Genomic DNA, 125,000 nt, shown 5'->3' on the forward strand with positions numbered 1-125,000 from the left:
TTCATGTCAACAGCCTGGCTCAACCCTAACCCTAAACCTAGATTCATGTCAACAGCCTGGCTCAACCCTAACCCTAAACCTAGCTTCATGTCAACAGCCTGACTCAACCCTAACCCTAAACCTAGCTTCATGTCAACAGCCTGACTCAACCCTAACCCTAAACCTAGCTTCATGTCAACAGCCTGGCTCAACCCTAACCCTAAACCTAGCTTCATGTCAACAGCCTGGCTCAACCCTAACCCTAAACCTAGCTTCATGTCAACAGCCTGGCTCAACCCTAACCCTAAACCTAGATTCATGTCAACAGCCTGGCTCAACCCTAACCCTAAACCTAGCTTCATGTCAACAGCCTGGCTCAACCCTAACCCTAAACCTAGCTTCATGTCAACAGCCTGACTCAACCCTAACCCTAAACCTAGCTTCATGTCAACAGCCTGACTCAACCCTAACCCTAAACCTAGCTTCATGTCAACAGCCTGGCTCAACCCTAACCCTAGCTTCATGTCAACAGCCTGGCTCAACCCTAACCCTAAACCTAGCTTCATGTCAACAGCCTGGCTCAACCCTAACCTTAAACCTAGCTTCATGTCAACAGCTTGGCTCAACCATAACCCTTTCTTCATGTCCACAATTAATGCAGTTATCAGTCAAATGTATTTATAAAGCCCTTTTTACATCAGCCGATGTCAAAGTGCTATACAGAAACCCATTCTAAAACCCCAAACAGCAAGCAATGCAGATGTAGAAGTTAGTGTCTTTCCATTTCTTCTTACATAAACTATCACAAGACACTAAAGACCTGATGTAGTGTATGTGTATGTAATGTCCTACAGCTGCAACACACACACACACACACACACACACACACACACACACACACACACACACACACACACACACACACACACACACACACACACACACACACACACACACACACACACACACACACACACACACACACACACACACACACACACACACACGGCTGTGTAGTTCACAGTTCTTTAATGCATTTGTCACGATGCAGTTTCATAATCGCTGCCCTGCAGCTACTATAGCTCACTGGAGCAACGGCACACACACACACGCAAACACACAGTGTGTCAGAGTATAAGTGAGCATGTTTCTCTCTAGAAGGAAACCAAACTGAAATGACGAAGGGAAGAGGTCGAGATTTACAATGTCAGAACAGGAAACACCTGCTTACTGTACACACACACACACACACACACACACACACACACACACACACACACACACACACACACACACACACACACACACACACACACACACACACACACACACACACACACACACACACACACACACACACACACACACACACACACACACACACACACACAGACAATTCATGGGACCCATCTGGTGAAACCCGTTCCCTCTGAGGTGAATGTTCTCCAGCTTGGTCCCCCGGGAACCAGTATTTTTTCCATGTATTTTTGCAGCCCAGCACTATGACACACCAGGGCCTGTATCCAATAAAGCTGCACTATGTCACTTTTTGGGCGATCCGACATAATTATTACATAGAAATGTGAGTTATTCTCAATGAAAGGGAAAGTCGTAGATAAGTTCTCTGTGCGATATTTCTATGCTTCCTGTTTTTAAGTTTCATTTTTGCATATTTTATTTTTTTATTTTGTACACCAGCGACAAACAGCTCAAAATACAATACCCATGTAATGTTATTCATCATGATCTAAATATCAGCACCTCTGTTCTAAGGCCCTGATTCACTGATATCCTCTCTGCTCTATCAGCCAGTGTTGATGGTCTCCCTAATGTCTGGACTCCTTCACTCTCATGGCTGTAAAAGCATTGGATTGGTGTGAGCATGGACTAGGAGAGGGCTTTCACCATATTACTCCTGTCCATTCCTTTTAAATCCACGGGGGGGAGTGAGCAAGGGTACACTTTAGGGAGAAGTATAATAACATTTGTAATTCTGTGGTCTGAGACAATATACGCACGCACGCATGCGCACACACACACACACACACACAGGGTGCATGGCATCTACAGTAAGTTCATAAGGGGAGTGAACAAATGCATACTATTGAGAAGAGGAAGAGAATCATAACACGCACGCACGTGCGTACACACACACACACACACACACACACACACACACACACACACACACACACACACACACACACACACACACACACACACACACACACACACACACACACACACACACACACACACACACACACACACACACACACACACCACAGGGTGCGTGGCATCTACAGTAAGTTCATAAGGGGCGTGAACAAATGCACAATATTGAGAAAGGGAAGAGAATCATAACACGCACGTGCGTACACACACACACACACACACACACACACACACACACACACACACACACACACACACACACACACACACACACACACACACACACACACACACACACACGCACAGATGATGACGATGAGTTTTACAGTATTAAAAGCTGGATTAGAAAATAATGCTAGCTTGAATTTTGCTCTTTCTCTCATCCATCTCTCTCCTATCTTTCAGCTGTCCCCAGCACATTCTGTATGGCTCACTCCAGCAGAGACAACAAAACATACGGCTTAACTGTCCCCCCCAACACACACACACACACACACACCACAGGATGAGTGTAATCTGAGTGAGCAGTGACATTCTGTCAAAAACATAACAGAATATTTCACTCATTATTATAGAATCAGTTTCTGGAGCAAAAGTTCAGCAGAACTCGTATCTGTTCTATTCTACAGTAGATATCTATCATTGACCTTCGGGGGATACAGAAACGCACAACAATGTGTTCCTGTTTGCCTGTATCATTTCTACTTCCTCTACTGGGAAAGGAAGTGGACGCTTCCCCCTTCACTGTGAGATACTGGTGTCAGTGTGCATCTCACAGTGCAGCATCTGGTCTCGCATCCAGGACATTCACAGAACATGTTTGTATGATCTTCACAGTTCATTAGGCTAGCCATTACAGAATATTAAGAAAGAGTCAACAACACAACACAATATAGGAACAACAACATTGATGTGTGTGTGTGTTGTCGTTGTTACTCACCCTGACAAAGTTGTCTGGGAACAGCCCCCTCCGTCCGTCTATCTCTCCTTCCCACCATCCTCCGTCATCCTTCGTTACCTTTACGATGATGTCACCAACATGCAGACTCAACTCATCCTCCTGTTGAGCCTCGTAGTCAAACTCTACCACTGCCTCTACTGGACACACACACACACACGCACACACACACACACACACACACACACACACACACACACACACACACACACACACACACACACACACACACAAAAAATACAAAACTATTTAGACTTGGACTAAAAGGGTAATTCTGCCACTTTTCAATTATCTCAGCACCATACCAGTGTCTGTCTATATGTGAAAATGATGTGTTTCTATGATCTGTGTTTAAAAGGATAGGGTAGGATTAAAAGTAAAGAAAACAGTGATTTTCAAAACCTGCAACAAGTTTCTAGCCAGAGGGAGGGTATTTGATTGCTCCCTATGTCACCATGAATCTCAACCTGTTTCAAAATCACTTTGACATTTTTTACAACTTTTGATGATGTGATCAGGTTTAACTTTTTATATTACATATGTAGACACTGGTGTTTTGCTGGAGAAAATGAAAATGAGGTTTAGAAAAGTGGTTTAGTTGCCCTTCAATAGCTAACAAATAGGACACAGAATTTGAAGAATGGGTAACACAAACTTGGTTACTATTTATTGCTAAAGGCATGAATCCTAATGTTCCTGATTTACGTAATAGTTGAGTCTAAGTGTATGCATCTCAAGTTAAGATTGCGCCCAATGAGAATACCTCTGTTTCTAAAAAGACAAATACAGAAATTGCTGTCATAGTTGTGTGGGTAGTGGTGGTAGGGAGGGGGGTGGGTGTAACTATGGGAACGGTGGAATGAGAGGGAGGACGGCTATGACTCAATCTCCCTCCTCCTCGACCCCAACCCCTAAAACACCCTTACTCATTCTCTCTGTATCTATCTCTATCTACCTTGTGCCTCTCTGTACTAAGAGAAGAGAGGAGAGCTGGAGAGAAACCAGAGGAGTGTAGCAACTAAGCCTGTGTAGACATAACACACTCCCACTCTGAAGTACAACACACACACACCCAGCCCCCCTCCCCCAGCATCTGTGTACTGGATGGGTCTTCTCTGTCCTGACCTTTCTCCAACAGCTGCAGTTAGTTTAGATAAGACCAAACCACACACTCCCACACACATATGGAAAAAATATGCCCTCTTTTTCTCACTCAAAACACACATTCTTTGTCACGGTACACACACGCACACACACATTCTTATACACTCACACTCTGATTGGCTGAAAGCTTGATGACACACACTGCAGCTGCATCATGAATATCACCATCGCCATGGAGGTGCTGCGGAGGTGTCTGGTTACCATGGGGACCAGGACTCCAACTCAGGGAGGGACTCAGGTGATGTCAGCGCTGGTGTGTGTGCAGGGGTGGTCCATTTTTAGCTTAGTGGGCCTGTCTAACTTCTTTTGTTTTTTTTGCGCGAAATTATACAAAAATTGACCGGTGTTGGGGCCTCAAAGAAAAAGATGGGCTGATGTGTTTGTGTGTGTGAATCTGTGAATCAGTGTATTATCAGTCACAGGTGGCTAAGACATGCACTACAGGGACATAATTAACAGAGAAGAGAGGGGAATAAGAAGAGGGGGCAGAGGAGAAGAGACGGGGATATGGCATAGCTACACACCAGCAGTCAGTGTTACAGTAAAGAGCATGAAGCTGCGTTCTGTTCTCTTCCTGTGTTCTCCCCCCACCTCTCCCCTGGGTTTACCGGGAGGAGCGTCACTACCACTCAGTAACTCTACAACTAAACATATTTACACTCAGTTAGGCTATATTCCAGCAAAGACAATGAGACGAGGAGAGAAAATAAAAATGTAAACGTGTCAACATCTGTAACTCATCAATGTCTTCTTACTCTGTCTGCTGCACACACACACACACACACACACACACACACACACACACACACACACACACACACACACACACACACACACACACACACACACACACACACACACACACACACACACACACACACACACACACACACACACACACACACACACACACACACACACGCCCACGCATCGCGTTATGGCCATCAGGACACGCAGCTAACAAAAATACAGCCTACATTCAACATCTCTACTGTACAGTCTCCGGATGTGTCCCGTTGTGTTTCGGTTTCTATCCGTTAAAATGTTAAATGGACGCATCACAACGGTTAGAAAAACCAAAACACATCATTGTCATCTCATCTTACCCATCTGTTCCCGTGACGCTCCGCTCCTGCTGCAGGGACTACAGGATTTAACTGGAAAGACAGGAATCTTGTTATGTGGTGGACCGAGTACGACCCCCAGCCTCCCGCACGAGAGCTCCGTTATGAACGCGCTGCAGCGGGAGGAACGCGAGATGGAACCATATTCCTTCCGCTTTCTCCCCGGTCACACCAGAGAGCAGCCAGAAAGCGGAAAAGCGCTGATGTACAGAACGCTCTGTGCGCTCTGCCCTGCATTGAACTGCGTACCGCTTCTGTACCACAAATATCGCGAGAAATCACGAATCTTCCCCCAAAATATTAGGTGCGTTCCAGATACACAAACTATAACAGTTCTTTACAGGCGTATAATATTGATGTGGCTCCTCCTATGATAAACATACTCCAGGCAATGAACATAAAGATTGGATAACCTGCGCAGGCCTGTACATAATTTGGTGGCGTTCCATGCTGCCTTCATTGAAGACATGTTGGGAAGATTATCACATAGTTCCTCTAGAGGCCTGATATTAGATCACAGATCTCTGCAAACGTGGACGTTGTGTTTAACATTGTATAACCGACGTCAGTGTGCTAGCTTAGCATATAGCGTTGACTCTCTGAATTTGCCTCGGACTGGGCTTTCGCCAGGGTCCTCTACCACGCCAACAGTGTGAACCGTTTGAATTATACGAAAGGTAGCAATTGGATAGCTCCATCGGCAACATTTCAAGATAGCTGTGGAGTAAGCCTACGATGTGTTCTTAACTCTGTTAAAATGCCAGGAACCCCGTTAATATGATGTAGATATAATTTGAACAACCCGACTAGCCTACAATGTAGGTTGTCTGGAACGCAGCCATCATGTAAAATCTGGTTCAATCAGCTGCTTTGTTCTCAGCCTATAACACAGACTGGGGTATTGGTTTCTTGTTTCCACTGTAGTTTGTTACTCCAGTTGTTTTGAGAAAGGAGCAGAAGTTTCTACCAACTGTATCATAAAGATGGAAAGATTGGAGAGCGAGAGACAGAGAGAGAATGGTTACAGTTGTTTGTATCGCTTTGGTACTTTTTTTTTTTACAAGTATGTGGTACATTTTCACAACTCTTAGTACAACACTCCAAACTGGTCATACTTGTAATGAAGCCATTCTTTAATTAAAAACCTGTCATTGTGCATTCATTTGGATTGTAAACATTTGTCACCACACACCCATTGGTTCAAAATATAAGTACTGTATATTGTAAAATGTAATGAGAACATTGGTTTAATCACCAAAACACAACATGATATCTTTTCAATTTACTCGTTTTAAGTTAATCCAATAGCAAACAATGCATGATATGCGTTTCAAATCGCCCTTAGAAATGCTGAAAGGAATAGGCAATAGACTTATATTACACAACAAAATTGACAGAAAATGTATAACTTCCATAATATCTAACCAATGTGTAATCAAAGGTGTGATCAATGAAGACATCTACAATCATCCATGCAAAAAAATACATTTTATTTTTCAGATATAATTGCAACAGGTTTTCTGACTGTAATCAAATGTAAGAAATTAAATGAAACAAATTAAATGAATGATATTTAAACTATGTTTAGCACGCATTCATTTGCATCAAGCATGTTTTGAGCATTTGGCCATAAATTCTCATTCACATCACAGTGAATGTCCTCATTGTTCATGTAATGTGGGGAAAACCTTTTGGCATGCGGAATCCAAGCTTGACATTGGTCTGCATTGATGTCGTCGCATGCCTCATCCATGGCCAGAATGAGGGTTGGCGACCGTACACCTTCCACCTCCATGCTGAAAACAATTCCTCAATAGGGTTGAGGGAAGGAAAGTATGGGTTCAAGTACAGGTAGTCCTGTTTAGATCAGTTGGTATAGCATGGCGCTTGCAACGCCAGGGTTGAGGGTTTGATTCTCACAGGATACCAGTATGAAGAAAGTAGGAACATGTATCCACTCACTACTGTAAGTTGCTCTGGATAAGAGTGTAAATGTAAATTGGAGATATGACTGAACCACTTCTGCATGGTGGAAGCTGACATTGTCCTGTACAATGATGTAGGTGACCCCATCAACTTGACAGGCCTGCTCAAGTTCATTGACAAACAATCAGGTGTGCAGTGTTTTAGGATCCAAGTAATGGCCTACCACACAATCTTCAGCGATAGCTGCGTACATGGAGAGGCTTCCTCCCCCATGTTGTCCAGGCACTTGGACCGTTGGCCAATGAGGTTCTGCCCACAGCGCTGAGTTTTGGCCAGGTTGAGGCCCTCTTCATCAACAAAGATGTACTGGTGATGGTTCACAACAACATCAAGCACACTGTCATGACGTTGGCCTGGGGGTAGGTTTATGACAGTCATAAATACCTCTTTCCCCCTTTTTCCTCTCTCTACCCTACTGATGTTACATTTGCAAATCCCTTGGTTAACACAGAGATTCTGGGAACATCAGAAGGTGGGGGGAAATGAACTATATTCTGGTAATCCGACCAATTGAACATGCGGTGAATATGGTGTCAGTTCGGTTGTCATCTGAGACATTCTCATCAATGATAGGATGACATACACTCTACAGTGGAAAGTCTACACATCAGAGTTATCGGATTCACAAGGAATTGTTGTTCAATTTAAAAGTTTGAATAGGAAATGATTCGTGATGGGATGAAATGTGATTTTGGCTTTTAAAATGTGAGATTTGGGTTTTCATAAGGTAGGGCTCTGCTCAATCAGTGGCCCGTCCCTATGAAGGGACATGGGCTATAAAACTTTTCAAACACGCCCTCCTCTCCCTTCCTATATAAAGCCTTGACGACAATATAACCCCCTGTTCCGAGGAGGTGAGGACGACGGTCCGATGTCAGAATGGTTCAGATAATAACTACAGAACGAAGCCAACATCAGCATGAGCTTTGGTTGCGAATGGTATGAACTTTGAACTCTTATTCACTACAGAAGTGATACCTCCTAGCCGTTGAGTTAGCAACAGCAGCTGCAAACGCAGGTTAAGAAGGAACAGGCAGAGTATCCCGTCTACCACACAACGACGTTACTACAACATATCCAATTGACCACCAGAGACATTCTTCAAAGGACAAAGGACTCGGCTTGGCAACACGGCCTTCCATCTACCATCAACCTACCGAAGCGCAGCTCAGAGTAAATATTTATTGCATTTTCCTTTTCCAAATGGGCAGTAATTTAGAATGCATAAGAAACTGTATTTACGATAGCACAGCTTTGCCCTTTGTTCCTCAGTCTTCCCACTCTTTCACTCAAACCCAGCCCCTTTTCTTTTGTGTCACAAGCTGTTATATCTGTTCCACCCGCTAGGGACGTTTTCCTTTATGACGTAATTTGTAATCAAGTTATGATTAATTATGTGTATGTGTAATTCTGTGTGATTAGTTAGGTATTTAGTAAATAAATAATTAAACCCAATTTTGTATTGCTGATTCAACTTGTTAGCCAGGGTTCGTGAAGATAACCAAGAATTTACAACTTTCTGTTATGCAGGTGAGTGAGGACCCAAAAGCGGTTTAACAGAAACAGAGTCTTTTAATGTCCAAACACAGGGATGTCATATATCCTCTTCAGATGTATCGATTGACAAAATAGACAACCCGCAGAGAGGGCGACAAATAAATCATAAAGTCCTCTGATCTTTACAGGAGAGTCCCCTTCTAGCAGCAGAGGAGAATAGCAGGGTTAGCGGCAACAGACTGCTGGTCTCTCCGGGTAGTCGCAGGTTGTAGAGGACAGAGGTACCTGATCACACGTAGCATCTAATGAGGAGGCAGATTACGACAGGACGGGACAAGGGTGAAGCAAACGAGAATCTGACAAAGACAGAAGCAGAAACAGAGAGAGAAATAGAGACCTAATCAGATGGAAAAAAGGGAACAGGTGGGAGAGGGTAAACGAGGTAGTTAGAGGAGATGAGGAACAGCTGGGGGAAGGAAAGGAAGAGAAGGTAACCTAATACGACCAGCAGGGGGAAACGAAGTGAAAAGAAAGAACAGGAACAAGACATAACATGACAATACATGACACTTTCAGATGAGACTGAATTAAGGTGACGATTAATATATATATATATATATTTTTTTTTTACCTTTATTTTACTAGGCAAGTCAGTTAAGAACAAATTCTTATTTTCAATGACGGCCTAGGAACAGTGGGTTAACTACCTGTTCAGGGGCAGAACGACAGATTTTGTACCTTGTCAGCTCAGGGATTTGAACTTGTAATCTTTTGGTTACTAGTCCAATGCTCTAACCTCTGGTTGCTGCTCTCTGGAGACCTCCTCTGGTTGCTGCTCTCTGGAGATCTCCTCTGGTTGCTGCTCTCTGGAGACCTCCTCTGGTTGCTGCTCTCTGGAGACCTCCTCTGGTTGCTGCTCTCTGGAGACCTCCTCTGGTTGCTGCTCTCTGGAGACCTCCTCTGGTTGCTGCTCTCTGGAGACCTCCTCTGGTTGCTGCTCTCTGGAGATCTCCTCTGGTTGCTGCTCTCTGCAGCCCTCGTCTGGTTGCTGCTCTCTGCTGCCCTCGTCTGGTTGCTGTTCTCTGCAGCCCTCCTCTGGTTGCTGCTCTCTCTCCCTTTCTTCAGCGCACGCTCCTGCTCATACACTGATAACGCAGACAGAGTTGGAAGTTGAGCCAGAAGCTGTGTAAGGTTTGTGTGTGTGTGTGTGTGTGTGTGTGTGTGTGTGTGTGTGTGTGTGTGTGTGTGTGTGTGTGTGTGTGTGTGTGTGTGTGTGTGTGTGTGTGTGTGTGTGTGTGTGTGTGTGTGTGTGTGTGTGTGTGTGTGTGTGTGTGTGTGTGTATTGGGGGGACAGTTAAGCCCTGTGTTTGTTGTCTCTGCTGGAGTGAGCCATACAGAATGTGCTGGGGACAACTGAAAGATAGGAGAGAGATGGATGAGAGAAAGAGCTAATTATTTTCTAATCCAGTTTTTAATACTCTAAAATGCATAATCTCTGTGTGTACCTAATAACACATACATTAATATGTGATACATAAACATATTGTTTGTCACAGGGCTGAGCTGTGCCCTGGCCTAGCCTATAGATAGACTCAGGAGTCTACATTGGACCACAAGTCCTATTCATGCTCAAATAAACATTCCAACTTTTTAAGTCACTTCAACAAATGCTTTTGAGGTAAATGTATGTAATATTTTGTCATTTAGAAAAAGTGATGTATATAATCTACATTAGAGCTATAAACTTTTCAATATACTTTTTTTTAGCTAGGCAAGTCAGTTAAGAAAAAAATCTTATTTTAAGCGATGGCCTAGGAACAGTGGGTTAACTGCCTTGTTCAGGGACAGAACAACATGTATTTTTCCTTGTCAGCTCAGGGATTCAATCTTGAAACCTTTCGGTTGCTAGTCCAACGCTCTAACCACTAGGCAACCTGCTGCCCAATAGGGGGGGGGGGGGGGGGGTAAAATGCCCCCAGGGAAATCCAATGCAAGTCAATGGTACCTATAATATCATTTTCAAAATCATGTACAAATCATCTATAATCCCACAGAGTCTATTGACGCACCCGTTTGTCAATCTAATTAACATTTTTTTTTAATTACCATCACAATCTGTCTGTTTCAGCTAGAGATGTCTGTTTTTTTGGCATGGGCTCAGGGCTGGCACCAGAACGAATCAGTTGGACAGGCCTTTGATTTCCATAGACGGGCATGTTTTTTCACGAGAACTCTTATGTGTGCAAACGATTTCATGTTCACATTTTTTAATGGGTGTTATAGTAAAAAATGTAGTAAGCTGTTAGTAGCTCACGTGTCACTTTTCCCCTTTTAATTTTGCCTACTGTTCTGACTTGGTGGTGCACATGTAGGCTATAACCTGTTTTAGAGAAATTGAATATTGTAAGAGCGTTCATTGTCTGCTTATATGCCCCGTTTATTTATCCTACGGTTCTGACTTGGTGTACAGGGAAAATACTGTAAGTTATAGTCCATGGTCTGAATTCTGTTGCTGTACATTTCAAAAGTGCTGAACAAATGGTTGTATTGACTACAGTACGTCCGTCCTAGCTCGCTAATTAATGTCTTAATCAAAATTACGTATATCCTCTTATGTGCTTGTCGTCCACTTATGTCATAGTTTGTACATCTCAAATGTCAGTATAATTGTCAGTATATATAGTGCATTGTATTGTTTAGTTTTGTGTTGTGCAGTGGCTTTGCTAGCATGCATCCCCCAAAACATTTTTAGTTTGCCCCACCAAAATGTACATGCTAAAATCGCCACTGGTAAAGACCATAGTTAACTTGTGAGTTTCAAGTTTGGGAAGCTTACAATATATCCTACCATTCCTACCGATATGCGTGCCAGTTATGATCATTTTTATGCGCATTTTTGTGGAACAGTTTAAATTCAATAATAACGGTTTAGTTTCTAAAAATCATTGTCACATGGTGAATAATACAAATCTGAAGTAAAATGATAAAAAGCTAAAAGGAAAAACTCAACTAAGTCGAGAGCATCAGCCTCTGCCATATAAACAAATTGGTACACTGTGATCCATTGGCGGCTAAAGAAATGAGAGCATAGAACTCAGAGATGGCTTATAGGCCAGAGGTGGGTCAACTTTTTGGCTCTGGGGCCACATCAGGATTTTGAAATTCAACGGAGGGACCCATTTTTGGGGGGACCAATTGTTTGTTCAAATCTATTTAAAGGGAGCTCCTGAGTGCGATTTGCCAAGGTAAGAAACTCTGAGCGCAGCCCTATCCAGAAATCTGGCAGTCAATTTTTGGTTGAAACAGTAAAAGGTCAGTGATGAAACATCACAACTTGGCAACTCGGGAAACAACATCTTGTCAGAGTTTCCCACTTGTATTTTCAACTTGAGGGTTGTTCAAGTGAAACTTCCCAGTTGGAACTATGAATTTCTGGTAACTCCTATATCACGTGAACGTGGCAGTATATACCTCAGTAGGCAGACTACGGAAAATCTTTGGACGTACACTACCTTTGGGCATGGACACCTGTTCGTCAGGGGCGGCAGGGTAGCCTAGTGGTTAGATCATTGGACTACTAACCGAAAGGTTGCAAGTTCAAATCCCCGAGCTGACAAGGTACAAAATCTGTCGTTCTGCCCTTGAACAGGCAGTTAACCCACTGTTCTTAGGCCGTCATTGAAATTAAGAATTTGTTCTTAACTGACTTGCCTAGTAAAATAAATTTAAAAAAATAAAATAAAACATCTCATTCCAAAATCATGGGTATTAATATGGAGTTGGTCCCCCTTTTGCTACTATAACAGCCTCCACTCTTATGGGAAGTCTTTCCACTAGATCTTGGATAATTGCTGCGGGGACTTGCTTCTATTCAGCCACAAGCGCATTAGTGTGATCGGCCACTGATATTGGGTGATTAGGCCTGGCTCACAGTCGGCATTCCACTTTATCCCAAAGTCGTTCAATGGGGTCGAGGTCAGGGCTCTGTGCAGACCCTTCCACATCGATCTCAACAAACCGTTTCTGTATGGACCTCACTTTGTGCATGGGTGCATTGTCATTCTGAAACAGGAAAGGGCCTTCCCCAAACTGTTTGGGTGCACATAATTGTCTAGAATGTCATTGTATGCTGTAGAGTTAAGATTTCCCTTCACTGGAACTAAGGGACCTAGCCCGAACCATGAAAAACAGCCCCAGAGCATTATTCCTCCTCCACCAAATTTTACAGTGGGCACTATGCATTCGGTCAGGTAGCATCCTCCTGGAATCCACCAAACCCAGATTAGTCCATCGCACTGCCAGATGGTGATGCGTGATTAATCACTCCAGAGAACGTTTCTACTGCTCCAGCGAATGGCGGTGACCTTTACATCACTCCAGCCGGCACCAACTATAAATTGTTGATATACATAAATATTAAAAACATTTAATGAGAACACTAAAATCTGTGCAACATGAAAACATGTTTCCCCATTACATGGTGTAATATATTCTCCTTAACATTCTCCATATGGCTCTATAACATGCTCCTTAACATGCTCCATAACATTCTACATATGGCTCCATAACATGCTCCATAACATGCTCCATAACATTCTCCATATGGCTACATAACATGCTCCATAACATTCTCCATATGGCTACATAACATTCTCCATAACATGCTCCATAACATTCTCGATATGGCTCCATAACATGCTCCATAACATGCTCCATAACATTCTCGATATGGCTCCATAACATGCTCCATAACATTCTCCACATGGCTCTATAACATTCTCCATAACATTCTCGATATTGCTCCATAACATTCTCCATATGGCTCCATAACATTCTCCATATCGCTCCATAACATGCTCCATAACATTCTCCATATGGCTCTATAACATAATCCATAACATTCTCCATATGGTTCCATAACATATTCCATAACATGCTCCATAACATTCTCCATATGGCTCCATAACATGCTCCATAACATTCTCCATATGGCTCCATAATTCTCCATAACATGCTCCATAACATTCTCGATATGGCTCCTTAACATGCTCCATAACATTCTCCATAACATGCTCCTTAACATACTCCATAATATGCTCCATAACATTCTCCATATGGCTCCATAACATTCTCCATAACATGCTCCATAACATTCTCCATATGGCTCCATAACATGCTCCATAACATTCTCCATATGGCTGCATAAAATGCTCCATAACATGCTCCATAACATTCTCCATATGGCTGCATAACATGCTCCATAACATGCTCCATAACATGCTCCATAACATTCTCCATAACATGCTCCATAACATTCTCGAAATGGCTTCATAACATGCTCCATAACATGCTCCATAACATTCTCCATATGGCTCCATAACATGCTCCATAACATTCTCGATATGTCTCCACAACATGCTCCATAACATTCTCCATAACATTCTCCATATGGCTCCATAACATGCTCCATAACATTCTCCTTAACATTCTCCATATGGCTCCATAACATGCTCCATAACATTCTCCATAACATTCTCCATATGGCTCCATAACATGCTCCATAACATTCTCCATATGGCTGCATAAAATGCTCCATAACATGCTCCATAACATTCTCCATATGGCTCTATAACATGCTCCATAACATTCTCCATATGGCTGCATAACATGCTCCATAACATGCTCCATAACATTCTCCATAACATGCTCCATAACATTCTCGAAATGGCTTCATAACATGCTCCATAACATGCTCCATAACATTCTCCATATGGCTCCATAACATGCTCCATAACATGCTCCATAACATTCTCCATATGGCTGCATAACATGCTCTGTCATGTTTTGTCATATATTGTCATGTCTTGTCCTTGTGCTTCCCCTTCTGTTCGTTTCCCCCTGCTGGTCTTATTAGGTTCTTTCCCTCTTTCTATCCCTCTCTCTCCCCCTCCCTCTCTCCCTCTCTCTCTCTCTCTCTCTCTCTATCGTTCCGTTCCTGCTCCCAGCTGTTCCTCATTCTCCTAACTACCTCATTTACTCTTTCACACCTGTCCCCTATTTTGCCCTCTGATTAGAGTCCCTATTTCTCCCTCTGTTTTCCGCTTCTGTCCTTGTCGGATCATTGTTTGATGTGTGCTGGGCTGTGTTCTTGTTCCGTCGAGTTTTTGCCTTCTACAGATGCTGCGTGTGAGCAGGTGTCAATGTCAGCTACGGCCGGTGCCTTCCCGAAGCGACCTGCAGTCTGTGGTCGCGTCACCAGTCATTCCTCTCTACTGACGAGTGGATTTCAGTTTTCCTGTTTTTGCTTTCACCTAGATATATCCAGGATTATCGCTTTTGTCTAAGACTGGAATAAAGACTCTGTTTTCGTTAAGTCGCTTTTGGGTCCTCATTCACCTGCATAACATGCTCCATAACATGCTCCATAACATGCTCCATAACATTCTCCATATGGCTCCATAACATTCTCCATATGGCTCCATAACATGCTCCATAACATTCTCGATATGGCTCCACAACATGCTCCATAACATTCTCCATAGGGCTCCATAACATGCTCCATAACATTCTCCATAACATTCTCCATATGGCTCTATAACATGCTCCATAACATTCTCCCTATGGCTGCATAAAATGCTCCATAACATGCTCCATAACATTCTCCATATGGCTGCATAACATGCTCCATAACATGCTCCATAACATTCTCCATAACATGCTCCATAACATTCTCAAAATGGCTTCATAACATGCTCCATAACATGCTCCATAACATTCTCCATATGGCTCCATAACATTCTCCATATGGCTCCATAACATGCTCCATAACATTCTCGATATGGCTCCACAACATGCTCCATAACATTCTCCATAGGGCTCCATAACATGCTCCATAACATGCTCCATAACATTCTCGATATGGCTCCATAACATGCTCCATCACATTCTCCATATGGCTCCATAACATTCTCCTAAACATTCTCCATATGACTCTATAACATGCTCCATAACATGCTCCATAACATTCTCCATTTGGCTCCATAATATGCTCCATAACATTCTCCTTAACATTCTCCCTATGGCTCAATAACATGCTCCATAACATGCTCCATAACATTCTCCATATGGCTCTTTAACATGCTCCATAACATTCTCCATATGGCTCTATAACATGCTCCATAACAATCTCCATATCGCTCCTTAACATGCTCCATAACATTCTCCATATGGCTCCATAACATACTCCATAACATGCTCCATAACATTCTCCATATGGCTCCATAACATGCTCCATAACATTCTCCATATGGCTCTATAACATACTCCATAACATTCTCCATATGGCTCTATAACATTCTCTATAACATTCTCCATATGGCTCCATAACATTCTCCATATGGCTCCATAACATTCTCCATATAGCTGCATAACATGCTCCACAACATGCTCCATAACATTCTCCATATGGCTCTATAACATGCTCCATAACATTCTCCATATGGCTCCATAACATTCTCCATATGGCTCCATAACATGCTCCATAACATTCTCCATATGGCTCCACAACATGCTCCATAACATTCTCCATAGGGCTCCATAACATGCTCCATAACATGCTCCATAACATTCTCGATATGGCTCCTTAACATGCTCCATAACATGCTCCATAACATTCTCCATATGGCTCCATAACATGCTCCATCACATTCTCCATATGGCTCCATAACATTCTCCTTAACATTCTCCATATGACTCTATAACATGCTCCTTAACATGCTCCATAACATGCTCCATAACATTCTCCATATGGCTCCATAATATGCTCCATAACATTATCCTTAACATTCTCCATATGGCTCTATAACATGCTCCATAACATTCTCCATATGGCTCTATAACATGCTCCATAACATGCTCCATAACATTCTCCATATGGCTCTATAACATGCTCCATAACATTCTCCATATCGCTCCTTAACATGCTCCATAACATTCTCCATATGGCTCCATAACATACTCCATAACATTCTCCTTAACATTCTCCATATGGCTCTATAACATGCTACATAACATTCTCGATATGGCTCCATAACATGCTACCTAACATTCTCCATATGGCTCCATAACATGCTACCTAACATTCTCCATATGGCTCCATAACATACTCCATACCATTCTCTTGGTTTTAAATGCTCACCTGGAATAGCAAAAATTATAACATAGGCTGATGAAGGTTGGCTGGTTAGCCTAATTGTTATGACTGACTTAAACAAAGGTCACCAGTCACCAATTGTACTATTGTTTCTTTGTGTTATTTGTAACTTACTTTGTACGTAATGTCTCTGCCACCATGTCTTATGGCCGAAAAGAGCTTCTAGATATCAGGACAGTGATGACTCATCCCGTACTGGATGAATACTTTTTCTTTAACGAGTAGGACGGGAAGGATTTACTTCAGATGACCAACAAGCCCCTCATCCCCGTCATTCGCAGTAGAAAGAGACGGAGATATCGGGGACGAAGTTCGAAGTGTCTTGTAAGGATCCGTCGCTGAGAGGGTAATCTACCTTTACCATCGGTCCTATTAGCCATCGTACAATCAATCGATAATAAAATAGAGAAACTACGGTCACGTAAATACTACCAACAGGACATTAAAAACGGTAATATCTTATGTTTCACCAAGTCGTGGCTGAACGACGACATGAATAACATACAGCAGGCAGGTTTGAAGCTTTTTCGGCAGGATAGAACAGCAGCATCTGGTAAGACAAGGGGTGGCGGTCTATGTATATTAGTAAACAACAGCTGGTAAACAAAATCTATGGAAGTCTCAAGGTTTTGCTCACCTGAGGTAGAGTATCTCATGATACGCTGTAGAACACACTATTTACCAAGAGTTTTCATTTGTATTTTTTGTAGCTGTCTATATACCACCACAAACCAATGCTGGCACTAAGACCTCACTCAATGAGATGTATACGGCCATAAACAAACAGGAAAACGCTCATCCAGAGGCGGCGCTACTAGTGGCCGCCTCCACACACAGAGACGCATAAAAAGCTCTCCCTCGCCATCCATTTGGCAAATCTGACCATAATCCTCCTGATTCCTGCTTACAAGCAAAAACTAAAGCAGGAAGCACCAGTGACTCAGTCAATAAGAAAGTGGTCAGATGAAGCAGATGCTAAGCTACAGGACTGTTTTGCTAGCGCAGACTAGAATATGTTCCTGGATTTATCCGATGGCATTGAGGAGTACACCACATCAGTCACTGGCTACATCTATAAGTGCATCGATGACGTCGTTCCCACAGTGACTGTACGTAATACCCCAACCAGAAGCTATGGATTACAGGCAACATCCGCACTGAGCTAAAGGGTAGAGCTGCCACTTTCAAGGAGCGGGACTCTAACCTGGAAGCTTATAAGGAATCTCGCTATGTCCTCTGACAAACCATCAAACATTCAAAGCGTCAATACAGGACTAAAATTGAATCGTACTACACCTGCTCCTACGCTCGTAGGATGTGGCAGGGCCTGCAAACTATTACAGACTACAAAGGGAAGCACAGCCGAGAGCTGCCCAGTGAAACGAGCCTAGCAGACGAGCTAAATTACTTCTATGCTCATTTCGAGGCAAGTTACACTAAAGCCTGCATGTGAGCATCAGCTGTTCCGAATGACTGTGTGATCATCCTCTCTGTAGCCGATGTGAGTAAGAACTGTAAACAGGTCAATATTCACAAGGCCTCAGGGCCAGACGGATTACCAGGACGTGTACTCTGAGCATGCGCTGACCAACTGGCAAGTGTCTTCACTGACATTTTCAACCTGTCCCTGGCTGAGTCTGTAATAGTAATATGTTTCAAGCAGACCACCATAGTCCCTGTGCCCAAGAACACTAAGGTAATCGGCCTAAATGACTACCGACCCATACCACTCACGTCTGTAGCCATGAAGTGCTTTGAAAGGCTGGTCATGGCTCACATCAACACCATTATCCTAGAAACCCTAGACCCACTCCAATTTGTATACCACCCCAACATATCCACAGATGATGCAATCTCTATTGCACTCAACACTGCCCTTTCCCACCTGGACAAAAGGAACACCTATGAGAGAATCATTATCATCATTAACTGCAGCTCAGCGATCAACACCATAGTGCCCTCAAAACTCATCACTAAGCTAAGGACCCTGGGACTAAACACCCTCCTCTGCAACTGAATCCTGGACTTCCTGATGGGCCGCCCCCAGTGGTAAGGGTAGGTAACGACACATCCGCTACACTGATCCTCAACACGGGGGCCCCTCAGGGGTGCGTGCTCAGTCCCCTCCTGTACTCCCTGTTCACTCAAGACTGCATGGCCAGGCATGGCTCCAACACCATCATCAACAGTGGTAGGCCTGATCAACAGTAACGATGACACAGCCAATATGGAGGAGGTCAGTGACCTGGCCGTGTGGTGCCAGGACAACAACCTCTCCCTCAACGTGATCAAGACAAAGGAGATGATTGTGGACTACAGGAAAAGGAGGACCGAGCATGCCCCCATTCTCATCGATGGGGCTGTAGTGGAGCAGGTTGAGAGCTTCAAGTTCCTTGGTGTCCACATCACCAACAAACTATCATGGTCCAAACACACGAAGACAGTCGTGAAGAGGGCACGACAAAGTCTATTCCCCCTCAGGAGACTGAAAAGATTTGGCATGGGTCCTCAGATCCTTAAAAGGTTCTACAGCTACACCATCGAAGGCTGTATGGCAACTGATCAGCCTCCAACAACACGGCACTACAGAGGGTAGTGATTACGGGCCAGTACATCACTGGGGCCAAGCTTCCTGCCATCCAGGATCTCTATACCAGGCAGTGTCAGAGGAAGGGCTTAAAAATGGTCATAGACCCCAGCCACCCTTGTCATAGACTGTTCTCTCTGCTACCGCATGGCAAGCGGTACCGGAGCGCCAAGTCTAGGTCCAAAAGTCTTTTTAACAGCTTCTACCCCCCCAAGCTATAAGAATCCTGAACAGCTAATTAAAGGGCTACCCACATCCCTCTTTTACGCTGCTGCAATTCTCTGTTTATTATCTATGTATAGTCACTCTAACTCTTCCTACATGTGCATGTTACCTCAATTACTTCGCACGTTGACTCTGTACCGGTACCCCCTGTATATAGCCTCACTACTGTTATTTTACTGCTGCTTTTTAATTATTTGATACTTAAATTTGATATTTTTTACTTAATACTTTTTTTCTTAAAACTTCTTCAAGCTTTGTTGGTTAAGGGCTTGTAAAGTAAGCATTTCACTGTAATGCTTCACGGTTGTATTCTGCGCATGTGATACTATGTGCATGTGCATGTGATATTAAATACTATTTTAGGCTTGGGGGTTAGGTTAAGGGTTAGGTTTAGAATTAGGGTTAACGTTAAGGTTGAGGTGTTTGGGCTTAGGGTTACGGTTAAGGGTTAAGGTTATGTTTAGCTCTGGCCATCGTCCGACAATTGAGCTTCAACATGTATAACACACCTCCACCTACCTGGTTTACCTTAATGGGGTACATTAATGTGGACATATTCACACTGAAAGACACCTGAAAGATCCCCCTCTCCCTCTCTCACCTTCATTTTTATCTCCCCCTCCCTCCCTCGCTCCTCCTCCCTCTCTCCTCCTCCACTCTCTCCTAGGGCTCGGACCTACCAAGGGGGAGGGGGGTACAGTGATTGGGCCGCACATGAGGGAAAGTGAGTCGTTTCACATCCATAACATGAAGCCTCAATCTGAGTTCTGATATAGCCCCCTATAACTCCTCAAGTCTGAGCACAGTACCAGAAAACCAAAAGGCATATGGAAACACACATCTACACAGAAATATTATTTTGAGTATTCCATTACTGTTCCTGAATGATTGACCTCAGTTATCTATGAAATTCACTTACTTGAAATTGTTTTTTCAGTATCCATACCTCATATCGGCTGAAATAGAAGTGAAATATTTGGTTGAAATGCACTCTGGTTTCACAGACCTGTGATAGGCATGATCATGAGACTTTTAATTAAATATGAATTATTTTTATGGTTGTATTACCATTTTAAAAAAAATTATATGCATTTTACACTTGATACGCAACATAAACAATTAACAGCGGCGCAGGTGCACAAAGTTAGTGTGCACTTACCGTCATCAAAACAATGAAGTGAAACTGTTTGCAATTTACCTGTTCAGCCACAAGATGGCAGCAGTGTTTTATGTAGCCCATAGCTTTTAGCACACTACATGGTCAAAAGTATGTGGACACCTGCTCGTCAAACATTTCATTCCAAAATCATGAGCATTAATATGGACTTGGTCCTCCCCCTTTTCTGCTATAACAGCCTCCACTCTTATGGGAAGGCTTTCCACTAGATATTGTCACATTGCTGCAGGGACTTGCTTCCATTCAGCCACAAGAGCATTAGTGAGGTCGGGCATTGATGTTGGGTGATTTGTCGGTGTTCCAATTCATCCCAAAGGTAATTGGGGTTGAGGTCAGGTCTCTGTGCAGGCCAGTCAAGTTCTTCCACACGGATCTTGACAAACCATTTCTGAAAGGACCTTGCTTTGTGCACGGGGCAATGTCACATTGAAAAAGGAAAGGGCATTCCCCAACTTTGCCACCAAGTTGGAAGCACAGAATCATCTAGAATGTCATTATTATTATCATTATTATTATACCTTCACTGGAACTAAGGGGTCTAGCCTGAAGCATGAAGACCATAGACCATTATTCCTCCTGCACCAAACTTTACAGTGGGCACTATACATTCGGGCAGGTAGCGTTCTCCAGGCATCCGGCAAACCCACATTTGTCCATCGGACTGCCAGTTGGTGAAGCGTGATGCTTCACTCTAAAGAACGGATTTCCACTGCTCAAGAGTCCAAAGGTGGCAAGATTTACACCACTCCAGCCGACGCTTTGCATTACGCATGGTGACTTTAGGTTTGTGTGCGGCTGCTCAGCCATGGAAACCCATTTCCTGAAGTTCTCAACAAACAGATCTTGTGCTGAAGTTGCTTGCACCATTAATTCTGTTGTTGGGTTATGCCCACACCATTCACTCTGTTTTTGAGGTACGCCCACACCATTAATTATATTGTAGGGGTACGCCCACACCATTAATTATGTTGTTGGGCATGCCCACACCATTAATTATATTGTTGTGGTACGCCCACACCATTAATTCTGTTGCTGGGCATGCCCACACCATTAATTCTGTTGTTGGGCATGCCCACACCATTAATTCTGTTGTTGGGCATGCCCACACCATTAATTATATTGTTGGGCATGCCCACACCATTAATTCTGTTGTTGGGGTACGCCCACACCATTAATTCTGTTGTTGGGGCATGCCCACACCATTCATTCTGTTATTGGGCATGCCCACACCATTAATTCTGTTGTTGGGGTACGCCCACACCATTAATTCTGTTGTTGGGGCATGCCCACACCATTCATTCTGTTATTGGGCATGCCCACACCATTAATTCTGTTGTTGGGGTACGCCCACACCATTAATTCTGTTGTTGGGGCATGCCCACACCATTCATTCTGTTATTGGGCATGCCCACACCATTAATTCTGTTGTTGGGGTACGCCCACACCATTAATTCTGTTGTTGGGGCATGCCCACACCATTAATTATATTGTTGGGTTATGCCCACACCATTCATTCTGTTTTTGGGGCATGCCCACACCATTCATTCTGTTTTTGGGGTACGCCCACACCCTTAATTCTGTTGTTGGGGTACGTCCACACCATTAATTCTGTTGTTGGGGTACGCCCACACCATTAATTCTGTTGTTGGGGTACGCCCACACCATTAATTCTGTTGTTGGGGTACGCCCACACCATTAATTCTGTTGTTGGGGCATGCCCACACCATTCATTCTGTTATTGGGCATGCCCACACCATTAATTCTGTTGTTGGGGTACGCCCACACCATTAATTCTGTTGTTGGGGCATGCCCACACCATTCATTCTGTTATTGGGCATGCCCACACCATTAATTCTGTTGTTGGGGTACGCCCACACCATTAATTCTGTTGTTGGGGCATGCCCACACCATTAATTATATTGTTGGGTTATGCCCACACCATTCATTCTGTTTTTGGGGCATGCCCACACCATTCATTCTGTTTTTGGGGTACGTCCACACCATTAATTCTGTTGTTGGGGTACGCCCACACCATTAATTCTGTTGTTGGGGTACGCCCACACCATTAATTCTCTTGTTGGGGTACGCCCACACCATTAATTCTGTTGTTGGGGTACACCCACACCATTAATTATGTTGTTGGGGTACGCCCACACCATTAATTCTGTTGTTGGGGTACGCCCACACCCTTAATTCTGTTGTTGGGGTACGTCCACACCATTAATTCTGTTGTTTGGGTACGCCCACACCATTAATTCTGTTGTTGGGGTACGCCCACACCATTAATTCTCTTGTTGGGGTACGCCCACACCATTAATTCTGTTGTTGGGGTACACCCACACCATTAATTCTGTTGTTGGGGTACGCCCACACCATTAATTCTGTTGTTGGGGTACGCCCACACCATTAATTATGTTGTTGGGGTACGCCCACACCATTAATTATGTTGTTGGGGTACGCCCACACCATTAATTATGTTGTTAGGGTACGCCCACACCATTAATTCTTTTGTTGGGGTACACCCACACCATTAATTATATTGTTGGGTTATGCCCACACCATTCATTCTGTTTTTGGGGCATGCCCACACCATTCATTCTGTTTTTGGGGTACGCCCACACCCTTAATTCTGTTGTTGGGGTACGTCCACACCATTAATTCTGTTGTTGGGGTACGCCCACACCATTAATTCTGTTGTTGGGGTACGCCCACACCATTAATTCTCTTGTTGGGGTACGCCCACACCATTAATTCTGTTGTTGGGGTACACCCACACCATTAATTATGTTGTTGGGGTACGCCCACACCATTAATTCTGTTGTTGGGGTACTCCCACACCCTTAATTCTGTTGTTGGGGTACGTCCACACCATTAATTCTGTTGTTTGGGTACGCCCACACCATTAATTCTGTTGTTGGGGTACGCCCACACCATTAATTCTCTTGTTGGGGTACGCCCACACCATTAATTCTGTTGTTGGGGTACGCCCACACCATTAATTCTCTTGTTGGGGTACGCCCACACCATTAATTATGTTGTTGGGGTACGCCCACACTATTAATTATGTTGTTGGGGTACGCCCACACCATTAATTCTGTTGTTGGGGTACGCCCACACCATTAATTCTGTTGTTGGGGTACACCCACACCATTCCAACACAGAAAAGCCTTTTTTTTTTAAATTCCCCATTTGTGGAGGGAAAAAGTATTTAACTTATTGTAATTAATTATAGCTCATATTTGATAAAAAATCTGGAAAGACTGGACAGTTACTTTATCATCTCCACTAATAATAATGTTCTTCTTAATGAATTATATTGTTGCTGTTTATGAGGGTCCCTGAGGTGAGTGTTTTACGGCCATTGATGCTGTTCAAACTTACATTATGTTGACAGGCATGGCGCCTGTGAGTAACAGCCAGATATCTAAACAGCTGCCAAGCACAGGGTCAGCTCAAGGTCTATGCATCCCTCATTCAGTAGGAAAGCTGCTCCCAGCTCTTTCTCTCTCTCCCCCATATAATTTAATGTCTGCCAGCCAATGACAGTACAGTAGAAAGTATGACCCCCCTCCCCTTATAATGTTTACTAACTACACTGCTGAAAAAGAGAGTGAGTGTGATTTTTACTGGGGGCTAGAACAGGGTGTATAGGGAGGTCATAATCCACCATTTCAAGGGCATGGTAGTAGTCTGTCCCCGCTGGAAGGGGGTCAGGATAGAGGCTGGTGACAGTTCTGTCTGTGGATTGAGCCTTTCATTCCCACACAGTCCCCTGCTAATCTGTACAAGTGATAGTTGACACAGAGCTGCTGCTAACACAATGTTTGAGGAGATCCTGTCTCTCTTTGCCTCTCTTTCTCTCTCTTTGCATTGGGAGCTGATAGTCTACAGTACGTGTCTTGGATTTTAATAAGGTGCAACTCAGTGGTGGCTGGTGGCACTTTAAATGGGGAGGAAAGGCTCAGTAATGGCTGGAACAGAATGAACGGAATGGTATCAAACACATCAAACACCTGGTTTTCCACGTGTTGGATACCATTCCATCCATTGTTATGTGCTTTCCACACCTCACCAGCCTCTTCTGGTGCAAATATCAATACTATCTCTTTCCAAGTGTGTATATGGCTCTAGATCCTAAAATGCCTTTTGCAATTATCTCTCTCCTCTTTCCTTTGCTCCTGTTTCTCTCACATTGCCTCCCCCTCATAGACCACTGGTGTGCAGCAGGAGGCTATAGAAGAGTAGATCTGGAGTAAGACAAATGGCCTCTGAAAATAATTTGATTCTGCCAATCTTTCCCATGCCCATTAATTTGTGTTTGAAGCCTGCTGATTTTTTACAATGCATAGCGAGATTTACTGGACAGATGGTGTTTATTAAGGAATCCGGTTCGATTGAGATCATTGACTGTAAGAGCCATGGAAACATCTGACATACTTATGATAAAAGCGGTTTTGGGGTGAGTTATCTGCTCCATAAAGTAATACTGTTGCTAGGTACTTTGTTCTGTATGACCTGAACAGACCTTGGCCTTTACACACTGGGACTGTCGGGTCATATTAATGGGTTGGCCACTTCTCTCTCATGTTCCCAGCGCTGAGAGTCGGGAAGCAAGTTCAAGGAGTGAATGTTTCAATAAATACAAGAAACAATGAACACGAAACACAAACAATGCACCGACATGAAAACAGAGTCAATAACACCTGAGGAAAGAGCCAAGGGGAGGGACAGATATGGGGAAGATAATCAAGGAGGTGATGGAGTCCAGGTGAGTGTCATAAGACGATGGCGATAGGTGTGCGGGATAATCAGCAGCCTGATGACCTAGAGGCCAGAGAGGGAGTATACGTGACACCGTTGCCTATATGGATCAGGTATTATCATAAATGTATGGAAGGCAGGGGTGTAGTGCTCCTGCAGCACTTTTTCAATTTGAGAACACAGCTGATAAAAAAATATTTCCGGAAAATTATTTCTGAAGGTGAATCAATGTCCTGCACGATCACATAATGACTCATCAGTATATACAAAGTAGTGACCCGTCAATGTCCTGCACGATCACATCATGACTCATCAGTATATACAAAGTAGTGACCCGTCAATGTCCTGCACGAATACATAATGACTCATCAGTATATACAAAGTAGTGACCCGTCAATGTCCTGCACGATCACATAATGACTCATCAGTATATACAAAGTAGTGACCCGTCAATGTCCTGCACGATCACATAATGACTCATCAGTATATACAAAGTAGTGACCCGTCAATGTCCTGCACGATCACATAATGACTAATCAGTATACACAAAGTAGTGACCCGTCAATGTCCTGCACGATCACATAATGACTAATCAGTATATACAAAGTAGTGACCCGTCAATGTCCTGCACGATCACATAATGACTCATCAGTATATACAAAGTAGTGACCCGTCAATGTCCTGCACGATCACATCATGACTAATCAGTATATACAAAGTAGTGACCCGTCAATGTCCTGCACGATCACATAATGACTCATCAGTATATACAAAGTAGTGACCCGTCAATGTCCTGCACGATCACATCATGACTCATCAGTATATACAAAGTAGTGACCCGTCAATGTCCTGCACGATCACATCATGACTAATCAGTATATACAAAGTAGTGACCCGTCAATGTCCTGCACGATCACATAATGACTCATCAGTATATACAAAGTAGTGACCCGTCAATGTCCTGCACGATCACATCATGACTCATCAGTATATACAAAGTAGTGACCCGTCAATGTCCTGCACGATCACATAATGACTCATCAGTATATACAAAGTAGTGACCCGTCAATGTCCTGCACGATCACATAATGACTCATCAGTATATACAAAGTAGTGACCCGTCAATGTCCTGCACGATCACATCATGACTAATCAGTATATACAAAGTAGTGACCCGTCAATGTCCTGCACGATCACATAATGACTCATCAGTATATACAAAGTAGTGACCCGTCAATGTCCTGCACGATCACATAATGACTCATCAGTATATACAAAGTAGTGACCCGTCAATGTCCTGCACGATCACATAATGACTAATCAGTATACACAAAGTAGTGACCCGTCATTTTGAGCATCACATTTTTTGCTAAAAAAAACAACATGCCTGTTTTGCATGTTATTTTGCCATTAATACGTGTCACATATCAGTTTGCAAGCCAGTAGAAAATTGCATTGCGCTGTGATTGGCTCAGTGTTCTGTCACTCATGGGGACATTACGTCACCGCCAAGTCTTAGGGTAGAGCTAGAAAATTCAAGCCCCTTTGGTGATGAAATAGAGTTACATTGGAACTGCCCATCCAAGAAGGTTCAAAACGTATTTTCCCAGTCGTAGCTCGTTTTCCCAGAGTTCCCACTTGTCTTGAACTCACTAAAGTCAGATCCACAGTAGCTTTGATTGGACTGATCATGTCAAAATCGTACTTTCAAAATCTTAGCTAGCAGTCATCATCATGAATCAGAGTCGACAATCTACTGGCAAATCCTTTTTAATCCTTGCCATATGAAGAGAAATAATGAAAATAAATTATAGATAAAACGTATTGGTGCTCATTGGCCATTGGGCAAAAACATTAAACAACAAGTTGGAAATCGTAAATTCTACAATGAGTGGTTTGGAGGGAATTAGTGGCTAACTGCAAGCATTGAAAAACAATCATTAGCCTGCTATTCTGTGGAGTGGCAATGTGGTCCCAAGTCTAAGATGAAGGGTCTCTTTTCCTAGTTTAAAATGATAAACATTCAAAATTGGCCATGCTGTCAATGAAGCATGATTTGTGCCACGCTCAAAACAACTGTTAACTCTGCAAACGTTGACTTTTGTGAGTTCAAGACAACTGGGAACTCTGGAAAAAGAGCTACAACTGGGAAAATAAGTTTTGAACTTTCATCCAACTTGGAATTGTAAATCCGGAACTCGAGGACTCTTTCTAGAGCTACCACCTCAAGATCACTGACATCTTCATGATTCAACCTGTAAAAAGTCAATCATTATTCACGATTGACAGTGATGATAGCTTATTTTGAAATTAGGTATGCATAATTTTCTGTTTGAGGTTATTAAACATAAACTATTTATTTGAGGCAATATGTGTGGGCAAACGTTGCAATTGGAGGATGTATTTTATGCATATTTTATAATCTAATAATAGACTACATCTGTCGGTACAAACTTTGTTTGAGAAATGCTGACTTCATTAACTTGTTTTTTTGCGACCTGGTACCTAAAGAAATGGCACTACAGGAAGTATTCACTCCATCCCTGTGTGTAAGACAGGTATAGATGTAAGACAGGTATAGATGCGCCTTCACAGAGACTCACAGGCGCAAATAGTTTTCCTCTGATAATCATGGTCAAATGGGCAATAATCCTCAAGAACACATAGACAATTATACCACTGTAAATGAACTCACCGACTTGTAATTTGTCGTAAGGAATGACGAATTGAAGTTATTACTTAGTCAGCTTCATCCTAATATGAAACGGATTTCCTCTCTGCCCAGTTACTACTCACAGCCTGTGAAGATTTATTTGGGTGTTTTAAATTAATCTGCACGCTGGAGGGCATTTTTTAAAATATATATATAAAAATACCATAACAACTTATAGCTCACGCACAACCAACTTCTCACCTTGTCGACTACACGTTGTTATTGACGGGAGTCTGTCTCAGAAGGGTGTATTTTAAGACCTGCTCGTTAATGCGCAGCATCACCGGTGTCGCGCCGTGCAATAAATATCTTCCGAGCTCGTCACTAGATTTGACCGTCCTCAAGTGCTCTTCCCCTAAAAAATAACAGGGTCTCGGTAATTGAAAATTCGGAGGCTATGTCATACATTTCCATCTAATAATACGTGGGCATTTGACCGATAATTATGAATGTAGGCCACTTTGGTTTATGCCCATAGGCCTTTGTAAATGTATAACTTTTCTCTTCACTCCCACTAGCCAAACAAAACGAATATAGATTGTAAATCTGCTTGAACAGATAGGCCTTGTGTGACAAGGTAGATGCACCACCACCACGCATAGTGTAATCGTTACACTTGAAGCTCATTTTCATCGAGACTAAATGGCTCTATCGCGTTCCGAGATGCTTCAGCGCAACTCAAGTCAAGTGAACCAGTGGCTTTGCTAGAATAACTCAAGGAAGGGAAAAACGGAGAATGTGAGTATCTCTAGTCTTGTGCATTAAATGAGTTTCGCGGCTCTGACTCAGAGCGCGTGGACAATGGGCACCCCACAGCTCTGGGTGCAGTTAGAGCTGATAAAAACAGTCCGGACAACTTTTACCTTCCAACGGACGGATTCCACGATGGCACCTCATGCATCCTGCGCTGAAACAGCCTAACAGGTAGGACTGTCTGTTTGTGGCGCACACATAATAAACATGACAGGTTTAAATACAAGTTGGAACTGTTATTGTCGCCTGCCGAGTTTTATTCTGATGCATTTAACCGTTTTACATCCAGCATTTATTTAGGTGTTTATTTATTCTAGCCCAGCCTGCTTGATGTATGACTTTCCTGATTTTTTTCACTTTATGCCGACTATTACCCATGTTTTATTAAGTATGGTACATTTGGCCATATCCTTTGGCCATGCATGTTGGCTCGTCACATGTGGTTTAGGTGTCAGGGACTGACCCCAATCTCAAGAGAGACATACGGAAGGGGTAGGTAGGCAACCTTTCGCGCGGAATTTGATGGGTTCGACTGTAATTTATCCTATGAGGAGTGCATAAGAGGCTTCCGCATGCAAATGAGGATGTCCTGACAGCAGGGAGGATTTATCAGAACTGCATGTGTAAGACAGCATCTCCAAATTGATTTGGACAGCCAAAGCGATTTGAAATGATAACTGCACATTTCAGTGATAATTGTGATAGGCTATCTGGATAAATAGTAGCACTGTTGTTTTTAATTACCAGCTTACATATGGAATGCCTATTAGCAATGCAATCATGGATGAATACATTTGTTGTCAGTCCAGTTATTTTTCTCATGTGAAAATATGTTTTGGTAGTTTGTTTTGGCGGTGTGTGGGGGTTGTCTGAGGGAGCTGTTTTTTTATTTCATGTTCAAGTATATTGGCACCTTCAGCACAACCTGAGCCATCAACAGGACAAACAAGCACTACCTGTTCCAAAGCACGTACATGTGTGTGTGTGTGTGTGTGTGTGTGTGTGTGTGTGTGTGTGTGTGTGTGTGTGTGTGTGTGTGTGTGTGTGTGTGTGTGTGTGTGTGTGTGTGTGTGTGTGTGTGTGTGTGTGTGTGTGTGTGTGTGTGTGTGTGTGTGTGTGTGTGTGTGTGTGTGTGTGTGTGTGTGTGTGTGTGTGTGTGTGCGTGCGTGCGTGCGTGCGTGCGTGCGTGCGTGCGTGCGTGCGTGCGTGCGTGCGTGCGTGCGTGCGTGTGTGTGTGTGTGTGTGAGAAAGAGACACAGTCACACTCTGCCAAAACATTTGTGTCTTTTTCCCCTGTCTTCAACGCATGTAGACCCACGCTGCATTGTCGTTCCCGGGTCCAGTGATAGAGGTGTTTATTATCCGAGGGCAGCAAGTGTGCAGCACCAGTCACCACGATCACTCGTAATTCATCATATCTCCATGCAGATGGAAGATATCTCTCCCTGTAGACTCTGTTTGGGTCTGTTCTATCACTGCATAGGCTCAATAACTAGACAGGATCAAGGACTAGACTGAGTCAAGAACTAGATCGGGTCAAGGACTAGACAGGGGGACTAGACAGGATCCAGGACTAGACAGGATCCAGGACCAGGCATGATCAATGACTAGACAGGAGCAATGACTATACAGGATCCAGTAACAGACAGGGTCAAGGACTTGACAGGATCCAGGACTAGACAGGGTCAAGGATTAGACTGGGTCAAGGACTAGACAGGGTCAAGGACTAGACAGGAGGACTTGACAGCATCAAAGACTAGACAGGGTCAAGGACTAGACAGGATCAAGGATTAGACTGGGTCAAGGACTAGACAGGGTCAAGGACTAGACAGGAGGACTTGACAGCATCAAATACTAGACAGGGTCAAGGACTAGACAGGATCAAGGAATAAACAGGGATAGAGAGAAGATAGAGCATGAGAGAATCAAGAATATACAGTGCCTTCGGAAAATATTCACACGCCTTTACTTTTTCCATATTTTGTTGTGTTATTAAAATTGATTCAATGAGATTGTTTGTCACTGATCTACACACAACACCCCATAATGTAAAAGTGGTATTTTGTTTGTAGAATCGTTTTGAAATTAATAGAAAAATAAAAACAGAAAGTTCTTGAGTCAATAAGTATTCAGCCTCTTTGTTACGGCAAGCCTAAATAAGTTCAGGTGTAAAAATTTGCTGAACAAGTCACATAATGAATTGCATGGACTCATTCCATGTTCAATAACAGTGGTTAACATTCTTTTTTAATAACTACCCCATCTCTGTACCCCACACATACGGTTATCTGTAAGGTCTCTCAATTGAGTACTGAATTTCAAACACAGATTCAACCACAAACACCAGGGAGTTTTTTTCAATGCCTTGCAAAGAAGGGCACCGATTGGTAGATGTGTAAAAAAACAAGCAACAGACGCTGAGTATCTCTTGGAGCATGGTGAAGTTATTAATTAGGCTTTGAATGGTGTATCAATACACTCAGTTACTACAAAGTTATAGGCGACCTTCCTAACTAGTAGCCGGAGAGGAAGGAAACCCCTTAAGATTTCATCATGAGGGTAATTGTCACGTTCTTTTTTCCTTTTTTATGTCTCTATTTTTGGTTTGGTCAGGGCGTGAGTTGGGGTGGGCATTCTATGCTTTTGTTCTATGTTTTGTATTTCTGTGTTTGGCCTGGTATGGTTCCCAATCAGAGGCAGCTGTCTATCGTTGTCTCTGATTGAGAACCATACTTAGGTAGCCTGCTCCAATCCTGTGTTGGTGGGTAGTTGTTTTCTGTTTTGTGTGTCTTCACCTTACAGAACTGTTTCGTTTCGTTCACTCTCTCTCTTTGTTGTTTTTTGGTTATTGCAGTGTTCAGTTTATTTATTAAAATGAACATGGATACTTACCACGCTGCGTTTTTGTCTAATCCTTCCTATTCCTCATCCGAGGAGGACAACGACCGTTACACCAATGGGGATTTTAAAACATGACAAAAATGAGGATGTATCAACAGCATTGTAGTTGCTCCACAATACTCACCTAAATTACATGTTGAAAAGAAGGAAGCCTGTATAGAATAAAAATATTCCAAAACTTGCATCCTGTTTGCAACAAGGGACTTAAGAAATACTGCAAATAATGTGGTAAAGAAATGTACTTTTGGTCCTGAATACATAGCTTTATGTTTTGGGCAAATCCAACACAACACATCACATCGTACCTCTGTTCATATTTCCAAGCATGGTGGTGGCTGCATTATGTTATGGATATTCTTGTCATCGGCAAGGACTAAGCTCAGGCAAAATGCTAGAGGAAAACCTGGTTCATTTTCTTTCCAACAGACACTTGGATACAAATTGTCACGTCCTGACCATAGAAAGCCTGTATTTTCTATGGTAGAGTAGGTCAGGGCGTTACTAGGGGTGTTTAGTCTAGTTTATTATTTCTGTGTGGGGTTCTAGGTTTATTTTTCTATGTTGGTGTTTGTGCATGATTCCCAATTAGAGGCAGCTGGTAATCGTTGTCTCTAATTGGGGATCATACTTAAGTTGCATTTTTTCCACCTGTGGGTTATGGGATATTGTTTATGTTTAGTTGCCTGTTCGCACTACATTGTCATCACAGTTAGTTTATTCTTTATTTTGTTTTGTATTAGCTTAAGTTTCACTTTCTTTATTAAACATGTGGAACTCTATGCACGCTGCGCTGAACTGGGTCCGATCATCATTATTACGAACAACGTGACACAAATTCACCTTTCAGCAGGACAATAACCTAAAACACAAGGCCAAATGTACACTGGAGTTGCTTACCAAGACGACATGGAATGTTCCTGAGTGGCCTAGTTACAGTTTTGACTTAAATCAGCTTGAAAATCTATGGCAAGACTTGAAAATGATTGTCTAGCAATGATCAACAATAAACTTGATGGAGTTTGAAGAAATAAAAAATAATTAGCAAATGTTGTACAATCAAGGTGTGCAAAGCTCTTAGAGACTTACCCCAAAAGGGTCACAGTTGTAATCGCCACCAAAGGTGCTTCTGCAAAATATTGTCTCAGGGGTGTGAATACTTACAGTACTCATCTACTCATTCTAGGGTTTTTCTTTATTTTTACTATTTTCTACATAGTAGAATAATAGTGAAGACATCAAAAGTATGAAATAACACATATGGAATCATGCAGGAAGCAAAAAATGTGTTAAACAAATCAAGATATATTTTATATTTGAGATTCTTCAAAATAGCCACCCTGTGCCAACTTTGCATCATCTTGGCATTCTCACAACCAGCTTCATGAGGTAGTCACCTGAAATGCATTTCAATTACCTGGTGTGCCTTGTTAAAATGTTCATTTGTGGAATTTATTTTATTCTTAATGCGTTTGAGCTAATCAGTTGTGTTGTGACAAGGTAGGGCTGAAGCTGAACAGAAGCTGGCCCTATTTGATAAAAGACCAAGTCCATATTATGGCAAGAACAGATCAAATAAGCAAAGAGAAACGACAGTCCATCATTACTTTAAGACATGAAGGTCAGTCAATTCGGAAAATTTAAAGAACTTTGAAAGTTTCTTCAAGTGCAGTCGCAAAAACCATCAAGCGCTATGATGGAACTGGCTCTCATGAGGACCGCCACAGGAAAGGTAGACCCAGAGTTACCTCTGATGCAAAGGATAAGTTCATTGGAGTTATCAGCTTCAGAAATTGCAGCCCAAATAAATGCTTCACAGCGTTCAAGTAACAGACAATCTCAACATCAACCTTTCAGAGGAGACTGTGTGAATCAGGACTTCATGGTCGAATTGCTGCAAAGAAACCACAACTAAAGGACACCAATAATAAGAAGAGACTTGCTTGGGCCAAGAAATACAAGCAATAGACATTAGACCGGTGGAAAACTGTCCTTTGGTCTGATGAGTCCAAATGTCAGACTTTTGTTTCCAACCTCCATGTCTTTGTGAGACGCAGAGTAGGTGAACGTATGATCTCCGATGTGATGATCCCACCGTGAAGCATGGAGGAGGAGGTGTGATGGTGTGGGGGTGCTTTGGTGGTGACACTTTTGGTGATTTATTTAGAATTCAAAGCACACCTAACCAGCATGGCTACCACAGCATTCTGCAGCGATATACCATCCTATCTGGTTTGCACTTAGTGGGACTATCATTTGTTTTTCAACAGAACAATGACCCAACACACCTCCAGGCTGTGTAAGGGCTATTTGACCAAGAAGGAGAGTGATGCAATGCTACATCAGATGACCTGGCCTCCACAATAACCCAACCTCAAACCAATTGAGTTGATTTGGGATGAGTTGGACCGCAGAGTGAAGGAAAAGTAGCCAACAAGCACTCAGCATATGTGGGAACACCTTCAAGACTGTTGGAAAAGCATTCCAGGTGAAGCTGGTTGAGAGAATGCCAAGAGTTTGCGAAGCTGTCTTCAAGGCTGTAAGGTTCTGTGTTTATTTTCTTAGTCAACCTTGAGTTCTGTTTCGTTGTGTTGTTGGACGTAGCCCTGTTTCTTTGTTTTCTATAACGTAGCCCTGTCTTTCATTTTTGTTCATTAATTCCAACTGTGTTAGTTACTCACCTGGTCTTATCAGCTCCATATTTAGTTCAGTTCATTCTGTTTGTGCCTTGGTGAGGTATTGTTTGTTTTGACTCTACTAAACTTTTTCCTAGCCCGTTTGTGAGATCCAGTTATAGCCTTCAGTCCTAGTTTTGATTCACCTGCCTGTTTGCCTACCTGTGTATGACCATTGTCTGTCTGTGACCACGATTCCTGCCTTCTGCGAAATAAACAGCTGCCACGCCCTGCGAGTGAATCTACACCTTTTTCTCCCTGAGTATTCACTGCAAAGGCAAAGGGTGGCTACTTTGAAGAATTTAAAATATAAAATGTACTTTGATTTATTGAACACTTTTTTAGTTGCTAGATGATTCCATTTGTGTTATGTCATAGTTTGGATGTCTTCACTATTATTCTACAATGTAGAAAAAAAAGTTTTTTTTTTTTTTAAACCTTGAATGAGTATGTATGTCCAATGAAATATTTCTGTATTTAATTTTCAATACGTTTGCACAAAAACATGTTTTCACTTTGTCATTATGGGGTATCTATCGTTGTAGATGGGTGAGTAAAAAAAAACCCAAATTGAATCCATTTTGAATTCAGGCTGTAACACAACAAAATGTGGAGTTAAGGGGTGCAAATACTTTCTGAAGGTACTGTGTATGTGTAGCATCAGGAAGTAGAACATAGATATAGAGGGATAGAGAGTCAATGTTCAGGGAATACAGAGGGATGGAGAATAGAGCTGAGTCCATCATTACAGCTGTAGAGAGGAGGAGACACAGGAGGGAGTCTGGGACAACCAGGTTAATATTGTGGGGAGTAGTGGGAGCTCTGTGGGACAACGAAACATGAGGAGAAGAGGTAATGTAAAAGGAGGGGAGGGAAGGAGGGGAGACAAGAGAAGGTGAGAGGAGTGGCCCTTGTACACTCCCCCTGCTGATCTGAAAGGTCTGGATAGGTTAAATGAATGTAGCTGGAAGGTATTTGTAGGTTAGCATAATCTACCTACCACAGGGCCAGGTACAAGTGTCAACCATTACATAACAAAGGTATGTTATGCATGGAGCGGGGATTTGGACTGCACAGGTATAGGCATTACCATGTTGCTGATACCTGGAGTCCAGCAATGAATAGGAGAAGGGTAGGGGGAATTGATGGAGAGAAGTGGGTGAAGGGATGAAGATAGGGAGGGATGATGACAGGGACCATAGCCAGAGAGAGCTAGAGAGAGTGAGAGAGAGAGAGTGAGTGAGAGAGAGAGATAGGACCAGACCACTCAAAACAGCAGCTTGGGAGTTATTAGTGCTCTCTGATGGAGAGGGTTTACCGTAACAGGCCAAAGGCAATAATCAATGACATGACTGCATTAGATTAACATGTTTCAATTTAGCATTGTAGCCATTTAATACAAGCAATAATCCACAGCTATTTACTGTGAGGGAATGACTAGGAAATCCTCATATTAAAGAGGGAATACTGTTGCAGTAAGATTAAATTGATGATTGTGCCAACAGTTTGGGTCTGCTGTAGTTCTCTCTGTTATAGTGCTCTTTGCAGCAGTGTTCTCTGTTGCCGTGCACCCTATGGGCTCCCAAGTGGTGCAGCGGTCTGAGGCACTCTATCTCATTGCAAGTGGCGTCACTGCAGTCCCTGGTTTGAATCCAGACTGCATCACATCCGGCTTTGATTGGGAGTCCCATAGGGCGGCACACAATTGGCCCAGTGTCGTCCGGGTTAGGCCAGGGTAGGCCATCATTGTAAATAAGAATTAGTTCTTAACTGACTTGCCTAGTTAAATAAAATGTTTTATTAAATTCAGTGCTCTCTGTTTCAGTGCTCTTTGCTGCAGTGCTCATTGCTGCAGTGCTCTCTGTTGCAGTGCTCTCTGCTGCAGTGCTCTCTGCTGCAGTGCTCTCTATTGCAGTGCTCTCTGTTGCAGTGCTCTCTGCTGCAGTGCTCTCTGTTGCAGTGCTCTCTGCTGCAGTGCTCTCTGCTGCAGTGCTCTCTATTTCAGTGCTCTCTGTTGCAGTGCTCTCTGCTGCAGTGCTCTCTGCTGCAGTGCTCTCTGCTGCAGTGCTCTCTGGTACAGTACTTTCTGTTGCAGTGCTCTCGGTTGCAGTGCTCTCTGTTGCAGTGCTCCAGCAGAAAACATTAACCTCTAGCAGCCTTCCTCAGATTCACATCTATGACATTAAGCTGTAAAACCTCTCATGTTGATGTGATTATTTTGAATTGGTCAAGAGGGAGGATGTGAGGGATGATCGTTGGGCATGATTCCATTCAGGGTCGGGCGAAAGGCACAGGGTGCTATTGCAAACTCACCTCACAACGTTGCACCTAAGGCCTGAACCAGGGTCATATTTCCCTATAACCGAGAAAATATATATTATTTAAGAGAGTTAAGTGAATATAGTACACAGTGACAGCTGTTTGGGTTCCATGACAATCAACAATGTCATAGTGAGAAGCAGACACAAGCCTGGCCTATAGAGAGTATTGAATCATAATTACCTCAGTAGCTAACCTACTGCTTTGGCCAAGTGCCAATTATTCAATGCAAAGTAGATAATCAGATTCTAATAACATGTCCTCAACTTTATTTGTCCACTTATTAGTATTAAGGCTAAAACATGCCATCATTAGTTACATCCCACATACATCCACTATGTCACACTACAGACACAGATGCTGGTCCTGTCTGTCTTGTACATAGAGGTCACATTAGTGATGATATGCAGAGAGCAGACAGCTCTGATCCATACAGTATGGTCATGTCTGGAAGAGGGAGCCTCATGTATAGTGTCTAGAGGATAGGAAGGGTGCAATATTGTATATTGGTCTTGGTCTTGGTCATGGGGATGTATCAGATTAGATGTGCATGTGACTCAGGGTTTCCCTATGAGGATTACATCTTATATCACGTGTACAGTATGGAAGGTTTTTTGTCTTAGTAGTCGTCATGTGATAGATATCAGCTCAAGTTATGTCCCTCTCTCCCATGCAGGTCTCTCACCCAGCCCTTCTCTCATGTCACCGAGACGTCACCATGGCGATGTTTAGCGGCTCTGAACGCTTCTTCTGGAATGACTCGGAACAGGTTCCGGAAGACCTCCGCCTCCATGGGAATTCCTCTGGTGGTTGGGAGGAGGATATGGAGTGTAACTACTACGCCATGCTGTACTCCCTGCTCATCCTGGCCATCGTGTTTGGCAACGTGCTTGTGTGTCTGGCTGTGGTGCGGGAGAGGTCCCTACAGACCACCACCAACTACCTAGTGGTGAGCCTGGCTGTAGCTGACCTGCTGGTGGCCTCGCTTGTCATGCCCTGGGCCGTATACCTGGAGGTGAGGGTCCACTGGGTGGGGGTGACAGGGATAAGTTGGGGAGGGAGGGTATTTGGAGGTGAGGGTCGACCTGTGTGGGTGGACCAGGGATAGGTTGGGGAGGGAGGGTATTAGGAGATAAAGCAGGTTCGGAGCAGGGATGGTGGTGGTCTTGCCAACTCCTATTGTAATTGGCGTGACAATGTCCATAGGACCATAGGAGTTGGCTAGCATAACAATATCTGTTTGTTCGGAATGTCCGTTGGGAATGTTTAGGGCTGGGATGTTTAGGGCTTGGATGTTTAGGGCTTGGATGTTTAGGGCTGGGATGTTTAGGGCTGGGATGTTTAGGGTTGGGATGTTTAGGGCTGGGATGTTTAGGCCTGGGATGTTTAGGGCTGGGATGTTTAGGGCTGGGATGTTTAGGGTTGGGATGTTTAGGGCTGGGATGTTTAGGGTTGGGATGTTTAGGGCTTGGATGTTTAGGGCTGGGATGTTTAGGGCTGGGATGTTTAGGGATGGGATGTTTAGGGTTGGGATGCTTAGGGCTGGGATGTTTAGGGCTGGGATGTTTAGGGCTGGGATGTTTAGGGATGGGATGTTTAGGGTTGGGATGTTTAGGGCTGGGATGTTTAGGGCTGGGATGTTTAGGGTTGGGATGTTTAGGGCTGGGATGTTTAGGGCTGGGATGTTTAGGGCTGGGATGTTTAGGGCTGGGATGTTTAGGGCTGGGATGTTTAGGGCCGCGATGTTTAGGGCTGGGATGTTTAGGGCTGGGATGTTTAGGGCTGGGATGTTTAGGGCTGGGATGTTTAGGGATGTTTTTCTTGGTCAGGTCCCAGGGTTAGAAACACTCCTCAGACCTACTCATGTTATATAAACTACTGAAAGAGAGACCGTTTGTGGCACTGGATGGCTTTGGGATTGAGAGGAAGGGGAAGGGATGTGTTCACTTTGAGTTTTCATTCTTTTCAATGAAATACAGTGCATTCTGAAAGTATTCAGACTCCTTGACTCTTTCCACATTTTGTTACGTTACAGCCTTATTCTAAAATGAATTGAATAGTTTTCCCCCCTCATCAATCTGCACACAATACCCCATAATGACAAAGCAAAAACAGGCTTTTCGAAATGTTTGCAAATATGTTAAAAAATATATATACATTAAAACAGAAATATCACATTTACATAAGTATTCAGACCCTTTACTCAGTACTTTGTTGAAGCACCTTTGGTAGCGATTACAGCCTCGATTCTTCTTGAGTATGATGCTACAAGCTTGGCGCACCTGTATTTGGGGAGTTTCTAAAAATTCTTCTCTACAGATCCTACAGATCAGGTCAAAGAGTTCAATATTGATTTCATCAGACCAGAGAATCTTGTTTCTCATGGTCTGAGTCCTTTAGGTGCCTTTTGGCATACTCCTAGCGGACTGTCATGTGCCTTTTACTGAGGAGTGGCTTCTGTCTGCCCACTCTACCATAAAGGCCTGATTGGTAGAGTGCTGCAGAGATGGTTGGCCTTCTGTAAGTTTCTCCCATCTCCACATTGGAACTCTGGAGCTCTGTCAGAGTGACCATCAGGTTCTTGGTTACCTCCCTGACCAAGGCCCTTCTCCCCCGATTGCTCAGTTTGGCCGGGTGGCCAGCTCCAGGAAGAGTCTTGGTGGTTCCAAACTTCTTCCCATTAAGGAGTCTGAATACCTTCCCGAATGCACTGTACATGTGAGAGATGGAGGAAGGATAGGACAGGGAGATGGAGGAAGGATAGGGCAGGAAGATGGAGGAAGGATAGGACAGAGAATGGAGGAAGGATAGGGCAAGAAGATGGAGGAAGGATAGGACAGAGAAATGGAGGAAGGATAGGGCAGGGAGATGGAGGAAGGATAGGGCAGGAAGATGGAGGAAGGATAGGACAGAGAAATGGAGGAAGGATAGGGCAGGGAGATGGAGGAAGGATAGGACAGGGAGATGGAGGAAGGATAGGACAGGGAGATGGAGGAAGGATAGGGAAGGGAGATGGAGGAAGGATTGGGCAGGGAGATGGAGGAAGGATAGGACAGGGAGTTGGAGGAAGGATAGGACAGGGAGATGGAGGAAGGATAGGGCAGGGAGATGGAGGAAGGATAGGACAGAGAGATTGGGGAAGGATAGGACAGGGAGATGGAGGACGAATAGGACAGGGAGATGGAGGAAGGATAGGACAGGGAGGTGGAGGAAGGATAGGACATGGAGATGGAGGAAGAATAGGACAGGGAGATGGAGGAAGGATAGGACAGGGAGATGGAGGAAGGATAGGACAGGGAGATGGAGGAAGGATAGGACAGGGATATGGAGGAAGGATAGGACAGGGAGATGGAGGAAGGATAGGGCAGGGAGATGGAGGAAGGATAGGGCAGGGAGATGGAGGAAGGATAGGACAGGGAGATGGAGGAAGGATAGGACAGGGAGATGGAGGAAGGATAGGGCAGGGCAGGGAGATGGAGGAAGGATAGGACAGGGAGATGGTCATGTTATTACTTTGAGTTTCTCCCTTATAGGGTGTGAGGGGTGTGGTGATACATTCAGTGACTGTGAGTGGCTGGAAGATATTGATGCCTATTGCTTCTAAGAATGTTTTATCTTCTATATGCTCCACATAATTGTCCCCTGTTAGGAGTGTTACTGAAATGAATTTAGAGAGGTATAGTCAGTGGGGGTTGTTTCGTCCATTAGATATCATTCTTGGCTTGGAGGACTGGAGGAAGATAAAGTGTTGATGTGTTCATTTTGAATTGGTCAAGAGGGAGGACGTGAGGGATAATCGTTGGTCATGATTCAATTCAGGGTCGAGCGAGAGGCACAGGGTGCTATTGCAAACTCCACTCGCAACGTTGCACCTAAGGCCTGAACCAGGGTCAGATTTCTCTATAACCTCAACAATGTGGAGTTGAAAAAATATACATTATTTAAGAGAGTTAAGTGAATATAGTGCACTGTAACAGCTGTTTGGGTTCCATGACAATCAACAGTGTCATAGTGAGAAGCAGACACAAGCCTGGCCTATAGAGAGTCTTGAATCATAATTACCTCAGTAGTTAACTTACTGCTTGAGTTTCTCACACTACTGGCCTATCTGGGTGATGTTTTTTCTCTCGCCTGAATGATCTGAATCTAGGATTACAGGTACTCTCCGCAACTATATTCAATGTGCGGGACAAAATTGAGGCTATGATTAAGAAGTTGGAGCTCTTCTCTGTCTGCATCAACAAGGACAACATACAGGTCTTTCCATCAAGTTTATGGACAATGTCAAATGTGATATAGCAAAGCACCTGAGTGAGTTGGGTGTACAATTACGCAGGCACTTTCCCGAAACGGATGACACAAACAACTGGATTCGTTATCCCTTTCATGCCCTGCCTGCAGTCCACTTACCGATAACTGAACATGAGAGCCTCATTGAAATTGCAATAAGCGGTTCTGTGAAAATGTAATTTAATCAGAAGCCACTGCCAGATTCCTGGATTGGGCTGTGCTCAGAGTATCCTGCCTTGGAAAATCGCACTGTTAAGACACTGATGTCCTTTGCAACCACGTACGTATGTGAGGGTGGATTCTCGGCCCTCACTAGCATGAAAACTAAATACAGGCACAGACTGTGTGTGGAAAATGATTTAAGACTGAGACTCTCTCCAATACAACCCAACATTGCAGAGTTATGTGCATCCTTTCAAGCACACCCTTCTCATTAACCTGTGGTGAGTTATTCACAATTTTCGACAGCAGGAAGAATTAAGTCCACCACAATAGTATGGTGCTTGCCTGTCCTAACCACTTGGTAGCTCACCATATAAGACGCTTCTAGCCCCTTCTTATTAATGGTATCTGTTGCTTTTATACATGTCTTACTACTCGTAATTCGACTTAATTCTCACTCAAAAAACTCCCGTGGCTTATTTTTCAAATTGGAATGTTTTGTTTCTAAATGTCTGAGCAAGAGTGAAGGTTTCATTGAGTTGTGAGATAGTACTTTTGGACATATAACACACTGTGGCTGAGGAAAGGCACTACTCCCAATATAAGTGAACTCCAAACAAATGTAGTTCTCATCATATTTGTGCCTCTTCGATGGTCCAACGTCCCTGTTTGTTGTTCGGTGCTTTCCCGGGAAGCCGAAGGGCTGCAACTGATTCACAATTGTCAGTATCCATGCTAGCTGGGCTAACCACAAATGTAAAATTACTGATGCTAGCATTGGATGTGCTCGTGGAAGCAGAACAACTTGTGTCATCAGGTGCAGGTGTAGAACTGCTGGTAGTAGCAGTACTATCTGTAGAGCTGGTATGTGTTTCTATGGACACGGGCCTTACTTTTTTTCAACCATTTATCATAAACGGAATGAGCAGCAGCTACGTTTGGTTACATAAGGACCGTTAGTGGAATTCCCGCGAGAGAGTAACGGTTAATGTGATTGGATATTCATTATTTGATTAGGCTAACTGTTTTGAATTTGAACTTGTAACCTTTCGGTTACTAGTCCAACGCTCTAACCACTCGGCTACCCTGCCGCCCCATTATAGTGAAGACATGTAAACTATGAAATAACACATATGGAATCATGTAGAAACCAAAAAAGTATTAAACAAATCTTCAAATAGCCACCCTTTGCCTTGATGACAGGTTTGCACACTCTTGGCATTCTCTCATCAAGCATCACCTGGAATGCTTTTCCAACAGTCTTGAAGGAGTTCCCACATATGTTGAGCACTTGTTGGCTGCTTTTCCTTCACTCTGCGGTCTGACTCACCCCAAACCATCTCAATTTGGTTGAGGTTGGGGGATTGTGCAGGCCAGGTCATCTGATGCAGCATTCCAACACTCTCCCTCTTGGTTAAATAGCCCTTACACCGCCTGGATGTGTGTTGGGTCATTGTCCTGTTGAAAAACAAATGATAGTCCCACTAAGCACAAACCAGATGCGATGGTGTATTGATGCAGAATGCTGTGGTAGCCATGCTGGTTAAGTGTGCCTTGAATTCTAAGTAAATCACAGAAAGTGTCACCAGCAATGCACCCCCACACCATAACACCTCCTTCTCCATGCTTCACGGTGGGAAATACACATGCAGATTTCATCCGTTCATCCACAACGTGTCTCGCGAAGACACAGCGGTTGGAACCAAAAATCTCACATTTGGACTCCAGACCAAAGGATACATTTCCACTGGTCTAATGTCCATTGCTCGTGTTTCTTGGCCCAAGAAGGTCTCTTCTTATTATTGGTGTCCTTTAGTTGTGGTTTCTTTGCAACAATTCGACCATGAAGGCCTGATTCACACAGTTTCCTCTGAACAGTTGATGTTGAGATGTCTGTTACTTGAACTCTGTGAAGCATGTATTTGGGCTGCAATTTCTGAGGCTGGTAACTCTAATGAATTTATCCTCTGCAGCAGAGGTAACTCTGGGTCTTCCATTCCTGTGGTCGTCCTCATGAGAGTCAGTTTCATCATATCGCTTGATGGTTTTTGCGTTCATGTCTTAAAGTAATGATGGACTGTCGTTTTTCTTTGCTTATTTGAGCTGTTCTTGGCATAATATGGACTTGGTCTTTATCAAATAGGGCAGTCTTCTGTATACCCCCCCACCTTGTCACAACACAACTGATTGGCTCAAACGCATTAAGAAGTAAAGAAATTCCACAAATAAACGTTTAACAAGGCACACCTGTTGATTGAAATGCATTCCAGGTGACTACCTCATGAAGCTGGTTGAGAGAATTCCAAGCTGGTGCAAATCTGTCATCAAGGCAAAGGGTGGTTATTTGATGAATCTCAAATATAACATATATCTTGATTTGTTTAACACTTTTTTGGTTACTACATGATTCCATATGTGTTATTTCATAGTTTGATGTCTTCACTATTATTCTACAATGTGGAAAATAGTAAAAAATAAAGAAAAACCCTTGAATGAGTAGGTGTTCTAAAACTTCTGACCGGTAGTGTATTTTTTATTTTTTAAAAATTGTATCACATTTTTACTTGGCGTACCCCCGACGGAATTGCACGTACCCCTGGGAGTTCGCGTACCCCCGTTTGGGAATACCTGAATTAGAGGATAGGAAGGATGCATGTGGATGGGGGGGGGCGGATATGTCAGACGCTGCAGCTCAGAACACATTTATCTCTGTCAGACAGTTTTTATCACGTATTATAGCACCTAAGGGAAGGCCTGTCTGAGCAGCACTATCTATCTGGGTGAGGCAGGCTGGAATTGGGACTGTGTAATTGTACTTTCAAGGGTTTGAACGTGGGTGGCATAATTGGACAGAGAAAGAGAGAGGGAGAGACGGAGAGAGGGAGGGAGCAAAAGAGAGAGGGAGGAAAAGAGAGAGAGAGAATAATTTATTTGATGTGTGTTGTTGATTATGAAGAATTATGATTGATATGGATAATGATGATAATCATGATGATACTCATGAAGCTGTGTGAATGTGTGTGTCGTGTGACCCTGCGTTACCTGTCCAGGTGGTCGGAGGGGCGTGGCTCTTCAGCAGGATGTACTGTAACATCTTTGTCACCTTGGATGTCATGATGTGTACCGCCAGCATTCTCAACCTGTGTGCTATCAGCATTGACAGGTAAGACGCTCTGTGTGCGTGTGTGTCTGTTTCTTTGTGTCCGTGTGTGTGAGAGTGTGCGCGTGTCTGTTTCTTTTTGAAAGAGAAAGTGGACATATACTATACGAGTGACTTAGTGTGTGTGCGTGCGTGCGTGCGTGCGTGTGTGTGTGTGTGTGTGTGTGCGTGTGTGTGTGTGTTTGTGTGGTAGACTTTATATATAGTACTATTTGTCATTACTGCACCTCCAGTTGGCTTGATGTTGAGTTGTCAGGTTCAGAGAGCAGGTCTACTTTCTCCAAATGAGCCTTAAATATTTGTGCTGGAGGGATGTGCCTGTACCCTCTAGGTTAGCAAATTGTATAATGTTGTAAACATTGTTTACTGTTGATGTACATTGGGCAGGTACATTATTTATTTGCTTAGTTTTCCAGCTCATGTATAAGTTAATATTTAATATCTCTTTGTGGGTTGAACCCAAACGTCCATTGGGCACAACGTGCTTTTAACCATCAAATAAATAGGAACACAGGGGCTGAACACTGTGTGTGTGTGGAGAGTGAAAGAAATAGGAACACAGGGGCTGAACACTGTGTGTGTGTGGAGAGTGAAAGCGTATGGTTATTCTCTGTTTATGTGCATCTTTATACTGAAAATCACTCATTAGCAGGTTACTCTGACAGGTGATTCATTAAGACCTTCACCTGGGTGTGAAGTCTGTGTGTGTGTGTGTGTGTGTGTGTGTGTGTGTGTGTGTGTGTGTGTGTGTGTGTGTGTGTGTGTGTGTGTGTGTGTGTGTGCGTGCGTGCGTGCGTGCGTGCGTGCGTGCGTGCGTGCGTGCGTGCGTGCGTGCGTGCGTGCATATGTGTTTGCGTGTGTGTATGAGTGAGCGAGCGAGCAAGAGAGAGAGAGAGAGAGAGAGAGAAAGACAGAGAGCTGATCTGTTTAAAGGTCCAGTTTACAGCCTGTGTGTTACACTGTACGGATGCAATTACATTAGCTGTCCCAATGATGTATCACTGCTCTCCCAAGCAGACATCACATCTGTATTATTATCATCTATGTTTTCCAGAAACACCTGGGGCATATATGTTTTTGATAGAATGCTTTCACCAATATGGTCCCGCTTTAAATGACGTGCAGCTTATAAAAGCTTCGTAAAGCCTTCATAAAGCCTTCATAAACACTACATAAATGTGTCACAAATCATCTATAACTGTATGTCATGCTCTATAAAGGGTTTATAAATGTGGCATAACTGTGTGACATAACCACCAATGTCAAATGTGACATAACCCACTATGTAAAATATGACATAAACTTCTGCTTAATAAAAGGGTGGCATAAGCACTGTTTAATAAAGTCTTTATAAAGTATATTGAATTGAGGCTTCACACAGCATTTATAACCTTGTCATGCATCTAGGTAGAGCATTGCAACACCAGGATAGTGGACCACCCATACGTATAAATGTATGCACGCATGGCTGTAAGTTGCTTTGCATGAAACCGTCTGCTACATGGCATATATTATTTTAAATTATATTATTCTAAAACATTTCTAGGATGGCCCAACCTCTTTTCCCCCTTGGGTGCATAGACAATATTGGACCTGACCTCAACTTGACCTAAAATGCTGTGCTGTGTGATGACACACACTCTAAAGTGAAATCATGGACCTTATTTTTTGTGTAATTTGTTTTTTTCCCCAAATGACGTTTTCTCGTTTCCCCACAGTTTGTTTCACATGTTTTTAATAGAAAAACAACTAAATAGGATTTTCTGTGTTCACAGAAATGCATAAAACACATCAGGGGATAACTTTTGAGGTCTGGGAAAAATAAAAAAAACTTTTGAGAGTAGTTACCGTTTCATTCATGCGGTGTTTCTGTAGAGCAGTAAGCTCACATGATACAGTTTGCAACTCAAATGCCCACTTGTGCTACCACTGGACAGCGAAAAACAAGTAAGTTTATTTATTGTAATTGAAATTAGTTTGTAGTAGTGTCACGCCTTGGTCATTGTATTTTGTGTTTTTGTTATATGTTTGGGTAGGCCAGGGTGTGACATGGGTTTATATGTTGTATTCGTATTGGGGTTTGTATTATTTGGGATTGCGGCTGATTAGGGGTGTGTCTAGTTAGGCTTGGCTGCCTGAGGCGATTCTCAATCAGAGTCAGGTGCTTGTCGTTGTCTCTGATTGAGAACCGTATTTAGACAGCCTGACTTTCGCTTTGTATTTTGTGGGTGTTTGTACCTGTCTCTGTGTTGTAGTCACCAGATAGGCTGTAATTAGTTTCACGTTCCGTTCTGTTGTTTTTGTATTTAGTTCAGTTATTTCATGTACCGCGATACTTTCATTAAAGTCATGAGTAACCTACATGCTGCATTTCGGTCTGACTCTCTTCATTCAACAGACGAACGCCGTTACAAGTAGTTAAGTGTTGAGTTAGATTATATAAATCAAATCAAATTTCATATTTGATACATAGATAACTTTCTTTGTTGTTAGGTTGGAACCAACATGCAGTACCTCCAGCAGAGGCAAGGACCATTTGTCCGTCAGCTCAGGAACAAGATACACTATTCACTGCCCTGTGTAATGTTTAGTAATTGCATTGCTGGACTTTTTTAAATAATGTATTTGCATTGTTTTAAAAATGTAAAAATAAGAGGAAATGTATGGTTTAAACTTGTCTTTAATGTTTATTTGTTTTAGCTGTTAGTGATACTTCCCTAGGTGTTAATACATTTAGTGATACTTCCCTAGGTGTTAATACATTTAGTGATACTTCCCTAGGTGTTAATACATTTAGTGATACTTCCCTAGGTGTTAATACATTTAGTGATACTTCCCTAGGTGTTAATACATTTAGTGATACTTCCCTAGGTGTTAATACATTTAGCCTTTATGTATGTGTTATGAATGAAGGTCTGAATTTACAATAAGTACAGCGTCATATGATATAAGGCATTTATGAATGCGTTATGAATTATCAGAGCGGTCTGACTTTAAAGCAAGTACATCGTCATGCAATGTAGATTCTTTTTAGATGTGTTATGAGTTATCAGAGCGGTCTGACATTAAAGCAAGTACATCGTCATGCAATGTAGAGTCTTTTTAGATGTGTTATGAGTTATCAGAGCGGTCTGACTTTAAAACAAGTACATCGTCATGCAATGTAGAGTCTTTTTAGATGTGTTATGAGTTATCAGAGCGGTCTGACTTTAAAACAAGTACATCGTCTGTCAGGATTTGGCCAGGGTTGTTCCGGTTTTTGGTCACTAGATGCCCCCATTGTGCCTTTTGACCTTTTATTTTCCCTTGATCCCCATTATTATTTGCACCTGTGCCTCGTTTCCCCTGATTGTATTTAAACCCTTTGTTTTCCTCAGTCCTTTGCTCTGTGTTTGTATGTTAGCACCCAGCCCTAGTACTCTGTGAACTCTTGTTGATCCCGGTGGACTCTCTTGTGGAATTCTGTTTTTTGTTCTTGTTTGTTTGTTTTTTGTTGTTGTTTTTTTTGAAGGTTTTTGTTTTATACCTTCCACCTTGTGGATTTACCTTTTTGTCTTGGAGGATTACCTTTGTTCTTGTGGAATTCCTTTTGAGGTTGTGGAGTTACATGTTTTCCTGAAGAACTTCACTTTTTACTTCATTAAATACACCGTCTCAAGTACTGCTGTGTCTGCCTCATCTTCTGGGTTCTGCCAACTATTCGTGGCTCAGTTGGTTAAGTGACTGTTTCTCACTCCGGAGACCCAGGTTCGTAACCGGGTCCTGACAGAAACACAGAGCCAAAAATGAACCCAGACGCAGCCAGTTCCCAGGACCTTGTTGCCATGCTGTCCCACCACCAGGAGACTGTCCAACGCCACGAAGCCGCCCTGGTTCAGCAAGAGGCCTTAATGGCTAGACATTCTCATCTTCTGTCGGAGATGCTGACTTCCATAAAGCAGATATCTGATCAACTTACCCCGGCAACAGTTCCCGTCCCAGTACCTCAGATTCACGTACCCATGACAGTTAACCCTCTGGCTGAACCTCGTCTTCCACCTCCCCAACGGTTCTCAGGTGATCCAAGTGCTTGTAAAGGGTTTCTCACCCAATGTTCTCTCTCCTTCGAGCTGCAACCCTCGTCGTTCCCCACCGACCGGTCTAAGATCGCATATATCATCACCCTGCTGTTGGAAAAAGCCCTGGCCTGGGCTACTGCTGTGTGGGATGCCCATAGTTCCTGCTGTGCCAGCTACTCTGCCTTTGCTGAGGAATTCAAACGAGTGTTTCAAGGCCCAAGCAGTGGTCCTGACTCAGCCAAACAGCTCCTGACTCTCCACCAAGGTCGGCGCAGCGTGACGGACTATGCCATCCAGTTCCGCACGGTGGCAGCAGCGAGTGGCTGGAACAACGAGGCGCTCACGGTGTGCTTTCTGAAAGGCCTTTCCGACACTATCCGGAATGAACTGGCCACTCGGGAACCACCGGACAATCTCGAGTCCCTGATCAAGTTGGCCTCACGCATTGACCAGCGTCTGAGAGAGAGAGAACTCAACCGTAGACCTCTAGCCCCTATCAGTCCCAGCTCTGAGTCCCCATCTTGATCCTCGCTGGCTCCACCGGAACCCATGCAGATTGGACGCATCTCCCAGGCTGAGAGAGACCGCCGGATGAGGGAGCGACGCTGTCTATATTGCGGCAAACCGGGCCATTTCTGTTCCACGTGTCCTGGGCTCCAGGGAAACGCTCTGTCCCGTACAGACCGGGGGGAACTGTAACGGGAAACATAACCTCCTCCCATCCGTCCAACTCCCGTCTGCTCATTCCAGTCACCCTTTCCTGGGACAACCACAAGCTTCACCTTCAAGCCTTGGTAGACTCTGGAGCCGCAGGTAACTTCATGGATGGTGTCTGGGCGAAGGAGAATGGCGTTCCCTCTGAACCTCTAAGTGACCCCATGAGGGTTACTACATTGGATGGAAGCCCTTTGGGATCTGGACTTGTCACTCATGTCACTACCTCCTTGCGACTTTCAGTTTCACAACACCAGGAATTGATGAACTTTCATTTGATCTCCTGTTCCGAGTTCCCTCTCATCCTTGGATACCCCTGGCTTCACAGCCATAACCCTCACATCGACTGGTCTGTGGGCACTATCAAGCAGTGGGGTCCTACGTGCCAAGCTACTTGTATTTTCCCGAATTCCCCGAGTTCTACTCCCGAGTCTTTAGAATCCATCGACCTGACCCGAGTTCCCGAGTGTTACCATAACCTCAAACTGGTATTTAGCAAACAGAGGGCCACCATGCTACCACCGCATAGACCTTATGATTGCCCCATCGAACTGTTTCCGGGCACTTGCCCCCCCAGGGGTCGGATCTTTTCCCTATCTCCAACCGAACAAGCTGCTATGGATACCTACATCAAGGACGCTCTGGAAGCAGGCCTCATGCGTCCATCCACCTCCCCGGCGGGAGCAGGGTTTTTCTTTGTGGCCAAGAAAGACGGTGGATTACGTCCTTGCATCGACTACCGGGGACTCAATGCCATAACCGTCCGTAACCGTTAGCCGCTACCCCTTATGGCCACAGCCTTCGAGCTGCTCCAGGAAGCAGTTGTTTTCACTAAGCTTGACCTGCGGAACGCATACCATCTTGTGCGGATCAGACCTGGTGACGAGTGGAAGACCGCTTTCAACACGCCTACTGGTCACTATGAATACTTGGTGATGCCCTTCGGCCTGACCAACGCCCCAGCGGTGTTCCAAGCGCTCATAAACGATGTGCTTAGGGATATGCTTAACATATTTGTGTAAGTTTACTTGGATGACATCCTCATCTTTTCGAGCTCTCTTCAAGAACACACAAAGCATGTCAGACAAGTACTCAAACGCCTCCTAGACAGCCATCTGTACGTTAAGCCGGAAAAATGTGAATTCCATTCATCCCGAGTACAATTCCTGGGATTTGTAGTGGAACCCGGTCGAGTCCAAATGGACCCCAGGAAGGTAGGGGCGGTAGCGGATTGGCCCACCCCCAAATCCGTTAAGGAAGTTCAGCGTTTCCTGGGCTTCACTAACTTTTACCACAAGTTCATCAAGAACTTCAGCTTGGTGGCAGCCCCTCTCTCAGCTTTAACCAAGGGTGGCAATGCAAGGTTTTTGTGGGGAAGAGAAGCTGAGACGGCCTTCCAAGGACTCAAGCAGCGCGTCCTCTCTGCTCCCATCCTGATACTACCGACTACGGATGAACCGTTTGTGGTGGAGGTAGACGCCTCAGAGGTTGGTGTTGGAGCTGTCCTGTCTCAGAGGGGTGAAGACAAGAAGCTTCATCCGTGCGCTTTCTTCTCACACCGGCTTACCCCGGCTGAGAGGAACTACGATGTGGGGGATCGTGAACTCCTAGCGGTTAAGATGGCATTGAAGGAATGGAGACACTGGCTCCAGGGGGCTTCTCACCCGTTTCAAGTGCTTACGGACCACAAAAATCTGGAGTATATCCAGCAGGCGAAGCGGTTGAACTCTAGACAAGCTAGATGGTCTCTTTTCTTCAATCGATTCCAGTTTATCCTCACCTATCGGCCCGGGTCGAAGAATCTCAAACCGGATGCCCTGTCCCGAGTCTACGCTCCTGCCATTCGAGATGACAAGGACATGCCTGTCCTTCCTGCTGCTAAGATCGTGGCTCCGATCTCGTGGCAAGTTGAGGATACCGTGAGACGAGCTCAAGCTATTGAACCGGACCCGAAAGGAGGTCCTGCCAATCGGTTGTTTGTCCCCAAGGCAGTGAGGACTCAGATCCTTCTGTGGGGGCACTCCTCTCGCCTCACCTGTCACCCGGGCGTAGGTCGCACCTTGGAGTTCATCCAGCGTAAGTTCTGGTGGCCTACCATAAGAGAAGACGTTGCCACTTTCGTCAATGCCTGCCCCGTGTGCTGCCAGGGCAAATCTTCTCACCTCCGCCCGCAAGGACTCCTTCACCCTTTACCTGTTCCCCACAGACCCTGGTCCCATATCTCGTTGGACTTTATTACTGGCCTTCCTCCATCCCATGGCAATACTACTATCCTAGTCATAATCGACAGGTTTTCAAAGGCGGCCAGGTTCGTCCCTCTGACTAAGTTACCTTCTGCCAAGGAAACGGCTGAGTTGGTAATTAATCATGTGTTCCGATTCTTCGGCATTCCTCAAGATATGGTTTCTGACAGAGGTCCCCAGTTCGCCTCTAGGTTTTGGAAGGCCTTCTGCCAAATCATGGGGGCTTCTGCCAGTCTATCTTCAGGGTACCATCCGGAGTCCAACGGCCAAACAGAGAGGATGAATCAAGAGCTGGAAACCACCCTCCGATGTATGACTCGTAACAACCCGTCCACATGGTCGTCCTTCATTGTTTGGGCCGAATACGCGCACAACACCTTGCGCTCCTCCTCCACTGGTATGTCCCCACACGAGTGTCAGTTTGGCTATGCCCCTCCATTGTTCCCGGACCAGGAGGCAGAAGTCAGAGTGCCTTCAGCCTTGAATTTCGTCAGACGCTGTCGGCTTATGTGGAGGAAGACCCGTCTTAATCTTATGCGTTCCTCACAGAGGTACCAACAACAAGCCAACAGACGTCGCCGTCCCGGGCCTACCCTGCGCCCCGGCCAGAGAGTCTGGCTCTCCACAAGAGACTTACCACTACGGGTGGAGTCTCGCAAGCTGTCCCAAAAATACATCGGTCCCTTTAAGGTTGCCAGGAGAGTTAACCCAGTTTCTTATCGCCTACACTTACCCAGATCCCTTAAGATTAATCCCACATTTCACATTTCCTTATTAAAACCTGTTGTTTTTTTCTCCCCTTGTCCCGGCAGACAGACCTCCCCCTCCGCCTCGTGTCATTGGAGGCCAGCCGGCTTATACCGTCCATCGGATACTGGATTCCCGCCGGGTGCAGCGGTCCTGGCAGTATCTGGTGGACTGGGAAGGCTACGGTCCCGAGGAGCGCTCCTGGGTTCCTGCCAAAGACATACTGGACCCTGACCTCATTCGTCAGTTCAGGGCCCTCCACCCTGAGAGAGCTGGTAGGAACGTCAGGAGCAGTTCCTAAGGGGGGGGGGATTCTGTCAGGATTTGGCCAGGGTTGTTCCGGTTTTTGGTCACTAGATGCCCCCATTGTGCCTTTTGACCTTTTGTTTTCCCTTGATCCCCATTATTATTTGCACCTGTGCCTTGTTTCCCCTGATTGTATTTAAACCCTTTGTTTTCCTCAGTCCTTTGCTCTGTGTTTGTATGTTAGCTCCCAGCCCTAGTACTCTGTGAACTCTTGTTGATCCCGGTGGACTCTCTTGTGGAATTCTGTTTTTTGTTCTTGTTTGTTTGTTTTTTTTGTGTTTTTTTTAGGCTTTTTGTGCTATACCTTCCACCTTGTGGATTTACCTTTTTGTCTTGGAGGATTACCTTTGTTCTTGTGGAATTCCTTTTGAGGTTGTGGAGTTACATGTTTTCCTGAAGAACTTCACTTTTTACTTCATTAAATACACCATCTCAAGTACTGCTGTGTCTGCCTCAACTTCTGGGTTCTGCCAACTATTCGTGGCTCAGTTGGTTAAGTGACTGTTTCTCACTCCGGAGACCCGGGTTTGTAACCGGGTCCTGACATCGTCATGCAATGTAGAGTCTTTTTAGATGTGTTATGAATAGGGCTGTCACATATTTCCATCAGCCGGTGATCGTCAAGCAAATAACTGTCAGTCTCACGGTAATTTACCATGAATTAACATAAACACATTTAGCATCTCCTGGCTTCCACACATAGACTACAAGCTAATACTGAACATCTACATTTTAAAAAGTATAATAAATCAATGCAGTATAGCCTACACTTTCACAATAAATCCATCATGCAGCTATTCTGTGTTGTACGGTTAACAAAGAAATAGGTACTCCTATATGCTTCATTTAGTGTTGTTAATATAACTTTAGTTGTTCTACAAATGTTGGGCTATACGTTTTGATGTGTAATACATTGTTACGGACGACACTACAGTGGTAGGCTTGATTACCAACAACGACGAGACGGCCTACAGGGAAGAGGTGAGGGCCCTGCCCTGTGTGGTGTCAGGAAAATAACCTCACACTCAGAGATGATTGTGGACTTCAGGAAACAGCAGAGGGAGCGCCCCCCTATCCATATCGATGGGACAGTAGTGGAGAGGGTAGTAAGTTTTAAGTTCCTCGGCGTATACATTATAGACAAACTGAATTGGTCCACCCACACAGACAGCATCGTGAAGAAGGTGCAGCAGTGCCTCTTCAACCTCAGGAGGCTGAAGAAATTTGGCTTGTCACCAAAAGCACTCACAAAATTCTACAGATGCACAATCGAGAGCATCCTGTCGGGCTGTATCACCGCCTGGTACGACAACTGCTCCGCCCACAACCGTAAGGCTCTCCAGAGGGTAGTGAGGTCTGCACAACGCATCACCTGGGGCAAACTACCTGCCCTCCAGGACACCTACACCACCCAATGTTACAGGAAGGCCATAAAGATCATCAAGGACAACAACCACCCGAGCCACTGCCTGTTCACCCCGCTATCATCCAGAAGGCGAGGTCAGTACAGGTGCATCAAAGCAGGGGCCGAGAGACTGAAAAACAGCTTCTATCTCAAGGCCATCAGACAGTTAAACAGCCACCACTAACATTGAGTGGCTGCTGCCAACACACTGACTCAACTCCAGCCACTTTAATAATGGGAATTGATGGAAATGGATGTAAAATATATCACTAGCCACTTTAAACAATGCTATCTACTCTATATCATCTACTGCATCTTTATGTAATACATGTATCACTAGCCACTTTAAACTATGCCACTTTGTTTACATACCCTACATTACTCATCTCATATGTATATACTGTACTCAATACCATCTACTGCATCTTGCCTGTGCTGCTCTGTACCATCACTCACTCATATCTTTATGTACATATTCTTTATCCCTTTACACTTGTGTGTACAAGGTAGTAGTTTTGGAATTGTTAGGTTAGATTACTCGTTGGTTATTACTGCATTGTCGGAACTAGAAGCACAAGCATTTCGCTACACTCGCATTAACATCTGCTAACCATGTGTATGTGACAAATACAATTTGATTTGATTTGATTTGATTGATTTGATTTGATGCGACTCTAATGATGATTTGAAAAAAAGATGCTTGAAAGACATGTTCATCAGCCAACATGATGAGTAGACCTAACGAACAGCAAAAGCACTAGCCTATGTCAATCTACTATCCCCCAGAGTACAAAAGTCAACCTATCCTATTCTGTGCGAGAAATAAATATTCCAAAGTGATCACAAATGCAATTATGCATGGAATATTTTTATTATAAAGGTGCATTTGTATGATGTAAATTGTCTTCCCCCAAACTTGAAATTTAGGCGCTGCTTATGTATGCCAGTTAAGTGCTTAATTTTGAGATGTTATTTGGCCACTTTAGTTGTGATACAAACCTTATTAAAACATATAGGCCTATGGGCTAGGCCTACAATGAGGCGTGCGACGATGATTAGAAAAAGTCGCAAAAAAAGGAATTGTTTCTTATGCTGGGCATCATTCACAGCTGATAATATATAATTCACACGTGATAGGCTAATATTGTCACCCATCAGACTGTTCTTGATTTAATCTTGTCTTTACCAATACTAAATAATACAGTATATGTGTGAAATTTGTTTTGATTTAATATGGACCATTATCATGCACCTGTCTCAAAATAGGGTCAGCGGGGAAAAACACGTCATCTTTGCACTTAAATAGAGAATGGAGGAAGCTTTTCCCATGCTTCATTTTCATGCCAGCCAGGTAGGCTATACTCCTGTTGTCAATATAAACAATGTGTTTAATATTAGGAAGGTTGAGAAATAAATATAGTAGGCCTATATGATGGGATCCTCCTATTTTTAGTAGAGGCCATCACTCTGTTTTCTCGCGCTGTTGCATAACCTGTTTAGATAGGTTGATGGACCTGCAAAGCTTGTGTTTGTGTGTATGTGTCTGTCTCAGAGCCAATATGATTTGGAGTAGTCCTACAGTAACTGAGACTACCCCAGCAGGTATTCTTCTTCTGTTTCCATGCTGGAGACCAGGGCTTGATTACAACCTGATATAATGGTGCCAACATTTTGTGGCTGATCTTTCAGTGGGGGACTGGGTTGAATGTGTCAAAGATCTGACTGGATCCAGCACCCACGGTATGGCTTGTTATATTGTTGTATCAGAGACCTGACGGGGCCCAGCGCCCCACGGTATGGCTTGTTATATTGTTGTATTAAAGACCTGACTGGGCCCAGCGCCCCACGGTATGGCTTGTTATATTGTTGTATCAGAGATCTGACTGCGTCCAGCGCCCCACGGTATGGCTTGTTATATTGTTGTATCAGAGACCTGACTGGGCCCAGCACCCACGCTATGGCTTGTTATATTGTTGTATCAGAGACCTGACTGGGCACAGCACCCACGGTATGGCTTGTTATATTGTTGTATTAAAGACCTGACTGGGCCCAGCACCCACGCTATGGCTTGTTATATTGTTGTATCAGAGACCTGACTGGGCCCAGCACCCACGCTATGGCTTGTTATACTGTTGTATCAGAGACCTGACTGGGTCCAGCGCCCCACGGTATGGCTTGTTATATTGTTGTATCAGAGACCTGACTGGACCCAGCACACACGGTATGGCTTGTTATATTGTTGTATCAGAGACCTGACTGGGCCCAGCACCCACGGTATGGCTTGTTATATTGTTGTATCAGAGACCTGACTGGGCCCAGCACCCACGCTATGGCTTGTTATATTGTTGTATCAGAGACCTGACTGGGCCCAGCACCCACGGTATGGCTTGTTATATTGTTGTATCAGAGACCTGACTGGGCCCAGCACCCACGGTATGGCTTGTTATATTGTTGTATCAGAGACCTGACTGGGCCCAGCACCCACGGTATGGCTTGTTATATTGTTGTATCAGAGACCTGACTGGGTCCAGCACCCCACTGTATGGCTCGTTATGCCCAGCGCCCCACGGTATGGCTTGTTATATTGTTGTGTTTGTGCACTGAGGAACATGTAAATAAAGACACTTTCTTTAGGTTGGGGTCTTTCATCAAGGTAAGTGTATCCATTCAAAGTTGGCCTTAGTGGGAGTGACCATTGAATTATATGGGAGTGACCTGACTGAGTAAAGTATTTGTCATCAGACTATGTCCTTTGCTAGCAAAAAATATTTCCCCTTGTCCTCACTAGTAAATGTTAAGATTTTTTTTACCCTTTTTTTACTATGTAAATTGACTGATAACACATTCTCATTTACAACAACTACCTGGGGAATATTTACAGGGGAAGAGTTAACACAGCCGCAAAGTCATAATTATGGCTAAACCCCACCCATTTCCACAATTTATCTTCTTAAAATGTTATTTAAATCTGACCTTAACCTTAACCCTAACCTTAACCACAATGATAACATTATGCCTAATCCTAACCTTAAAATAACACCAATTCATTTTTTTTCATATGAATATAGACCATTTTGAATTTGTGGCTGCGCTATCTAGTGGAAACCATTCCACTTGGCCTCAGGAGAGAAAAACACAACAGCTCCTACCTTCCAGCTAGCTAATCAGCAAAGGACATAGCTAGCAAGCGAACAACAGGTCCTACCTTCCAGCTAGCTAATCAGCAAAGGACATAGCTAGCAAGCGAACAACAGGTCCTACCTTCCAGCTAGCTAATCAGCAAAGGACATAGCTAGCAAGCGAACAACAGGTCCTACCTTCCAGCTAGCTAATTAGCAAAGGACATAGCTAGCAAGCTAAATGCTCCACCAAGAAGAAGAAAGACTACATCCTTAAAATCTGTGGTCGATATGTGTTGCGCTTGTGTGGAATACTATCCCAAGGAAAGTTACAAACACAATCTCTTTATTGCCAAGACTCATTGGGGAAGGTGTTTTGGGAGATTACGGTTATGATTAGGTAAGAGTTATGATTATGGTTAAGGTTAGGGTAACGGCAGGGGTGAAATCAAATCACATTTGAATGGTCACATACACATATTTAGCAGATGTTATTGCGGGTGTAGCAAAATGCTTGTGTTCCTAGCTCCAACAGTGCAGCAGTATCTAACAGTGCAGTAGTATCTAAACATTATTCACAACAATACATAAATCTAAAAGTAAAATTATGAAATATATAAATATTACATTGAGCAATGTTTGAGTGCCATTGCCTAAATACAGTAGAAAATGGCACAGTATATACAGTACATATGAGATGAGAAAAGCAGTATGTAAACATTATTAAAGTGACTAGTGATTCCATGTATATGTATATAGGGCAGCAGCGTCTAAGGTGCAGGCTTGTGTAACCAAGTGGAAGGCAGCGAGTGATGGCTATTTAACAGTCTGATGGCCTTGAGATATAAGCTGTTTGTCACGCCTTGGTCATTGTATTTTGTGTTTTTGTTATATGTTTGGGTAGGCCAGGGTGTGACATGGGTTTATATGTTGTGTTTCGTATTGGGGTTTTATTAGCATTGGGATTGTGTATGATTAGGGGTGTGTCTAGTTAGGCTTGGCTGCCTGAGGCGATTCTCAATCAGAGTCAGGTGCTTGTTGTTGTCTCTGATTGGGAACCGTATTTAGGTAGCCTGAGTTTCGCTTTGTATTTTGTGGGTGTTTGTTCCTGTCTCTGTGTAGTAGTCACCAGATAGGCTGTAATTAGTTTCACGTTCCGTTCTGTTGTTTTTGTATTTCAGTTATTTCATGCACCGCTATTCTGTTCATTAAAGTCATGAGTAACCTACACGCTGCATTTCGGTCCGACTTTCTTCTTACAACAGACAAACGTCGTTACACTGTTTTTCCAGTCTCTCGGTCCCAGCTTTGATGCCCCTGTACTGACCTCGCCTTCTGGATGATATCAGGGTGAACAGGCCCCGGCTCGGGTGGTTGATGTCCTTAATGACCTTTTTGGCCTTCCTGTGACATTGGGTGCTGTAGGTGTCCTGGAGGTGGCTCCCCTAAACCCTAAGATTAAGGTTAGGGTTTAGGGAAGGGACGTACCAAGGATCCCAGATAGCACAATAGAAAAACAATTAGGGGTAATGTGAATAACGTGACTTCACTAAACCATTAGAACGTTTCTGCAACTAACTCCCCCTAACAAGCAACGTTTGAAATATGTTCAACCCTCTTGTGGCTTTGAGTCAGTGACTCTTATCATGAAGCACGTCTATATCATATTCAACATAGTGGTTATGTCACATTTGACACTGGTAATTATGACACACAGTTATGCCACATTAATGAACACTTTATAAAGCATGACCTATGGTTATAGATGCTTTGTAATACATTTATGTAGTACTAATGAAGGCATTATAAGCTGAATGTTATTGAAAGCGGGACACAAAACACATAAATGCAGTGGTATTACGCTACATTTGCAGTAAATTAAGTACATCCATGGTGTCCTATAGTTTTTGCCGATTGCTTACACACTGAAGGTGAATGCTTAGACAAAAGCATCAAACCCTTAACTTTTGTAACCATGCCTTAAACAAAGGCACCAAAAGTACAAACACATTTTCTGCTTTCCACTTTGTTTGCAGTTCTGCAACACACTTTGCACTTTGTTTGCACTTAGTTTTAAATTCTGCAAAACACTTGAAAAACACTACACACTGTTTCTTACATTAGACACTTCGATCAAGAATGAAATCTCTCGCAATCATTGGAAAACACTTATTTTCAAAATACGAAACATACCTGAAATTGGCAACATCCACACACACACATGAAAACATTCATACAGTAATTGAACACCAATTAGTCTGAGCCTCAGCACTGCAAATAGACCTCCGGTAAGATCACCTCTTTTGTGAGGACTTTCCAAACATGGAGGCAGTGAGAGCGAGAGGAAGAGGTAGAGGAAGAGAAAGAGAGAGAGTAGTAGGAGGAGGAGGAGGACAAGAACAAAGAAGGGGACCAGGCAACGGAGACATATTTCCGATGACATTAGGGCCACTTTGCTGGACCATGTCATAAATCGTGGCCTGAGTCGCTACACGGTAGCATCCATAATACGGACATTTAGACTGGAGAACAGGTATGTCTTCAACTTTCTACACTAGACTGTATGTATATAATCGTTGCACATCATTCTGCATCACAATACAATACAATGTATGTCCTACAATATTAGGTCTATGTTCCCCAGTGAACAAGGCACCTGCCTTGTCTGTAGCTTGTATTTTTGACTGAATGTGTCTGACCCATCCCTCCCCATCCTTGTGTGAAAATGTAGACATTGTAATTCTGTGTTTTGAGTTACACCATATTCACGGTACAGTGTATGCATTTTCTGTTACAGAGAGTCCTGGATGTTGATGCAGCTGCACAGCCTCATGAGTTCATTTTCATTGATGAAGCTGGATTCAATCTAGCTAAAACCAGGCGTCGGGGCCTAAATGTTATAGGACAAAGAGCCGTTGTGAATGTCCCTGGGCAACGCGGGGGAAATATCACCTTGTGAACCGCCATTAGTCTGCAAGGAGTTCTCCATCACTATGCCACCCTCGGTCCCTACAGTACTGCACACATAATCATATTTCTGGATGGACTATATAATGCAGTTGTACAGGACGGACCAGAGCAGCCCAGGTTTGTGGTCATCTGGGATAATGTTGGTTTCCACCGGGCTGCTCTGGTCAGGGACTGGTTCACCAACCACAATAACTTCACAGTTGTATACTTGCCCCCTTACTCCCCATTTCTCAATCCGATTGAGGAATTATTTTCGGCATGGAGTTGGAAAGTGTATGACCGCCAACCACATGACCGCCTGCCTCTTCTGCAAGCAACGGAAGAGGCATGCGGAGACATTGAGGTGGGGTCAGTCCAAGGATGAATATGGGGCAAGGAAATATTTTCCCTTTTGACTAGCCAGGGTTTACACTGCTTGTGATGAGGATGAGGTGATGTGGCCAGACCCAAACAGAAGGCGGGATCCATAAACCATCCACCCCATCCCTTACAATCCCTTACAATTATATTTTTTGTTTACCATTGCACTGTAATTTTATGGTAATTAATATTGTTTCCGTGAGTATACAGTAACATATTGTATTGATTACTGTACTGTAATTCTACTTTTTAAAGTTGTTTTGTTGTTGTTGTAATAACCTGCAATGGCAAAAAAAATAAGCTGTATATTTTTTTCTGAAGCCTTTCTACTTTTGTGTTCATTGAAATGTGAGTAGATGTACTATACTGGACCATCTTTCACAGAAAGAAGCCGGTATGAGAACATTAAAAAGGTATGCAAAGTACTAAAGACAGCAGTGTTTTGTATGGAGTACATCAATGTGTTGTTGCTGCTTTGAAAGAAAGAGTCATTTACAGTTTTTTACAATCCCTTTGGCACTAATTTCAGAACCTTGTGCTCATTTTTCAAAACTCTAGACACAAAACTCAAAACAGTCATCACTTGTAACACAGGCTGTCCAATGTTCAAAACATTGCAGTGTGCATTCATATCTTTAAACAATCCTTGCACTTGCAGAAACAATGGTTCAAGTAACAAATTTATCATGAAATACCATAGTTTCACTGTAGTTGTTCGTTCAATCATTAAATATTGTAGTACAAAATATGTGATATATGTTTCATTGTGGTACTACCTGTAAATACATCACTGTAAAATGACTAGTAAAGAGAATACTACAGACACAGTGGAATCATTGAACAAAATCTGAAATTTATTGATGAAATACAATAAAATCACTCAGGTTTCTTTGAATCAAAGCAAAAATAATTAGCTACAAAAAAAGGAAAAAACTACAGTAAAACATCAACTGCAGTGTTCCTCACCTGGCTTACTGTAAAAAGCTAAACAAAGGGTTGATTACTGTACTTCTATAGTTCCATCAACCCTATCTTGTGGATTTGGCTGTAGGTTTTCATTCACATCACAATGGATGTTTTCATGAGCCAAACATCTTGGGAAGAATCTTCGGGCATGGCGAATCCAGGCCTGGCACTGATCTGCCGTGATGTCATTGCATGTATTATACATGGCCTGGAGAAGGGTGGCTTGTTCATGAGGGTACCTATCATCTACAGTGGGGAGAACAAGTATTTGATACACTGCCGATTTTGCAGGTTTTCCTACTTACAAAGCATGTAGAGGTCTGTCATTTTTATCGTAGGTACACTTCAACTGTGGGAGACGGAATCTAAAACAAAAATCCAGCATTATCTTATTCCTCTTGTCCAGATGGGTTAGGGCAGTGTGCAGTGTGGTTGCGATTGCATCATCTGTGGACCTATTGGGGCAGTAAGCAAATTGGAGTGGGTCTAGGGTGTCAGGTAGAGTGGAGGTGATATGGTCCTTGACTAGTCTCTCAAAGCACTTCATGATGACGGACATGAGTGCTACGGGGGGGGTAGTCGTTTAGCTCAGTGACCTTAGCTTTCTTGGGAACAGGAACAATGGTGGCACTCTTGAAGAATGTGGGGACAGCAGACTGTCATAAGGATTGGTTGAATATGTCCGTAAACACACTGTCACGACTAGTCAAGGTGGGTGGAATCAGGCGCAGAGAGCAAATAATGAATAGAGGTTTATTCTCCGGTGAACAACAATAAACACGGACAACCCAAAATACAAACAGGGTGAAAAATATCCAAAACAGGAAATAACAGACAAACCGGAGAAATAAAACACAAAAACACCGACAGCCGAAACGAAATGACAAAAACAAACAATCCCGCACAAAACAAGGGCGGGACAACCTACATTATATACAGATACTAATTAACTAACACACAGGTGAAAACAATCAGACAAAATCAACAGATAACCGAAAAGGGATCGGTAGTGGCTAATAGGACGGTGACGACGACCGCCGAGCACAGCCCGAACGGGCAGGAGAGCCAACCTCGGCGGAAGTCGTGACACACACCAGCCAGCTGGTCTGCGCATGCTCTGAGGACGCGGCTGGGGATGCCATCTGGGCCTGCAGTCTTGCGAGGGTTAACACGTTTAAATGTTTTACTCACGTCAGCTGCAGTGAAGGAGAGTCCGCAGGTTTTGGTGGCAGGCCGTGTCAGTGGCACTGTATTGTCCTCAGAGCGGGCAAAGTAGTTGTTTAGTCTGTCTGGAAGCAAGACATCCTGGTCCGCGACTGGGCTGGTTTTCTTTTTGTAATCCGTGATTGACTGTAGACCCTGCCACATACCTCTTGTGCCTGAGCCGTTGAATTGCGACTCTACTTTGTCTCTATACTGATTCTTAGCTTGTTTGATTGCCTTGCGGAGGGAATAGCTACACTGTTTGTATTCGGTCATGTTACCGGTCACCTTGCCCTGATTAAAAGCAGTGGTTCGCGCTATCAGTTTTGCGCGAATGCTGCCATCAATCCACGGTTTCTGGTTTGGGAATGTTGTTAGAGCCAATTTGGACATATTTGCATAAAAGACTGAACATACCGAGCTCCATGTACATTTGAGTAAATATAGTAAATATTAATGTACATGATGAAATATTAGGTACGTACCGTTATGATTTATATTTACCTGATTGAGATATATTCTTTTTTTATTGTAATTCAGTTTTTGTCCCTTCCCTCTTGCCCATTCATTGTATTGTGGTACAGTGGGGCAAAAAAGTATTTAGTCAGCAACCAATTGTGCAAGTTCTCCCACTTAAAAAGATTAAATAGGCCTGTAATTTTCTCCCACTGTATTTTCATCATAGGTACACTTCAACTATGACAGACAAAATGAGGGGAAAAAATCCAGAAAATCACATTGTAGGATTTTTTGGGAATTTATTTGCAAATTATGGTGGAAAATAAGTATTTGGTTACCTACAAACAACCAAATATCTGGCTCTCACAGACCTGTAACTTCTTCTTTAAGAGGCTCCTCTGTCCTCCACTCGTTACCTGTATTAATGGCACCTGTTTGAACTTGTTATCAGTATAAAAGAAACCTGTCCACAACCTCAAACAGTCACACTTCAAACTCCACTATGGCCAAGACCAAAGAGCTGTCAAAGGACACCAGAAACAAACTTGTAGACCTGCACCAGGCTGGGAAGACTTAATCTGCAATAGGTAAGCAGCTTGGTTTGAAGAAATAAAGTGTGGGAGCAATTATTAGGAAATGGAAGACATACAAGACCACTGATAATCTCCCTCGAATAGGGGCTCCACGCAAGATCTCACCCCGTGGGGTCAAAATGATCACAAGAACGGTGAGCAAAAATCCCAGAACCACACGGGGGGACCTAGTAACAAAGCCTACCATCAGTAACACACTACGCCGCCAGGGACTCAAATGATGCAGTGGCAGACGTGTCCCCCTGCTTAAGCCAGTACATGGCCAGGCCCATCTGAAGTTTGCGAGAGAGCATTTGGATGATCCAGAAGAAGATTGGAGAATGTCATATGGTCAGATGAAACCAAAATATATTTTTTTTGGTAAAAACTCAACTCCTCGTGTTTGGAGGACAAAGAATGTTGAGTTGCATCCAAAGAACACCATACCTACTGTGAAGCATGGGGGTAGAAACATCATGCTTTGGGGCTGTTTTTCTGCAAAGGCACCAGGACGACTGATCCGTGTAAAGGAAAGAATGAATGGGGCCATGTATCATGAGATTTTGAGTGAAAATCTCCTTCCATCAGCAAGGGCATTGAAGATGAAACGTGGCTGGGTCTTTCAGCATGACAATTATCCCAAACACACCGCCCGGGCAACGAAGGAGTGGCTTCATAAGAAGCATTTCAAGGTCCTGGAGTGGCCTAGCCAGTCTCCAGATCTCAAAAATCTTTGGAGGGAGTTGAAAGTTCGTGTTGCCCAGCAACAGCCCCAAAGCATCACTGCTCTAGAGGAGATCTGCATGGAGGAATGTGCCAAAATACCAGCAACAGTGTGTGAAAACCTTGTCAAGACTTACAGAAAACATTTGACCTCTGTCATTGCCAACAAAGGGTATATAACAAAGTATTGAGATAAACTTTTGTTATTGACCAAATACTTATATTCCACCATAATTTGCAAATAAATTCATAAAAAATCCTACAATGTGATTTTCTGGATTTTCTTTTCTCATTTTGTCTGTCATAGTTGAAGTGTACCTATGATGAAAATACAGTGGGAGAACTTGCACAATTGGTGGCTGACTAAATACATTTTTGCCCCACTGTAAGTGTGTTAGGATAAAGGCAGGAAGTCCTTGCTAGATGCGGGAGCGGTATAATTTTTTTACCATACAGACATACATACAGACAGGTCATATTATGTATTTTCCATATCAAGTAAGTTGCTTTAAGTTGATTGGAGAATAATTTCTTTGTTAGATATAAGAAGAATAAATATCCCTGGATGTCATTGAATGTTTGGCCGTTTGGAAACCCTGAGTGTGGACTGTATGCGTACCAAACAAGAGGAAAGGAAGCCATTACAAATGTTTTAATAGTTGCTGTGGGTACGACATCGTCGATGCACTTGCTAATAAACTCGCTCACCGAATTAGCGTATTCGTCAATGTTGTTGTTTGACGCAATGCAGAACATATCCCAGTCTACATGATTGAAGTAATCTTGAAGCGTGGAATCAGATTGGTCGGACCAGCGTTGAAAAAAACTGAGCGTGGGAGCTTCCTGTTTTAGTTTCTGTCTATAGGCTGGAGGCAACAAAATGGCGTCGTGGTCAGCTTTTCCGAAAGGAGGGTGGGGGAGGGCCTTATATGCGTCGCGGAAGTTAGAATAACAATGATCCAGGGTTTTACCACCCCTGGTTGCACAATCGATATACTGATAGAATTTAGGGAGTCTTGTTTTCAGATTGGCCTTGTTAAAATCCCCAGCTACAATGAAAGCAGCCTCAGGATATGTGGTTTCCAGTTTACATAGAGTCAAATGAAGTTCGTTCAGAGCCATTGATGTGTCTGCTTGGGGGGGAATATATGCGGCTGTGATTATAATCGAAGAGAATTCTCTTGGTAGATAATGCTGTCAACATTTGATTGTGAGGAATTATCTGTCAGGTGAGCAGAAGGACTTGAATTCCTGTATGTTGTTATGATCACACCACGTCTCGTTAATCATAAGGCATACCCCCAGCCCTTCTTCTTACCAGAAAGATGCTTGTTTCTGTCAACGCGATGCGTGAAGAAACCAGCTGGCTGCACCGACTCCAATAGCGTGTCTCGAGTAAGCCATGTTTCCGTGAAGCAAAGAACGTTACAGTCTCTTATGTCTCTCTGGAATGCTACCATTGCTCGGATTTCATCTACCTTGTTGTCAAGAGACTGGACATTGGCGAGTAGTATGCTCGGGAGGGGTGCGTGATGTGCCCGTCTCCGGAGCCTTACCAGAAGACAGCTTCGTCTGCCTCTTTTACGGCATCGTTGTTTTGGTTCGCCGGCTGGGATCCGATCCATTGCCCTGCGTGTTAGGCAAAACAGAGGATCCGCTTTGGGAAAGTCATATTCATGGTCGTAATGATGGTGAGTTGACGTTGCTCTTATTTCCAATAGTTCCTCCCTACTGTATATAATAAAACCTAAGATTACCTGGGGTACCAATCATTGGTTGTGAGTTTTGTCTCTAGAGTTGTGGATATATGTATCCTGCCCAATTTCCAGGGTTAGGGTTAGTTAGCATAACCCGTTTGTCTGTGTGATCCATCTCTAGGTACACAGCGGTGGTGATGCCTGTCCTCTACAACACCACACACAGCTCCAGGAAGCGGGTTTCGGTCATGATCGCGACAGTGTGGATCCTGGCCTTTGCTGTATCCTGTCCCCTGCTGTTCGGATTTAACACATCAGGTGAGACACGTGAGTACAGGTGAGACACACCCACACCCCCTCGCGCCAACACAGTTTGAAATGAACCACTATCCAGTGAGCCCCTATACCCTTGGAAAACTGCCTCCCTAGCCAGTGAGTAAGTTCTTGATTGTAGTGAATTACCTCTATTACTCAGTATGTGTTGTTTTTCTCCATATGTCAATTAAGTCCAGGCTTTTTCAGAAATTCACCAATTTGTTCACACCAATGTTAGGTCTATGGGGTAATCTATCAGTATCATTATAATAAACCATATTAAAATCCCCACCAACTATAATCTGACTGGATGGATATTTTCTCAGAGTGATTTGGAGGACTAGAACAGGATCCATACACATTACACAACACAAATCTGTCCATGTGGTTGATGACTGCTACTAGCCAATGTCCATTGGTGTCCATGTGAGTAAAAAAAATTGTTCCTTTGAAATTGTGCTAAAATTGCAACCCCAGCTGCATGATTAGTCCCGAGGACAAGAAAATGTCACTGCCCCGCTGATTTTTATTAATCTAAATTTCATATTCGTATTTTTTTTTAGGTATAATTTAAACAAAATAATTGAACTGCATTGTTGGTTAAGGGCCTGTAAGTAAGCATTTCACTGTAAGACACCTGTCGTACATTTTATTTGATTGCATTTTTCCCAAAATTAAAGTCCTCTTTGCATGAATGTGTTTCTTGAACGAATATAAGATCTGCGTTGCAGTCCTTCAAAAAAAAAGATTTCCTCTTCAACCGGTTTCGTATCCCCCTGGCATTGATTGACATAAACTTTATGTCCATATACACAAAATAGAAAGGAAAATCCTATACTATCTCAACTCTCCCCTCTATAAAAAGTTGCTTCATATACAGTACCATTCAAAAGTTTGGACACACCTACTCATTCAAGGGTTTTTCTTTATTTTTACTACTTTTTACATTGTAGATTAATAGTGAAGACATCAAAATGATTAAATAACACATATGTAATCATGTAGTAACCAAAAAAGTGTTAAACAAATCAAAATGTATTTTATATTTGAGATTCTTCAAAGTAGCCACTCTTTGCCTTGATGACAGCTTTGCACACTATTGGCATTCTCTCAATCATTTTCATGAGGAATGCATTTAATTTAACAGGTGTGCCTTATTAAAAGTTCATTTGTGGAATTTCCTTCCTTCTTAAATGCGTTTGAGCCAATCAGTTGTGTTGTGATAAGGTAGGGGTGGTATACAGAAGATAGCCCTATTTGGTAAAGGATCAAGTCCATATTATGGTAAAAACAGCAAAAATAAGCAAAGAGAAACGACAATACATCATTACTTGAAGACAAGAAGGACAGTCAATTGTGTGTCAAGAACTTTGAAAGTTTCTTCAAGTGCAGTAGCAAAAACCATCAGGCGCCATGAGGAAACTGTCTAACATGAGGATCTCATGAGGATCGCCACAGGAATGGAAGACCTAGAGTTACCTCTGCTGCAAAGGATAAATTCATTAGTTAACTGCACCTCAGATTGCAGCCCAAATAAATGCTTCACAGAGTTCAAGTAACAGACACATCTCAACATCACCTGTTCAGAGGAGACTGCATGAATCAGGCCTTCATGGTCGAATTGCTGCAAAGAAACTACTAAAGGACACCAATAATAAGAAGAGACTTGCTTGTGCCAAGAAACATGAGCAATGGACTTTAGACCACTGGAAATCTGTCCTTCGTTCTGATGAGTCTAAATTTGCCAACAGCTGTGTCTTTGTGAGACGCAGATTAGGTGAACGGATGATCTCCGCATGTGTGGTTCGCACCGTGAAGCTTGGAGGAGGAGGTATGATGGTGTGGGGATGATTTGCTGGTGGCAATGTCAGTGATTTATTTAGAATTCAAGGCACACAACCAGCATGGCTACCACAGCATTCCGCAGCAATACACCATCCCATCTGGTTGGCGTTTATTGGGACTATCATTTGTTTTTCAACTGGACAATGACCCAACACACCTCCAGGCTGTGTAAGGGCTATTTGACCAATATGGAGAGTAATGGAGTGCTGCATCAGATGACCTGGGCTCTACAATCACCTGTCCTCAACCCAATTGTGATGATCTGGGCCGCAGAGTGAAGGAAAAACAGCCAACAAGTGCCCATCATATGTGGGAACTCCTTCAAGACTGTTGGAAAAGCATTCCAGGTGAAGCTGGTTGAGAGAATGCCAATAGTGTGCAAAGTTGTCATCAAGGAAAAGGGTGGCTACTTTGAAGAATCTCAATTATAAAATATATTTTGATCTGTTTAATGGTTCTTTGAGTTTGAGTTTATTTTATTTTTACAGGGATTAGCCAGCCGGCTAATTTTCAACCATAGTCCCTGGGCAGGTTATTAAAAACAATTACAATATAGACAATAGCAACATAGGACAAGCAAGACATAGCATACAGACAGAGCAACATAGGACAAGCAAGACGTAGCATACAGACAGAGCAACATAGAACAAAAAGACAGCAAGACAAAAACAGCAAGACAATGTGCTTTTCTTTAAGGGAACTATACAGTCACCTCTCATGGCAGACCTTGTGGATCTGCTGCCATATGTTTGGGTTTTCTGTTTAACAAAAATACTGAGTGGAGGGGGAGCCAGGCCATTTAGGATCTTGAATACAAGACATCGGTGTATTGCACAAGATTTTCCCAACTCAGGAGCTCATTCATGCTTTCTGAGGATGTAACAGTGATGATGGCTATTGGGCTTCCTATCAAGCACTTTGAGAGCCTGTTTGTAGACAGACTGAATAGGTCTTAATGTTCTACAGCAAGCTTGGGCCCAACTAGTCAAGCAGTATCATAGATTTGAAGTACAGTTTTGCTACCTCTGTAGTCAAACAATTTCGTATAAATCGGAAATTAGCTAGGTTGAATTTGGTTATTTGAATGACCTTTTGCACATGCTTTTTAAAAGAGATGTTGGAATCAAGTATGATGCCAAGGTACTTAAAATTAGATACCACCTGGAGCTTCTCCCCTGACACATATACATCTGACTCAGTAGCATCTGTTGCCCTCTTTGTGAAGAACATGCAAACAGTTTTTTTCACATTGAGATGCAAACACGAGTCACTGAGCCACTTTCTAACCTGGACCATTAAAGTAGTGAGTTCTTGTGCAGCTTGTTGTTTGCTCTTTCCATGCAGATATATCACTGTATCATCTGCATACATTTGAACTTCAGACCCAGTACAGACAGAAGGCAGATCATTAATGTACAGGCTGAACAGGAGGGGCCCCAGTATTGACCCTTGGGGCACGCCCACATCATAACTAAGAGTGGGCGACAGCTCATTGCTCACTCTGACACACTGAGTTCTGCCTTCAAGGTATGATTTCATCCATCTCAAGGAATCAGGGGAAAAGTTGAACTTGGACAATTTTGTGATGAGAATCTCATGGTTAACAGTATCAAAAGCCTTCCTTAGGTCCAGAAACACAGCCCCAACAACGCCCCCTTTGTCCATCTTGGACTTCACATTTTCCAGAAGAAAGCAGTTGGCAGTTTCTGGGGAGTGTTTCGCTCTGAAGCCAAACTGCATGGAGTGTAATGTGAAGGGGCTGTTGTTGAGGTGGGCAATCAGTTGTTCTGCTACACACTTTTCAACAACCTTTGACAGGTAGTATACTAATGGGCCTGTAGTTACTCACGTCAACAGGGTCGCCTGATTTAAAGATGGCCGTTATTATGGCTGACTTCCATACCCTTGGAAACACCCCGAGACCAATAGATGTGTTGGTGACCTTAGTAATGGGGTCAATGAGTGACTCTTTGTAGTTTTTAAGAAAGGTAGAGTCCAGCCCAAACACATCTTTGGCTTTAGAGGTCTTTAGTGCGCTAATCACCTTGTTCACCTTTGACTCAGAAACCTCCCTTATGATGAAGACAGGTTGAGCATCATTTACTAGCATCATTTACTACATTATTCCATATGTGTTATTTTATAGTTTTGATGTCTTCACTATTGTTCTATAATGTAGAAAATAGCAAAAATAAAGGAAAACCCTTGAATGAGTAAGTGTTCTAAACTTTTGATTGGTACTGTAGGTCCATTATCTTTTCTAAATATTGTCTATTTGGTTTGAGTTGTTTAAGTTTACACTGAAAGCGTAAATCCATCCCTGTAACACTGGTATAAATTATTCGGGAGACAGACGCAGGAATGGGTCATAGGGTTAGTTATTGTAGCAAAATTACAGCGTGCCGTATAAAGGCATGGGAACGAATGTCATGCCCTGACCTTAGAGCTTTTTATGTCTCTATTTTGGTTTGGTCAGGGTGTGATTTGGGTGGGCATTCTATGTTCTTTTTTCCATGTTTTTGTATTTCTTTGTTTTGGCCGGGTATGGTTCTCAATCAGGGACAGCTGTCCATCGTTGTCTCTGATTGGGAACCATACTTTGGTAGCTTTTTCCCACATATGTTTTGTGGGTAGTTGTTTTCTGTTTTGTTTCTGCACCAGACAGAACTGTTTTGTTTTGTTCCATTTTGTTATTTTGTCTCAGTGTTCAGTTTAAATAAATTATCATGACCACGTTCCATGCTGTGCTTTGGTCCACTCCTTCTTCATGCAACGACGAGAGTTACAACGACGACCAAACAAACACGTAACAAAACACAGGGTAGAAACCCAAAACAAAAGAGTGAGGAGTACCTCGAATAAATAACACACGCGCACAATGATTAACACACGGGACGAGGCCCGTAATCATCTGCACAATCCACAATGGCACGGAAGCCAAAACAAACAGCACAGGTACTCACACGCACCAATGGACATTGTAACAATATCGGATGGACCATTCCCGCTGTCTTCCTCAATGGTCCATTATTATGTCACGCTGGTATGAAGAGATTCGGGAGACAGGCGCAAGAATGCGTAATCGTGTTTTTATTAAACTCAAATTACGGCACGGGGACGAAGACCAAACAAACACGTAACAAAACACAGGGTAGAAGCCCAAAACAAAAGAGTGAGGAGTACCTCGAATAAATAACACACACGCACAATGATTAACACACGGGACGGGACGAGTACTAATCAGTGGGAAGTAATGAATGTTCCGGAGGGATCCGAAACCTTGCAGCTTGGGTCCCAACCCACAGCTTGGGAACCACTGGACTAGATGTTCAGCTCAGATCAGGATCAAGGGCGTACTGTAAGTGTTTGGTAATTAGACCATGGTTGTGTTCTCCGAACGGTTGTTTTCTTCTTCCTCAGGCGACCCGACGGTGTGCTCCATCTCCAACCCTGACTTTGTTATCTACTCGTCGGTGGTGTCCTTCTACCTGCCCTTCACTGTCACCCTGCTGGTGTACGTCCGCATCTATGTCTTCCTACGGAAAAGGAGGAAGAGGATCGCCTTCCGCCAGGCCAGAAGTGGAAAGGTCCAGCCAGGCTCGGCCCTGCCCTCAGTGGTGAGAACACATCCAAATGGTCCCACAGTGATAGTGCAAATGTACATTGAAGTGAGTGCATACCCTCATACATCTGCACATAGGTGTAAGGATTTCCTAACCGAAGAGATTGCAATCTCAATGGGACTCGCATGGATAAATGATAAAGCACTACACGCTCACATCAACATTTCACTCATGAATAGCCAATGTCACAACTGACATCTGTCATGTGACACAACCATAAGGAAATGTTTACCACCATCATGCAGATATCTTGGAGAGATCTGATATAGAGAGGAGGTCATCCAGCTATTAGGCTTGTCGTGGTTGCAGGAGGAGGGATGATGATATAACCACTCCATGGAGTTGTGCTGAGGTCCGTGCTGCTCTCTCGGTGGCCAGCTCCATATGATGTGTAGAAAGGAGCGTATCTGTGATGTGAGAGCTGGGCGAACAGGCTCAGTTCTACTCATTTGTCAGTTCATGTTATACGATCATGTGGTCATCTGAGGATCCGTGGGCTTGTTGGAGTTCCTTTGATCATTACATTCACGTTCAGGCAGGTTTCAGGGTCATTTCCATCACACTAGAGGTGACTGTAAGGTCATGCCCATAATGTGACGGTAGCAGGTGGAAGGATAGTTTATGTTACAGTCTGCTCTTTACCGGCTTAGAAATCACAATGTCAAATAAATGGTAATTACATGGTAATTATAAACTAATTACTGTTTTGTTTAATTGGGATTCATTAAAATAGGAGCCATTATGTTGTATTTAGTTCCAAAGGGTGCCAATTGTTACCACATAATGTCTTAGTAAATACCAAGCAACACCATCTGGAGGGGAAGTCAAATAAAGAGAATTGAATCAGTGACATTGGGACTGGTTATAAGATCAGACCCCTCATTTGAGCGGCGGGTTGCAGGATCATTTCCAGTCATTGAGCCCAGGTTTGATCATATCCATTATGGGTTGTTTGTGTTATCAAATCACGTCCTAGGAGACATCTGGGATGAGGAAACTAACGGTGCTGTTTGGGAATGTTGGAACAGGATTTAGTTCCAGCTACCTGGAGAAAAATGTGATATGGAAAAGCTTTCAATGCTGCCCTGATTTATTTTTATTTTGATATAAATGGAATGCAATTTTTTTCTCCCCATCCAATTTCAATAGAGTCAATCAGAGATTAGAGCAAGATTATCTGCAACACAGCAGGCAAAGACGTTAAGAACTTGAGGAATCTGGTTTAAGGTGTTCGAGGGCCCTGTGCTACGTGGTTTAGTTAACAGCTACTATATTGACAGATGGATGGATGTGGGAATGGGTGCTAAGATAGATTTGTTTACCTTTTGAAGGATGAGTCAGGTGTGATATTTCCTCTCTGCCAATCCTCTCTCCCTCCTTCTCTCCCTCCCTCCGTCTTGCCTCCTGTGTGTTTAGGGACAGTTTGAAATTTACTGGGGTGGGGGGGGGTTAGGGGTCCAAAATAGGGTAGGGTTGTCTAACTTTTGTTTTGCTTTGGTGAGGGTTGTGTATTGTTTCATTGGGCAAAGAGGATGGCAGTGAATTTTTTCCCCTTGTTAACCTGTCTAGGACTGGGGTTCAACAGCCAATGAAATTGCAGGGCGCCAAATACAAATCAAAAGAAATCTCATAAATCAAATTTCTCAAACATACAAGTATTAGGCACCATTTTAAAGATAAAATTATCGTTAATCCAGCCAAAGTGTCTGATTTAAAAAATGCTTTACAGCGAAAGCTCCACAAACGATTATGTTAGGTCATCACCAACCCACAGAAAAACTCAGCCATTTTTCAAGGAGTCACAAAAGAGGAGTCACAAAAAGCACAAATAGAGATAAAAATTAATTACTAACCTTTGATGATCTTCATCAGATGACACTCATGGGACTTCATGTTACACAATACATGTATGTTTTGTTCGGTAATGTTCATATTTATATCCAAAAATCTTATTTTACATTGGCGTGTTACGTTCAGTAGTTCCAAAACATGCAGTGATATTGCAGAGAGCCACATGAATTCACATAAATATTTATAAATGTCAATGAAAATACAATTTTTAGACATGGAAATATAGATACACTTCTCCTTAATGCGTCCGCTGTGTCAGATTCTAAAAAAACTTTGCGGAAAAAGCATAATCTGAGAACGGCGCTCAGAGCCCAAACCAGCCAGAGAAAAATCTGCGCGATCTGGTCCATTCGGTCCAAATGCGCGATCTGGTCCATTCGGACGAAACGTTCAAAAAGTTATATTACAGGTCAAAGAAACTTGTCAAACTAAGCATAGAATCAATCTTTAGGATGTTTTTATCATAAAAGTTCAATAATGTTCCAACCGGAGAATTCCATTGTCTGTTGAAAAGCAATGGAACGACAGCTACCTCTCAAGTGAAAGCGCGTAACTGAGAACGAGGCTGTAGGCAGAACACTGACTCAAAGAGCTCCCATCCAGTCCGACATCACATGAGAAGCCTAAAACAAAGTTCTAAATACGGTTGACATCTAGTGGAAGCCTTAGGAAGTGCAACATAACCAATATTCCACTATGTTTTCAAGACGGGTGAGTTAAAAAACTACTAACCTCAGATTTCCCACTTCCTGTTTGAGTTCTGTTGTACTCACAGACATTATTCAAGCCGTTTTAGACACTTCAGATTGTTTCCTATCCAATACAAATAATAATATGTATATATTAGCATCTAAGACAGAGTAGGAGGCAGTTCACTCTGGGCACGCTAATCATCCAGAAGTGAAAATGCTGCCCCCTATCCCAAAGAAGTTAACATTCGCTCTTTTGCAGGTTTACTATATAATTTATCCATATAGCCAAGTTTCCTCATCTGCTTGCATGCACCTCCACTATATCAAGGTGTTTTGGTACTTCCTTTATGCACTACGCTTTTCTGTGTGATAATTTTTACTATACCACAGGTCAATATGGTCTAGCAGTCTGTCTATCCTGCCCTCTATTCACCATTCATATTGACAATGGGAGTTGGTGGCTCATTTGTCCAGATCTGCAATAGGCTAACTAGCAATCATACCATAGGTAAAAGCATTCAAAGCTGCATCCATTTCAATATGAATCCACAAGAACAAATAGGAATAGCTGATAGGCAGCGGAGAGGCCAGTTGCATCATTGCGCATGAAAGAACAGTGAAGACATGAGACACACAGCTGAAAAAGCTCCCCTATTGATCTTGTTTAGGGACAATGCAGTTCTCCTAACAAAACTAGCCTACAATACCACAATGCAATTAATAATTGCGATATTGTTTTTAAGTGAGTACAAAATTCTACTCTAGGCTGCAGTGAAAATACCTTATTTACATAAGTATTCAGACCCTTTGCTACGAGACTCAAAATTGAGCTCAGGTGCATCCTGTTTCCATGGATCATCCTTGAGATGTTTCTACAACTTGATTGGTGTCCACCAGTGTTAAATTCAATTGATTGGACATGATTTTGGAAAGGCACACGCCTTTTGTCCCACAGTTGACAGCGCATGTCAGAGCAAAAACCAAGCCATGAGGTTGAAGGAATTGTCCGTAGAGCTCCGAGACAGGATTGTGTCGAGGCACAGATCTGGGGAAGGGTACCAAAACATTTCTGCAGCATTGAAGGTCCTGAAGAAGGCAGTGGCCTCCATCATTCTTAAATGGAAGAAGTTTGGAACCACCAAGACTCTTCCTAAAGCTGGCCGACCGGTCAAAACGGGGCAATCAGGGGAGAAGGGCCTCGGTCAGGGGGGTGACCAAGAACCCGATGGACACTCTGACAGAGCTCCAGAGTTCCTCTGTGGAGATGGGAGAACCTTCCAGAAGGACAACCATCTCTGCAGCACTTCACCAATCAGGCCTTTATGGTAGAGTAGCCAGCCGGAAGCCACTCCTCAGTTAAAGGCACATGACAGCCCGTTTGTAGTTTGCCAAAAGGCACATAAAGGACTCTCAGACCACGAGAAACAAGATTCTCTAGTCTGATGAAACCAAGATTGAACTCTTTGGCCTAAATGCCAAATGTCACGTCTGGAGGAAACCCGGCACCATCCCTACGGTGAAGCATGGTGATGGCAGCATTATGCTGTGGGGATGTTTTTCAGTGGCAGGGACTGGGAGAATAGTCAGGATTGATTGAAAGAGGAACAGAGCAAAGTACAGAGAGATCCTTGATGAAAACCTGCTCCAGAGCGCTCAGTCAAGGGGTCTGAATACTTTCCCAATGCACTGTATATATACAGTATGTATATATTTTGTAACTGACAAATAAAATCAATCCAAACTGTGCAACGGCCATTTGATAAATGGAAACAGACCTCGGTTACTGGGTAGGCCTACAAGGCAGGGAGGGATGTATTTTCTGTTTGTCGAGATTGACGTAGTCTATCATTGCATTGAAAACGCATACCATGATTTTGAAGAACCTGAAGTCGGTATGCTTTGTGTGGTGCATTGGCACAGAAACCTGTTGGTGGATAATTAGTTGTTTATATTATTCTAAATATGGCATCATAATTGTGATAATCTGATATCCCCATAGCTGATCATTGTCTGGCTCTGATCATAGTGTAGGACTAATGAAACAGGCAGGGAGATTGAACTCATCCTTAGTGGTGGGCGAACCCTCAACCTCCTGGCCCGTATCCATTTGTGGCATCGACTATGACACAAAAGCATGCTGAAGTGGCAAAGTCGATATCCACGACTATAAACACAGGCTCGCTAGGATTATTATTTGTGGTCGTAAACATTATTTTGAGTTAATTCTATGAGGGTAAATTTCAAACTGTCCCTTACATGTTGCAAGATGAGTCAGTCATCATGTGTATCCCTCTCTCCATCTCTCTCTCGCTCCATTCATCCCTTTCTCTCTCCCTTCATTCCCCTCTCCCAGGAGACGTGTCTGCAGGAGGAAACCCCCAAGGAGAAGAGAGACCTGTCTCCCATCAGGATCAAAGTGGTAAGAGTTGTGTGTATATGTGTGTGTGTATATATGTGTGTGTCTGAGTGCGTGTGTGTGTGTATATCTGAGTCCATGCGTGTATGTCTTTATGCGATCTGCATGTAGGTGTTTGTTTATGTTGGAAAGTATGAGAGGGTAAAGTACACTTTTAGAAGTAAAGGAGCCTGGGAGAACCTTTTGGGGTTCTAAAAATTGCCACACGGGGAACCTTTCCAGTTCAAAAAGGTTCCTCGAGGAACCTCTCGGAAAAGAGGAATCCCTGTGTAAAGGTTGAAACTGGAACCTTTTTGTGATGGGAGGGGTTCCATTTTTTACCTTTTTATTAATATATTGTAGAGGTGGCAGCCTATCAGAAGGAATGGCTTTCAAATAGTTATTGTTGGCCAAACGTTAGAGTAAATCTCATTCCTGTTTATCATGTTAAGTTTGAACATATTCTCCTTGAATATTTATGCATATTACGTATTCTAATATAATATTAATAATATTAACATTGCTGATTATATATAGTAATAAAGTGTTAACTATTCCAACTTTGGGATTTGAATAGACTCTTGAAGAACTGAGGGTATGTTTACACAGGCAGCCCAATTCTGATTATTTAAATTGGCCTTTTGACCAACCAAAGGTGCAAATATGAACAATTCACTAGCAACTAGCAATGGTTCCTTTAGGAACTGCAGGGGTTCCTTGAGGATCTCCAGGGTTTCTTGAGTCACCACTAATACTAAGAGTGTATGTGAGATAGACAGCTTCGAGGCAGATAGATAGACAACCTGAGTTTTTGGATGGGTATTCAAGCTGCACTGTTGTTGGTTTAAACAGAATCTAAATAACTCACAGACTTTCAATGAATCAGGTGGCATATTCAGATATTCTTGGCTGTGAGTGTCTGTTCTCTTTTTAGCACTGTGTGTGTGTGTGTGTGTGTGTGTGTGTGTGTGTGTGTGTGTGTGTGTGTGTGTGTGTGTGTGTGTGTGTGTGTGTGTGTGTGTGTGTGTGTGTGTGTGTGTGTGTGTGTGTGTGTGTGTGTGTGTGTGTGTGTGTGTGTGTGTGTGTGTGTGTGTGTGTGTGTGTGTGTGTGTGTGTGTGTGTGTGTGATTACTTTGTCTTAGCCCCAGGGCTGTGAGGAAGCTGAAAATCTGAATTATGAAGCTCCTCTCCTCGCCTACTGCCTCTAAACTCCGATCCCAATCTTAAAGTTTTGCGCTTTATTTGTCACACCAGCTCGCGCATAATCAACAAATTACTTCAAAGATGGAGAAAATGACAAGCTTTAATTTCCTACTGAGAACAGGGCTGCGAGGCTCGGCTGTTAGACGTGTGTTCAGACTGACAGGTGGAAACATGAGAAACAGGAAGGAGCAGTGAACTAGGAAGGGCCTGGGTCTCTGAAAGTACCAGGTGGAGATCAGGGACACGTCCAGAATCAGGAGTAAATGTCAGGGAATCCTGTCACCTGGTGTCCCAGGTCTGAAAAAGTCCCTGATTAGAGGGGAAATATGAAAGCAAACAGTGTTGCAGACCTTAATCTGCATACCCCCATCCTCTCCCTCTGGAATCAGACAAGGGCTTGTTTTTGGACCAGATCAACAGTAGGGTCATTGGTCAGCACCTTCAGATATGACTAACTGTGTGTTCCTTCCAGGAGAGTGTGGAGCCGGCAGTGCCCCCTAAAACTCACCTCCTGTCGGGGTGCCTGAGGCGTAAGCGTACCCGGACGGCCCCCGTGGAGAACACTCTGCTGCCCCCAGTGGACATCCAGAACTACTGCAGCATCAGCCACGCCTCCTGCGGCCGCACTGAGCACGAACAGGACCGTGCCGAAGAAGAGGAGGAGTTGGCCAAAGAGAGAGCGCGTAGACCCGTGAGAAGGAGCTGTGAGGTCAAGGAGTTGTCCAATGGACGCATTCACACGGCCCTCCGCCCCACCCCCTGCTCCCAGTCCCTGGCCGGCCAACAACAACAACAATATGGAATCAGGAGCATGCAGAACAGGGAGAAGAAGGCTACGCAGATGCTGGCCATTGTTCTTGGTAAGATGTAGTACTCTCTCTATTAGGACTATCACCAGATATATTATTCATTCATCTCTATGAACTCTACCACGTGATTTGATTGAGAACACATGGACCACATGGGGAAGAGTGGAAAGGAGAGGAGAGACAAAGTAGTCAAATGGGTCAATCAGAAGCTTGGGATGATAGACTGTGAGTACTGTTGTAGAATACTGGGGCTATGGACATGGGGGTCAGAGGTCAGAATCACTCTCCCTCCCAGATCTATTCCCGCCATTATAACACCATTTTACTCTGCAGAATAATAGAACAATGTCTCCAGAGCCATACAATACCATTGTATTGCCTATGTAGGATATCAGTTACAATTCATTACCTTCACTGCTGGGTGCCAAGCACTAGTTTGTCTTCAGTTCTAGTGAGACTTTATTAAATCAGAACAGACCATGGTAAAGCTGAAATGTAAATTGGATGGGTGGATCTAAAGATAGATATGTAAATTGGACGGGTGGATCTAAATATAGATATGTAAATTGGGTGGATGGATCTAAAGATAGATATGTAAATTAGACGGGTGGATCTAAAGAAACACCTGCAGTAGCACCTTACCATTCTATTTTTCTTTCACACACATGCAAGCGCACACGCACAGACACATGTATACACACCTGCACACACGCCTGCACCGCACACACACACAAACATACACACTGTAATGATTAGCGGATGTTGTTAGCCTCCATTGGTCCAGGCTGTTCATTGTGAGAGCTGGCATGTTGGCGAGTCCATGCCCTACTGAGTGAGACTGAAGCTAATCAGAGGTGTCTGCTTAATTAGACAGAAGAGTCACGTACGCACACATACCACACAAACACACACACACAGAGAGAGCAGATGTCCTCAGCCTGACACACTCCCTGGCTTCTCTGGCCTAGAGAGAATTGGATCGGTCAGCCATGTCACATGACTTGGACGACTTTGAACTGTGGGGGAGCCACTTTCTGAATTCCAAATCGACACCTAGCCCGCGGTATCTTAATTTGATCACTCTGTTGTCGGTGAGAATTTTTCTGCGTCGTCAAATGAGCCCGTGATTTACATAAATTCACTGAAACCCTGCAGTTCTCTTTCTCAATCACTTGCTTAACACTAAAGCACCAGAAAGAATACATTTCCTACTACTAGGTCCTACTGTAGGTCCTACTACTGCGACATTCAAATGCACAGTAACAACAACCACTGTTTTATAAAAGCTTAAAGAGATTGAAGGGAATGTTAAGCACTTACAAATCCGTAAGATATTGTTGAATTGGAATTCATAACATACAGTGCCTTCAGAAAGTATTCACACCTCTTGACTTTTTCCACATGTTGTTGTCTTACATTTATTAAATTGAGACTTTGTGTCACTGGGCTACATCATGTCAAAGTGGAATTATGTTTTTAGACATTTTTACAAATTCATTCAAAATGAAAAGCTGAAATGTCTTGAGTCAATAAGTATTCAACCCCTTTGATATGGCAAACCTAAACAATATCAGGAGTAGAAATGGGCTTAACAAGGAACATAATAAATTGCTCTGTGTGCAATAATGGTGTTTACCTCATCACTATACCCCACACGTATAATTATCTGTTAGGTCCCTCTTTCGAGCAGTGAATTTCAAACACAGACATTGAATATCCAATGAGCATGTTGAAGTCAGTGGAGGCTGCTGAGGGCAGGAGGGATCATAAGAATGACTGGAAAGGAGCAAATGAAATGGCATCAAACACATGGTTTCCATGTGTTTAATGTATTTAATACCTTTCCACCTATTCTGCTCCAGTCATTACCACGAGCCTGTCCTCCCCAATTAAGGTACCACCAACCTCCTGAAGTTAAAGTTGAAGTTATTCATTTGGATGGTGTATCAATACACCCAATCACTACAAAGATACAGTTGTCCTTCCTAACTCAGTTGCCAGAGAGGAAGGAAAACGCTCAAGGATTTCACCACAAGGCCAATGGTGACTTTAAAACAGTTACAGAGTCTAATGGCTGTGATAGGAGAAAACTGAGGATGGATCAACAACATTGTATTTACTTCACAATATACCAACCAAAATGACAAAGTGAAAAGAAGGAAGCTTGTAAAGAAGAAAAAGATTCCAAAACCTGCGATCGGTTTGCAATAAGGCACTAAAGTAATAATGCAAACAATGTGGCTAATGTATGTCCTTAATACAAAGAGTTATGTTTGGGCCAAATCCAATACAGCACGTCACTGAGTACCACTCTTCATATTTTCACGCACGGTTGTGGCTGCATCATGTTATAGATGTGCTTGTCATCGGCAAGGACTAGGCAGTTTTTTATGATACAAAGAAACAGAATAGAGCCTAAAGGAAACCTAGTTCAGTCTGTTTTCCAACAGACACTGGGATATGAATTCACCTTTCAGCAGGACAATAACCTGAAACACAAGGCCAAATCTACATTGAATGTTCCTGAGTGGTCTAGTTACAGTTTTGACTTAAATTGGCTTGAAGATCTATGGCAATATTTAAAAATGGCTGTCTAGCAATGATTAACAACTAACTTGACAGAGCTTAAATACTTTTTTAAGGAATAATAGTGTACAAATATTGTACAATCCAGGTGTGCAAAGCTCTTAGAGACTTACCCAGAAAGACTCACAGCGCTGAATCACTGCTAAAGGTGATTCTAACATGTATTGACTCAGGGGTGTGAATACTTATGTAAATTAGATATTTCTCTATTTCATCTTCATAAATTAGCAAAAATGTAAAAAACAAGTTTTCACTTTGCTGCTATGGGGTATTGTGTATAGATGGGTGAGATGTATTTACTTTTTATCCGTTTTGAATTCAGGCTGTAACACAACAAAATATGGAAGAAGTCGAGAGGTAAGAACACTTTCTGAAGGCATTGTATCATTTTTTTGCAGGGCTTTAATACAATATATCATATGACATTGTTTACAAAACTTTCAAAACTACTGGCAGAAATGATACGAAACCTTTATAACGCATCTTTAATGACACAAGAGCGATATTGGTCTCTCCACTATGACGTACAAGTGTATCCGAAATGCAATTGGACTCTAAACAACTAGTTTCCCGTTAGAAATGATCACTTTTTGTAAGGGCGTTCGTCTGTTGAAGAAAGAGAGTCGGACCGAAATGCAGCGCGTTGGTTACTCATGACTTTAATGAAATGAATCGCGGTACATGAAATAACTTATAAAGACGAAAACAACAAACGGAACGTGAAACTTATTACAGCCTATCTGGTGAATACTACACAAAGACAGGAACAATCACCCACGGAATACAAAGCGAAACCATGGCTCCCTAAATACAGTTCCCAATCAGAGACAATGATAAGCACCTGACTCTGATTGAGAATCGCCTCAGGCAGCCAAGCCTAACAACACCCCTAATCAGCCGCGATCCCAACTAATACAAACCCCAATACGAAAACAACATATAAACCCATGTCACACCCTGGCCTACCCAAACATATAACAAAAACACAAAATACAATGACCAAGGCGTGACAGAACCCCCCCCCCCCCTAAGGTGCGGACTCCCGGACGCACCTCAAAAGCATAGGGAGGGTCCGGGTGGGCGCAGCTCGGGACAGAGGGGCAGCTCGGGACAGAGGGGCAGCTCGGGACAGAGGGGCAGCTCGGGACAGAGGGGCAGCCCGGGACAGAGGGGCAGCCCGGGACAGAAGCAGCCCGGGACAGAAGCAGCCCGGGACTGAGGGGAAGCCCAGTACTGAGAGGAAGCCCAGTACTGAGAAGAAGCCCAGTACTGAGAGGAAGCCCAGTACTGAGAGGAAGACCAGTACTGAGATGAAGCTCAGGCAGGTAGTAGGCTCCGGTAAATCAGGTTGACAAGCAGATCTGGAAGATTCTGGTTGTCTGGCAGATCTGGAAGAGACTGGTTGTCTGGCAGATCTGGAAGAGACTGGTTGTCTGGCAGATCTGGAAGAGACTGGTTGTCGGGCAGATCTGGAAGAGACTGGTTGTCGGGCAGATCTGGAAGAGACTGGTTGTCGGGCAGATCTGGAAGAGACTGGTTGTCTGGCAGATCTGGAAGAGCACTGGGCTGCACTGGCGGCGCTGGGCAGACTGGGAGCACTGGCGGCGCTGGGCAGACTGGCGGCGCTGGGCAGACTGGGAGCACTGGCGGCGCTGGGCAGACTGGGAGCACTGGCGGCGCTGGGCAGACTGGGAGCACTGGGGGCGCTGGGCAGACTGGGAGCACTGGCGGCGCTGGGCAGACTGGGAGCACTGGGGGGCGCTGGGCAGACTGGGAGCACTGGCGGCGCTGGGCAGACTGGGAGCACTGGGGGCGCTGGGCAGACTGGGAGCACTGGGGGCGCTGGGCAGACTGGGAGCACTGGCGGCGCTGGGCAGACTGGGAGCACTGGCGGCGCTGGGCAGACTGGGAGCACTGGCGGCGCTGGGCAGACTGGGAGCACTGGCGGCGCTGGGCAGACTGGGAGCACTTGCGGCGCTGGGCCGACGGGAGACTCCGGCAGCGCAGGAGAGGAGAAAGGCTCTGGCTGCGCTAAACAGGCGGGAGACTCCGACAGCGCAGGAGAGGAGAAAAGCGCTGGCTGCGCTGAACAGGCGAGGCGCACTGGAGGCCTGGTGCGTGGTGCTGGAACTGGTGGTACTGGATCGAGGACACGCACAGGAAGCCTGGTGCGGGGAGCTGCTACCGGAGGACTGGTGTGTGAAGGTGGCTCTGGATAGACCGGACCCTGCATGCGCACTGGAGCTCTTGAGCACCGAGCCTGGCCAAGCTTACCTGGCTCGATGCCCACTCTAGCCTGGCCAATAGGAAGGGCTGGTATGTGCCGCACCTGGCTCTGCACCCGCACTGGAAACACCGTGCGCTCCATAGCATAACACGGTGCCTGCCCGGTCTCTCTAGCCCAACGGTGAGCACAGGGAGTTTGCGCAGGTCTACTACCTGGCATAACCATACTCCCTTCTAGCCTCCCCCCAATAATTTTTTGGGCTGCTTTTCAGGCTTCCAACCGCGTCGCCGTGCTGCCTCCTCATACCAGCACCTCTCCGCTTTATCTGCTTCTATTTCCTCCTTGGGACAGCGATATTCTCCAGGCTGAGCCCAGGGTCCTTTTCCGTCTAATATCATCTCCCAAGACCAGAAGTCCTTATATTGCTGCTCCTCACAATTAACAGGGAGAGTAGGCTCAGGTCTGACTCCTGATTCAGCCACTCTCTCTCTGCGCTCTCCCCCAATAAATATTTGGGGGTTACTTTCAGTTTTCGCTCTGTGTCGCCGTGTTTTCCTTTTTGACTCCATTCGCCTGTAGCCCTCTTCGCACTGCGGAAGCGAATCCCAGGCGGGCGCCTGCACTCTCTCTGGGTCGGCCGCCCACCTGTCGATTTCTTCCCACGTCGTATAATCCATGCCTCTACCGTCCATAACGTCCTCCTTTAGCTCCTGCCAGTTTACACACTGCTCAGTCCGTGAGTGGTGGGTGATTCTGTAATGGCGTTCGTCTGTTGAAGAAAGAGTCGGACTGAAATGCAGCGTGTTGGTTACTCATGACTTTAATGAAATGAATCGCGGTACATGAAATAACTTATGAAGACGAAAACAACAAACGGAACGTGAAACTTATTACAGCCTATCTGGTGAATACTACACAAAGACAGGAACAATCACCCACGAAATACAAAGCGAAACCATGGCTCCCTAAATACGGTTCCCAATCAGAGACAACGATAAGCACCTGACTCTGATTGAGAATCGCCTCAGGCAGCCAAGCCTAACAACAACCCTAATCAGCCGCGATCCCAACTAATACAAACCCCAATACGAAAAACAACATATAAACCCATGTCACACCCTGGCCTACCCAAACATATAAAAAAAAAACACAAAATACAATGACCAAGGCGTGACATTTTAAAAATCAAATCTTCCTGCTGCAGGGTTATTTTACTCCTTCAACGAAACCGGTCAAAGTAAGATCCTACCTAAAGGAACATCCTACATTAAAGATCTGTACATAAAGTGTCATATGTTGTTATGGTCTAATGTTGTTATGGTCTAATGGTCTAATGCTGTTATGATCTAATGGTCTAATGCTGTTATGATCTAATGTTGTTACGATCTAATGTTGTTATGATCTAATTGTCTAATGTTGTTATGGTCTAATGGTCTAATGTTGTTATGGTCTAATGTTGTTATGATCTAATGGTCTAATGTTGTTATGGTCTAATGTTGTTATGGTCTAATGGTCTAATGTTGTTATGATCTAATGTTGTTATGATCTAATGTTGTTATGATCTAATGGTCTAATGCTGTTATGGTCTAATGGTCTAATGTTGTTATGGTCTAATGTTGTTATGGTCTAATGGTCTAATGTTGTTATCGTAGAATGTATGCACACATGACTGTAAGTCGCTTTGGATAAAAGCGTCTGCTAAATGGCATATATTATATTATTATTATATATTATGGGGGTATGGGTCTACATGGAATTCTGTCAGTGTGTTGAAGTTGCTGTGTGTTAACTTGCTGGAGGATGTTTGTATAGGAGCATAAAACCCATTAACCCTGTAGACCAGGCTTGCTCTCTGTGGCTGCTGTAGCATGCGTTAGCTGACCGTAAGGCTAATGTATACACCACACACTGTACAGGTTCATGAGAAATGAAAGTGTTTGAAATCATAATTCTGACTCCCTCTCTTTTACTTTTTCACTCCCTCCTCTTTATCTCGCTTTCTCGTTCGATCTCTCGTTCTGCCCCCCCCCTCTCTCTCCATCCCTTTCTCTCTCTCTCTCTGTCCATCATGCTCTCCCTCTTCCCCATCCGTATCTCCTCATCCCTCCCCCTCTTTCTCCATCCCTCTTGCTCTCTCCATCCCTTTCTCTCCCTCTTCCCCATCCATATCTCCTCATCCCTCCCCTATCTATCTATCTATCTATCTATCTATCTATCTATCTATCTATCTATCTATCTATCTATCTATCTATCTATCTATCTATCTATCTATCTATCTATCTATCTATCTATCTATCTATCTCTCTCTCTCTCTCTCTCTCTCTCTCTCTCTCTCTCTCTCTCTCTCTCTCTCTCTCTCTCTCTCTCTCTCTCTCTCTCTCTCTCTCTCTCTCTCTCTCTCTCTCTCTCTCTCTCTCTCTCCATCTTCCAGGAGTGTTCCTCATCTGCTGGCTGCCGTTCTTCGTGACTCACATCCTGAACACCCACTGCAGGACGTGTCGTATTCCCCCGGAGCTCTACAGCGCCTTCACCTGGCTGGGCTACGTCAACAGCGCCCTCAACCCTGTCATCTACACCACCTTCAACATTGAGTTCAGACGCGCCTTCATCAAGATCCTCAGCTGCTGAGAACAGAGTTGGTCCAGCATGACCATGTCAGGCTAATGGCCAGGCACCTAAACTGTACTGGACCTTGGGCCCGGCATACCTGAGTATGAATAAGACGCATGAGTCATGGCCTGAGTCTGACTGCATATTATCAGGCTTATGACCTGTACTGGACCTTAGGCCCGGCCCACCTGATGTGCACACCTGAGCATGGATAATGGATACAGTACCTGAGCCATGGATACATGAGCCATGACCCGTCCATCTTTAGGGTCAATGACTCGTCTTCATTGAAATCATCTCCAGCTGAGAGGACAGATCCATAAAGACCATGTCTGACCATGCTCTTCCACTGAACCTCTCAGCACACTATAGCACACCTGAGCAAGGACTCTCTGACGGTAACACAGGCCCTGCACACCTGAGCAAGGACTCTCTGACGGTAACACAGGCCCTGCACACCTGAGCAAGGACTCTCTGACGGTAACACAGGCCCTGCACACCTGAGCAAGGACTCTCTGACGGTAACACAGGCCCTGCACACCTGAGCAAGGACTCTCTGACGGTAACACAGGCCCTGCACACCTGAGCAAGGACTCTCTGACGGTAACACAGGCCCTGCACACCTGAGCAAGGACTCTCTGACGGTAACACAGGCCCTGCACACCTGAGCAAGGACTCTCTGACGGTAACACAGGCCCTGCACACCTGAGCAAGGACTCTCTGACGGTAACACAGGCCCTGCACACCTGAGCAAGGACTCTCTGACGGTAACACAGGCCCTGCACACCTGAGCAAGGACTCTCTGACGGTAACACAGGCCCTGCACACCTGAGCAAGGACTCTCTGACGGTAACACAGGCCCTGCACACCTGAGCAAGGACTCTCTGACAGTAACACAGGCCCTGCACACCTGAGCTGAACTACAGGTACCGTATCAGACTTGGCTGCTAGTTAGCTGGGCAAGGACCTGCTCTACCTGTGTTATACTGTACACAGCGGGCAGAGGACATGAAGGGACATAAATTCAAACCATACAAATCACTGATACAATACTGGTGATTCAGAGGTGGGAGAAATACTTGTATAGAGAGAAGAGGACAAATGCAACAAAGGAAATGAAGAGAAGTAGAGTTCCACACATCCATATGACACAATGTACAGCCATCAAAAGACACTGAATGTCCTTTCCCTGCTGCCTATTGCAGGGGAATTCAACCGGAGGTACTACAGGGGCTCCGTGACAATAAATACAAAATAAAGTGGAAGAAAAAATAAAGTGGAAGAATACAATTTTTATTTAAATCCCTAGCAACAACAGATTAAACAATTATTTTATGACATACTTCTTCCACATTTTGTTGTGTTACAGCTTGAATTTAAAATGGATTCAATTTAGAATTTTTTTTGTCAATGACGTACACACAATACCCCATAATGGCAAAGTGGAATTATGTTTTTAGAAATTTGTAAAAAATGAAAATCTGAAATGTCTTGTGGTAGATAGGTTAAAATAACATCCATTAAAATAACATCAAATTGATCAGAAATACAGTGTAGACATTTTAATGTTGTAAATGACTATTGTAGATGGAAACTGCAGATTATTTATGGAATATCTACAGTCATGGCCAAACGTTTTGAGAATGACATAAATATACATTTTTACAAAGTCTGCTGCCTCAGTGTCTTTAGATATTTTTGTCACATGTTACTATGGAATACTGAAGTATAATTACAAGCATTTCATAAGTGTCAAAGGCTTTTATTGACAATTACATGAAGTTGATGCAATGAGTCAATATTTGCAGTGTTGACCCTTCTTTTTCAAGACCTCTGCAATCCGCCCTGGCATGCTGTCAATTAACTTCTGGGACACATCCTGATGACAGCCCATTCTTGCATAATCAATGCTTGGAGTTTGTCAGAATTTGTTGGGTTTTGTTTGTCCACCCGCCTATTGAGGATTGACCACAAGTTCTCAATGGGATTAAGGTCTGGGGAGTTTCCTGGCCATGGACCCAAAATATCAATGTTTTTTTCCCCGAGCCACTTAGTTATCACTTTTTCCTTATGTCAAGGTGCTCCATCATGCTGGAAAAGGCATTGTTCGTCACCAAACCGTTTCTGGATGGTTGGGAGAAGTTGCTTTCGGAGAATGTGTTGGTACCATTCTTTATTCATGGCTGTGTTCTTAGGCAAAATGGTGAGTGATCCCACTCCCTTGGCTGAGAAGCAACCCCACACATGAATGGTCTCAGGATGCTTTACTGGTGGCATGACACAGGACTGATGGTAGCGCTCACCTTGTCTTCTCTGGACAAGCTTTATTCCGGATGCCTCAAACATGCCTCAAACAATCAGAAAGGGCATTCATCAGCAGAATGTCAGTCTGTCTCTGATGTTTTTCCTGGAGAGAAGTGGCTTCTTTGCTGCCCTTCTTGACACCAGGCTATACTCCAAAAGTCTTCACACGTGCAGATGCACTCACACCTGCCTGCTGCCATTCCTGAACAAGCTCTGTACTGGTGGTGCCCCGATCCTGCAGCTGAATCAACTTTAGGAGGTCCTGGCGCTTGCTGGACTTTCTTGGGCGACCTGAAGCCTTCTTCACAAAAATTGAACCGCTCTTCTTGAAGTTCTTGATGATCCGATAAATGGTTGATTTAGGTGCAATCTTACTGGCATCAATATCCTTGCCTGTGAAGCCCTTTTTGTGCAAAGCAATGATGACGGCACATGTTTCCTTGCTGCTAACCATGTTTGACAGAGGAAGAACAATGATTCCACGCACCACCCTCCTTTTGAAGCGTCCAGTCTGTTATTCGAACTCAATCAGCATGACAGAGTGATCTCCAGCCTCTCACACCTGTGTTATCGAGAGAATCACTGACATGATGTCAGCTGGTCCTTTTGTGGCAGGGCTGAAATGCAGGGAAAATGTTTTTGGGGGGTTCAGTTCATTTGCATGGCAAAGAGGGACTTTGCAATGAATTGCAATTCATCTGATCACTCTTCATAACATTCTGGAGTATATGCAAATTGCCATCAAACAAACTGAGGCAGCAGACTTTGTGAAAATGAATATTTGTGTCATTCTCAAACTTTTGGCCACTACTGTACACTCCTGTGTTCCAATGGCACGTTGTGTTAGCTAATCCATGTTTATAATTTTAAAAAGCTAATTGATCATTAGAAAACCCTTTTGCGATTATGTTTGCACAGCTGAAAACTGTTGTCCTGATTTAAGAAGAAATAAAACTGCCCTTCTTAAACTAGTTGAGTATCTGGAGTGTCAGCATTTGTGGGTTCGATTACAGGCTCAAAATGGCCAGAAACAAAGAACTTTCTTCTGAAACTTTCTTGTTCTGAGAAATGAAGGCTATTCCATACAGAAAAGTGCCAAGAAACTGAAGATCTCTTTCAACGCTGTGTAATACTCCCTTCACAGAACAGCGCAAACTGGCTCTAACCAGAATAGAAAGAGGAGTGGGAGGCCCCGGTGCACAACTGAGTAAGAGGAAAGGTACATTAGAGTCTCTAGTTTGAGAAACAGACGCCTCACAAGTCCTCAACTGGCAGCTTCATTAAACAGTACCCGCAAAACACCAATTTCAACTCAATGAAGAGGTGATACTGGCCTTCTAGGCAGATTTGCAAAGAAAAAGCCATATCTCAGACTGGCCAATAAAAGTAAAAGATTAAGATGGGCAAAAGAACACAGACACTGAACAGAGGAACTCTGCCTAGAAGGCCAGCATCCCGGAGTTGCCTCATCACTGTTGCCGTTGAGACGGGTACTGTTTTGCGGGTACTAAACTTGGATTAGCTAACACAGGAGTGATGGTTGCTGATAATGGGCCTCTGTATGCCCACGTAAATATTCCATTAAAAATCAGCCATTTCCAGCTGCAATAGTCATTTACAACATTAACAATGTCTACACTCTATTTCTTATAAATTTGATGTTATTTTAATGGACAAAAAATGTGCTTTTCTTTCAAAAACAATGACAAAGTGACCCCAAACTTTTGAAGGTTAGTGTATATACATGAGATATTTCTACATATAATTTTCAATAAATTAGCAACATTATCTAAAAACATGTTTTCACTTTGTCATTATCGGGTATTATATGTAGATTGGTAAGGAAAGCAATCTATTTAATACATTTTGAATTCAGGCTGTAACACAAAACAATGTGGAATATGTAAATAGGTATGAATACTTTTTGAAAGCACTGTACCTACAGTAGAAAGAGGAGAATATCTTATTTCTAATGATGTCAACTTTATTTCTCAACTCCTAATATTGAGAAAATTACACTCACTGGAGGCGATTACACTCAGTGGATATCTGACAGGCTTGGAAAAAGCAGCCGTGAATAGGCTGCCAGCGAGTGCCGATGGCTGCTTTGACATTCATTTGACTTTGATATACATTTTTGCCAACTGCTCTTAGTGAAAATGTGTTTGGAGTTACCGTTCAAGCTAATAGGCTGTTAGAGTTTACACTCCCTCTTCCAATTAGAATGTGGGGAATACAACATAATGAAAATGATCTACCAAGTCAGTTCATTTTAAAATGTTGGTTACTTCTCCTTGCCATTATCATTCACCTGATGATAAGAAAAGTTTTGTTGTTAACGTATGATGGGGATCCCTGGGTCGCCGGTTTGCCTGGGAGGGGGTCCCTGGGTCGCCGGTTTGCCTGGGAGGGGGTCCCTGGGTCGCCGGTTTGCCTGGGAGGGGGTCCCTGGGGGGTTTGCCTGGGAGGGGTCCCTGGGTCGCCGGTTTGCCTGGGAGGGGGTCCCTGGGAGGGGTCCCTCGCCGGTTTGCCTGGGAGGGGGTCCCTGGGTCGCCGGTTTGCCTGGGCCTGGGGGGTCCCTGGGTCGCCGGTTTGCCTGGGAGGGGGGGTGCCTGGGAGGGGGTCCCGGTTTGCCTGGGTCGCCGGTTTGCCTGGGAGGGGGTCCCTGGGTCGCCGGTTTGCCTGGGAGGGGGTCCCTGGGTCCCTGGGAGGGGGGGTCGCCGGTTTGCCTGGGAGGGGGTTTGCCTGGGAGGGGGTCCCTGGGTCGCCGGTTTGCCTGGGAGGGGGTCCCTGGGTCGCCGGTTTGCCTGGGAGGGGATCCCTGGGTCGCCGGTTTGCCTGGGAGGGGGTCCCTGGGTCGCCGGTTTGCCTGGGAAAGGGTCTCTGGGCAGGAAAAGGTTGAAGAGCCCTGGTCTAATGTGATCTTTGAATGAGGTACAAGGAATGATACGCTGTCCTGGTGTTGGTGTTTTAAGGCATTTGTTGGTCCAAATATAAATGGAAGAACTTGTCCCGATTGGTATTTTTAAATCACTGATGAATGATCCTGAGACTGATTCCCTGACCTGTCAATGTTTTTAATTAGCTGTTTTTGATTTTGTTATACTTTTGTGAATTCTATGGCTTTTACTAGATTACTTGTAGTTTTTCATGTTGTTTGTCTGTAATTTTTGTAATGACTTGGTGCTGCCTATCTTGGCCAGGACGCTCTTGAAAAAAATATTTTACATCTCAATGAGCCCTTCCTGGTTAAATAAAGGTTCAATTTAAAATGTTAAAATGTAATCTGGTTGAAAAGGTGACATGAAGAAAGACCCTCAGTCAGTAATACTCACACAGATCAGTCCTACTCACAATCCTCTGTTAGATGCCTGGAACAGTGTTATGACCAGGCCACAAATGCTGACGTCCTGTGTCAATCAAAGCACAGAGTCTTCCTTGCCTCAGTGTATTACTATTTGAGTCTACAACTCACAGCTCAAGCACAGTTCTAGGATGCATCCCAAATCACATCCTATTCCCTACATAGTGCACTACTCCTGACCAGACGTAGTTTGAATAAGGTGCCATTTATGACGCAACCCTAGAGTTCACAGCTCTGTCTGCTACACTACTCCAACTGATGACTCAAAGCTACTGTATACATGTACTGTAGCAAGGGCTGCACAGTCCAATTCATTTCTAAGGTTCACTAAGGTGATTAGGCCTATTATATTCAGAACAGCAGTACTTATGATTACTACTGACATCATCCAGGGCTCCTGCTAGAGGTGTCACTGCAGACCCTGGTTTGATTCCAGGCTGGATCACAACCAGACGTGATTGAGTGGCCGGAGGAATTTGACAGGTCTTCAGTGTTCCGAGCCAATCCCCCTTCCTCCTCACCGGGATGATTATCTCCTTCCGGGGACCAGCGGGGTTCTTTGTTAAGAAGAAGGATTATTTGCCCTCTCATAAGGCGGCCCAGCGTCGTCCGGGTTAGGGTTTGGCCGGGGTAGGCCGTCATTGTAAATAATCATTTGTCCTTAACTGACTTGCCTAGTTAAATAAAGGTTAAATCAAACATGTTAAAATCCACCCACCACCATGTATTTAGAGAACTATATGGCTCTGTCCGCCTCTGCATGCGTGTCACAGTCAACAGGCTGTTTATATTTGAATCACTGTGAATTCCTTCAAGAGTCGCTTAAAGGCTCCGTCCATCTGAATCACAATGAGTCATTTTATATCTGGATGTGAGAGATGTTTGGATTGCTGTTGGAGTCATTTAAATTGATGTCAACACTTATGGATCACAGAAGAGGTGTTTTGAAAATGGTTCTTTGTACCACTGTGAGATTTTTTGATACGCCTCTGGTTTAGCCATGCCTGCTGGGTTGAAAATGTTCTGAAGCTCTCTGTTCCTTGATAGTGGCGTCCTCAGGGGGCGGGGCTTTGTAGTGCCAGTGAATCAGACACGGGTGTGAATGGTGAGGTGGGCGGGGCTGTCATAGATGAGAAAAGCTTCTCTGTGTTGTGGTGAATAAAAGCTAAATTAAGCACTTCTCATCGGTTACTTGTCATCTGTACGCACGCACGCACACACACAAAACACACACTCACACACACAAAGAGTGTGGAGAGAGAAAGTGAGCGGTACATGTGGTGTGGAGAGGCAGATTGGGCTCTGGGGCAGTATCACAGCTGGACCCCAGCTGAGCCTTGAGAGAAACCACAGAAACATGTAGAGAGATAGAAAGAAAAGAGAAGATGGATGGAGGGCTGAAGACAGAGAGAGAAAAGATGAATGAAGGGCTGAAGATAGAGAGAGAAAAGATAGAGCGAGAAAAAGGGAAGATGTATGGAGGGCTGAAGATAGAGATGGAGAAAGAGAAGATTGATGGAGGGCTGAAAATAGAGATGGAGAAAGAGAAAATGGATGGAGGGCTGAAAATAGAGATGGAGAAAGAGAGAATGGCTCAGCCTCTCCCACACGGTCAACAGGCTGTCTTGGGCAGAACAGTTCTTTGAAAAAGATTGATGGAGGGCTGAAGATAGAGATGGAGAAAGAGAAGATTGATGGAGGGCTGAAGATAGAGATGGAGAAAGAGAAGATTGATGGAGGGCTGAAGTTAGAGATGGAGAAAGAGAAGATGGATGGAGGGCTGAAAATAGAGATGGAGAAAGAGAAGATTGATGGAGGGCTGAAGATAGAGATGGAGAAAGAGAAGATGGATGGAGGGCTGAAGATAGAGATGGAGAAAGAGAAGATGGATGGAGGGCTGAAGATAGAGATGGAGAAAGAGAAGATGGATGGAGGGCTGAAAATAGAGAGAGAAAATATGAATGGAACAAGCAGGTTACACGGTCATTCAATTCCTTACCTCTTGCCATCCACACAAAGGGTGCATGGTCAGTGATCAGGGTGAACTTCATCCCGAGGAGGTAATACTTGAGGGTGTCCAGTGCCCACTTCACGGCGAGGCACTCCTTCTCAACAATCAAGTATTTCTTCTCCCTCGGGAGGAGCTTCCTGCTGACATACATGATGGGGTGCTCCTCGCCTTCCTGCTCTTGGGACAAAATGGCCCCTACCCCTGTGTCAGACGCGTCTGTCTGGACCAGGAGGTTTTTTGAGAAGTCCAGGGTGACGAGTACCAGGGTTGTAGATACGTTCGTAGGCACGTTGCGCCTGGGCCACGTGCTCTCTCACCACTGGCCAAATCGCTATCATCCTCTCCCTCATCTCCTCCACATGTTCGACTACGCTGCGAAGGCGGGTCGACTGCTCTTCCCAGACCTCCTTGGCTAGGACCAGCAGCCGTGGGATCCGACGGCCATACAGGAGCTCAAAGGGGGTGAACCCTGTGGATGCTTGGGGTACCTCGCACACTGAAAACATCAGGTAGGGCAGCAGCTGGTCCCAGTTCCTCCCATCTCTCTTGATGACCTTCTTTAGCATCTGTTTTTATTGAAGCGTTCCACCAGCCCGTCCATTGTGGATGTTACACACTGGTCCTCACCTGTTTTATTCGTAACAGCTTGCAGACATCTTTCATCACACGAGACATGAACGCGGTGCCCTGGTCCATCAGGATTTCCATCGGAATACCCACCCGTCTAAACAAATGGAAGAGCTCCTTTGCGAAACCTTTTGCTGCTGCCATGAGTAGTGGGATTGCCTCAGGATACCGGGCGGAGTAATCCACGATTACCAGGATGTATTGGTGTCCCCTCACGGTTTTCACCAACGGACCCACCAGATATATTGCCACCTGCTCGAACGGCACTCCTATAATGGGAAAGGGAACCAAAGGGTTTCAATAATGCACCCTCGGATCTGTGATTTTCCACTCCGGGCAACTACGGCAGAGGTCCTCCACGGCATGCTTGACTCCGGGCTAGTGGAACCGGTTCCCAATCCGCTTCCTGGTTTTCTCCATCCCCAGGTGTGCCCCAAGCAGGTGGGTGTGGGCAAGCTTCAGCACAGTCCTAACATATTGGCTGGGTATGAGTAACAAGTCTTTTGTCTCCCCATTATGCTTTACTACCTGATACAATAAATTATGCTTGATTGAAACCTTTCAGAAGCTTCTAGCGCCAATCACCTACCCCAGGTAACAGTACGCCATCCACCGCAATCACCTGGCCCCTAGCCTTCTGGAGGGGTTTTGGGGTCTTCTAACTGGGCCGTCCCGAACTGACCCGTGAGGATTCCCATGTCGGGAGGTCTGTCTAGGGCCTCCACCTCCATAAAGGGGAGCCTGAGCTCTCCTCGCACAGTGGCTCGCTTGCCGGAGTGGGGTCGTCTCCCTCCTCTGGGTCCGACTCAGGCCCAGTGGACACCTCTCGTGGACACCTCCCCAGGTCCCTCCTCCACAGTGCCTGGAAGAGAGGGCAGTCTCGACCGAGGAGAATGGACACGGGTAGGTTAGGAACAGCTCCCATGCGCATCTGGCCCTCCCCCTGGGGGTGGTTATCCTCACTGGCACCGTTTGAGTACCTCTTTGTGTCCCCGTGGACACTGTCACCTTCTTGTCCCCCGGTTCCTCCTTCCCCTCTAAAGTGAGAAACTGCGGGTGGGCCAGGGTCACCATGCTGCAGGAGTCCAGCAGAGTGCTGGTGTCGAAGCCATCTATTCGTACAGGAACCATCGGAGGAGCCGTCTCGGTGTGCGCCCAACAGGAGGTGACCTAACTCACCATCCAGGTTACCCTAGAACTGGGGGATGTGGAGGGCATGGCCTCCTCCCAGCTGGGACAGCTCCACGCGAGGTGCCCCGACTCACCACACTCATCGCAGCGTCTATGATCTTGGGCCACCCTCCCGCTTCACAGCCTCGGCTGGTTCCGTCCAGGCCCCCTTCAGCCCCTCGCCTCTCTTTGTGTTGTTCGTCCCCCTCTCCGCATCTCCTTTGCTGTTGTTCTGGGATTGATTTACACTTTTCGAACCAAAGTACGTTCATCTCTAGGAGACAGAACGTGTCTCCTTCCTGAGCGGAATGACAGTTACGTGGTCCCATGGTGTTTATACTTGCATACTATTGTTTGTATAGATGAAAGTGCTAACTTTGGAAATTGCTTCCAAGGACGAACCAGACTTGTGGAGGTCTATAATATTTTTTCTGAGGTCTTGGCTGATTTCTTTTGATTTTCCCATGATGTCAAGCAAAGAGGCACTGAGTTTGAAGGTAGGCCTTGAAATACATTCACAAGTACACCTCCAATGGACTCAAATGATGTCAATTAGCCTTTCAGAAGCTTCTAAAGCCATGACGTCGTTTTTTGGGAGTAGCAGTTTAACCTGTCTAGGGTAAGTGAGACGCTAACGTCCCACCAGGCCAACATCCGGTGAATCTGCAGAGAGCTAACATTCTAAATACACCATTTGTCTTATTAATCCAGCCACTGTGTCAGATTTCAAAAAGCCGTTACTACGAAAGAAAGCATGCTATTTTCTGAGGACGGCGCCACACACACACACACACAAGTATTACTAGCATTTTCCAACCAAGCATTAGCGTAATGAAAGTCAGAAATAACAATAAAATAAATTGAAGATCTTCCTCTGGTGGCAATGCCAAGTGTCCTAACTACATAGTGAATGTTCATTTTGTTTGATAAAATCCATTTTTATAGCCTAACACGAAACATTTGTAAACCGTTCGCGTCATGATTTCCGTCTCATTCAACTTTGGACGATGCGTTCATAGTAATTACACACACTAAACAAACATTTATCCAGTCATGGCTGGTTTCATTGCAATCCTATGGTTGTACTAACACAACCATACTTGATGGTTCTTTTCCCGGGACATATTGACCGAAACAAAACGATTTGAAGACACCAATCAAAGACATCATTGCGCACCAATGGTAGGACCAGTCTATCGTTGATTGACTGTATTTTGGCCCAATGACCACTGACCATCTTGAAATCTAGCTTGGAAGATAGCCAATGAGCTGAGGTAAATGTGTGTGTGTGTGTGTGTGTGTGTGTGTGTGTGTGTGTGTGTGTGTGTGTGTGTGTGTGTGTGTGTGTGTGTGTGTGTGTGTGTGTGTGTGTGTGTGTGTGTGTGTGTGTGTGTGTGTGTGTGTGTGTGTGTGTGTGTGTGTGTGTGTGTGTGTGTGTGTGTGTGTTGGATATATATTTTTTAAATGTATTTTAGCCGGACCCCCGCCGGCTCCACACCTACCTGGCCATCTAGAAATGTGAAGTCAGTGACAAGGAAGCGGAGGTGGGGAAGAGAGAAACCTGCAGACAGAGGACCAGAGGGTCGTTGGCACTCTGTGTTAGAAGATGTGGAACCAAATCCACCAGTTTTAGACCCAAAAGGCAGCCAGCACCTCAACTAGACATGACTGCAAAGTACAGCCCCCTTCAACTTTGTCAACTGTTTTTCACCTCGTCAGTTGTTGATTCCCTGGTGGCGAACACCAATAAGTACGGGGCTAAGAAGCAGCGGGAAAGAGGAAGACCATTTCCATGTCAGAGCTTTTATGCTACTTGTCAATGGTTATTTACATGGGGCTGGTGAAGTTGAAAACTCTAAGGGACAACTGGAAAACGTCAGCTCTCTATCAACTGCATTTCCCCATGACTGTCATGTCTTGTAAAAGGTTTCTGACTATCTCACGGGTGCTTCACATCAGTGACCCAGAAGTTGATGGGGAGAGTGACAAAATCAAACCTCTCTACCCCAACATCGTTGAGGCCTGCAAGACCTATTTTCAGCCCGCTCAGAACCTGTCCATCGATGAGAGGATGGTAGCCTCAGGCCAGAATCAGCCTCAAACAATACATGAGAAACAAACCAACCAAGTGGGGTTACAAGCTGTTTATTTTGGCTGATTCTGTGTGTACACTTGCGTTTTTTTTGTTTATGACGGGAAAAACAGTTTTGCTGCCGGTAATGGACTGAGTCATGATTCCGTTATGGAGTTATTGGATTTTCAACTGCTGGGGAAGAGCTACAACCTGTTTGTGGGCAACTTCTACACAAGCCTTACCCTGTTTACAGAGCTGAGGAAGGGCTACAAACTGTTTGGACAACTTCTACACAAGCCCTACCCTGTTTACAGAGCTGAGGAAGCAGGATGTGTGGGCTTGTGGCATCATTCGGACCAACAGAGTGGGCTTTCCAAAGGTGAACGACATGCCTAACCTGGCTGAGCGGAGTACCATCCGATGGATCCGTGAAGATGGCCTGCTCTTTGTGGATGGATACCAGAGAGGTGGTCATCTGCTCCAGTCTCCACAAATCCTTCAGTGGAGATCACGTCGTCAGGTGTGTGCCGGGGCATGGACCACAAAAAATATCCCCATTCCAGCTGCTGTGAAGGACTACAACAAGAGCATGGGAGGTGTGGACCTGTCAGATGCGCTGATAGGATTCTACAATGTTCTCCACAAGACCATGAAATGGTACAACACATTTTTCTATCATTTCATTGACATTGCTGTGGTGAATTCCTTCATCCTCCAGAAGGAAATGGCTAAGAGCTGTGGACAGCCCCCCATCTCACAGCTAGCCTTCAGGGAGCTGCTCATCCAGGAGTTTGCTAGCTACAGCAAGTCCACTGTAGCACCTTCTGTCCCCTCTACCTCTGTCCCTTCTGCTCCAACCAGTGGTGTTCACCTGCCCAGATTCATCTCTGCAGGCATGAATGTGCTTCAGGACAAAAAGGGCACAGTAGGGAGACGTCGTTGTGTTCTGTGTCACAGGAAATGCCCCATCACCTGCACCACCTGTTCAGTAAGCCTTTGCTTTACAGCAGAAAGAGACTGTTATGGGCCATGGCACCAGAAGCACAATGTTGTGTAGAGGACTGAGGGTATTCACAATATTGTAAATAGAAAATATGTAAATAGTTACCCTTGTTAATTGTTTGTTTTATTATTATTATTATTTATTCTTTCCTTCAAAATGTATCACTGTACCAATTCGGCCACTTGGGTACATTTGGGTACATTTGTGTGGGACACCTGGGTGACTTCATGCTCAATGTCATGTAGCTCGCTCATTTTTGAAGTTATCTATTCAAACCTTTGCTCAGATATTGTTGCCATCTTATGTTCTTCATTCAAATCATCCACAGCATCTTATCCGTATGTTTGGCTGTTCTTGGTCATTTGAAAGATGATGTAGCAACAATAAAAAACTGAAAACGTATGTTTATTTCCTTGTATTTTCTTCTACCAGATCTATTGTGTTATACTCTCCTACATGCAATTCACATTTCCAAAAACTTCAGAGTGTTTCCTTTCAAATGATACCAAGAATATGCATATCCTTGCCTCTGGGCCTGAGCTACAGGCAGTTAGATTAGGGTATACCTTTTTTAATTTAAATTGAGAAGAGGGGGGGGGGGGTACCCCAAAGAATTTAAGGCACAGTCAACTTAGTGTATGTAAACTTCTGACTAACTGGAATTGTGATACAATGAATTATAAGTGAAATAATCTGTCTGTAAACAATTGTTGGAAAAATGACTTGTGTTATGCACAATGTAGATGTCCTTTCCGACTTGCCAAAACTATAGTTTGTTAACAAGAAATGTGTGGAGTGGTTGAAAAACTAGTTTTAATGACTCCAACCTAAGTGTATGTAAACATCTGACTTCAACTGTATATCCACAGTAAAACGAGTCCTATATCGACATAACCTGAAAGGCCGCTCAGCAAGGAAGAAGCCACTGCTCCAAAACCTCCATAAAAAAGCCAGACTACAGTTTGCAACTGCACATGGGGACAAAGATTGTACTTTTTGGAAAAATGTACTCTTGTCTGATGAAACAAAAATATTACTGTTTGGCCATATTGACCATCGTTATGTTTAGAGGAAAAATTGGGAGGCTTGCAAGCCGAAGAACACCATCCCAACCGTGAAGCACGTGGGTGGCAGCATCATGTTGTGGGGGTGCTTTTACTGCAGGAGGGACTGGTGCACTTCACAAAATAGATGGCATCACAATGTAGGAAAATTATATGGATATATTGAAACAACATCTCAAGACATCAGTCAGGAAGTTAAAGCTTGGTCGCAAATGGGTCTTCCAAATGGACAATGACCCCAAGCATACTTCCAAAGTTATGGCAAAATGGCTAAAGGACAACAAAGTCAAGGTATTGGAGTGGCCATCACAAATCCCTGACCTCAATCCCATGTAACATTTGGGGGCAGAACTGAAAAAGTGTGTGCGAGCAAGGAGGCCTACAAACCTGACTCAGCTACACTAGCTCTGTCAGGAGGAATGGGTCAAAATTCACCCAACTTATTGTGGGAAGCTTGTGGAAGGCTACCCAAAATGTTTCACCCAAGTTAAACAATTTAAAAGAAAGAAATCAAAGCTGAAATAAATAATTCTCTCTACTATTATTCTAATAATTTACATTCTCAAAATAATGTGGTGATCCTAAGTCCGGGAATTTTTATTAGAATTAAAAGTCAGGATTTGTGAAAAACTGAGTTTAAATATATTTGGCTAAGGTGTATGTAAACTTCCGACTTCAACTGTACTATAGTTTATGCTCTTCTATGTTCTCTTACATTCTGTAACAGATAGGGATTTATATCCTCACTCCTCAGCTATAGACATACAGTGTACAGAGTCAAAGCATAACCTACAAAGGTGCAGGTTAGTGTGTTTCGTCACGAATCTTGTTCTGGAGGAAGCTCTGCAGAGTGGTTACTAGCTGGGACAGCCACAGTCATAAAATCAGATTTCACACCTAACCACACTGCTAAGCATATTTTTTATATTTTATTTAACTAGGCAAGACAGTTATGAACAAATTCTTATTTTAAATGACAGCCTAGGAACAATGGGTTAACTGCCTTGTTCAGGGGCAGAATGACAGGTTGGGGATTTGATCTTGCAACCTTTCGGTTACTAGTCCAACGCTCTAATCACTAGGCTACGCTACGCTGCCACCCCTAATGCCTAACCCTAACCTTAAATAGAGACCAAAAATCACTTTTTTGTTTGGCACTGACCAAAATGGCATCACTTCAATGAAAACAAATCAGTGTGAGGGAGCTGCTCACTCTTCCTAACAATGGCATGTTAACCATAGCTCTGTTGCCGTGGAGCAGTGCTGTGATCATGGTGCAATAGTGAAGCTGTGACTAGGCTCTCAGTGCTAGCCTGCTGGGAGCCCTCTAGTTATGCACAGGACACCACTACAGGCTCTAACACTGTGGAATACTTAAACACCATCTTTCCCCATTAACCCATGAAATGCATCTCCCATCTCCTCCCCCCTGCTGTGTCCCTCACCCCTCTTTCCCGCCTCACCCCCTGAGGTAAGACGTGGAGAAGAGGAAGGCGGGATGGAGGACGGGCGATAGGGGGTCCATGAATTCACGATGAACATATAGAGAGAGGAGTGACGATTTTAGACAATGCATTTACTATGAGTTCCTCATAGAAACCAGGTGATGCATTAAACCCTTCACTTGGGTTTGAAGTGTGCATGTGTGTGTGTGTGTGTGTGTGTGTGTGTGTGTGTGTGTGTGTGTGTGTGTGTGTGTGTGTGTGTGTGTGTGTGTGTGTGTGTGTGTGTGTGTGTGTGTGTGTGTGTGTGTGTGTGTGTGTGTGTGTGTGTGTGTGTGTGTGTGTGTGTGTGTGTGTGTGTGTGTGTGAGAGAGAAAGAAAGAAAGAAAGAAAACTGAGAGAGAGAGAGAGAGAGAGAGATGGTCAATGATGCAATTGCATCAGCCGTCCGTGTAAACGTCCTTAAAGAGACAGGCCGTTTAAATCATACAAACATTAATTGAACAAAGTCTTTGTACATGTAAGGCTGCCATGACCAATGACATGATGCAGTGGAAAAAAGCAGTGGAAGCGGCAGCACACTAGGGATTGGGCGCAAATGCTGAGAAATTGATACATTACAGTAACTTAAAGATAACTACGGCATGAAAATGTCATGGGGCCAGCTGTGAGAGTGTTGTGATATGGACTATGGTGCCTGTGTCCATTGTGTACAGCAACTGAGGCTCTAGAAAATCTCTTGACATGGCAAACACCCCTTACACGCAACATGCAGATGTATGATCTTAATTTGAGTCAGTTTATTAAAGAAGTAAAATGACCCTGCAACAACAAGAAATGTGAATGATTATTTGGATTATAATTAAAGATGCACTATGCAGAAATCGCTCTGCCATTTCCTGGTTGCTAAAATTCTAATAGTTTGCCTAATTTCCATTTATTTGACAAAACAAGCAAGTATAAGTGTAGAAAATCATTGTACCATCTAAACCACTGTGAAATATATTTTCAACACCCAACAATATTGTTTTTTCAGCTGTTTGAAACTGGTGTACAAAACCAAAAGTAAAAGACAAAAAACAAAGCGTAACACGGAACCCAACCGGCTGCGGTGCGCCACCGTGCATACATTTATTTTGTCCCCCCACACCAAACGCGATCACGACACGCAGGTTAAAATATCAAAACAAACTCTGAACCAATTATATTAATTTGGGGACAGGTCGAAAAGCATTAAACATTTATGGCAATTTAGCTAGCTAATTTGTCCTGGGATATAGACATTGAATTGTTATTTTACCTGAAATGCACAAGGTCCTCTACTCCGCCAATTAATCCACACATATAACAGTCAACCGAATCGTTTCTAGTCATCTCTTCTCCTTCCAGGCTTATTCTTCTCTTGACTTTATATTGCGATTGGCAACTTTCATAAATTAGATGCATTACCGCCACTGACCTTGTTCGTCTTTCAGTCACCCACGTGGGTATAACCAATGAGGAGACGGCACGTGGGTGGGTACCTGCTTCTATAAACCAATGAGGAGATGGGAGAAGCAGGACTTGCAGCCCACCCAACTGATTCTATTTTAGCCCTTGGCAACGCAGACGCTCATTGGCGCGCGCTAGCAGTGTGGGTTACAGTAATTGAAGAACAAAGATTTAAAAATGTATTTTGCAGCGCTCGTGCACGCGATGCGAGCAGTGTGGTCAGCCTGTAAAGCATAAAAATTGTACACATAGAACCGATCTACCACTTCTTAGACTTGCTTTCAATGAGAGTGACAGATCTATAACTCACATTTCTATATGCATTTTGTGGGGTCGCCCAAAAAGTTACATATTGCAGCTTTAATGGACATTTTGTATGGGTTGATACATTTTTTGTTAGGGCAAATCAAGTCTGAAATGTCAATGTGGAAATGACAAACTTTAGAAGCCTATTTAAAACTCAACAAGCTTGCTTTGCAGGAAAGTGCTCAACAACAAAAGAGGGATCCTATTAAGATCCTACATCAGTACACACACATCTTTCTTACACACAACATACCCACACACCACTCCAACACCCAAACATAATTATATATACACATGTACGCACACCTCTCTCTTGCACATTAATAGAAACACAATCACAACTCACACGCACTGTATGCTCCAATACACCAATCCAAACGTAATTACATGTGCACACACACCTCTCTTTCTCTATCTCACACATTAATACACTCACACACAACCACTACAACACACACACAATGACACATAAATACACAAACTTCTTCCTCCCACACATACAGTACACAGCTAACCGGTCATATAGTACATGTTCATGCTGCTGTATGTCCACCTCTATTGTACATATTAGAGGACCCAGAGAACGACCATCAGAATAGGACCTGGTGATCATCATCTGTAGGCCCAGCTCACAGTCAGGAAGCTGCCGGCCACAGCACACTCAACGAGAGGAGGGGGCGACGAGGCAGAGAGGACCAACAATCCAACCAGTTATGAGGATTTAACAATAATTCTACCCTCCTTCCTTTCCTCCCTCCCTCTCGCTCTTTTATGAGAGAAAGGTAAAGGCAAATTATCCTTGTTACAGTCTCCTATATTTCCCATAGGAATACATTAATTTACACAGCTGATTCAGAAGCAGGCAGAAGATAGCAAATAATAGCGAGGAAATCTGGTGGTTGCTCCCTCCGCTTGCTGCAGATCTCCTGTGAGAAGACTGTGAGAATATTTTTTTGAGAAGCAGCTTTAAAATGTCATCTGCTTTTTGCATTCATAGCACTGTCACACCTGTGTCCCTTCGAGACAGTCCTCAGAACCACTTAGTCAGTGGTTCCCCATTCTGTCAGACATGACCACATATTTAGGCCACTTGCTTTAGACTAGGGCCGTGCTCTCCAACCCTGTTCCTGGAGAGATACCCTCCTGTAGGATTTTGCTCCAGCAAAAACCTACATGACGGTAGCTATCCAGGAACAGGGATGGGGAGCCCTGGGCTAGAGAGACAGAGGCAGACGGAGTGTGTGTACAGCACAGCATATGGGTGGTGGGAAAAAGGTGCTGGTTGTGTGTACGTTTGTGTCGTGTGTGGGGAGGTAAAGGATGTGTGTGGGGTTGTTTATTATAAGAGTGGTGTGGTAGATTGAGAGTGTCTGTGTTTATGGGTGTGGTGCTAGTCAGGGTTGTAATCTGATTACAAAAAAAGGTGACTGTAATTGGTTACGTTACCAGCAAAAATATTGTCATCAGATTACAGATACTTTTGAAAAACATGATGATTAATTTTGACCGGCATGTTTGTTGCTGGATGATACTGATCGCTGACCGACATGCTGCTGGATGATACTGATCGCTGACCAATATGTTGCTGGATGATACTGATCACTGACCGACATGCTGCTGGATGATACTGATCACTGACCGACATGCTGCTGGATGATACTGATCACTGACCAACATGGTGCTGGATGATACTGATCGCTGACCGACATGCTGCTGGATGATACTGATCACTGACCGACATGCTGCTGGATGATACTGATCGCTGACCGACATGCTGCTGGATGATACTGATCGCTGACCGACATGCTGCTGGATGATACTGATCACTGACAGACATGCTGCTGGATAATACTGATCGCTGACCGACATGATGCTGGATGATAGTGATCACTGACCGACATGCTGCTGGATGATACTGATCACTGACTGACATGCTGCTGGATGATACTGATCGCTGACCGACATGCTGCTGGATGATACTTATCGCTGACAGACATGCTGCTGGATGATACTGATCGCTGACCAACATGCTGCTGGATGATACTGATCGCTGACCAACATGCTGCTGGATGATAGTGATCACTGACCGACATGCTGCTGGATGATACTGATCGCTGACCGACATGCTGCTGGATGATACTGATCACTGACCGACATGCTGCTGAATGATACTGATCGCTGACCAACATGCTGGTGGATGATACTGATCACTGACCGACATGCTGCTGGATGATACTGATCGCTGACCGATATGTTGCTCGATGATACTGATCACTGACCGACATGTTGCAGGATGATACTGATCGCTGATCGACATGTTGCTGGATGATACTGATCGCTGACCGACATGTTGCTGGATGATACTGGTCACTGACCGACATGTTGCTGGATGATACTGATCTCTGACCGACATGTTGCTGGATGATACTGATCGCTGACCGACATGTTGCTGGATGATACTGATCGCTGACCGACATGTTGCTGGATGATACTGATCGCTGACCGACATGCTGCTGGATGATACTGATCGCTGACCGATATGTTGCTGGATGATGCTGATCGCTGATTGACATGCTGCTAGATGATACTGATCGCTGACCGATATGTTGCTGGATGATACTGATCGCTGACCGACATGCTGCTGGATGATACTGATCACTGATTGACATGCTGCTGGATGATACTGATCGCTGACCGACATGATGCTGGATGATAGTGATCACTGACCGACATGCTGCTGGATGATACTGATCACTGACTGACATGCTGCTGGATGATACTGATCGCTGACCGACATGCTGCTGGATGATACTTATCGCTGACAGACATGCTGCTGGATGATACTGATCGCTGACCAACATGCTGCTGGATGATACTGATCGCTGACCAACATGCTGCTGGATGATAGTGATCACTGACCGACATGCTGCTGGATGATACTGATCGCTGACCGAAATGCTGCTGGATGATACTGATCACTGACCGACATGCTGCTGAATGATACTGATCGCTGACCAACATGCTGCTGGATGATACTGATCACTGACCGACATGCTGCTGGATGATACTGATCGCTGACCGATATGTTGCTCGATGATACTGATCACTGACCGACATGTTGCAGGATGATACTGATCGCTGATCGACATGTTGCTGGATGATACTGATCGCTGACCGACATGTTGCTGGATGATACTGGTCACTGACCGACATGTTGCTGGATGATACTGATCTCTGACATGTTGCTGGATGATACATGACATCTTGCTGGATGATACTGATCGCTGACCGACATGTTGCTGGATGATACATCTTGCTGGATGATACTGATCGCTGACCGATATGTTGCTGGATGATGCTGATCGCTGATTGACATGCTGCTAGATGATACTGATCGCTGACCGATATGTTGCTGGATGATACTGATCGCTGACCGACATGCTGCTGGATGATACTGATCACTGATTGACAAGCTGCTGGATGATACTGATCGCTGACCGACATGCTGCTGGATGATACTGATCACTGATTGACAAGCTGCTGGATGATACTGATCGCTGACCGACATGCTGCTGGATGATACTGATCTCTCACCGACATGTTGCTGAATGATACTGATCGCTGACCGACATGTTGCTGGATGATACTGATCCCTGACCGACATGTTGCTGAATGATACTGATCGCTGACCGACATGCTGCTGGATGATACTGATCACTGACAGACATGCTGCTGGATGATACTGATCGCTGACCGACATGTTGCTGGATGATACTGATCGCTGACCGACATGTTGCTGGATGATACTGATCGCTGACCGACATGTTGCTGGATGATACTGATCGCTGACCGACATGTTGCTGGATGATACTGATCGCTGACCGACATGTTGCTGGATGATACTGATCGCTGACCGACATGTTGCTGGATGATACTGATCGCTGACCGACATGTTGCTGGATGATACTGATCAGTGACCAACATGGTGCTGGATGATACTGATCGCTGACCGACATGCTGCTGGATGATACTGATCGCTGACCGACATGCTGCTGGATGATACTGATCACTGACCGACATGCTGCTGGATGATACTGATCACTGACCAAAGCGGGGGACAGAGACTGATGCAACTGTCTGTGTTCTGTTGTGTGCTCTGTTTCAAATAGCAATCTCTCTCTCCTTATCCTTTGTGTTCTCTCTCTCACTTTCCCTCTCTCTTGCTCTCTCTCTTCTAATCTACCATCCCCCCTTCTTTACTCAACCCCACTTTGCTCTTTCTTTTCCCTGCCATATAGTTCACTATTCCTTTCCCTAGAAGTCTATCTCTCGATTTCCCTCACCCCTATTTATCTCGGTCTCCGTCACACCTCACTCTGTCTCTCCCTCATCTGCCATATCTTTTTCTTTCATTTCACCCTTTCTCTTCTCTCGGACTCCCTCTCCTCCTTCTCATCACCCATATCTCTTTCAATCCTTTCATCCGCTCTCCCTTTCTATCTCCTGTCTCCCTCTCTTCTCTATCTCTCTGCCCCCCCCTCTCTGTTCATTCCAGCTGCAGGCCCCTGCTACCCTTGTGAAACTCACAGCGGGAACAAAGTTTAATCAATGAACACAAATAAATAGCTTAGATTCCATGCCCCCCTCCATCATTTTCAGTACAATGAAACGTCCAATTGGGACTTGCACATTAATGCACACAATCACACTTCATTCACACTTACACACAACAGTTTCTCTTTCTCAGTCTCCATATTTCAGAATCTTGTTGTTGCTCTCTGCATCGCTCATACACTCTTAAACTCTCTTTTTTTATTCACCCCTTTTATCTCACATATTCCCTCCCCATCTCTTGGCCTCCTATCGCACTTTCTTTCTCAATTTCACGTTCCCCCCCCACTCTCTCTCATTCCCTGTCTCTCCTTCCCTCTCTATCCATGGATCCAGACAGGGTCCCCTTGGCTCTTCAGAGGGTAGTACCGCTGAAGGAGGTTATCATGGTTATCTGATGGATGTAGTGCAGGGTTACATCCAGCTCGGTAAAATCAGATGCCAGGTTTACAGTCAGGGCATTTCAGGACTGGCTGACTGCTGGACCATGGAATTGTATAGTCACTGCTTGGATGATGCTAATTTTGTATGCTAATGCACACAAACTCTCTCCCTCTCTCTCCACGCATGCGCCACACATGTGGAGCGCACACACACACACACACACACACACACACACACACACACACACACACACACACACACACACACACACACACACACACACACACACACACACACACACACACACACACACACACACACACACACACACACACACACACACACACACACAGCGTGTATGGGATAAACATGCAGGGGGCGTTTGAGTCCAGTATGTGATGCTCAGGGGTAGTTAGCCTCAGCTGCAGGCTGGAGCCCCTTTCTCCCAGCTGTCGCTTTGCTCTTCCAGCTCTCTCCCTCTCTCTCCCTTCCTCTCTACCTCTCTCTCCCTTCCTCTTTCCCTGTCTCTCTCCCTCTCTCTCCCTTCCTCTTTCCCTCTCTCTCCCTCCCTCTTTCCCTGTCTCTCCCTCTTTCACTCCCTCTCTCTCCCTTCCTCTTTCCCTGTCTCTCTACCGCTTTCACTCCCTCTCTCTCCCTTCCTCTTTCCCTTTCTCTCTCCCTCTCTCTCCCTTCCTCTTTCCCTGTCTCCCTCCCTCCCTCTTTCCCTGTCTCTCCCTCTTTCACTCCCTCTCTCTCCCTTCCTCTTTCCCTGTCTCTCTACCTCTTTCACTCCCTCCCTTCCTCTTTCCCTCCCTTCCTCTTTTCCTGTCTCTCTACCTCTTTCGCTCCCACTCTCCCTTCCACTTTCCCTGTCTCTCTCCCTCCCTTCCACTTTCCCTGTCTCTCTCCCCCTCTCTCCTCGTCCTCTCTTTCCCCCTCTCACCCCCATGTTCTCTCTCTCTCTCTCTCTCTCTCTCTCTCTCTCTCTCTCTCTCTCTCTCTCTCTCTCTCTCTCTCTCTCTCTCTCTCTCTCTCTCTCTCTCTCTCTCTCTCTCTCTCTCTCTCTCTCTCTCTCTCTCTCTCTCTCTCTCTCTCTGTCTTTCTGACAATCACATCCCCTGGCCAACACATCTGGCTTTATGCATTAGAGAGGGGCAAAAACATAAACAGTTGACACTCAATGAAAGAGAAACGTGCAGTGGAAACACAGATAGAACCTTCAAATACACACAGTGATGCACTCATATACATAAACATACATTGAGATCAAATCATTAAAATGTACAAGCATCAATACACTAGTGCAGGGGTGTCAAACTCATTTTCCCAGCAAGCTGCAATCTGTCTTCACCGATGTCCGTCCGGTCTTTTCCTCGCCATCAAAATTTGCAAAAAGTTGCCCTCTGTCAATCGCTTTTGGAATTTCGGATGCTCCCTGACTGCATGGGTTTTGATGACTGGACACCTGGACAAAGGGAAGAGACTATGTAAGTCCATTATTTAAATATGATTTCCATTTGGGTTAAGTCATTTCAATGTCGATTGAGATCAGGGTTTTTTCAACAAGTACATATATATTTTACTCAAACCACCCACAGGTCAGATTGAATGGGCTCACCTTGAGTTTGACACGTCCACTATTACAACACACACAGGGTGATCATGGCAGCAGTCCTCATCCCTCTATTTTATGTTCTGTAGGGTATTGAGTCAGTGCGCAGTGGAGATTTGTGTGTGTGTGTGTGTGTGTGTGTGTGTGTGTGTGTGTGTGTGTGTGTGTGTGTGTGTGTGTGTGTGTGTGTGTGTGTGTGTGTGTGTGTGTGTGTGTGTGTGTGTGTGTGTGTGTGTGTGTGTGTGTGTGTGTGTGTGTGTGTGTGTGTGTGTGTGTGTGTGTGTGTGTGTGTGTGTGTGCGTGCGTGCTCCAGGCTGTACTGTACATCACATATACAGTGCATTCGGAAAGTATTCAGGCCCCTTCAGTTTTTCCACAGCCTTATTCTAACATGGATTAAAGAGTTACCAATGCAAATGTTTTAAAAATAAAAAACTTAAATATCACATTTACATAAATATTCAGATCCTTTACTCAATACTTTGTTGAAGCAACTTTGGCAGCGATTCCACTTAGGTATGACGATCCAAGCTTGGCACACCAGTATTTGGGGAGTTTTTCCCTTTCTTCTCTGCAGATCCTCTCAAGCTCTGTCAGGTTGGATGAGGATTGTTGCTACACAGATATTTTCAGGTCTCTCCAGAGATGTTCAATCGGGTTCAAGTCCAGGCTCTGGCTGGGCCACTCAAGGACATTCAGAGACTTGTCTCAAAGCCACTCCTGTGTTGTCTTGGCTGTGTGCTTAGGGTTGTTGTCCTGTTGGAAAGTGAACCTTCGCCCCAGTCAGAGGTCCTGAGCACTCCGGAGCAGGTTGTCATCAAGAATCTCTCTGTACTTTGCTCAGTTCATCTTTCCCGTTGATCCTGACTAGTCTGCCAGTCCCTTCCTTTGAAAAACATCAACACAGCATGAATCTGCCACCCCCATGCTTCACCATAGGGACGGTATTGGCCAGGTGATGAGCAGTGCCTGGTTTCCTCCAGACGTGACGCTTGGCATTCAGGCCAAAGAGTTCAATCTTGGTTTCATCAGACCAGAGAATCTTGTTTCTAAACTCAAAGCGGGCTGTCATGTGCCTTTTACTGAGGATTGGCTTCCGTCTGGCCACCACTAGAAAGGCCTGACTCTTCCGCCTTCCACTAGAAAGGCCTGATTGCTGGAGTGCTGCAGATATGGTTGTCTTTCGGGAAGGTTGTCCCGTCTTCAATGCTGCAGAAATGTTTTGGTACCCTTCCTCAGATTTGTGCCGCTGCACAATCCTGTCTCGGAGCTCTAGTGACCTTCGACCTCATGGCTTGGTATTTGCTCTGACAATTTACCACAGACAATTTGGACTCCAATCGGGTTGTAGAAACACGTTTATTTTAAATTGACAATCTGTATCAACCATGAGAATAGAAAGGTTCAGAACTTTTGTGAAACATCACAGCATAGTTGAAAAATATATGGTAAATATAAATCCAATATGGCTGTTAAGAGATCGATGAGAGGGGTTGAATGGAGCTGAAGGGTGGGACTGGATGGTGTTGAGAGATAGATGGGAGGGGTTGAATGGAGCTGAAGGGTGGGACTGGATGGTGTTAAGAGGTAGATGGGAGGGGTTGAATGGAGCTGAAGGGTGGGACTGGATGGTGTTAAGAGGTAGATGGGAGGGGTTGAATGGAGCTGAAGGGTGGGACTGGATGGTGTTAAGAGATAGATGGGAGGGGTTGAATGGAGCTGAAGGGTGGGACTGGATGGTGTTGAGAGATAGATGAGAGGGGTTGAATGGAGCTGAAGGGTGGGACTGGATGGTGTTAAGAGGTAGATGGGAGGGGTTGAATGGAGCTGAAGGGTGGGACTGGATGGTGTTGAGAGATAGATGAGAGGGGTTGAATGGAGCTGAAGGGTGGGACTGGATGGTGTTAAGAGATAGATGGGAGGGGTTGAATGGAGCTGAAGGGTGGGACTGGATGGTGTTAAGAGGTAGATGGGAGGGGTTGAATGGAGCTGAAGGGTGGGACTGGATGGTGTTGAGAGATAGATGAGAGGGGTTGAATGGAGCTGAAGGGTGGGACTGGATGGTGTTAAGAGATAGATGGGAGGGGTTGAATGGAGCTGAAGGGTGGGACTGGATGGTGTTAAGAGGTAGATGGGAGGGGTTGAATGGAGCTGAAGGGTGGGACTGGATGGTGTTGAGAGATAGATGAGAGGGGTTGAATGGAGCTGAAGGGTGGGACTGGATGGTGTTGAGAGATAGATGGGAGGGGTTGAATGGAGCTGAAGGGTGGGACTGGATGGTGTTAAGAGGTAGATGGGAGGGGTTGAATGGAGCTGAAGGGTGGGACTGGATGGTGTTAAGAGGTAGATGGGAGGGGTTGAATGGAGCTGAAGGGTGGGACTGGATGGTGTTAACAGGTAGATGGGAGGGGTTGAATGGAGCTGAAGGGTGGGACTGGATGGTGTTAAGAGATAGATGAGAGGGGTTGAATGGAGCTGAAGGGTGGGACTGGATGGTGTTAAGAGATAGATGAGAGGGGTTGAATGGAGCTGAAGGGTGGGACTGGATGTTGTTGAGAGGTAGATGGGAGGGGTTGAATGGAGCTGAAGGGTGGGACTGGATGGTGTTAAGAGGTAGATGGGAGGGGTTGAATGGAGCTGAAGGGTGGGACTGGATGGTGTTAACAGGTAGATGGGAGGGGTTGAATGGAGCTGAAGGGTGGGACTGGATGGTGTTGAGAGATAGATGAGAGGGGTTGAATGGAGCTGAAGGGTGGGACTGGATGGTGTTAAGAGGTAGATGGGAGGGGTTGAATGGAGCTGAAGGGTGGGACTGGATGGTGTTAAGAGGTAGATGGGAGGGGTTGAATGGAGCTGAAGGGTGGGACTGGATGGTGTTAAGAGGTAGATGGGAGGGGTTGAATGGAGCTGAAGGGTGGGACTGGATGGTGTTGAGAGATAGATGAGAGGGGTTGAATGGAGCTGAAGGGTGGGACTGGATGGTGTTAAGAGGTAGATGGGAGGGGTTGAATGGAGCTGAAGGGTGGGACTGGATGGTGTTGAGAGATAGATGAGAGGGGTTGAATGGAGCTGAAGGGTGGGACTGGATGGTGTTAAGAGATAGATGGGAGGGGTTGAATGCAGCTGAAGGGTGGGACTGGATGGTATTAAGAGGTAGATGGGAGGGGTTGAATGGAGCTGAAGGGTGGGACTGGATGATCAACCCCCTAAAAATAATAACACATAAAAAAAAATAAGATGTAGAAATATCTCAATGATGATCAGTAGAAACAGGATGCACCTGAGCTCAATTTTGAGTCTCATAGCAAAGGGTCTGAATACTTATGTAAATAAGTTGTATTTATTTTTTTGGAGTATGTGTGTAGATTGGCAATAAACATTTTTTATTTAATTGTTTTCAAATAAGGCTGTAAGGTAACAAAATGTGGAAAAAGGGAAGGGGTGTGAATAATTTCTGTATTTGATGTACTAGCTGACATCACCATGAAATTAAACCAATATCACAGGCCACTAACTCTGCAAAAGTCAACTGTCGCTGACTAAATCATAGACCTAATTTCCGAGGGGGAAGTGGGGGAAAACTATTCCATCCCGTTGCCTTGGAAACTATTTATGCATGCTGGGTGTCGTTCGTACCAAAAATTCAAAGGTAACTTCCTCTCCTTGACACCTTTATTTGTGCACACTAATCCGAGAAATTCCCAAGTTTGTCTCTGACATATCTGTTTCACCTGAGCTTGGGTTGAATTGCAATAGTATTGGAACAGGAAAAGAGAAGCCACTTTATAGCATAGAGATGAACCCACTGTGTCCAATGTCCCTAATAGACAAGCAATGGCTTATGTGACTCCTCCCCACCCGGTCCAACACAGCTGTGAACACGCCAAATGACTGGCAACCTGAGCGACTCAGGGTTTGATCTCTCCTATAAAACCTTGGCCAAACACTAATCCCATCTGAATGGTTTCTGGCCTCTTTCAGTCATTATGAATAGGCAGGATGGAAACTCACCTTCTATCATGGATCAGGATTATGGGGCTTCAGTACAGTTTCTTTAATTATTCCTCAAAATAACTAGAGAGAATTCCATACAGTAGTCGGCTATCTACTGGAATATGCTGATTCATCTTCCCCCCCATCCCCCATCCCCACTCTTCATCTCTTGTTTTGTAGCTTTTCTGTTAATTTTATTTAGCTTTACCTTTTTAAAAAACTCTTTATTTCACATTCAATTTGAAAAAATGTTGTTCTTTCATTTTTTCACATGTATTTAGGATTAAAAAAACAGGGGATTTAACATCAACACAATAGAATTTCATATCGTTCACACCCTCCATGTTTCGATTGGATGGTTCTTCACCTTTTCAGTTCCATTCCAATTTGTTTATGCCACGTTCTGACCTTTATTTCCTTTGTTTTGTCTTTATTTAGTATGGTCAGGGTGTGAGTTGGGGTGGGCAGTCTATGTGTGTTTTTCTATGTTGGGGTTTTGAGTTCAGCCTAGTATGGTTCTCAATCAGAGGCAGGTGTCGTTAGTTGTCTCTGATTGAGAATCATACTTAAGTAGTCTGGGTTTCTCTTTTGGTTTGTGGGTGTTTGTTGCCACACGGTACTGTTTCGGTTTTCGTTCATGTTCACGTTTATTGTTTTGTATTTCATAGTGTTCAGTTTATGTCTTAAAATAAACGTTATGGACACTTACCACGCTGCACATTGGTCCTCTGATCCTTCTCTCTTCTCCTCCCCAGCAGAGGAGGAAGAATGTAGTTACAGTTTAAACTGTCTCGCTGGAAACCGAAATATTTTCAATCAATCAATCACATTTATTTATATAGCCCTTCTTACATCAGCTGATGTCACAAAGTGCTGTACAGAAACCCAGCCTAAAACCCCAAACAGCAAGCAATGCAGGTGTAGAAGCTCGGTGGCAAGGAAAAACTCCCTAGAAAGGCCAGAACCTAGGAAGAAACCTAGAAAGAAACCAGGCTATGAGGGGTGGCCAGTCCTCTTCTGGCTATGCCGGGTGGAGATTATAACAGAACATGGCCAAGATGTTCAAATGTTCATAGATCACCAGCAGGGTCAAATAATAATAACCACAGTGGTTGTCGAGGGTGCAACAGGTCAGCACCTCAGGAGTAAATGTCAGTTGGCTTTTCATAGCCGATCATTCAGAGTATCTCTACCGCTCCTGCTGTCTGTAGAGAGTTGAAAACAGCAGGTCTGAGACAGGTAGCAGGTTCAAACAGAACAGTTGAAACTGGAGCATCAGCACGGTCAGGTGGACTGGGGACAGAAAGGAGTCGGGCATGGTCCTAGGGCTCAGGTCCTCCAAGAGAGAGAAAGAAAGAAAGAAAGAAAGAGAGAAAGAAAGAGAGAAAAATAGGGGAAAAGAGAGAGAATTAGAGAGAGCATACTTCAATTCACACAGGACACAGGATAAGACAGGAGAAATACTCCCCCGACACATAAACTATTGCAGCATAAATACTGGAGGCTGAGACTGGATGGGTCGGGATACACTGTGGCCCCTTCCGACAATACCCCCGGAGAGGATCAAACAGGCAGGATATAACCCCACCCACTTTGCCAAAGCACAGCCCCCACACCACAAGAGGGATATCTCCAACCACCAACAAATTGTCATTCGGCATTGGGTTTTACATATTTGTGTGTTTAGCCTAGGCTACTATACATATTATGAGGAGGAAAAGGTTCTTGTTGATCTCATTAAAGGTCCCATAAATGTTTCCATACAGTATGGCATTTGGTTCAACTTGAATGGTAACTCCAATATCTTGCATCAGTTAGGTTTCAAGGTTTTCATCATGAGTGCTTGATGGCATTGGGCTTTTTTTCATTTTAATGTAAGAGCTCCAGTGGACTACTGCTCTCCCCGGGAGCCGTTGCACTGAGATTAGCCATGCAGTTTTTGTCAATTGTTCTGACAGTTGATTTGCCCATAGTCTTTTGATGAGTTGTGCACATTCTATTTTAAACTGGTTAGTTCGAGCCCTACAGTAAATGCTGAATGGCTGACAGCCATGGTATATTCATTTTTACTGCTCTAATTACATTGGTAACCAGTTTATAATAGCAAAAAGACACCTCAGGGGGTGTGATATAAGGCCAATATACCACGGCTAAGAGCTGTGTCCAGGCACTCCGCTTTGTGTCATTGACTAAGAAAATTCCATACTGGCCATAAACCACACCTCCTTGAGGTTTATTGTGTACAGCAAAGCTCCTGAACATAATAATCCCAGCGTAAACGGCATTCACATTTGAATCATAGATGTCTTTGCTTGACTGAGTGCACCAGTTTATTTGTAGATTTCCGAACATTTCGGTAAGCATCTCTTAACTCTTCCCTTCCTTCCCGTCTCCCTATAGTTTTTCCATTTCCTATCCTCTCTTCATCATCCTCTCTCTCCTTCCTCATCTCCCAGCGAAAGCTCATGTTTGTGAATAGTAGACTAGGAGAGGAGCAGAAACTCACATCTATTGAGGCATTTCATGAGGAAATATGAATCATCTGTGGGCTTCTTCTCTGCTACACTAATGGCATATTCGCTACAGTAAGTAAACAGTGTTCTAAGGCACTGCATCTCAGTGCTAGAGGTGTAACTGCAGAACCTGGTTTGATTCCTGGCTGTATCACAACCGGGCCATGATATGGAGTCCCATAAGGCGGCCCAGCATCGTCCTTGTTAAGTAAAATATAAATATTTGTTTAACTCCACTGAAGGCAATTTGATCTTACGTGTTCAAATCGAAATCAAATCACTTGTTATTTGTCACATTCTTCGTCGAGAACAGGTGTAGACCAACAGTGAAATGCTACTTAAGGATCCTTTTCCAACAATGCAGAGATAAAGATAAGCAGAAAACGGTAATAAAACATTGAAATATTAGCACAGTTAATATTAAATAACAACAAGGAGTAGAAAATAACATGGCTATATATAGAGGAGTAGGAAATAACATGGCTATATATAGAGGAGTAGGAAATAACATGGCTATATATAGGGAGTAGAAAATAACATGGCTATATATAGAGGAGTAGGAAATAACATGGCTATATATAGAGGAGTAGGAAAGTACACGGGAGGCAGTACACAAAGGCAGAGGCAGTACACGGGATGATGACCAGGGATGTTCTCTGTTTAGTGAGTCCGCCAGATTAGAGGCAGTACACGGGATGATGACCAGGGATGTTCTCCGTTTAGTGAGTCTGCCAGATCAGAGGCAGTACACGGGATGATGACCAGGGATGTTCTCCGTTTAGTGAGTCCGCCAGATCAGAGGCAGTACACGGGATGATGACCAGGGATGTTCTCCGTTTAGTGAGTCCGCCAGATCAGAGGCAGTACACGGGATGATGACCAGGGATGTTCTCTGTTTAGTGAGTCAGCCAGATCAGAGGCAGTACACAGGATGATGACCAGGGATGTTCTCTGTTTAGTGAGTCAGCCAGATCAGAGGCAGTACACGGGATGATGACCAGGGATGTTCTCTGTTTAGTGAGTCCGCCAGATCAGAGGCAGTACACGGGATGATGAACAGGGATGTTCTCTGTTTAGTGAGTCCGCCAGATCAGAGGCAGTACACGGGATGATGACCAGGGATGTTCTCTGTTTAGTGAGTCCGCCAGATCAGAGGCAGTACACGGGATGATGACCAGGGATGTTCTCTGTTTAGTGAGTCCGCCAGATCAGAGGCAGTACACGGGATGATGACCAGAGAGTCCTCCGGATCAGAGGCAGTAGGGATGACCAGGGATGTTCTCTGTTTACTGAGTCCCCCAGATCAGAGGCAGTAGGGATGACCAGGGATGTTCTCTGTTTAGTGAGTCCTCCAGATCAGAGGCAGTGGGGATGACCAGGGATGTTCTCTGTTTAGTGAGTCCTCCAGATCAGAGGCAGTACACGGGATGACCAGGGATGTTCAGTTGTGCATGAATTTGACTATTTTCCTACAAGTCCTTTAGGCTGTCAAGGACAATGTATGGAGTAAAATGTATACTTTCTTAAGGGATGTAGCGGTCAAAAATATAAATAGTAAAGTAAGTACAGATACCCAAAATAACTACTTAAGTAGTGTCACGAACCTCGCTGAAGAGGGTGCCTCTTCCTGTTCAGGCGGGGCTCGGTGGTCGTCGTCACCGGCCTATTAGCTGCCATCGATTCCTTTTCCGTTTGTGTTGGTTAGTGGTTAATTGGGTACACCTGTTTTGTATTAGGGTTTGTTTGTAGGGTATTTAAGGGCACTAGGCCCGCTGGGTATTTGTGCGGGCTTGTTTTTTGTTACTCTGTGTTTGATGGTGTGATTTGTTTTTGTATCTTTATTCTCTGGTCTATTTTGTCCTGTTGTTTTGGACTGGCAACCTATATACGCACTGTGTGTTGGCGTGATCATTTTTCGGTTGCACCGGTGTATCCCAAGATAGATGTCACAATCTCAGAGACCTCCGGTCAACCATGAAAGAAGCCAGTGTGGCGGGAGACTGCTGCGGCCGTTGCTAACAGACTTTTTACCTCTCTCCCCTGACCTAAGCCTAGGTTAGTTATGAGGGGTTTTCTTAACTAAATTAATGAATAAATACTTCATGAAACCGACACAGAGACACTATAATTATAATTTGATAGGCTACATATGAAGAAGTCATATGTTGCCTAAGTTTACAGTAGTTTACTAAAGGGTAGACTAAATAACCTAGTGTGAATCGAGGGAAAGATGATCAAATCTTTTGTCCATTTAGTTTAATTGGAATTAAGATGACCTTAGTGCTACAATGCTTTTAGGAAACCCAAGCCAGAACTCTTATGTCACGCTGGTTTCCATGGGGATTGGAAGCTCATTAACTATGAACATGGTAATCAGAAGTAATTAGTCCTGTTTTATATAAGCCTCATCATGAGCATCATCATCACACAGACAACGTGTTAATCCCCCTGCCTGCCGAGCCTACGGCGTAAACACACGACATTCACAGTGGGTTCTGGAACATATGTAGGCTATACATGACACTCTCATGTGAAGCCCTCATTATGCATGAATTACCCATCATTGTGCAACAGAACTAAAGTGGTTCTCCGGAGTGTGCTCACGTCTTACACTTACATGTAGGATCTCTATGGCTCACGTGATGAATTACTTGGGGGATATGAGTGGTCATTTAGGCTCCTATAGATCATACCTAATGCTCAATGGGGTAATGAGTCTCCAGATGGCTCAGGGTGGAACTCCTGTAGCTAATGACTATAGGGGCGGAAGGTTGCCTATTGATTAGAGAGGCGAGCTGGCAAACGTTCAAATCCCAGGTCCAACTGGAAAAAATCTGTTGAGAAGTGAGTTGGCAACCAGAGGGTTGCTGGTATCAATCCTATATGCCATTGCCTGCTGTTGTACCCTTGAGCAAGGTACTTAACCCCACACAACCCTGGGCGCCCAGTGTGGCAGCACCTCTCAAAAAACCTGTACACTGTATGTGTGTCTTTCAGAGGGGTTGGGTGAAAAGCGGAAGTCAAATTTCGGTTGGATCATTAAAGGCATCTGAATCATTCTGTCAAAGCACGTAACTTCCCTCCACAATACAATTCATGCTGTCCCCTCCTACCATATCACTTCTCCATCCAACCCAGACATGAGCTGCTGGATGACAGTCAGCTGCTTAGGAAAAAGTTTACGACATACGAGACCTTTTCATTGGCTCCTGCAACAGAAGACACTTTGACCTTTCATACTACTTCCTGTGACATCTGAGGCTGCGGAATGACAAGGCCTGGAGGTGAGGGCCTGACCAAGTAACCATAGCAACATAGTACTGTTGTACATACAGCCGACATTCAAACAATGAAATTCCAATGAGTAAGGTCAGATGTACAGCACTCCCTTCCCTGCCCCTCTCCACTATAGGGAATCTAAGTACTAGAATTAGTAGAACTTGTCTCCAGTAGTAATGTATTTTTACCATATCCTGTGAGAGGCAGACTACACCTTGCTGTCTGGAGCACAAAAAAGCAGGTTGACCAATGGAGATTTCCCATCAAGTCCTATTTGGATCTACTTCTGCAGTAGGTGAGTGCAAAGGGCCTTGGGATGCATTAACCCAGAGCTCTTTGAGTGGTAATGTCTTACAACATTTCAACATATATCGCTCAAACCTTATCCATTTTAATTCTGAAAGCCAGAACGCCCATGATAAAACATTAACGTTGGGGAGGTATACTGATCCCAGAGGCAGAGATGGGCAGCAAAGGATCCCTGTGGATTCAGAGCCATGCTTCGTGACCATTCTACGTGGCTAAATGAATCCTGAGCCCTATCAGTGGAGTAATCATGACAACTGGCCCCTGGCTCTCTTCCCTCTTCATCCATCATTCAGGCCAGTTAAAACACCCAGGACTGTCACGGCTACAGCTCAACAGCCATTTATTAACTGCCAACGGTCAGGTGTTACCAAGGGGATGGTAGGGGTCAGGTCGTCAGGGAGATAACTTAGGAAACAGTTGCCACGACAGTTAGAGATGTCCTGCTCAGTTCCCATTGGGTGAAATTAGTTCTGGTTATGAAAACTGACAGTTTAACTCAGTGTTGAGTGAATGTGTTTTTTCTGAGATGAAGAAAACCCTGACTGGCCATAATGACACTATGTCAAATCATCAGTTACACAAGCTGACTTGGTGGTGCGTAGTGCTACTAGGAAACTGTTGTCTGCCAGCTGTCAGACACTTCCTCAGTGTCAGTCTAACACCAGTCCTGCTCAACATCATAGTCACTTAGCAGCCCTTGTAATGGCTTTATTTTGAAATGGCCTAACTATAAAACAGCACCTTGTGTAACTAACCTCCCTGCCTTTAATCCTTATTACACACAACCTTCCTAGCACTGTCAAACAGAGGTTAAAGAAGAGGGCCCATTCTTCTCAGCAGCGTGCTGCTGCCACTGAAGTGGATAACAATCTGTCTGGCATGTGAAGTCCAGAACCGATGTGTGAGACCTCACAAGGGAAAGTTGTGGAGAATGGAGGAAACTTTTAATGATCCTCTGGAGTTGCTCTCAGTCGGTGTAATTAGTTCAAACGAGCTGTGGGTCCCACCTGCTGTGTGTGTCCCTCACGAACCCCTTTTAAATGTAAATACTACCCGCCGTCAATCACACTCAATCACATTACCAATCCCATAGCGAGGCACACACACACACACACATTCACACTATAACTCACACTGTGACAAATGTGCCCACCTGCATTAATGCTCACTCACACAAAATTCAGTGACATTCATACACGCACACGCACACACTATTACACACCAATGCAATAAATCCACCCACCCCACACACACACACACACACACACACACACACACACACACACACACACACACACACACACACACACACACACACACACATTCGCAGTCCAGCACATTCAATTCGTCATAATCCTTCAAAAGGTTCTGGTATTCTCTCCGTCCCAAACCGCTGACTGGCTGCCATATCTTCATGTTCTCGGCAGGAGTTGCAATGGAACTGAAAAGGAAACCATCCAGGTAACCCCAACCAAACCTCTGGGGAACAGAACAACCGACACAGCCAAAACCAGCGCATGTGTATGCATCACAGGAGACTGGTGAGAGGAGGACAGACTAATAATACAGGGCCTTCAGAAAGTGTTCACACCCCTTGGCTTATTCCAGATGATGTTGTTACAACCTGAATTCACAATGGATTCAATCTATATTTTTTCTCACCCATCTACACACAATACCCCATAATGAGAAAGTGAAAACATGTTTGTTTTTAAGTGTTGCAAAGGTTGTGAAAAGAAATACAGAAATATCTAATTGACATAAGTATTCACACTCCCATAAATCAATACATTAGAATCAACTTTGGCAGTGATAACAGCTGTGAGTCTTTCTGGATAAGTTTCTAAGAGCTGGATTGTACAGTTTTTGCCCATTAAACTTTTGACATTTCTTCAAGCTCTTGTCTAATTGGTAGTTGATCATTGCTAAACAACCATTTAAGTCATGCCATAAATTTTCACGCAGATTTAAGTCAAAACTGTAACTCGGCAACATTCCACGTCTTCTTGTTAAGCAACTCCAGTGTAGATTTGGACTAAAAGGTTCATTAATCTCCTGGTGTCTGGTGGAAAGCAGACTGAACCAGGTTTTCCTCTAGGATTTTGCCTGTGCTTAGCTCCATTGAGTTTATTTTTTATCCTAAAAAACCCATTACTCCTTAATGATTACAAGCATACCAATAACATGATGCAGCCACCACTAACCTTCATAATATGGAGAGTGGTACTCAGTAATGTGTTCTATTTGATTTGCCTCAAATACAACAGTTTGTATTCAGGACAAAAAGTGAATTGCTTTGGCTTGTTGCAAACAGGACGCATGTTTTAGAATATTTTATTCTGTACAAGCTTCCTTTTCACTCTCATTTAAGTTAGTATTGTGGAGGAACTACAAAGTTGTTGATCCATCCTCAGTCTTCTCCTATCACAGCCATTAAACTATGTTTTAAAGTCACTGTTGGCCTCATGGTGAAATCCCTGAGTGGTTTCCTTCCTCTCCGGCAACTGAGTTAGGAAGGACGCCTGTATCTTTGTAGTGACTGGGTGTATTGATACACCATCCAAAGGGATATTCAATGTCTGTTCACAAAGAAGGCGCCCTTCTTGGAAACCATCCCTGGTCTTTGTGGTTGAATCTTTGCATGACATTCACTCCTCGACTGAGGGACCTTACAGATTGTATGTGTGGGGTACAGAGATGAGGTAGTCATTCGAAAATCATGTTAAACACTATTATTGCACACAGAGTGAGTCCATGCAACTTTTTATGTGACTTGTTCAGCACATTTTTACTCCTGAACTTATTTAGGCCATAACAAAAAGGTTGAAGACTCTTTGACTGAACATTTCCGCTTTTCATTTTTTTTATTAATTTGTAAGAAAAACAAATCTACATAATTCCACTTTGACATTATGGGGTATTGTGTGTAGGCCAGTGACCCCCCCAAATCTCAATTGAATCCATTTTCAATTCAGGCTGTAACACAACAAAATGTGGAAAAAGTCAAAGGGTGTGAATACTTTCTGAAGGCTCTGGAATGGCTGGAATAGAATGGCAACAAACACATAGATACCATGTGTTTGATTCCATACATTCCGTTCAATACATTATTATGAGCCCATCTTCCCCGATTAAGATGCAAACAGCCGTCTGTGGTATGCACGTACGGGTAAGAGTGCATACATAAGACACCAGATAGAGTATCCCACATGGACGTGCCCCAACAGGGAGTCACTCTCCACGGGTGTATACCAGTGTACAGTTATTTTTACATATACATCTGGGTATGTGTGTGCGTGTGCGTGTGCACGCGTGTGTGTGTGTGTGTGTGGTGTGTGTTTGCATTTGGAAAATAAATGGATAAAACCAGCTGGCACATCTCATAAAATGTATTAGACAGGGGAAAATCACATCCCCATCCTACATCAGATACTTGGATCGAGTGTGAAAAATATGAATTACAGAAAAAAATGGATGTGAGGTTGATGTAAATGAAGCAGATAAATAAAGCAGTAGCCGACTGCGCTGACAGCATCAGAGCTAGTGCTCAACGGAGGCCAGGCCACACACCAAAGATCAACATGTCTGCAGTGGCATCCTTTCCTCTTTACCATAGCCACTGCCCTAGCAGCGGGGTGTTTCGTACACATCTTGTTCATGTATTTCAGGGAGAAGCAGGGCCATGGAGGTTTCCTGCCTTTTCTTACAAACTCTATTTGGGTTGGTTGTTTGTTTGTCCCACTGGTCTGCGCTCCACTTCCTGTTATGTTAATGAGTCCTCTGAGCTGGACTTGGTGGCAGCAGGCAGGCTCAATGGGAGAGGGCTCCCATAGTTGAAACGATACTCAACTGTCCTCCTTGGCTCTTTTCACCTCCCACTCCTTCCATCTTCCCTCCTCCTCACCCCAGGTTTCCCTCCAGCCCTCCCTCTTGTCATATCGTTTTGATTTGTTGCCTGGAATGAATGACTGATCTGACATGATTGGATAGGTGAGAGCAATTCAATGGTAATGTTGCTTTCATCTAGTCAACTGTCAAACCCACTGATCACTCTTGAAAGAAGGAGAGAAAGTTCTCCCTACACTTTCACCTGGATCCCTCTACACTCCCTGCTTTTTATGCTATCTTCCCCATTCCCAATAACCCTTCCATTCCATCCTCTCCCCATGCCCTCCCTACCTTTACCTCTCTAACTAATCTACCTATCCTTCTCCCCAGCCGCCTCCCTGCTCACCGCCTGCCTAGTAGTACGCTCTTCTTGAGGAGGTCCAGTCTGTCGCTGGCCAGCACCCCCCTAAGGGCGGTGAAGAAGGCGCAGTAGTGGGCCATGTTGTGGAGCATGAGCAGGACTCCAGCCAGCAGCTCATTGGTCACTAGCAGGTGGCGTAGACACGCCCTCTTGTGGTTCCTGCAGTGGTAGCAGCCACATCCCTCCACTAGCGGACTGAAGTCATCTCTGTACCTGGAAAGGAGAGTGGGGTGGCAGGGTAGCCTAGCCCTAGAGGTTAGAGCATTGGACTAGTAACTGAAAGGTTGCAAGTTCAAATCCCCCAGACAGGTGCACACACACACCCACACACAAACACACCATGTCCCATTGAGTAGAGTACAAGGGACAGAGGCACGTGTGTATAGTACACACACTAACTGACACTCATGGACACAAACCTCTCATCTTTCAGGTTGATTTTGAAAGGAGTCATCTTGGTTTGGTCTTCTTGGGGATTATCAGTTCCAGTCGTCTCACCTACACCAGCATCTGGCTTGTCCTTGTCCGACTCCACAAAATAGGCACCAATCAATAAATCCCTTATGCCACACCCATTAAACTACACCAATCTTATATTTTCACTAAACCCACACATTCCAAAATCCACAGCAGTCAGATCATGCCCTAAAACCATACATCCTAAACCAATTATGGTCCATT

At 44.2% G+C, this 125,000-nt stretch overlaps 2 protein-coding genes across 6 annotated transcripts in view; one reads left to right on the plus strand and one right to left on the minus strand.

The window, feature by feature from the left end:
* Nucleotides 1-5,663, minus strand: part of sh3kbp1 (SH3-domain kinase binding protein 1) — a 24,992-nt gene extending 19,329 nt beyond the window's left edge. The window contains exons 1-2 of one of the 5 annotated variants that reach the window (XM_046292752.1): nt 5,383-5,663; nt 3,095-3,252 (exon numbers count right to left, since the gene is read on the minus strand). In XM_046292752.1, coding sequence (XP_046148708.1) covers nt 3,095-3,252; nt 5,383-5,386 — 162 coding nt within the window. In that variant the 5' untranslated portion in view covers nt 5,387-5,663. The remainder of the gene's footprint in view (nt 1-3,094; nt 3,253-5,382) is intronic. The other 4 variants (XM_046292749.1, XM_046292750.1, XM_046292747.1 and 1 more) reach the window with 4 other exon arrangements.
* Nucleotides 5,664-28,921: 23,258 nt separating this feature from the next.
* On the plus strand, nt 28,922-86,635 carry drd3 (dopamine receptor D3). Its single transcript, XM_046290830.1, has 8 exons — nt 28,922-29,482; nt 37,880-38,218; nt 44,706-44,818; nt 66,539-66,675; nt 71,938-72,134; nt 77,037-77,102; nt 78,754-79,141; nt 86,335-86,635. Exons 2-8 carry the CDS (start codon nt 37,922-37,924, stop codon nt 86,529-86,531), a joined length of 1,395 nt encoding a protein of 464 aa, XP_046146786.1. The 5' UTR covers nt 28,922-29,482; nt 37,880-37,921; the 3' UTR covers nt 86,532-86,635.
* The last annotated feature ends 38,365 nt before the right edge of the window (nt 86,636-125,000 follow it).

This window comes from Oncorhynchus gorbuscha, linkage group LG12, assembly GCF_021184085.1.
Source record: "Oncorhynchus gorbuscha isolate QuinsamMale2020 ecotype Even-year linkage group LG12, OgorEven_v1.0, whole genome shotgun sequence".
NCBI classification, from domain to species: Eukaryota; Metazoa; Chordata; class Actinopteri; order Salmoniformes; family Salmonidae; genus Oncorhynchus; species Oncorhynchus gorbuscha.

What these genes read in the sequence shown, in the direction of transcription:
- drd3 (XM_046290830.1), top strand. Translation starts at nt 37,922, where the DNA reads ATGGCGATGTTTAGCGGCTCTGAACGCTTCTTCTGGAATGACTCGGAA. An exon ending in GCTCGGCCCTGCCCTCAGTG is followed by an intron (nt 72,135 to 77,036) that starts GTGAGAACACAT and finishes CCCCTCTCCCAG; the next exon opens with GAGACGTGTCTGCAGGAGGA. An exon ending in GATGCTGGCCATTGTTCTTG is followed by an intron (nt 79,142 to 86,334) that starts GTAAGATGTAGT and finishes TCCATCTTCCAG; the next exon opens with GAGTGTTCCTCATCTGCTGG.